Here is a 140,388-nt window from a genome sequence, read left to right on the forward strand (position 1 = left end):
CGGTTTTGGAGGATCTCAGAAAGTGGAGAACACTTTGGAGTAGTCTTGGACAAGAACTAGACTTTGGACAGGATGGCACTGGGGGACTGGCACCTCTGGGCTGTGGAGGTGACTCTGTCTAGCCTGCAGCAACAGAAATGGTGCCCAGCTGTTCGTCTCCCCAGTCCTGAGCAGACATTGACAACTTGTCGACAGTGCTGGCAATGAGGTCAAGCACTGAAAGTGCACCAACACTCAGTCCTTCACTCACTCTCTTCTTTATGCTGGCACTTGAGAGGAAGTACTCTGAACTGGTGTGGGTGGAAGAGGATGCTTCTGGTCTGCTGAAGAAGACTTAAGCATCATCAAATTGCTGTTCCCAGTAGACAGCAACTTTCAGCTTTGACAGAACACTAGAGGGAAAATGGTTAATAGAAAGAGAGCTGAAATGTTTTAGTATCTTGTTGGGAAGTTATTTTGGCATTGGATTCAGATGGTAAAATATGTTTCCTTTGATGCTGTGCCACATAGAGGGGATTGGAGATGATTTGTCCCAGAACAAGCAGTAGATCCTGCACAGGTCTGACTGGTGTGCTGCAGCTACAGGCTGATGTTAAACTAGAGCACCAAGAGAGGCTGAGGGATGCAAGGATGAATAATGCAAAGGCCAAGAGGTGCAAAGACACTGAAAAGATGTGATGATGACAGATATAAAGACAAGTTCATCAGAACAAATGACAAGTTGGATGCCAGCACATGAGGTTTGGAAGTTATGTTGTGGCTACTGCCCAGAAAAGGAGCTGTTTCTTTCAGCTTTATTTTGGAGAAAAGAAAAAATTATTCAAAGGAGATAAAATGGAGGATGTTGTACCATTTTATCATACCTAGATCTCATTCAACACTATTGTGTTTACTACATTTGCCTCAGATAGGTTGCAAAATAAATGTCTGAAACTGCTATAGACAAAGCAAACATCATTAGGGCAATTAGTACTGGCTGTCCTGACATTTGGACATTTGGACTAATTAAACATCAATACCACAATCTTTTTGTTCATAGTCTGTACACAGGATATCTGCTGCCAGGAAGATACTTTAAGACGGAACAAGTTATTGCTGTCTTAGGCAAAATAAGTGACAAACAAAAGAAAACTACAATCCACAAGTGTTTTCTGTGAAAATAAATTTGGTATCCTTTTTCTAAATTGTTGGTATATTTCAGCTTCTCAGTTAGCTTTTTTTTCTGTTGTTTTTTTTTTTTTAATACACTCTATGACAATCCCCAAACAAGTCCCTAAATTAATTTTTGCTTAACAAAGCACACAAGGCCTCACAGAGCTCTTGTAAGATTTGTGTGCCTACATCCTGCCCCAGCCTAAGTGGAGGCATGTTAGAGTCACTTCAACAACCCTCACTCAGAAAAAGATGACCCTGTGGTCAGAAAAGAGAGTCAGAATATTGCAAGCAGGCAACTGAGTCTCCAGTCCTGCCATGATCAATGTATTTTTAAATTTGATAATCTATTAAGCTTTTGTGGGGGATCCATTCTCTCAGAGATTTTATTATCGATACCACTGGGTTTGCTTAAACAAAGAAGAAGAAAAAAACAAAAGAAAAAACAAGAGAAAAACTTGCTAGTAGTATTTGAACTTCAATTAAATTTGCAAGAATTTTTATTTGTATAAGCCCCACAAAGCCAGATAATTTCAGGAAGAATTAATTTAGTGTGAAATGACTCAACATGGCAAAAATGTGTGAGATGCAAAGTCCCTGGTTCTGATTCTTTTTTCGCAAGTTGTCTGCATGTCCTGTGTGTTTGAAAATCCAGGTATCTGCAAGGTCTTTCTAAAATTATAACACCTCCTCCCCCCCAGATGCTCCCTTATAGGAAGTTTCAAAACTGATATAACCATGAAGAAGGCATATATGGTGAACACTGTCTCAGTAGCATGTGTTGAGCAGGGTTAGCAGACATTAGTGAATTATCCTTAAGGTGGAAAATAGCTTTCCAGTTTGATCCAGAAGTCTTAAAGGCTTTCTCACATTTCTGCAAGACTGGGATCAAACTGAAAAGTTATATGCCAAAGGAGTAAACTGCTTTTAAAATACAGCCAGAAGACATCTTTCCACACACTGGATTTCTCCTGTTGTTTCTCATGCTTTATATGTATTTGCATTGCCAAGAAAATAAAGAATTATTCTGAATTTCAGAAGAACTTTCCTGCTGGAGGCCTGAACTAACTTTCCTCTGCTGGGAAAAGTAATTATTCTCTCTAGTTCTGGTCCTACCTGGCTTTTCCATGTACACAAAGCATAAGTCTGTGTTGTTCTTCTTTTCACATCTCAGAAATACCATCATATCTATCTGATATTTAAGGTTTTGTGTGTCTATGGTCCCATATGGGCTGCTGGGCTGACACTTTTCTCAGAAAATGACAAGGAACACCAATAGCCCCTTTCCTGGAAATTTCGTGTGCTTTACTCCTGCCTCCCCAGAGAGCTGATCACATCTGCTCTGGCTCCCAAAGGGCTCACTTTGAAGTGCAGGAATAGTTGACAGCAAAACCCAGAGCAGTTCATCAAATGCAGAGGACAACTGGACTGGGGGATGGCAAGTAGCTTTCTAAAGGCCCAGCTACAACAGACAAACCTGTTTCAGGGCACAAACATATGAAAGTCTAGTCCTCAGGTGACATGTCTTACTCCCACAGCCCAAATTCCTGTGTGAAGGGTGGAACCCATCCCATGCAGTGCTGATTGCCAAAGTGCCACTCAGCTGGTCCATCCCATTCAAGCAGGCTCATCCAGCAGCCAATAGCAGACAGTGTATTTCCAGACAGTGATTTATTCCTCATTCCTCTGATTCCCCAGGGCATGACAAAATCTTCATTTCTCCTGTCTTTTCCTCTGGCAAATGGTCTCCTAACCTAGGGCAGAAGTATCAGGCGTTTCCCAGGGTTGGTGAGCCATGGGCACCATGCTGTCTTAAAGGGTATCCAACCCACCCAGCTCCCATATAAGGTATCCTTTAAGAGAAATAGGAGCAATCCTTTTCTAAGGCCATATTTATTGAATAAATAATTCACTTTTCTGGCTCATTTGTTTGCTTGTTATAGAATGATTGCAGTTTTAGTGCTTTGCCTTACTTATGAGGCTCTGCAGGCATCATTCCTGCCACTTAAACTGTTCACACTGCTTTTGTTAGAAGGTCAGAGGTTTAAAAGACACTGATATCACACAATGTCCCCACCCAACATCAGCAGAATAGCGCTGCCAAGAGCAAGGCAGCTGAACGTGATGGTCACTGTAAGGACATCATGTGAAGCTACCTAGAGCAGTAAGTGCTTTTCTCTGAGAAGCCTGTGCTGAGGCAAAAAGGTGCCAACTGCTGAATGATCAAGACAGCCATTTTTACTTCCCCATGGAGGATCTGGGTTTGTAAACTTCTACTCATGTGAAAACAAAATTCTTGCTCTTGAGGAGGTAAAGAGGGTAAATCACCAGGTGTCCTCTGACATTTCCCTTCCTCCAGCCTCAGAGGGCAACACCTTGCCTTGGACATTAATTCACCTGGGAACTTTGCAGAAATAAAATGTTGCATGCTGATTACCTAATGAAGAACAAATGGTTGTTCTGCTCTAACTTTGAGTTGTTCAGGGAATTTTTTTTTGTCCCTGACTGATCTTCCCTTTAGCTCCTTTAGGCCTTTCCAATTCTGTGTTTTCAAACACAAAAAAATGTCCATGTTGACCATTTAGATGGGCACTGTATTGCAATGTTCTAGCAGTATTGTCTTTAATTCAGCAGTAAATCATGTAACTCCAGGAAACTGTGGACGTGATTTCTGGGAACACAGAGTAGTATTTCTTCCTTGTTGACCTTATTTTCCCTTTCCTTCTAGCAGGGTTGTGTGTAAATGTTTCTGATCTGAAGGCAGCTTTTGAACTCCCGTTGCTGTCATCACTGTAAAGGAGGCAGAAATCAATGAAGCAGAGAAAGTACTGTGGGCACAGCAATCAGCAGCCACATTCTTCATTCCATCCATGCTTTTTGCAGGCTTGTCCCTCAAGCACAGCATGTTGCACCATGCTCTTGCCAGGTATTCATGTAATAATGGTAGAAAGGGGTCTCCATCAAGAAAAAGCCCATATGAAAAAGGCAAATGATACATAGCTGACATGTGAATCATATTTCCTGGCTGCAGAGCTACAGATTTTCTGATGTGCAGCCAGATTTATGTCCATCTTCTCTGTAACCCCTATTTCACCATGGACATCCTGCCTGCACTTTCCTGTCTCCAGGGAGGGTAGTAGTTCTCTTGGATTTCAGAGATTTCATATGCTAACTTGTTGCAATTATTTCCTCTTGAATTCTGGCACACATGAATGTTAATTAGTTGCAAACTTTGTAAATATACTCTTAAAGGTATTTGATTGTAGTCAGCATAAAAGACATCAAGAACTTAGAGGAAATTTTTCATATTTAATCAACAACAGAATGATTTTATGGTTGTGGAACTAGAGAAAGGCTCAGACACAGGTTTAGGCTACAGCTTTTCTGCTGGCTCCCTGTCCAACATTATTTGAGCAATTCAGTGTCTTTTGCTGCAGAATTACTGCTTTTTTCTTTCCTTTTCACTCATCTGTTTTGTCCTGATTTCTCATTTCTCATATTAGAAAAGCCTGAACTTTATAATTCTCTTAATGTGTGTTTGTAAAGCTTGAATGGAAGAGGACGCTGAGGTGCAGCTGTGCCACTCACAATTACTTTGTCAGTCTTATGCTTCACTTGACAAGAAAGACAGTGCTGCAGAACACCCAGTTATACTCTGGCATGATTTGGTTTATTTGTAGCTCTTCAACAGGTTTGGAATAACAAGAATCAGTAGAAGCATGTAAACAAGAAAAAAGAAAACTTTTTCTGAGAATGTCTGTCCACCTTGTTTGCTGCAACCAAAAGATCATAGCTTTAAGGGGAAGTCGTGTTTGACCACTTGACAAACTTCTGTGAGAGATGAGTGGCTTCTTAGGAGGGGCACAGAGCAGTGGGTGCTGCCTGCCTTGGCTCCAGTAGGGTTTCCAACACTGTCTGGATCTGCAGACAGTGAAGTGGATTGCAAATTGCCTGAACTGCTCTGGCTGGACCCAGAGGGTGGTGACCAGTGGGAGAAAATCTAGCTGGAGGCAAATAACGAGTGGTGTGAGCAGAGAACAAGAGCAGGGTGTACCTTCTTAACACTTCCATTAGTGATCTGGATGGTGGAGCAGAGTGTACTCTCAGGTCTGAAGATTACACCAAACTGGGAGAATTGGCTGATAAACTTCTGGTCTTTCTGCCATCCAGAGGAACCTTGACAGGCTGGAGAAACAGGCCAGCAAGAATCTCAGGAAGTTCAACAAGAAGAATTGCCGAGTACTGCACCCGGGGAGGGACAACCCCAGGTACCAGCATAAACTGGGGACCAGAGAGCTGGAAAGCAGTTTGGGAGAAGAAGACCTGGGGATGCTGGTAGACAGCAGGTTGAACAGGAGCCAGCAGTGGAGCAGCAAGGAAATCTGATGTAATCCTGGGCTGCACTGCCAGCAGGTCACAGGAGGGGGTCCTTTCCCTCCACTCAGTCCTGGGGAGGCCACAGCTGGAGTGCTGAGTCGTGGAGTTACTGGAGAGAGTCCAACAAGGGGCCACAAAGACGATGGAGGGATAGAAACATCTCTTCTGGGAGGAAAGGCTGAGAGAGTGGGACTGCTCTGCCTGGAGAAGGCTCTAAGGGATTTATTTAATCAATATATATGAATACCAAAAGAGACAGTACAAAGCAGATGGAGCCAGAGTCTTCCCAGGGACAAAAGAGGCAACAGGCACAAATTGAAACACAGGAAGTTTTCTCTGAACATTGGGAAATGTTTTTTTTTTTTTTACTGTGAGGGTGATGGAGCACTGACACAGGCTGCTGAGAGGGGTTATGAGGTTTCCATCATGTGGAGTTTCTCAACAGTCATTTGGGCATGGTTTTGGGCAAACAGCTCTAGGTGGCCCTGCTGGAGGAGGGGGTTGAACCAGGTGGTCTCTGGAGGTCACTTCAAACTTTTCTGTGCCTCTGTGAAAGGCTGTGGAACAGAACAATCTCTGACAATGCTTTTGTCATCTATCAGCAAACATCCTGTAACAGCAAAGGCAGACAATAGCAGGCAGAGCTTTCTTTCAAAAACCAAAAATGTAGTCACATACAAGAAAGGTTAGTGCAGGAATGGTGACACGTTCTTATTGTGAACCTGAAGCTCCGGAAATGGAAGAAACTCTTGCACTTTGTCACTGCAGTGCTGTTCCCCATAAGACACTGCACCATGGTAAACCTCTCCCAAATTTAAATCTCCTGGTTCACATTTCTTACAAATTCTAAACCATTTCTTACAAAACTATTTTACAATACAAGTCACAAAGATTTTTTTGCCATTTTTTGTCTTAATCAATGCACTTTAAACCTGTGAAACCAATAATGTGAGGTTCCAGTGATACACAGGGTCATGGGAGGCCAGTCTTGGGGACAATCAGTAGCTTTATAGGAACATTCAGTTAAATTCTGATTATTAGGGAGCGGGGTGAGGAGGTGAGCAGTGCAGATTCCTGCTCCAGAAAGCTGAGGAATCAGGGCTGTGCAGTGCAGAGGGGAGGCATGACAGCATGGTTTAGGGTGGCAGAAGGCACAGGAAATCATAGCAGTGCTCCTGTGCTTCCAGTCAGGACTTCCAAACAGTTCAAAAGGTCATCCAGAGAGATTCTGCACCCAGTTTTATTACCAAAGAAATTTACCTGGCTGCTGGGTATTTGAGTTAAATGAGTGCTTCCCACTGGTACTCCTAGTACCCCCTGCCAGGAGCTCCTGACTTGTCCTAGTCCTGCGAATTAAACTGGGGAAGAAATTAACTGAAAATGAAATTAGTCATGCAAAGCAGGATACAGTCAGCAAATCAGCTCTGTGATCTGGAGCAAAAGATCTGAGGTGGCTGGGCAAACTGGCCTCCACTTTGGTTACCATGTAACCAAGATTTCTGAGTGATGATAAGGCCCTGGAATGCCTCACCATGTTCTCTTCAGGTACAATTCTTTTTGACTGTCTTGAACACCAGAAATATTTTGTAATATATGTACCTAGAATACTGGATGGACAGTTGAAGATGTGTCAAAATTGACAGTATTTTCAGACTTTTCCTCTGACATTTTGGCATGAAACAAAGTCTATTGCTTAAAAACATTATATTTAAATAATCATTAGAAATTATTTTAGAACAGAACTGCAGTTAGCTTTTATATTTACATTTTTAAAAACCCATCTTGAATTAACTTTAAAATTTTTTTTAGCATAAAAACTTAAAAATTTTTAACTAATCAAGTTTAGTTTTCACTTGAGCTCAGAGGTGTAGGTGGATACTGACTGCAGATCCCCTTTCCAGGGGGTAAATCTTCATGTCCTGAAAAGACACTTGTTTTAACCAAAACCATCTGGAAATACTTGCACTTATTTTAACTTCAGTTTTTCCTGGTTATCTAAAAAGATCACACTGTACTTGCTTAAACAAAACACTGAAAAATGCAGTTGTCATCCATTCTATTCCTCCTGTAGCTGAACACTTTGTTGTTTTATAATAAGTGGTGACATTAGTTCATATCATGTGATTAAAAAGGATTCATTGCACATTAGAGCCCATAATCGCAGCCTATAGTCTCATTTTAACATTTCTCACTGGCATATCCTACTTGACCCTGCTTACTGCAGCACTTCTATTATGCTGTCTAAAAGGACAAGAGGACTGAACAGAAACAAAAATGCAGGGGTGAACATTGCTTTCACACTCACAGCTATGTGTTCAGTGCTGTTATAGCTCTCAGTGAATAGAAGAAATCTGGAGTCTGGCCAACGCCGCTCGATAGAAATCTCCATCTTCCCAAAAAAAAGCCCTGATGTGTTTAAAATAAAGTGACCAGCTAAACCAGTGAGCAAGAACTTTCTTTCACAGAACTACAGGACACCACTGAAGACAACCTGCTTTAATACAGTATCAGCTTCATGCTTTATGCACCATCACTGTTTAGTAGTGTTTATTTTTTTTTTCTTGGCACAGTGGTAAAGTATGATGAGGATAAATATCAAAAGGTTGAAAGCTATTCATTAGATCTTTTTGTCTAGGTTTGTAATAGGTAATGCAGCATTGATGTACTGCTTAGGAAACAAATCAAGATATCATAAAGCAAAAATGCACCTTCATGGGTCAGTTCTGTTACAGATGGTATGCTGATATCAACATGAAAATAGTTGTCATGTCTTTATTGAATGATATGAACAACCAAACCAGATCTTTCTTGGTTTAACTCCTTCTTTTTGCTGTCTTTCAAGAGATCTGCATATCAAATCAACGTGACAATAAAAGGTAGCGAGGTGCTGTCTGAAGCTGAGAAAACAGTTTAGCCAGAGCTGAGCCATGGGCAGGTGTGTGCTGAGGGCTCCTGGGGAGGGCACAGGGGCAGGGAGGCTGCTGCTGCTGCTGCAGGACAGGCAGCTCTCCCTGCTGTGGGACAGGGAGGGAGGGTTTCACCTCCAGCCCACAGGATTGGTGCCACAGCCTGTTTGCCTTGAAGCTCCACCAGGAGCTTCCAAATGGAAATATGGTGAGGAAGCCTCAAAAGAGATTCCAGCCTGGAGTTTAGCTTGGACATTTCTGCTTCTCTGCTACTTTCACTTAGTTTTCATTATTTGTCATGTCTATGCTGCTTTGCTATGGGCTTGGCCACCTACCTCTCCATGGCAAACCTTAAGATGGGGCATGCCTGGGGCACTGTGGGCACTGTTTTCCTGGTGCCTCAGGGCTGGGGATTTTGTCTTGTTGGTTTTTTTTTAAATTTAACATATTTAGAATAGCCTTACAGTATCAGGTCTGAATGAAAGCTGTAGGCTGAGTACATGGTGTGGCACAGTGGTGAGGCAGCAAACATCCCCCTGCCCTTGTACCCTGCTTCTGGGCATCCATCTGCACCTTTCTGAGCCACACCTCTGGCTCAGCCAATTTAATTCATCTTCTGAACCAAATCTTCTTCAGCTTTGCTGAAATTCTGGTGCTCAGTGATGGCCAGTGTCCACCAAATGGCAGTTCCCCTTCCTGAGGGAAAAAACCCCAATCAATCTGAATCACAGCATCTCAGTTTCTTCATTTTAAAACCCTACTCCACAGCCTATTGCTTCTCTCTCAATTGCTCATGTTTTCTTCTGTGATAAAGAGACAGTCTGTCCTAGTGGCCTCTTTTTCACTTGGCAAAAGCAAGGGAGGTTTGGGCTTTCCCTGAATCTCTCATAACCCTCAAAAAATGTGTACAAACTCCCTTTGTACACAGAAAAACAACATGAGACATCTCACAGTCCAAAGTATTTTACATCTCCCATGGGGGACATTGCTCAGGTTTTCAAATTTAAACAAAATCTTCTCTGCTCATTTTTGCAGAGACTGGTTATCCTGCCAGGGACTTTATTTCCCATTGTTTAACATATTTTTCATTATATCTTCTAAAGTTCATTTTTCAGGACTGCCTTATGGTGGATCTCTTTTAATCTTCCAGCCTGGCTGATGATATGCTGTCTTTCCACAGTTTCCACAGTCCTCTTTCACCTCATCTCTCCTCCTGCCTGGATCCAGTCCCTTTGGGCAGCCAGCTGCTGTCCCACTTTGCTCCCACCTGGGCCATGGAGCACACTTAGGGTAACAAGTGAACAGGGTCTGCTGTGGGAATCAGTGTGACCATTCCTGCTGCTATCAGAGGCTCCCTTCCTGTTGGAAAGGAACCTGCCCACCAAACCCAGATCCTTTTGCTGGCCACCACAGAGATCTGCTGTTGCTTCCAGAATCCATCCCCCACTGGTGCTATTTTACCACTGAATCAGCATTTATTCAACAGAAGTAATAAATAGTTAAATGATCATTTCCAGCACTTACAGGGAGGTACTTACTGTCCTATCCAACCTCCTCATCCTCTGTAGCAGCCAGGTGACCAAGAGGAATTTTGTTACTTTGGTTTTCTGGTTTTGATTTTGTTTGCTCACAGCCATACAGGAAAGCTACAGCGCAGCCAGCTCAGGAAACTCAAGCTCATATGGGCTGTGACAACAACCAGATGAGATATGGCCATCTACACAGGAATAATCCTCTAACAACCCTCCATGACAGTGGTACCAAACAAGTTACATTTCTCCAAAAAGGAGTCTCTGCAGCAGTGGGGGAAACTGTTGGAAAACCCTTTTAACTTTAGCACAATAGTGTTTGATCCCTATATCCGTGGTTAATGCTTATTTTTGTACCATATAGTGCTTAGTACAGATGCCAGAGATTAATGTGGCTTTGTATTAACTCCCTACATCTGTGACTAATAAGTCCTGTGCCAGTTACAGCTTCCTTATTTACCTATATCAGTGATTAATATGTACTGCCAGATGACTTAGTTTGGAAAACAAAGATACTGTGCCAAAGCAAAAAATGATAAGAAAAGTACATCATGACCTGACCACATATTTGAGATACTCTTAAGGAGAAAAGATTCATTAGAAGATCTGGAAGCATGAAAAGGAAATTTAGGGAAGGGGATGTTCCCAAACAACCACCAAAGACCCTCAAGAGGCCCCTCCTCATATCCAAATAACTCCACAGATATAATTAGCATATGGATGTGTTCAGGAAATGTAATGAATATGCAATAGAAATTTTGAGAATATGTGTTGGTTTCATGACTATAACCTGGTCCATTAGGCTGCTGGGTGGGCACATTAGAGGGAGTGATCCCCATGCACCCAGTGGTCTCCAAGTGGACTTGGGCTCCCAGCACCTCTCCTTCCATGCTGAGGGATTCAGTGATGAAATCACTGCTACTTGGTTCAGCCCTCCTCCACACCTGTGGCTGTGGGTGGCTGCAGGTCTGCTGCAGTGCTCTGCTGCCTCACTTCATTTCTCTCTTGTCTGTGCAATTAGAAAGAAAAACATGCAGTGTAAAATTCCCACCACCTTCCTACTGCTTTTTAATCATATATTTTTGTTTGAATTTATTTGGTTACACTGGCTTTGCCTTGCCCTGCTTTATCATAGCACATCGATGTGCCTGGAAAGCAGCAGCACTGAAAATAAAGTTCAGGAAAGTAACAGGGTTGAAATTAGATCATCATTGTCCCCATCATTCTTAAATGAAATTGATTTTTTTCTTGAAATCTTTTGCTTGTTAACAGCACTACATAATTATTACATCTCATTTCCCTTTAATATGAAACTGTGGGAGCTGCATTGTCCATGTTCCTGAGTTTCCAGAGAGTTAACAAAAATGTGGTTACACCAAGCTTTCATTGTGAGGGGTGTCAGGGATGTGCTGTGGGCTTTGTTGGGCACTGGCGCCACGTGACCGGCCCAGACACCTCACACAATGGCATAAAAAGGCTCTGGTCTTGTCAGCAACACCAGCTCTGTCAAAAAAACTTCTAACAATTGTCTTCTGTTGGAAGAGCATATATTTTACTAAAAGCTATATCATTTGTCTTTTAATGCTTTTTTGCCTCAGTGAGAAACAGCAATGGCTGCACAGTGCTCTGCCTTGCCTCATGCACCACCAGCTAACTTGACTGGCACTGCCAGTGAGATCCTTTCACAGCACTTGGAACACTGAAAAACTGAAAATTATGATGAAAATTACTACAAATTATGGGGTAGCATTCTATAAGCGACTTGCCTGCTGACATATATTGTTGGTTCTGTGAAGATGACAGACAAACTTCTAACTCAAGACATACAGAAGTCAAACCTGGCGGTGACTGCAGCAGTCAAACAGTGTTAATGTTCCCTATTACAGGGAAAAAAGCGAATTAAATTTTTACTGTAACTGAGAAATTGAATCACTGTACTATGCCTGCAGATCTATGTACAAAGCTCATGGAAGCCATTGTCACTGCTCTCCTTTCCTGCAGCCACCACTGGGTCAGGACCTCTCAGCAGCAGGTGATGCAGCTTGAAAAGGCTAGAAGACATCAACATTTTTGTATTTAAGAAATACTGCTGGCATTGGGGAAAAATGTAATTTTTACACAAAATGCTTTGTTTGAAAATACTATTTTTTGTTTAAAGAAGAAAGCTGATTTGTCTCAGGTGTGTTATACGTGCTCAGAATTCACTGACAATTGTGATCCCAGTGGGAGAAACTGCTTAGAATCATAGAACCATGGAATGGTTTGGTTTCTCAGAGCCCCACATAACCTGACTTCTTTTCAGCAATGAGCTATCAACCACCTCTCTGGGGTAACCTGTCCCAGTGTTTCACCAGCCTCATAATAAAAAAATGTCTTCCTTACATCTAGTCTGAATCTACTCTCTCTTAAATTAAAAACATTCTCCTTGTCCTATCACTACAGGCCCTGCTAAAAAAATTTGTTTCCATCTTTCTAATAAGCTTCCTTATACCCTCCTTAAGAACCTTCCCTTCTCCAGGCTGAACAACCTCAGCTCTGTCAGCCTTTCCTCAAAGGAGAAGTGGTCCAGCCCTGAGCATCTGTGTAGTTCTCTGGATTTGCTTCAACAGGTCCATGCCTTTCCTGTGCTGAGGACCCCAGAGATGCATGCAAACCCAGTTGCTCATGGGCTGAAAATGATGCATGAAAAGATTGGTTTTCTATGCCTGATCTCCCTGCTGTACCTAAATAAGGTTTTTCTCAGAAGCTGAAATATTGTCCTGATGAAAACTTTGAGTTTTCTTGAATTGGACCTGATTACCAGGTACCTTGCTGGGCATCCTGGGTTAAGTCTTCCCTTTGACCCTGGCAATTCTTTACCTTTCTTAACCCCAGACAGAGAAACAACAGGACCTTTTACAGAGTCCAAAACATGACTTCCTACAGTCATGGTCTCAATTTCCAGAGCCAGTAAAGCTGTTTCAAAGGCCTTCACTCCTGTGTTGGTTACCTTCCTGAAACAGGAAGTTTGGATCTATTGATTCCTCTAGCAACAGTTCAGCAGTGACTGTCATGAACCAGAAATTATGGGTTATAAATGCTCATCTTCCCAACCTTTTCAAAGAAAAAGCACCCTGAGCCCTTAAAGGTTTGCTAGGACTCTCCCTGGTACCTGCATTTTCCAAAAAATACAATTTGGGAAGCTGAATGCTGATTCCCCCTGGGAAGTTGAGAATCACACAAAACCAGGTTCCAGCTTATGCCAAATTCCCTGTCCCTCCCATGAATTCCTGGGATGTGCCAGGAACACCACAGTTAGGGGAGCTGGCAGGGTTCTGCCAGAGGCATGAAGATCAGGAGTTCTCGGGCATGACTGGTGCAGCTACCACTGCTTCACTCCTTGAGACCAGGACATTTCCAGCAGGACATGGGAATGACTCTGTTAGTGAGAAGGAACAAGAGCAGCCAAACACCAGAGCAAACACTGAACTGGGCTGGTGTTTGCCAGGACAGGCACATCTGGCATCAGCAGCAGCACCTCAGCCCCCAGCCTCCTCCACCAGACCAAATGCAGCCCCCATTAGTGCATCTCCAGTACGTGGAGGATGACAACAGCACCAAGAAATCTTCTTCCTCCTGGTAATTTTCATCTCAGAAGAGGACAGCAGCCAAGACTCAACTCCCCCTTAACTTGGGAACCCCCTTCCCTATGCTGGTAACAATTGTGCCTTGGGAAGGCAGAGCACGAAACAACTCATAGACAATCTTGTTTCCCTGAGACTCTTTTTGCTCACCTGCTTCTCCCTGCCCTGCAGAAATCTCTCCCAGGATGCTGCTGAAGGACTAGAAGGAGGCAGAACTGTTCCTTAAAACAAAAAACCAACCAACCAACCAAACAAACAAGCAAACAAACAAGAAATGTCACTTTCTTGCATTTTAAAAAGAAAATAATCTATACAATATTTCTGTCATGGTGCCCATTCTGATGCAAAAATACATCCACCCTTACATAGGAGGCTCACTAGTGTTCTTCCTCTCTGAGATCCCATCCCAATGGATTTCTGCACAGCAACGAAATACTGTGAAGGAGGCATTGCCCTTCTTGTTGATTTTTATTTCTTTTGCTCAACAGTTTGTTCTAACATCCCTTGCTATTTACTTCCTCCCTACTGAGCTCAAGCAGTCCAAATTGTTCAGCCTTGCTCCCAAAAATCCTTTTCAAAATTTGCTGTGCTCAGGTCCTTTATAAGTTCAGCAACTGTAGCATTAAATCTGGTCCCTTGTTAAACCGGCTGCAGAGCCACCAAGGAATTTCAGAATCACAGAATATTCTGAGTTGGAAGAGACCCACAAGGATCATGGAGTCCAGCTCTTAAGTGAATGGCCCAAACAAAGATCAAACACATGACTTCAGCATTATTAGCACCATCCCTGCTATTGCACACGATTCTCTCTTGTTCTGGCAACAAACTGAGACTTAACTCACCACTGGCCTGTGGCTCCAGAGATTCAGTTGATGTCAGGAGTCACTTTGAGCCTCCTCCTCCCTTACTCTGGGGGAGTGTCCACTTGCAGCTGGAGAAGAAACCACACTGTATCTTGATGAGACACCAATGACATAGATGAGAATGTTCTCCCTTGAGGGTGAGGACGCTTTTTCAAAATACTCCAAAATACACGTTGGACACCACCTCGGGGGATGAGGTGGCATTTTATTGTAAGAAATACTTTGTGCCTGAAGGTCCTCAGAGATGTCTGCTTCAGCAGGAGCTGTCCAAGATACAGGAACATGTAAATGAACAAGTCTGTCCTCTGCTAAAGGTGCTAAAGGGCTCCTATCCTCCAACCAACCTGAACTGAACGGACACACTGGTAGGGAATTCAAAGGCCTTTTCAGCTCTGCCAGCTGACATTAGGGACAAAGACTGCTCTTCTTCCTGTCCTCTTTCAAACTTGTCTCTTCTTATTTACTGTGTTTTACAACTTTCACCTTTAATCCCTGTTGGTCACTGATACACAGCCAGAATTCATCAGAGGGGGAAAAAAAGGAACAAAAAAAGCTTTATTTCTTAAGTTAACAGAAATCAGATTATAAATCTTCCTGTATTTATTCTTTTTATTACCACAATAGAGTTATTACACACTAATGTGGATGTCACATATGGGGCTGGAGAAAAGACAAACAGAAGATATTTTAAGATATAATGAGGAGGGAAGATTTTTGGAATTAGTTTTTTTCCAGATGTACCGAGGCTGATGATTTTGCAATGATGGTGTGAACCCCTTCCTTTGTCTTAGTGACACAGATTTATCCTGAGCTGAAAAGCTCTCTCTTCACTTACAAGTAGGGTATTTCAAAAAATGTTAATTAAAGACTAGAAATGCAAATACTAGACATATTGCCTTGTACATTATACAATATACATATTGTATAATGCATGCTGAAAGTAGAAATAACCTTCATGACTGGAAGCAATCTTCATGACTTATTCAGCTAACATACTAAGAAATAAAATAATTGTTCATATTTTAAACTGGTAAAGCATTTCCAGTGTTTTGGCACAAATGAAATGTCAACAGTTTAAATTACACAGATGACAAAGATGTTTCTATTCCTGTGCCTAGAAGGACACAGAGGTTTCATGTTTTATGAACCAGAATTTTAGTATAAAAACAAAACAGAGTAGGTACTTACAAGTATGTAAGCCCATCATAGATAACACAACCCACTAATGCTTTGAACACTTCCCTCTTGTGACTGTGAACCAGGAACAATTATTTCAATAAATAAATCAACAAATACATAAAGAAAGGAAGAAGATGCTAATAACCCCAACTATCCTTGTAGTGGGCAGAAGACCCATCCTTGAGGAGTTCTTCTGAGAGAAACCAAAGCAGCCTGCTCCTGATTGGGGAAAGACCTAGCCACCAAAACAAAATTTTAATTTTTTTTCAATATACAAACTGAAACCAGGATAACTCATAAGGCATAACTCAAAGAAGGAGCTGGTTTAATATTAGGTTTTGCTCTTTCTGGACCTTTCAAGTCCAACCTACTGCCTCTCCAGCTTGGCATCCATGGGCTTTGTCTTCCAAAACTTTCACCTCCTGCACAGCTGTAGGCACCCAGTTTCAGAGGGACACATGTTTTCAGTATCTGTACTTCTGTCAAACTCTCAGTAATTTGGGCCAAGTCAAGATTTAAACCTGGGGAACAATTCTAGGAAGCTTTCAGCTCTCATGTCAGGAAGGGGAACAGCAGCTTTGCTGCTGCCTTGACATTGTCCCCTGTCCCAAGGCAGGGTGGCAGCCAGGAATGGCCCTCACCAAGTGCCACATGCCACCTCTCCAGGAAATGCCACATCTCAGAGAAAGCAGAACTCAGATCATGTTCACGCCTCATTCATACTCACATCGCTGGGATTTGAACACGTATTTGAGTAAGAAATCAAAGTTGAGTTTGATCTTCTCATTTTTTTTCTCTATTTGGTTTTTGTGAAACCAAATAGAGAAAACATCTGCAGAAATTGCTCTGCTCAGAAGTGTTTCCAGGACTGGCACTGGTTTGCCCAGCTAAAACCATGTTTCATGAGGGGATCAGCAGAGTCTGGGCACTCATGTCATAGCTGTGACAAACAAGAGGGCTGCTCTGTGGCTCCTTGCCTGCAGCCACCTCTCACATCCTCCTCCCAGCAACAGAGGAAATGGCTGATGGTCTCCTTGAAGGATTTTTCCAAGAACTCTGTTATCTTCAGAGGTTTTCTTCTTTCATTTCACACATCAAGCAAAACCAAACCAAACCAAACACAAACAAAGGAAGGGGGGGTGGGGGGGAAGCACACTGGAGGTAGAAAAACATGACATGAAACAATCAGTAAAAGTGCTGGAATACCTCACCAGTACCTGGGACACAATACAGAGTTAACTGCATTCTTCCCTACTCATATTATGCAATTGCAAATGTGTCATGTGTGACTGCTGTATCAGTAGCTTTATTCCATAAAGATAACCAGTTCTTGGGTGAGGAAACAATTTTCCAGATATATGTATTTGGAAACACCAACACACCAATTTCCCAAAAATAAAACTCACCAGACTAAACCCTTTCACATACCTACCTCTTTTCTACATCCACCATGCGTGCAGGAATGGCTGAAAAGCTTTGAGCCAGGCTATGCAGAAAGTTGTACCAGGTGTCAGAACCTCAGGAGGCCTCATCAGAAAGTACATCTTAAACCTGCAACTTTTAAACTCTGGTAGTTGTTCAAAGTGGACACAGTCACCCTTTTCTGTCCTGTTTCCCTGTGTCACAGACACAAACACCAGCCTGAGTTTCAAAGCCCAGGACTCATCACATGCTGGTCCCAAGTGCTGTGGCTTGTGTGCTGAGGTTTTGGGTTTCAACACTTCAAATTCAATGCTTCCAAAACATAATTCACCTTTGGTATTATAATCCAGAGACTCATTTCACCTGTGATGGCCAAACACCCTCTTACATCTCAGTAATTTAAACTCCCACTCCACTTACTCTGCCACATATTCAGTCCTGCACATAATGTGTATTATATAATGCACAACATGAGTGCAATGAATTGAAGAGTGGGTGTTTAAAAAATGGAAATTAAAATATTCAACAGCCGTTCCTAAGCGTAACAGACAAAATGGGAAAGTGGAATAGAAAAACCCTCTCCTATGTAATAAAAAGGTCAGCAAAAATGGGTATGGGATGAGTTTTCCTACCACTACTCATGCCTTTTTCTCTTCCATCTCACACACCACCTTCCTTGTGGGACTGCAAGGTTTATGGACCACCTCTCCTATGTTCCCCACCTATTTACACAGCCTCTCATAGGACAGAGTCACAGGTACTAAGAAAATAAATTTTGCTGCACTGCAGAGTCCCACTGTGAGTACATTCAAGGTAATTAATATTGCAAAACACTGAAATTATTTCACAACCACAACCTTTTGTTCAATAAAAATCAACTGTTGTAATTTATGCTTAGTTCCCTAATTACAAAAAGCTGCATGATTCTCATTGACTGAACACAGTCACAGATGAAAAAGATGACTATCAAAGTAAATTTATTTTCTGAAAATTGCATGAATTTTTCACTGTTTCTCACACTGAACTATACTTTCTTACTGCTGCTGTCTAACTTTCTTACTGTCTTAAGGCCACTACTTCACCTGGGAATTGTTCAAAATTTGATCTGACAGCAAGGAGATGCAGAGCACATGTTGGCACGGTTGGCGAAGTTAAGAAAACCCTGCCAGGACTGGAGTGCAGGGCTGTGTGTGGACAGAGGGGTGTAGTCCCCACACTGCATTTCCCAGGTCATCTCTGCCAGAGCTCACAGGGATGCCCTCAACAGCCAGGGTGCCACTTCAAACCCTCTTAAGGAGGAAAATGAGGTTTCTTAGATACATCACCACGTGAAAGCTGTGTGCCTGTGTAGAACACAGCATCGTATTTTGTCCTGCACAGCATATAATTCCTTGACATCAACCTTATTCTACTCCAGCTGCTACAGTTCTACCAAAGGAAAAAAAAAAAGGATTTGCCCTGAACTCCTAATTACTATAAAATTACATATCTTTATTTTTCCAGAACTAAGGTATTTTATTGCATTTCGCATCACCATTCAAATTTAGGAATAAAATGCATACATCAAAGCATGATGCAGACTTGACTGCAATATCTCTGCAGTTTACAACGTTCAATCTGAACACATGAACCACTCAAAAAACATTATTGCTGATGATGGAATAGCTCCATCTTCTGGAATAAAAGTTATTTTCTTAACAACCATCTTTACATTTCCAACATGGATCTTTATGTTAAAATGTCTATTTCAAAACCCAACTTGGATATTTTTACTGACTGCAGATGAATCTTGGGTAGAAAATGGAGGGAATTTTACAACAATAATGTGGTTTCTGATAAAATTTAAGAAGCATTATTTCCTCCTGGTGCTGAAAATGCCTAGAGATTGTTCAACATGCCATAATAAAGACTGACCTTACCATTTAAGAAATAGCTGTAATCTGATTATGAGAACAAGAATTTAAAACTCTTGCTGAAGACAAAACACTCAACACATATACTTAACTTTTAGTTTCACATTAAAGGTTTGCAGTTTTACAAAAGTGTGTTTGTCATTAAACACAGTTATAATCAGGGAGCAATTGAAACCTCTGCTGAAGTCCCCGAAGTCTGAACTATAGAGAAGGGGCTGCAAGTGATCCTTACTGCTATTTATCAAAACACTTAAAAGTTATGTTTAAATGAAATATTTCAAATTTCATTTAACACAGGTAATTAGTAATGATCCCCATATGTAAATTTAACTTATGGTCAAGTCAGCTGTTAAAAAAGCAGGAGAGACCAGAACAAAACAATGACTCCAGTTCCTGATTTTATCCCTTTTATGTATCATGGGCATATTCTATGGCTGCTGTTTGAAAAAAACAGGTGTTAATGAACAAAGTTCTTAAGTATTCACTCACAAAGGGAAAGGTGCATTGAAGCTGTTGGTGATCTACTCACTGGTGCTGTGTTGCATTTCTTGATTTCACAGGAAGGGTAATGCCACCAGAAAGAAATGAAAAATTAAACACGTACATTTCCATCTCCATTTGAAATAGTGGTATATCTAAAATTAACACATACTCACAGACACACCAGAAATTTAAATGAACTTAGTTAACAAAACAAAGCAACTGAAGCTTTATTTATCTATATAGAAAGATGCATCCTTATGTGCATTCTTTTAAGCTAAGGAAAATGAAAAAGCCATGCAGCCCTTGCAAGAAATAAATCCTCAGGTGGTAATATATATATACATAGAAAGTTTCTCCTTTAGTAGATGATTCCTCTCAACAGATAATTAATGCCATTTAGGAGAGACTTAAGCTTATGAGTACTTTATAGTAGAATACTCTACTACATTTTTTCAGTACAACAGCAAAACCATTGCTTGAACCACCATATTGTTTGTATTAGTTAAATAAGAGCAAGTAACAGAACTTAAGCAGTTAAACATGTATCTGGAAATCAGACTACTTAAGTAAAGTAAGCACAAGGAAAGGATATAGAGCAAATGAAAGGATTTTTCTTCAAGAAAAATCACCTTTCGACTTGTTGCAACTTCACATCTCATATGGCTTTTGAATGGAGGCATTAGTTAAAAGAATCTTTCCACCCATAGTCAAGTATTGACTGTATTTAAATACAGCAATGCAAGGACAAACAAGTTAAAAATTTAGCATACCATATTGCTTTATGTAATATGGCATAGAACCCCTTTCTATAAGGCTACAAAGGACAAATTTACATTAATATGAGGTACTGGCATTTATGATTGGAAAAGTAAAGATGAAAAAAGGATTATACAGCATTGTCATCAGACATCTCTTTTTTTTTTCCTTTTTCTTTTTTTTTTTTGAGGGGCTTTTGGTTTTCCTTTTTACAAAATATGTGTCTTGATGACCACATGCTCTAAGCTTATATTCACTTATTTTTACATATATATTTTATTTGTAGGGGCAATTGAGAGAGAGTCACAAATAACGAAAGGACACTAAGGTTTTAATAAGGGCAACAAAAAAGTGTTTTCACCAGAATAGATTCACATTACAGTACACCAATATTGACAGCATTCTCTTTTGTCTATTTTTGGTACATAAGATGGAATCTCTCTACATAACCTTATAAGGCTTCAGTAACTAAAAAGTAAAAAACCTATTAGTTTACAATTCATTTAAAAATTCTGAAAGACACAGCAAGTTCTAAACTTTAGTAGTGCTACCCATACACAACCATCTGGTTTCAGAAGCCATTAAAAGAGCCTCCTCCAAGGGAGCTTCCAACAGCAGAGTTGTGCAACATGGATGTATCTTACTACGAGGGGAAAAAAAAATTACACATGGCACATTCTCATTCATATTTTGCAATGTAAAAAGTTACAAACATACCTAATCAAATAAATAATAAAAAAAGAATCTGAAATGTGTTTGTTATGTATCCTAAAATCACTACGCAGAATAATGGAGACTTTCACTCACAAACTATTTACATGGTAATACCCGGCTGAGGGTACACACTGCTACAAAACTCATAAAACAAAGGGTAAACTTGAAATGTTTTCCATAGTAAAGGTCTAGCAGCATGACTATATCTAATGCTGTTTGTTGTCTTTGACAGTTTTTGGAAGTTTGTTTTAATCTATGTCTTCGTCCAGTTCATAATTGTCTTTATCATAAATATCTTTTACTAAAAGAACCCGTACGAGCATATTTTCCAAAGTGTTGCGGTCCAGTGAGGTGGCAGTGTACCAGATGGGGCTCTCTGCCGACACCGAGCACTCCGGCTGCAGATAGAACATGTCTGTCCTCTGGTTCAGATTCTGTGGGCTACCAGGAGGAAAACACAGCGGGTTAGAAACACAGCCTCACAGGACAAAACAGAACGTTAGCAGCTCCAAAATCTTGCACAAACAAACTTCTAACTGCACCTAGGCAAGTTACCAAAAAACCCCAAACCAATCAGAAGGAAAAGAATAATGTGAAGAAATGTGGTCTTGTTGACAGAAGGAGCCTTGCCTGGTCGGGCCCAAACCCAGCCAGTCCCACATCTGCAGAGCCCCAGATGCCTAGGACTCACCAAGCATGCAAGAGATCACAGACTCTTCAAAAACCTGCACATCCAGGTCTTGCTAAACCAGAAAGTGCTTTCCATGATTTGCAAAGAGACCCAACACTAATTACACCAACTACATCAATAATTGCTCACACAATTGTTGGCTGACGTGGCTACCTCTGAATGTAAAGCCTGGGGTTCCCTTGAAAAGCCAAGGATGGCAGTTCTGAGATGCACAGAAGTGTAAGCAGCTAAAATCTCTCCTCCTCCTGTTATATTTAAAAGGTTGGTTGTTATAAATCCTAATCTCTTAATTCCTTAGCTGCCATTTTATGGAATTACATGCAGCTCAGAAACATCCTTTAAGACACTAGAGAAGACTCCTTTCAGGAAATCTTAGCAGTTCATCCATTTAGGCAAGTCTCAGAAAAGAATTTTCAGTTCTGGATGAGCAAGTGATCACTCAAGCTCCCTCCTTCACAAATACTGCAGACTTCAGGAGTCAACTATATTTCATGTTTCTTCAGTAAAAATAAGGATTTTCACCAGCTCACCTTCCCAAATTAGTTGATAAGATTTCAAGTGTTGCACTTCACCTGCTGAGGTGGCTGTCAGATTGTTTTGCTCTCATGTAAATCAGATTAAGAGTCAGATAAGGAGTAAAGTATGGTTGTTTAAAATAGTCTACTAATTTAAATATTTTAACCTCCTTCCTACTTGCTTGAAACAACAGTATTTTTATAGGAACAAGCAATCACAGAATCACAGAATCAATCAGGTTGGATAAGACTTCTGGGATCATCGAGTCCAATTTGTGGTCCAACACCTCCATGTCAACCAGACCATGGCACTGAATGCCACATCCAGTCTTTCCTTAAGCACCTCCAGCACCTCCCTGGGCTGCCCATTCCCATGGCTAATTACCCTTCCTGTGGAGAAATTCCCCTCTAATGTCCAACCTAAACCTAGACTATAATGAGACAATAATACAGTCCTTCATAGCTGTGAATGAAAACATCCTGAAATTTCAACTATACAGCTGTCCACTGGTTGCCAAGTATGTTTCAAACAGCCGGCATTACCTAAAATTTTACAATAGTTTTTACAGTGTTAAATATTCCATTTAAAATATTTCAACAAAATTAAGAAGCAGAACCAGGAGAACAGTCTTGCTGCTTTAGTTAACAATGGTTACCAACATCTGCAAGACAGCATGGCTTGAAACCACATCATAACTGATGCTCCAAATGGGTTTAAGAGCATTCTTTTCTCACAAGGTTGAGATGTTCTTCCTAAAGAAAAAAATTATGTGGTCTCTCCCCCAGTGACTGTGTAACTCAGTCCAAAAAGCCAACTTAGACTTTTTAATGACAAATCCTCCCCAAATCATGAAAGTAGAGAAAGTGAAGGCAAAATCCCCCTGCAACAACCAGGATCAACTGAGTTTTTGAAAAACAGGTGGTTGCATTAACAGACCACAACCTCTTTTTTACTTGTTTCTCTCTATAGCATCACATGCTTGTACTTCTGCTGATGCTGTGTGTGAGCTCCTTCCTCACCTTTCAGACCATAATGCTCTTTCCTAACACGCATTGAGTCTCATACTTAATTTACTGTCTTGTATATACCAGGTGATTTTATTTCTTTGGTATCACTTGCCCTCATTTCCCTTAGAGTTATACAAAACATTAAAATCAGTCACTTGAATGGCTGTTACAGTTAAGGAAAAATACTTTTCAAGAAATCTTGTTTTCAAGCTTCCAAAACACTTAGCTAGTAAATAAATTTTTTTAAGAGTTGCCTAAGCTTTTTTTTTTTGTTAATGTAATAAATTCTGCTTCCTTCCTTCCTGCACAATTAATTGTAGAGATTGGATGGAAACAAGCTAGTTCTAAATACTGGGTTAATGCCAGTAGTCGTTTACCTACCACAAAATATTTCAAACATGCTTCCACACTGGGTACCTCAAAAGCATCTACATTTCAGATGCCTGATAACTTATAATGAAGCAAATCTGTTGTCTTAACCCAATTCTTAGTGAAGAGATGGGGACCTCACAAACAAAACCCTCAGTAGGAAAACCCACCAGAATTCTTGCTGGCAATTCTCTGCAGAGATACTTGGTATTCCCAGGTAAGAGAATTGAATTGTATTGTTATTCCCAGATGGAGCCCTTGAAAACTAACACTGAAGTACTCCACTGCTCCCACACTTAATGCACATTTTGTCCAGATACAGAACTGGAGATTTCATTTAGGTATTTTTCAGGAAATTTCAATCCATTCCCTTTGTTTGAGCACATTTAATGTTGCATCAAAACAGTTCCTTTCTGGTTTACTCTAGACCCTGTCTGTATTACCCTGTATCACACTTACCTTTTAGACAGATAGCACTCAAACATTTTCACAGGGCATCTAGCTGGATCAGATGTGTTTTCAATTTGTTCAAATACCGGCACATCATCTTCATGTTTCCTTTTTCCAGTGGCAATTTTATCTTTAAGAAGAAAATCAACAACATCTAAGCTGTAACTTGAAGTTATTTTACATTTTTCAGTAAAATTCCCCATAAGCAGCCCACCAAGTACCACAAGGTAGTTACCACAACGGTGCAAATCTGCAAACTGGAAATGCCACCCACAGCCACAGGAAAGTCACAGCATTTCACATGGAGACCAGTGGGCTCAAATAAACTCAGAGACCCTGCAGTCCCCATGGACCACACACTCCAATTAGAGCTCTGGGAGCTGAGAGCTGCTAGACTTTGCATGCAAAGGCAGAGCTCTGGCTCCTGGCCAGGTGCCCAGATGTCCCTCCTCAGTGCCATGTGGATGCTCCTGCAATACTAATTTTGAACTGCCATAGTACCTTCATTATCAGCTCTGCACAGGGAAGACACTTGATATCGAAGACAAGCTTTGCTTTCCATTGTTAGCGGATTTTTCTTCCACTGTCTAAAAACAGTGCCAAAAGAAAGTCTTAAATGCTGCTCCACTGTTTTCAGGCCAAAATATTTAGTGTTAAAGTAGAACAGAGTATTCAAAAGAGCAACAGGTGAATGTGATCCTAGCTGTTTAATCCTCCAAAGGTAATCTTCTTCAACTCGAGAGAATATTGATCCTTGGAAAGAAAGAATAGTAGGGAAAATACAATGGATTAGCCCACGATCTGTCAAGGTAAAAAAAAAAATCAAGTGTTTTTTTTACTGTGAAATGTAGCAAAATGATCATGACAGAAGCTGCTGATAAACTTATTTATTTTTATGTCCACACTCCCCAAACCCATGTATTAAAGACACTCACTGAGACAGTCGGTGGGAAATTTCAGTAGAGGCAATTTCAGAGAGAACACATTTCTGTTTAATTACAACAGCATTTCTGACATGCAGCTCTCTCATGCTATTTCACAGAAATTAATGTTCAATGGAGTAACCTTAATTCCATCATAAAAGGCATATATTTGAGTTCATTTTATTCTGCTCAGGTTAAGGCCTCCAAACATTGTACCTTCTTCTTTCTTATTACTAATGGATATCTCACTTGGAAAGCATTCCTGGACCATAAGAGGATGAGGAAGGGCCCAACACAGAGGCTCTCTGGGCTGTACTGAGAGAAGCCAATATTGAGAAAAGAAAGGAAAGGGTCTGGCAAGGACAAGCCTTCACTCAAGTGAGGATTATGAAAAAGATGGTAGAACAGCTGATTCTGTACTTCAGCACCAGTATTGGTCTGCTGGGAAAAATGTGCTTTCTCCATGAACAAAAATGATCCTTCTGAGCAGAAGACTCTCAGCAAAGAGTCCACCTAATCCAGATGAGAAATTCTAAAATACATCAATTGTTAGCCCTACCTACACATAGTGCAGTGCCTGCCTGCCTGCTTTCATCTGGGGGAAAAAATGGGCAAAAAAAAATAAGTGCAGCTTAGGTAAAAACTACCGGTCAAAGAGCTTTTTTTAACTTTCTCTCCTAAAGATGGGTAGTAATTTTTAAGTGAGTGGCAAAAACAACTCTTGTAGCATGGATTACCCAGAAACAAGACAAATAAAAACAGATAGAGTTTTAAATTAAATCTTAGAAGACACGTCTGTAATTCTTCATCAACTGCTATTGCAATGCATAACATATATATACATATATATATGCATGCTTAAGAATACATAACTTGTAAGAGATGAAAACCATACATGACCAAAAAGAAAATTACCATCTGGAAGTATGCTTGGCTGCCAGCTTCGAAGGATTTTATTTAATTCCTGTTCAAACGTCTGGTAGATTGGATCAATAAATATGTTGTCTTTCCGATTACTCCTATATAAATACTAGAGAAAAGAGAGAGACACAGCATTTACAATTCCAGATTACAACAACTCCTGTGCTACAGGGTTTTCATTTTTCATAACTGTGCAAGTGTTGTACTGAAAAATAGTATCTAAAAATAAAGCTATGCCACCTTTCCAATATCTAACAGGTAACAGTTACTTCCAATATAATTGTATGTTGTAAATTTCTAACTGGATATGAATCATAGTTTAATTACAACTAATATTTTTCTCTAAGATTTCCTGTGTGCAACATTGTAACAGTGAATGGGGAGTCATTAAAAAATCCCCAAATCACAAATGACTAATTTATCTTATCCTACAACTAGGCCTTCAAAAAAAATCCCAAACCAACCCATATTTAGCAAGAGTCTGCCCTTTTAAATGTGAACTCCAGACAGTGACAAAACCATCTTCAATACAAAAGTGGGAGGAAAAAAACCCACCCATATATTTGTGGTAATAATATACAGCAATACAAGAAAGATGATAGGATGGTGCAAGGCACTGGGCTATTCTGCAGTCTAATTATCTTACCCCTCTTGACCTTACAAAAATTCTTTTGAACCTTTACCAAGAATTAATGGCTGAGGACTACTGTTTGACACTATCATCTCTGAGACATTTCTAAGAAAGGGAGGATTGGCTTCTTAATTTCCCACTTCAGTGTTATCTTTGCAAGAACATGCCTGTTAGTAAATATAATAAAAGTGACAGACAAAAAATGCATTTGCTTCTGGAAATGACATCTATTTCTTGAAATACCATGCTTGAAATCACATTAACCACAACACTGATAGGTGATTATGGTTCAGTACATCCTAGCCTCCTTATCTTTGCACTTAATTTTATAATCAGGGTAAATGAATGAATACACTTCCTACAGGTTTTCAACAACATTTTCATTTAGATAACTATTTTATATGGTAAGTTTAACTAACTCCTCAAAGAAAAATATTCCCTCATATGTGCTCGTTTCCATGTACATCAGTTTTGATTTCATAAAGCAATTCTAAGCTAGATAATACAAGCTCACTGTAAGCTTCATGGTATTTGCCCTTCCATTCCCTGGCACGTTTTTCCACCATGTAATTCTCTCTGGTTTGCATTAAACACTGCATGCTGGCAGTGAAAATGAAGACTGAAAACTGGTTGAAAACCAATCCACACACAAGCCTGTGAGAACTCAACTAAAAATACTTCTTCCTGTTTCAGAGTAAGTGTTGACTAAACCCTGGCATCCCCAGCTCAAGTCTGAAGCTCCCCAGAGCACTGGCACTGGAGGGTCTATAGAAGGATGATGTTGTGCAGCAGGACAGACTCCAACCTACCACCCAAGCCTGCAAACCTTCATTCCCAAACCACTGTGCCCTGCTGCTCTACAAACCCTACAGGGGCAGCATGAGCACAAGCCATTCCCACCTGAGATGAGCTCTACTGAGATGAGCATGGGAAGGAACTGGATGTGCCTCTGAATCCCACAGTGGAGGACAACAGGCTGAATCACTGTGCACAGCAATTTTGTCTGACCTTCAGACAAACATCTGCCAAACTCTGGCAGCCTGCCCAAACAGCCCTGTTACCAGACATACGAAAAACAAGGAAAAAAAACCCAAACCAAATCCCAATAATCCCAATTAGGGACAAAGAATGAAGGCCATGATGCAACAAAGGAGCACTGCAGGCTAACACCTTCCTCTAGATGAACCCTCTCCACTAGATGCCTGCCTGACCATGCAGCAGCCTTTAATTCTAAGTGTGTTATCCTTCAGGATCACTACTTTAGAGCTATCAAAAGCATTACTGAACCACTTCTGTCTGAAAGCAGAACAATTTCAGCTGTAAATTAACCTGAACTGAGAAACTGCACCATCTGACTCAGGGACTGGTTTCCTGGAACAGATTTTACAGTGTTTCCTTTAGGAAAAAGTTGTTCTACAAACTTAAAAAAGAAAACAACCAACTTAGGACTTGAAGACTCCTGAGCTCAAACCACATTCTATCCATGAGGAAAAGCTCCAAACTGAGTATTTAGCCACAATGAGTGCAGTAATGCTCTTGGAAGGGGAATGTACTTTTTTACTAGCCTATGGTTCCTACATCCTCTTCCCTTGAAGAGATATTTACTCTAGGATAGCAAAATATTAATGATCATTGGCCCAACTGTATCCTTAAATAGCATAATTACATCTCCTCTGAGCCCCTTCCAAGTTCAACAAAGCCAATACCTTTGATGCAGTAGCAGACAATTTATTCTCTTTCAGGGTAGGGGTTGTCAAGTGGAAAGGAAATTTCTAAGCAAATTCTAGAAGGCAATGGAGTTTCATTGTGCATGTGACAATTGCATTGCATTTAGTGTACCACTAGCTTGCTTAAACATGTTTCTTCAGAAGGGTGGTAATATTTGCCCCCAAATATTTGCCATTTGCACACAGATGATGGCTGCAGCCCTTCACAGCTCGTGTTCCTGTCTCTCACTTGCTGTCTGCCTTTGTGAAATGCAAACTCATCAGGACACAGCACATCTTCCTACCAGTCTGGCCAACAAATCAGGGCTGTTCACACTGTCTGAATTAAATCCTGGACAAAAAGTATAGGCAGTAAATTACAGTAAAATGACCACATGTTGCTTCACTAATGTTCCAGCACTGTGTATGTGTATTAGGCCTCATGATAATTGTAGCTGCCACACAAACTATGGTTCTGAAGAGCTGAAAAAAAGATATTTTATACACAACTAGCTTTCATGACTGACAAAATAGACAATGTCAAAGGTACAAAGAGAAAGATTAAAAAATATTGTTTGAGTTCCATTTTATAAACACATACTTCCCTCTGTGTACTGTTTATCTGCTTAAGGTGAGTATTTTCAATTCAACAGAAAGGTACAGAGAGACAGTGTATCATGCAAGTGCAGAAGCAGAAAGCTAGCTCAATTTGAAACACACCTTGTAGCAATATTGACTAAAAAGCCACTGACTAAAATCAATGTTTGCTTCTCAAGTTTCAACAATGAGGCAAAGGTAGCAACTAACTCTTTATTTTTGCACACATGCAACACAGGAAAATTACTATTTTGCTACTTATTTTTAAAATACTTCAATTTTAAAAATTGTTCTTGATTCAAGTCCTCTGCCTCAAGTATGGAATAGTTTAAGTAGAACTGCAAACCCTGTGAGCAGCTTGCTTTCCACATCATACACATCTTTTATTCCCTTTTAACTTGAATGAAATTTTCTGTGCACTCAGCTCTGAACACTGCTTATTTTGCCTATGTTTTGCCTTATGTAGCAAAAATTAAGACAGCCCTCCCTGCTTAAAAGGTCAGCTTCTCTAATTACCTAGCAATAGGTTACAGCCTTCACATCCACTACATCCAACCTGACTCCTTCCCATCTTACTATGTGTAGGACAGTCAACACAGCAGAGTTTCTTGCACTCTCTCCTGCCTGGCCACAATCTGCAACACCCAGTAAATCAGACCCTCCCCAAAAGACACTTAATTTAGATTGTTTCCTCTATATGCTAAGGAACTGAATTAGTGAAAGGCTTAGAGATCATGCCTTGTTTCATTCTGTTTTTACACTGGACATCTTTAGCAAACAAAATGAAGCACAGCATTTAAGAAGACTATGTCGTTTTTGACTGGGTTAATTACTTGCTTTAACCCAGCAAGAGGCTTAAAATTATTAGAATATACCAATGTGTGTTTGAGCTTTCAGGATGGGTCTGCAAACTCATTTCCTACACAGACAGCTCTCTACAACACAGCACCCTGATCACAGCCATGTACAAAGGGTAGCTCCTAGCCAGTAAATCCATGTTATCTCCACTCTTCTACTGAAATGGGTTACAGTCAAATCAGCAGCTCCATTTCCCATCTCTACAGCCTCTACTAACCTCCTGAATTCCAAGACACAGATAATAGATGCTGTCAGGTGCATAGTTCTCTCCATTAGGCCTTCGAATTTCATTGACAAAATGTGTCAACCCATAGTTTAACTCAGCTGAAGTATGTGATAATAGATCTTCCTTTAATTTCACAGACTTTACTGTAAAATAGAGAAGAAATGCTACATTATACAACAGAATTGTCACACAGTGAAGGTGGGATGGGGTACTTTTTGACTGAAAACTGGGAAACTGGCTTGATGTCCTCTCCATTAACCAATGAATGAGACTAAAATGTACTAGGCAGTTAAAATGTTAGGTCTGTATTAAAACAATCAAGGCTCCCACAGTAAAGTCTAGTTAACCAAATGCAGTAACACCTGCTAACAAATGTACTGTCATGCACAGCTCAGGATGACACAGAGGCAGCCCAAGATGCTGAAGTGAAGCCAGTGGTGTAGAGGGGCACCTTCAGGGGAAACAGCAGTTTCCAAAGACCCAAGAGCACAACACAAGGGTGCTGAGACGCATGTGGGAGCTGAAGAGCAGCAGGAGTAGCAGCAATTCCCCTTTTCCCCCACAGTACAAATGTGTACAGAGAGGAGAGCTGCAGAAAGAGCAGCATGGCTCCAGGGGATCAAAGGACACCTTGTGCCAGAGCTCCACAGCCAGGTAATGCCAGCCTCAGAGGAAGATCTCCTTACAGGATAAAGAGTAGGCCTTGCCATTTAGAAGCCCAGAAACAGTGTGAGCCCTGAAGTGAGTTAGAATATGAGGAAAAATAGGATGCAAACAAAACATTAAAATGGTCGCAGAAAATCAGAATAGCCAAGAAGGTGCTGTCCCAGCTTTCATGAGAAGTGTGAGACCCAGCATTTTGAACCAAACAGGAAAAACTAGAACAAAAAGAGTTTGGCAACTCTGCGGTAAAATAATCTCAGTCATGCTGGAAACATTAAGGACATGAGAAAAATTCAATCAAAAATTCCAGCTGAGAGTCACACAAAAAGCAGGTGAGAATCCCTAGCAGGTCAGAATGTGGATGGCAGATTTTTGGCAATACTTACTTGATTTCAGCTCCTCTAGCTCTGGAAGCTGCTGGTCTAAGTGGCGGGACTTTACCCAGTGCTTCCAGGCGTTCACCCCGTAGGCGTATTTGAAGGGAAAGCTGCACTCGGAGTTCTCGGAGCTGTCATCGTGCGCCTGGTACTCTGACACGGCTTTCCTCTTCACACCCTGCCACGGCAACACAGAGGGTAAGGCCACCAGCAGGGCCACCAGCAGGGACACAGCACCTGGCACAGCCAGCTGCGGGCCAAAGGGCACACTGAACCCCAGTGCACTCACACAACGTCAGCGTGTCCATGCACAGGGAGCTGAAGATGGGACAAATCTGTGTCACAAGGCTCCACTCCTCAAATGAACCCTTTGCCAATGGAAAAGGCAGCACTGGTTCCAGATTAAAGCATGCCTAGCAGAGCATATGTGATAATGTCCAGTGCATAATAGCAAAAGCTATTTTTAAAAAAATTTTTTTACTATTATTTTTACTATTATTTTTAAAATATTTTTTTACTCCAGATTTGATACTAGAAAGACCCATTTATTATTAGAAAGCTTTAGTAGAAGTTGGCTGTTTTTTTTTAAAGCTGCAATATCTACTGCAGTTATTGGAACAAAACCATTTCAGCTTTGTGGCAGGCATAGGAAACTATTTCTTGGTAGTGTCCTTCTAAATAAAAGACTATGGCTATTTTGTATCCAATGTCTAAACTAAGATTGGCTAAAAATAAAATCTGGGAAAATTACAAGCAAATAAAAAAAAAAGTTTAAACTCTTTTATATGGTATGGCTCCCATTATGAACCATGGTAATGACAATGTTTTTCCATCTTACTATCAAATTAAACCAAGACCTCTTTGTTCAAAGCAGAAGGTAAAGCAGCATTGCTAAGAATACAGTAGGTATATACACAGTGGCACATTCCACCAACAGTTCTGCCACTGTGAAGCAAAAACAGGATCAGAATTTACACATCACATTCATATCAAATCCTACAGTTATCTGCAACAGACATACCACTGAAATAATTTTATTACTTGAAATGTATCAATGTATGTCATAAAGATAGGATATTAGGTATGAGTAGACAGTAACACGCTGTAAATCATTATCAGAACTAAAACCAAAAGAAAAGGATATTTTTTCCTACATAAATTTTTGTGCTTTTCTTGATATTTTTAATACCATGAAAAAATTACCTTCTTTTTGGACCGAGGCCTTGGCTGTTCCTCATATTCTTCACCAAAAACAGGAGGTAACAAAAACTCATTTTCTGTATCCAGCTCCTCAGTTGCTGAAAATACATTAACAGAAACTTATTTCTAAGAGTATTTTAAATAACATTGCTTTGAAAAAAAAACAATTACCTATATTGGTGTGCCTTAACATAAGGTGTCCACAAAGGCACACAAATAAACACAACCAAATGCTGGATTTTGGTAAGAAGAAACAAACCTGTTTTTATATTCAAACTAAAACAAAGCTGTCAAATAGTTTATTTCTAAGTAGGTTTCAGAGTACACAACGCTCAACATTTCAAGTATTATCTGAAGTTGCTAAGGCAGAATTTCTTACTGTAGACTCTTATATAATGTTTTCTGCCCAGGCTGTCTTTGGTATCAAAAATTCTTAGGTATGGTGAGAATGAGCAGCTTTGACTGGAAAAAATACAAATTAACTTAGTACATGTAGTTTTGTTCATGTATTTAGATGATTTCTATACATGTTTTGTTATTTCTTGTAGCACATTACACTTAGTTTAAAACATTAAGAACCAGAAGTCAAACTCCTTCAGTGAAACTGGTTTAGTCTTTATCTATACAAGTGGTGGAGGTCTAGCTCATGATGGATAACACAGTTGAGTTTGGTAAGCAGATGTATGGCAATCCCTCAAAATAGTGTTAATTTAACATTTCAGGTAGGATTGAGGACTCTATTTCAGGGAGGAATGAGACAAGGCATGAATGGATGTAGTGTTGCAAGTCCCACCCTTTATTTACTTTATTGAAGATGGTTCATCCCTCATTTAGCCATCAAAGAACGTTTTCACTCAAAATTGAATGCTCTTCTGATAATCTGATTTCACCACCTTATTTCTCAAGACAGCTCTCCAACTGGAGCAGATGAAACAGCACTTACATGCAGAGATTTCAGAACTCTGCCCCAGACTCAAAAGCAGTCCTTCTCCTGATACCACAAAGAATCTTATCTCAGAAGCACTTCAGTGTAATCAATGCCTCTTAGAGACTGCTGCTACTTACTACTCCAACTTGCTTATTTCTTTTCTTCTATGGTTTTTCTTTCTCATGTACCCAGCTTCACTTAAAAAGAGGGTTAAAAAACTAGTATGCATCTGACTAGTGAATTTCCCAGGATTAAGGTCAGCCTAACCCCCAGGCCTTCTCTTTAAATTAGGCATAGAGAAAACTGGACATCTGCTGGAGACAGAGGTAGTCTTCAGCACAAAAGGAGCCTGTCAGCTCCTGCAGAACCTGCCCAGCTGAGGTATGAGAGTCATGTGCCCAACAGAAGCTCTGAAAGAGGGACAGTAACTACAGCCAGAAGCTTTCTTGGATCTTGGATTGACTGGGGTATGGTGTAAGAAAACAGACACCATTCCCTGCATTCTGTAGAGTGGTAGAAATTGTACTAGATAGCATCAAGAGTTTCTTTCAAGAAAGGCAGTGATTTTTTCCTGCTAATTCAAATAATGCTACCACTTCAAATGCTGATATGGACATTACCAAGATATTAAAAGGTAACACAAGTGGTGTGCAGCACGCCAACTTGCCTGCCAATTTTCTAACAAACTTGAGTGGGAAGTTGACTCCTTAGTAATTTCTCTAAGTCATGAAAATACCTGGAAATTGAAGAATGCATTCATTATGTTTTCCATGACACATGCCATCTGAGTCCTTGAGCCTTCAAAACAACTCATGCACCCAAGTTCTTTGTGAATGGTTAACTTCCCCTTTTCTTTGCATTGTTTCAAATACTGTATTTAGAAAGATGGAAGAACTCATTCAGAAGTCCCCCATCCATGCCCCAAAGGCATGGCAAAGTTTTACCTAACTGTAGTCAGTCAGACAGGTGGATCCTGCAGTCAAATAAAGCTTCTCTGAAAGGATGATTAAACAAGGCACAAGGGCTGCCCAGAGTGTCACAGTATTTATTAAAATCACAGAAGAATTACCTCTTGGAAAGTCTATTTCAATATCGAGGTCTGGCTCATATGGAACATCGGGCAAGCTTGTCCGTGTCTCTGAGTTTAGGAGATTGGTGTCAGCTATCACACCTGTTTAAAACAAAAGGAAAACATTTCATTATTTTAACCAACACATGGATTAGCCAAATGGAGCAGATCTACAACTTTAGAAGCTGAGTTGTTCTAAAACTGATTGTTCTGCTCATTCTCATCCTACATTTTCTTGTTCTTGGGATCTCGTATTTACCTTTCCAACCTGATTTCCTTCAAACATAAAACATACTTACTAGCCCATTGCTCTTCTCCATAAAGGTGAGTCAGCAAAGCACATGTATAGAAAATCAAATATTGGTGAACCTGGATCATATCAACCAATCCCAGAATTCAAACAATCTTGCCAAAACTAACTGTCTATTTTCCTACCTGATCCTGTCACAACAGAACAGACTTTCAAGTCTGCTTTTGTAGGATCTGTTTCTCAAATAAGGCAGGGAGAAACAAAGCTTGAACTCTCTCCAACTTCTGGCAAACACTGATTGCTCCAAATTCAGTCCTCTGTAAGTGAGCAAGCTCGATCCCATACATCTGCTCATTTAGCTAGCTGTACTTCACAAAAGAGAGCAAGAAACTGAAAATGACAAGCTTGCAGTGCTACCAGAAATGTGCAGTTTTAGTAGAAGAATGGCAATAGATCAGAATACAGTAAGCCTCCCAGGACTGCAGCTCCACTGGCCTCCTACATAACGAGGCACAAAGTGTAAGTGTCAACAACCTTTCAGAAATCTATTAAAAGAGCTTGGAAAAAACCTTCAAAATTTCATCTGAGTGAAGGCAAATTTTCCTGGAAAGACATAGGAAAGACTTGAAGATTTGGGCAAGCAGAGCCAGGAAAGAAGAGCAAAGAGACATGAGCACTGAGAAACTAAAACTACAAAGTATAAAGTATGTGGGACTTTTTGATCTTTGGATATAAATTTTTATTATGAGAATAATGTGTTGGTTGTTGCCCAGTAGTGCTTACTCTAAATCATGGGCTTTTCAGTTTCCCATGTTTTGCCAGAATGCACAAGAAGCTGAAAGGAAGCATGTCCAGAACAGTTGAGCTGAAGTGTCCAAAGGGGAGTTGGACACACAGTGCTCAGTATATAACTGGGGAAGTTGGCTGGGAACCACCAATTGCTGCTCAAGAACAGGCTGGGTCAGTGGGTGGAGAGCACCTGTGTGGTGCATCACTTAGCTTTTTTGTGTTTTATTCCTCCCTCTCCCCTCTTTTAATTGTATTTACTAGTATAGTTAGTATTATATTTTCTTTTGTTTCAATTATTAAACTGTTCTTGACTCACAAGGTTTACTTTTTTTCCCAAGTCTCTTCCCCACTAGGCATGAGGGGACTGAGTGAGTGGCTGTGTGGTACTTAGCTGCCATCTGACATTAAAGTACAATACAACTTCATATAAGACTTCAATGACAAACAAACCCAATCCTTCTAGTCACACACATCCCCCAGCATTCCAAACAGTCAAAAACTCATCAGGAAACTCACTGGCCACATCAGAAGCTTCAGCTTTTCCAACATGTTCAGGTACCACCCCTGACAAGTTCAGTAGCTCAGCTTCCAGAGGATCTCCGGGCACTTTTCCCCTCAGCTCTTCTATTGCTGCTAGGATTTTCTCAGTGCTATCCAGAGTAGTGGGCAAAAAAACTGGAACTGGCACCTGTGCAGACAGGGAGGCAGAGATAATTAGAAAAGAAAAAATGCCACAACAAAGCAATCAACAACCAAAAAAAAAAAGATCTATACTCTTCTTCTGAAAGACAGGGTTGATACAGATTAGAAACAAGTCACTTCAGTGTGAGCAAAATGCTGACAGGTTAAAAACCCAACATGAAGGAGCTAGGAACAGAAGGGATAGCAGGAAAGGATACAGGAAAAAAAAAAGACAAAAAGCTGGTCAAAGAAAGAACAGAAAGGTCTTTAGAACTTCAAACTTGTTTGATTGTAACCTCAGACCAACAGTTTGGACAAATCAGCATCTTGTTTTAGTGGCTTGTTTTTTCCTGCTGTTTATCCCACTCTGCCATCCATTCCCAACACAACCTTTTCAGTTTCCTTATTACAAGAACAAACCTTGCTGTTAAAGGCTTATTCAGCATATTCAGCAAAAGCAGAAGTTTCACTCAGAATTGCTCCTAAAAATCCCAGTGGCACAAGATGTTCATACTGGAAGCAGGCAGACAGGTCCTAAAGAACAATCAGGAATCAAGTGCCGCTGTGGGATTCCAATGCTTTTTCAATAAATTCCAATTTTCATTCCAATTTTCATTCCAATTTTCAATAAATAGCTCTGCAGCACCCTGCAATGCTTTAGATGGACCAGGAGGAGAACAAGCAGCAGCACAAAGTGGTCCCACACAAGCATGTGAAGAGATGCCAATTTTGAAATGAAGCTGGAGTCTCACTTACAGGAACAGGAACCGCGGTAGGAATAGGAACATTTTGACTGTACATATTCATAGGCACCGGAACGTAGACTGGTACAGGAATAGGCACTGGGACATACTCTTTTTTCCACTCATCTTCTATGAAGAGAAAAAGGAAAAAGGCAAATACTGCCAGGTATTTAAATATATTTTACACCTGCCATTTAGTGAGAAAAAAAATCAGAATATTTGCAATATGTAATAGTTAAGAAAAAGTTGTAATGAGGAAATTAGTTCTAGCACAGTTCAGGAGTTACCTGTCTGACAAGATTTTGCCTGCATATGAGGTTTACAGTACGTGGCTTTTGTCATTGTCAAAGGCTTGCAAAGAACTGCCTTGTTCTTCATTTCTCTGTTAGGTGTTGGAGAAGGTGGTGGAGCTGAGCCCTGCAGACAAGCAAATAAGAGAAGGTGCTGTTGCACCACACTGATTCCAACACAAAGTTCATGACTTAATTTATCAGCTGATACTTTTCATAAATGAGATACCGAAGAGGAAGCTCACAGAAACATAACAACACAACAACAACAGCAGCACCAACTACTATTCTAAAATTGCAAGCTATTCTACATTCCTAATACTGAGCTGCCACTGCCAGGATCATAAGAGGAGGGCTAGCACTTCTGGATCATTTCCCTTTTTTTTTTTTTTAATTGAAGGTACCATAAACACTTTTTTCAATGTGCTTAAGTGAAAGAGCCATTTAAGCAATTTTATAACATGAAAAGTAATTTTAGCTGTAAAAAGAGTTAATTATGAGCAGCATGAACAAACTTTAGGCTCAAGATCTAACCTCCTTGAATTATGCCATAGTCCAAAGATGACCTTTTTTTAAAAAACAAAAAAGTATTTCTGAATGAAAATTCTCTAAACACTTTTTTATTACCTAAAGTATGAGCTTCGAGCTCCCCCTGCTGGCTCTGCAACAGTGACAATAAATAACCTGGGAACATCCCTGAACGTTCAAACTGCATCCTTATGGTCAAGAGGTAAAAAACCCTCTTGTTCTAGACATGGCTTTTGTACCCTACTACCACTTTTAGAACCTGATTTGAGAAACAAACTCTCAGTTTTATTTGGTCATGTATAAGAAGACTAGCCCCATATGTCCATTTAGATAGGGAAAGAAAGCCCAGTCCTGAGAACAGCAATATGCTCCACCAGGTGCACACTCCCTAAAATATATTTTAAAAATACTGTATCACACATAGCTTTGAGATGATCTTTACATGACTGAATTAACATTATTAAACATAAAATACTATAAGTTTTTAACATGACAGCTTAACTTGTCTGATGTCTCTAGTTACCTAAGCAATTTTCTGTGTTTCTCATAAATGTATTTATATTGTCATCAAAAACTTTCACTTTTTCACTTAAATCTAAGATTTATCTTTGATGCCTATTTGCATTTAAAAGGCAATTCTCTCAGACCTTCCATGCAACAAACAAATCAAAACAAAACTAAGTTTCAAACAAAAAACACTAAGCTAACAGAAAATAATATTAATAGTAGTATTTTTGACAAGCTGAGAAAAACTGAAACTCAGAATGATGAAGGCTGCTGCTCCACTGATGATCCCCACCCTTCCAGACATTGATCCTGCAAAAGGCTCTGCTTCCCTACTCTGTAACAAAGTCAATCAGACCTTGAGCACCTGGAGAATTCTTCTCTTGGGAAGGATAAAATTTAAGAACTGAAGATTTATTTTCAGCTTTTTAAAGCTGAGCTACCACCTTAATATTTCAACTGGACAGTGAAATTCTCTTCCTTTTCTATACTCAATAAATACACTAATTATTCTAAACACATGAATAAGACACACAGTATGTTTATCACCTTTTAAGCAACATTTATATGCACTATAGATGTAAAACACATGGTTGATGATTTAGTTTCCCAGAAGACATTGAAAAGGAAGTATGAATATTTGAAATTTTTTTTTTCACCTACAGATGTGAAAAAGACGAAAAAGCTTTAAAAATTTAGCTTAGGATCATTCAAAGACACTGATTTTTGGTTTTTAATAGCATCCCTCTAATTCACTGGGATCTCACATTTTAAGTACATCTAATTATGTTTTGTATATATACAGAGAGAGAGAGAGAGACACACACACAGAGTTAGATGTAAGAGTGTGTTAAATATATGTACTTACTGTCATTTTTGTCCGGGGAGTTTGACAGCCCTGATCTAAAAGTACAAGGAAACATTTTTAGAATTTTTTTCCCTTTTTCAAAATCAAAGCAAATTTCAGTAAGCAACTCAAGGTAACACCTGTCACCAATATAACATTAAATCAAGAGAACTCATTAGAACCATATTGCAGGTGAGAACTGCACACAAGATTTTTCCTTCATGGACATCTCCCTACTGATCTCCCTCAACACTCCAGTATTGAGCCTTACACAAAGGCAAATGATAAATCAATGCTCTAGTCAGATGTGAATACAGCCTCTTTCAGAAAAGTAAACACCAAAACATTCAAGTATGAAAATGGCTATACAAAGTAGCTGAGCTGGTATAATTGCATTAATTTAAAAGCTGGTTTATTTGAACTTTGCCTGACTTCCCATTTAAACCACACAAACATGTATTCAGTGCCCATGAGCAAATTTACACAGTACCTACTGCCAACAGAATGGGAAAAAAAAAGCAATGTATTCCTCCTGTCTAGATACTTTCATTGTATTTTCATTTCCATTTCACTTATTTTCCTTTCATTCCATTTAATTAATTTCTTTTTTTTCATTCCTAGTGCATCTGTTCTCTGTGACCAAAAGGCATTTTGAGAAATGTTTCCACAGAGTAAATAATGACAAACTGGAGCACAACAAAAGAGGAAAACATTTTCTCTTCCCATGATGATACAGCACTAAAATTACACTTAACCCACAACAGCTCAATGATAACAGCTGAAAACAGCTCTGATGATAACATAGAAAAGGATAACACCTAACGAAATTTATTACAACAAATAGATAATTCATGCAGCTTTCAATTCTTCATTGAAAGGAAGCTTCTGGCTTAGCCCTGAAGCAGCACCTACCATAGTGCAGGTTCTCAGGTCCTTTCTGGGTGGCCAGATTGGGCTCGTTCTGCTGGCAGTAGAAGCGGAGCAGGCAGTGCTGATCGCAGAAATGCTTCATCTCGCCACGCCACTGCACCTTCTCTTTCAGGGCTCCTTGGGACTTACAACAGTCACACCGTACAGCCTTAATGCAAAGGAAGATTTCACATTTTTAAACAGGCCTTGGGAAGAAATTATTGTTACATTTTAAAAGGCTACATTTTTAAGAGTACTGAGGATTCAGTACCACTATACAGTTAAGTCTCGCTCATGAACAACAGTTAAGCTCCCTTCCTTTTCAACTGTTTACTGGGGGTTAGCAGCCAGAATAAATCTGCTTTGCTTTAGTAATTTGTCACTATGTAAAGAAAAAAATAAAATTGCTCACTTTTAAAGAGTCATGAAAAAAAAAATAATTTTGTGCATCAATTTTAATTAATTTCATTGAAGCATTCTGCAAAACAAAACCAGAAAGTGTTAGGCTCCTTAATGACTCTATTGAACTGAGGACAAACACAAGCCATTTTTTCTACCTTCAAGATCTGGCAGGCTTTTTTTGTTTGTTTTAAAAAAGAATCAAAAGTTTTAAAAAGTCACCAAAAGAATAATTTCTCTAGGTATGAAATCAGCATAAATGTTTTTTATATTTCCATTATTTTAGTAGTTTGGCAACAATTTTAAATTACAGTTCTATAGTTCATCCAAGTTTCTCTATGATTTATAAACAACATTTTCTCTCAAAAAAAAGAGGACTCCCTCAAAATTTAGTTAGCATGTAACTTGGAAACTCAAACATTTAAGCAATATATCCTTCATGAACTTGCATGTTAATTTAATGAGGCATCACTAAGGCAATGTTCTTCTCCAGAATAGATTCTACTGCATTTCATCTGCCACGCTATAAATTACTACCTGAACAGTGGCAGCCTCAATTTCACATCTTCCAGTAAGCAAATAATTGTTTGCATTACAGCTTGCCTCGGTATTGCTTGCAACCTCTATCCTAAAGCAGACCTTAAAAAATTCAAAACTTTAAAGATGCTCAGCAATCCAAAGTAAGTCAACCTAATAATATAGCCAGGAGAGGAAGAGGGAAGTTATAATATATGCAACATAAAACATTAATACATAAAACCATACACAACATTGCAGTTATGCACGAGGCTCTGATGGCTTAAAAAAACAAAACAAAACAAAACGAAGTCCAACTGTAGTTTTTGTGACTCCAAAATTATGAACAAGCCAATTAGTTCCAATTTTAAAAATAATTAAATGTGTAGTTTCTTCTCTGTATTTGAACAGTGTAGTACTATCCCCTAGCAGTGTAAGAAATTAAGCTCTCAGTTGTAATTTTCAAGTATTTAAAGATGATACGTAGAGAGGCTCTTTTCTAACAGTATAACCAGCATAAATTGGGAGCAATTGAAGCTGCAGCTTCAAGATCACCTCACACTAAGCATCAGGTGGCCCTGGAAGAGCAGGTATTTCTCTTCTCTGTGCAGGTAGCAGCAGCAGTGCTTATGCACCTGTAGGGCACACAAGGTCAGAGGGCTTACAGCACTGCATCATCCCCATCCTCCCTCAATTTTTGTTATATTTGTCACTTGGACTTTCCACTGATGCTGATCCACAGTTCCTTCTGCAGATCACCTCAGTGGGACAAAAGAGAAAGTAAGCTTTATTCTTAGAAGGGAGTGGGGAAGAAGATAAAATGTAGAAGTAGATAGATAGAATGTTGCCAAAATAGCGTAGATTTAACCAGTTCAGGAAAGCTGTGAATTCACACCTTTAAGGCAGATGCAACTTCCAAAGCCACCAAAAGACTGAAATATCAGTAGGAGAAAAAAAAAAAAAAAAAGGTATAATTCACTCTAAGTTTAAATCTCAAACCCACCTAACACTGATTAAGAATGACAGCTGACTCACGTACAGAAAAGCCCATCTATTCTGACCTGCTGCACGCTGCTTGACTATCAAAGCACCACTTTCTGCTCATTTTTCTCTCCTTCAAAGAAAGAAAAAGGGGTCAAATCTTGTCAAATCCAGCAACTACAGCCTTCCTACAGCAGGGCCTGTTGTGATAGGATAGGGAGAAATGGTTTAAAACTGGAGGGTCAGTTTAAGATTAGATATAAAAAAGGTCAACTTAGACTAGATAGAAGAAAGAAGTTTTTCAGAATGAGGGTGAAACACTGGAACATGTTGCCCAGAGAGGTTATAGATAGGTAAACTTTTAAGGTGTGATGGGGCTCCAAGCAACCTGCTCTCACTGAAGAAGTCTCTGCTCATTGCAGAGGTGTTGGGACTACTCAGCCTCATAAAGGTCCCTTCCAACCCAACTATTCTGTGATTCTTTCATTCCTGCAACTGTTCTCTCCCTCTTCTGGTTTCCTTTTTCATTTAGGCTTTTGAATAAGTATTCTAATGTCTCTCCTGGGCTTCTACTAAATTATTTAGGTAAAAAAAAATTGGTTTGCTTCTGCATGGAAATTACTATTCCTCAGGAAACCTGAGATTCTTTCAGTGATGCTTCACTTCTCATCTCTACATTTACTACACTTGAATTCTACTGTTTCTGTAATTCTGTTTACAGTCAATGTTATACACCATTCCATGCACTGAAGTTTCCTGCTAACTGTTTGCTCACCCACTTCCCTGACCATCAAATTTATTGAAAGTGAATATGAATTAAAGATTTTTGTGATATTTCATGATTTTTCCTTCCTTCCCCTTTTCATTTGTTTTCACCTGGGATAATGGCATTAAATGTTAACTGGATCTCCAAAATACCTGCCTCAAGTCTGCTTATCTCTGTGTTCCAAAAAGCCCATCTCTGCTTGCTGTACTTGCACTGCATAAGTCCTTTGCCACTCCTAACTGCTTTTCGGTACATTTCTTTTCCCATTACTTCAATATGTTCAAATGGACATGGTGATTAGTATAAATCACTAATGTTTGCCCCAAATTTGGGTTAAAGAATAAAATTTCCATATGTGGGGCTTTTATTTATATTTTTAATTCCTCCATCACCTGTTCCTAATGTTCTCCAATGGTGTGGACTGCTATTAACTTCACCTAATCTTAGCTGTTTATTCCAGCTTCAATTGCAGTAAATAGGAAACAAAAGCTGTTCCCAGAGAGTGAGTGAGTATAAAAGAAGATCAGCTGTTCTGAAAGAGTACTTACTGGAGGTTGAGATGTCTAACTAGAGAATGGCTGAATTCCAACAACAGAAATTCCACAAGGCTGTCTTGCTGTCTTTACCATTTTGATTAATGCTGGCTTCACTTTCAAATTTTACCACTGCTGACAATCTTTGCTGAGCTCACCTGCCACAGTGACTTTTCCTTGCCTCAGACTGTAGTTCCCCACCTCCTACCTCCTCTTTGCTGCAGACACCTGACCCTCACTGTATACAAAGCCATCACTGCACATGCTGAGTCTGATCAATTCTCCACTGTGGCCTCGTGCGACCTGTGAGGCTACAGGGGAGAACCAGACAGTACTTCAGCTGCAGTCCTGTCACCAATGTTTCTCAGTGTGTTTAAAGAAACAGATTTCTGCACTGTTCTCAGGACTGTATACTCTTTTTAAAGGTAATTTCAATGTTCTAATTAATCAAATGATTGAAACTGTCCTCAAACATCAGGCTACGTTAAGATTTATACTGACGTTTCCCAGGCATTTTCAGGATTAACATCTAAACCATTGCCTGCAAGTTTACAGGAGGAGCTCTGAAAACTTAAGGAGCTAACCTCAAGACACCCACAATTTCACCTCTTGTCTCAGAGGTGCATGGGACCTAAAGAGTAGAAATTTCCTCAGAACTTGGCACCAACTGCAGCTGTTGTCCAACAAATGATCAGGACTAAAACTATTCTTTTACATTTCACTGCCTCATATTAGGTTTAAAGGACTCTTACCTAGGTAAGTCTAATGAACTTTTAATGGAGTTGTTGTGCTTCTACTATTGTTAACTTCTTTAGGCTTTCTGAGAAGAGAATTTTGGCATTCAGGGAAGTGCTCCCACAATACTTGATTCTTTTAAAAGGTTACAATGTTTTCCAGATAATATTACATGAGAAAGATGTGTCCATAAAAAAACATAGACAAAGAAGATGGAGACAAACACTTGTTTAATGAACACAATGATGGTGTTAAAACATTACTAAGTTATTACTACTTATTCTCTTCATGTATACATTCATTGAAACTCCAAAATAACACTGGACATTGCATAAATGAGACAAAGCTCATACACATGTAACTATTCTTTTAAGAAGCTAACAGACAAAACAGCTAATGAAGTACAAACTCAGAGAATGGTCCTTATCTATTCTGTCTTCCCATGTTTTGATCATTGTCTATTTTGGCTACATAAGAATACTGAGCTAACAATGCACTACCAGATCTAAGGTATCTGGAGCAACTTCCATAAAGTGGGAGAAGTTATCAGCAAGGATGTAAAGAAATAAAAAAGAGAATTTTAGCAAAAGACACAATTTCCCAAAACCTATTATATGTCTTTCCCATGTAATAAATCTCAAGCTTTTTTAACCAAAACTCAATTGCATTAAGGCTTTAAGAAGCACTTGAAAAAAATTACAATTAACAATTCTTAATTGGAATCCTAGTTACACTAGCAAGTGTAACATTCAAAAAGTAGAAGTATCTAACACATCAAAATTATCAAATATCAAAAGTTACCAGCAAATCTCTTTAAATTGCCTTTTTATGACATCAGATCTAACTTTGCTGTGACACAGTACCAACAGCATTTATTCAGACTTCATGGGCCAATTATTACCTTATCCCATGAATCAAGATAATGTGAAGCCCAAGTTTTCAAGTGGTCTCAAAGCTGAATCACAGCACAAGCTTCCACAGAAGCTTAGCCACATTAAAGTAGTTTGGTATGCACACCTCCAGACTAAATTCTTTGCTGAATCATCAAAAGATTTCTAAAGCACACCAAAGATTTAAGTTATCTACCAGAAGGCACTTTTTTCACAGGGATAAATTTAATCTCACACCCCATGTTTTAAGGCATATAGATAGATTAAATATGACTGTATGAAGTTAATATTTTAGTTAAGACCTTTGCAGCCAAGCTCTGTCACCCTATTTTCATGTGAGACAAAAGAAACACATTGTTGTCTTCAGAAGTTTTCTTTTAGGAATGTCAAATAAGATCCTACATACATTACTCAAAATAAAGAATTTACAGTGTGTGGCTGTAACATTTCTAGAACCAGACATTCCAAAATATCCGATATATCTTCATATTCAGTTCTTTTATGGTAGGTAGATCGTCTTGAATTACAGGACTTGTATCTAGCCCTCTAACATTTCAAGTTTTTTACTGCCTTCCAGGCTGTGTGCAGAGTTTTGGTACGGTGATGAATTTTGTACTGTCTTTTTGGCAACTGCATCCACAGTGTAGCTCTTGTTTTGAAATTATCAGTGTAGCTTTCCAGGACGTTCACACCAGAGATCAAATATTTTATCCATGGCACTAATCGCAGGTTAAACCCAGTCCAATTTCATCTTTTCCTTTCAAAAAATGTAAACAAAAAAACTCTCATTGTGAAGTCTTTGCTGGTGCTTCACAAGGCAGTTAAGCTTCCAGAGACTTAGAAATAGATGCTATCTGTTTGATTTAAACTGTTATTAGAAATCCATTTGGTCTTGCTTTTTCCTTTGGCATCCTTTCCACTGGGAAATACTGAACAATCAAAGCCTCTGCAGTTCAAACTGTGGGAGAAGGGAAAAGGCAAAAAAGGAGGCAAAAACAGGAACAAGAAAAACTCTGCTAATGTCAGTGAACTCAAGGTTTCCAGCTGCTACTAACAGCGTTTTCAACATTCTGAATACACATTAAAGAAGTTTTGACAAGAAAAATGTGGCATTAACTGAGAAAAAAATTGGAATTGTAAAGTAACAAATATACATACTAATTTTTTTGTTTTCTGTAACTCGAGACTTCCTTGCCAAATGAATTAATAAAATCAGACGATAGAAATGCTGCTCTAAGATCTACAAAAAATGAAATTATGAACTTAATACATTTGCTTATTCTATAGCAAATGCTTTGCTGAATTAAGCCATATTTGCTGCACAGTCCTTGAGATATCCTCACATGTGCATTTTTGGTTTTTTTAATTGTGGAGCTCTCGTCAAAAATTCTGAGTTACTTGCCTTGTAGTACCAGTCCTGAAATTTTTTACAGCACTCTTCACTGCAGAAATCTCTCACTACACCATCAAGTTCCTTAGTTGCTCCCTTTTTGCACAGCTGTGAGCAGTAATTACAAGTAACACATCTCAGTCCTAACCGTCTTGCAAAGTCTTGTTTATATAGCAGCTTGCAGCCTGGAAACAGATTTTAAACATTAGGAACAAAGTAACTTTCACAGAGAGATATCACAGTTAAGAGCTAAATATTGAAAATTAAATGAATACAACAACAGCTAACAACTGGGGCTTCAGACAAATTCAGGTTGCACAGATATATATCTATACTATATTTCAAGACATTTTTTACCCAAATACCTTTCCTGCACAACTCTATGGTTTCCTGTGATGCCTGCATCTTTTTCAAAACCCTATGCTGATTTTTTTCCATCAAATCCCTGAATAAACAGTCAGGAAAAAAAATACATAATTTTCTTTTAATATAGACCCATGCAAAAGTATTGACTTGGAGTTACATTGCTCAGTTACACATCCTCAAAATGCTAGAGATCCAGACAATGCTATCTACTAAAGAAATACCTATCTTCACGGATCAACTTAAATTTTATTACTACCTTTATTTATATTAATACAACAAACCACTTAAAATAACTCATTAATATTTAAGAACACTAATATGTACAAAATTACCTCAGAACTGAGGGATTTCTTAAAAAATGTAACAGTAAAGCAAGTAATGATCAGTAGTGACAGATACGCAATGACAGGAAATTACACATGAAATTTGTGAAGAGTTTATATGCAATTAATATTTTAATTTTTTTTTTTTCCCCACACTGGGGTGGGGGTGGAGATGCTGGTTATTTTGGTTTTGGTTGGTTGTTTTGTGTTGGTTTGGTTTTTGGTGGGTTTTCTTCTTTGGTGGGGTGTTTTTGTTTTTTTATTTACTGTGCAGTCATACTTTCAAGGTTGCAATAATGACAGCTATATTCTTCCATAATCTGATCCTCCCTCAAGCAAATCAGAAAGACATTCTACCATATTAAATGCATTAAAAGGTGAATACTGTAGCTATTATATAGGCTATTTTCAGAATATATTGTATTTAAATGACCTCAAATCTAGTGCCCATTCAGCTGATGCCTAAATCATATACTGTATACCTCTGTAATTGTCCTAATTTTACAGGAGAGAACAGACTGAGAAGATGAAGTAACTCTCTATATTGAACACCGGAGGGACAAGATAACATTTACACAGACCTTTAACTAAGGAACTGCACCTGTTCTTATGATGTACCAAATATCACAGCACCACCAAAGATGAGAACTCAAGTCTTCCAAGTGTCCACTCTGCTGGGATGTGTGTATATAATCTAACAGATACAGACTTCTGTACTTCTGGTAAGTTATGAAACTCAGTATGCAAGATACATGCTGTACTTCCTCTGCCATACAGAATATAAAAATACTATAATGTATTTGGTAATTTCGATTATGTGACTTCTGCTGTTGTCTATTAGGGCAGCATTAATATGTGTGAAACTGAGATACTATTTTTAAATCACTAAAAGCACAAGAATGCAAATGGAAAATGCATCAGACTGAATCTTCCAAAAACAAAAGGTTATTGAGAAACTTAAACTTGTAATACAACAAGCTTTGCTAACAAATTAAATTTGCTAGTAATGGCAAAACAAGACATTTATAGAATATTGTACAAATAAGACACTGTAGGTAATTTGGTTTAAAGTGTTTTTGTTGGGGTTGTTTTTTTTGTTTCTTCTTTGGGTTTTTTAAGTTCTTCAACAACAGAATAAAAAAATTACTAGCACAGATGGAAAGTGCCATATCCAGAAGCCATCCTTAGAGTGCAAATGATTTGGACTTTTAAATACATTGCTTTGAAGGAAATAACAATCCTAAAGATAACAGTGTGTGCAAGCTATTAGTTACAAGTACCAATTAAAAGCAAAATTTCTTGCCAATATTTTCTCCTGCTGGCTGTATCTCTCATTATTGCATGGAGCATCATATTCTTTCCACTTCTTTACAATTCCAGAGATATCTTAGCACTACAATGTATCTTCCTCTTCAGTGGTCTCTTAGAAGAGCCACTCAATGCTGCATCACACTTTCAAAACTACAGACTTAGAAACACTCTTCTACTACCAACCAGGCAACCTATGTCCATCTGCTAAATAGTTTTCAAAAAGGAATGGAAAAAATAAACATTTTTCTTGGCTGCTGAACTACAGGAAGTAAAGTTGAAGATGATGCAGCTATTTTATTTTTAAAAGTTATCAGGTAAGACATTTTCCACTCTACAGTCAAACATCTCCCACATCTCTGTGCCTCATGGAAAATTATCAGTGATCATTAAATAAGGGGAAACAAAAGTCAAAAATTCCAGCCCTTAAGACCTAAATGCCTGGAAAACATGGGGTTTTTTACAGATCACTGACTGCAGGTCTTCTTGCTGAAGGCGGCCTCTACAGAAGATAAAAAACCCATTTTTGGATGTTGACGGTAGATTCTCAGAACACTGAAACTTGCTGAAGTAGAATCTTTACAAAGTCTTCCTTTTGCAACATCATGAGCAAAATTCTACAGATTTGTCTGAAACTCTTTTATGTATTTGTAATAGGTAACTTAATCTATGGGGCCAGGGAAATACTGGTTTAGTTTCAAGGTCTTGTGACTTCAAAGAAAGAGAAGCCGAAATGCCTTTCTTAGGTCCTCAGTAGTCTTCAGTCCAGTATATATGATTTTATTACAATGCTATGGTTTTGACTGAAAGAGTAAGACTGCTTGTATGGATAGAAGTATTTGACTTTGGCAAAACAGATTCTAAGCTCCAACAATTTGGTCTTCTCTTGCACAAGAGAAATTCTGAATCAACATAACAGTAATACCCATGTTGGCCTTGTAGATGTGACCATGAAGATGGCTTTGATTTACAGCACACTCTGAATGAGCAATGCAGAAAGCACTGAATGTCTGACCTTTCTAATATAAACACTAGAATCCTAAGGGGTTGTTCAGCCTAACTCCCCTGGGGACTTGGGGTTCATAAGTATAAGCCTGCCTAAAACAGACAGCTGACAGTCCCAACATTTTGAACAAAGAGATGTGATTTTACTCAGGTAAGTTCCTCAAGATTTCTGCTACAACACCAGACCCACAAGTTACAGTGGGATCAGATAAAAACCTCTACTGCTTTAAAGTGCCTTGGAGAGAAAACAGCTCTTACTTTGAAAGAAACTATAAGCACAGGTTATCTGGCTCAAGCTACACCAGCCATTAATTACAGTCTTTATTGAAGTTCTAACACCATCTCACAAGCTGGCTGTCTCAGAAACACCCTTTTCAGAAGTATCTCCAACTCAAAATCTGAAGCAAACAAAAACTAAGTAGGTGAGAATCTGCTAACTTAACATAACATGTCCTTAATTACATTATTAGAATTCTGGCTTCCAAGCAAAACCCAACACAAAAGCTGTATCTTAAGAGCCCTGAATTTTGGTCCCCCACATAAATGGTAGAGAAAGAAATGATCTGAACACATACAAGAGAAGATTGCTGACAAGAAAGCATCCAGGCAGCTCCTCAAAACCTTTACCTCAGGGAAGTTCTAGGTTAAGAGATCTTTCTTTCTCTTGGCAGATGCAAGATCTCTGCCAGATTCAGCCCAGCAGAGCTGGCCACAGCAGAAAACCCTGCTTCACTTGACTGACTGTAGACCCAGTGCAAGTAAGCTACTAAGAACGTGGTCTTAACTCTACCAGCAGCACCTACCTGAATTACAGGAAGTTCAGTACATTTCTACATCAAGTAGCTGTGTAAAAAGAAATGCTGAACCAGAAGTAATCCTGAGTCCTCAACACCAGTCCCTTTTTACCACAGGGACTAACATATTTTATAAAAAGTAATTGTTCCACCCTAAAAGAATTAGGGTTTTACCTCTGAAATCCTGTTCTTCCTAAACTACCTTTGTCCTTCAAGTAACACTCAAAACTTGTTTTTTTCTCATCTTGGAGTAACTTCAATTGTTACCCGCTCTAGAGAAGAATAACAACAGGCCTTCAGCATCACAAGCTACATCTTGGAAGCTTTCTGGAGCTATATTCCTTCCAGATTTTTCTGCTCCATCTCCCTCTGTACTGATTTGAATGCAAAACCTCTTCCATACCCACACTGCTATGACCTGCTCTATCCAGATTCATAACAAACATTATTTTTAGGAAAACAGAAGCAATGTATCCAAATTCTGGATCCTGCTTGGATTACTGTTAAAGTAGACCCTATCCTCTTCTGTGAGAAGAGGAGTTATGTGTACACATACCCCTTCCTTCCTTGTCTTCACCTCAGGAACCTTTTATTATAATTCAATCCAATCTTATACAACTTCAGTTTATCCTACTATTTCCTGATATTAGGTACTATCTCCTTCCATTCTCCTCCCTCCTACTCCAATCCAGTTACTCATGTTTTGCTTATTCTTAAATCTTTTCAGGTTGATAATTCTTTCACGTTGATAAGAAACATCTTTTTAAGCGTTCTTCTTCTCATGCTCATAATCTCAGCACATTAAATTGCATCACCCCTTATCTGCACCACTCAATGCTGTCTTTGCTCAAAGAACTATATCAAACCTCTTTAAAAAAAGATACAACAGTGGAATTAACACTGAAGAATGAAAATCTAACAAGGACCGCTGCTGTCGAACAATGCACAGGATTTCACTTGATATTCTATAACATGTTATCAATTATCTCTCCACAAAGAAAAACAAAACTTTCAAGACTCAATATGTGTACAGAAATTTTAAATTACATTACTTTAACACTATCAATGGTCTCCCTCTACAAAGGGAATGGAAGATAAACAATCTTTTCCAAAGCGTAGTTATACTTTTCCATTTCTCAGCTACAAGAATACTGTAAGAAATATCAAAACCAAGGTTAACAAGTTAAAACTGTCCAGTAATTTCAGAAGAGACACATCCAAGAAGCACTAACTGGAAACTACATCTACACTGAGACTCTTCCACAAGTGGAATACCACAAGAACCAATTGTCCAGCTCTTCCATGTGTTTGTCTAGGAGGTGCAGAACTTTGCTTTCTTTCAGCATAGCCAAAAGCCTTCATTTGGTGCTTCTGTAGCGAAGGAGCTTGTTAAATATCTCCTAAGGGACTTGCCAGAATTGAATATGCTGTCCCTTTTACCTTAATTCATTTCTATAAGCAAAAAATATTATTTTAGCTTTTACAGTAACAAAATTTGTTTGGGACAGTCATCTGTGGCTCAAAGATTTAAAACCAGACTACTTAATCAGATGACAAGGCCTGAACAGTCATGGCCACAACCATGGCCTCTGTGCCACCAGAGTTCCCTAAAGACAGCTGCCATGGCTCACCGAGATGCCAGGAATGTCCCATTCTAACTTCTGTCCAGAGCACACTAAGGATGTCAGAGTGTCTCAGGCCCAGGAATCTCTGAATACCTCCAACATTCACTTCTACTTTTCCACTAACCCAGTTTGTAGGAAAGGAATATCCTCCTGCAGTAACAACACGACTCCTGCAATTGTGAACAAGTATTTTTACGGATCACGCATTTTGCAGTATTTAAGATGTGTTCTGCTTTTTACTTGTCCCCTCTTGCCAGGATATCCCAACTCAGCACCAAACAAAGCTTTAAATGAAAGCCACAAGGAAAGTGACATTTCAGGTTAGAATTTATCTCAGGAAGGACACTGCCAGAAGAAGTGGTCATGAGCAAAACCAAACTAGGCACCGTAGCAAGATCAAATTATTTCAACATGGCAGGCCTCCATCAAGAGCTGTTGAAAGGGACATAAGAGCTCTGTGAAGCACAAATCCTAGAGTGTGTAAAAGGGTGATTTCACACTGACTTCAAAAATATCTGTACGTGAGCCCAAATTCCGTACATTTTATTTTCAAAAGCAGTATTGGTGCCTCTAAAAAAGATAGTTGCTAATGTAAACTATTAAAAAAGCTGTGTTTGAACAGTTTCTGTAGCTCTCACTTTAAAAATAATGAGACCAAACATCAGGAACGAAGAGACTCATACAGGGTTGATGGCAACTCCCTTTGTCTAGGGGGACACAGCAGCTCAGCACAGCAGGGACTGTGCACCAACTCTTCCTCAGCCCATCCACCACAGAAGCCCAGCAACTCTAAGTCTCAGCAACACTTCATATCACACATCAGTTTTTACATAATTTTTTTCCCGTTCCTAATAACAACAGGAATTGCTATAAATATCAGGTAGTATCCTAATTGATTGTGAAACACTGGAATGTAAGCACCTCTACAAAATTTAACACACCTGTGTTTAGGCTATCTCAGTATCTGTAGTATTTTCATATAATTCTAAAAATTAATCAACTAATCATTTAATCAGATACTTTGCCAAACAATCCACTGTGCAGCACTAGTTGGGAAAATCCCACTCTAAAACCTACAATGCTTTAACTGAGTATACACCTTATCTAGAAGAAGGTAGAATTAATTACCTAAACTTATTTTTCCACTTGTCAACTCTACGATATTTTAAGAGGTTATCTCTACTTAGATGAAACATCAGATGTTTTCAGAGAAAATTCTATGTCTGCATTGAGTTTCACTTGTAGAAGCCGTAATTCCCAGAAATTTACTAGCAGACTATCAGGGTGATAGTACAGTTGCTAATTTGACAGCTGTCCTTTATCTGTATTATCCATTTGAAAAGAATTCCCAAGTATCACATAACTGAGCTACTCCAACAGCTTAATCACCTTCTCCCTCCTAGAAGAAGACAACCACATAAGAATCAGTGTTATTACAATTTGCATTATAAAATTATTATGCCTGTGTTGTTTAAGTCATAGCACTTAGTTCTACTGGAAAGATGAATTAAAGAAGTCTACAAATAAAATAAAGTTATGGTGATACTCATCATAAAATAATTTCATTGCTGGATTGCCAAAGACTGACTTGCTCTCCTAGACTCTCAGAAGGAGTATGTATTACAAAAAACAAAACAAAAAAAACCCACTCCCAAAATATCTTAAACCCAGTAATTTGAAGATTTCCTCAGGATTAAAAACTTGTACAGCCTATCCTCAATTGTCACTCATGTAACTACATACATAAAAATCCACAAACTACTTCTTACTTTAGCATACATAATACATATCTTATTTAATTTAGACATAGATATTTTGGAATGCAGCATTCTAGTGGCAAAACACCAGGACAGCCTCAGCACCAGTGGAACAGATTAAACTCTTTCATCTACTCTGTTAGGGTTGTTCATTCTCCACATAGTATCCAATTTTTGGACAAAACCAGAAAAACCATCCTATACTGCATGAAGGAAATTAATAACCATGTTCAGCACAAAACCTAGGTCAGTTCTAATCACACCTTATTAAAATGGAGGTTTCAGCTACCTCCTGCACATGTTTTGAAGTGTCTCAAGAGAAACATATAAAGAAACAGAGCTGGAATAAAACCACACAGAAATACTGATCCACGAGAATTTAATGTGGGTGCCAGGGTCTGTGTGTAAATATATATGGATATGCATGTGTGAAAAAACCCTTCAGGTATGAAGAATGGGAGCAATGTCATCTTCAGTACTCCAGCTGGGCAGCTATAAGCAGTCAAGGGATATTTGTGGTTGATCTTATTTATGCTTTCCCATCAGTCTGCACAAAGGTGAACAAGTAAGTACACTTGCAGAAACTTCAACACGTGTTTAATTTCTGAATTTATCTAGGAGTCTTTTATAAACACTCCCCTGAAAATTCTCCACATTTTCCCTTGAGGGTTCAATTTCTTCCAAAAATGCCAGCAACTTTTGTGACTGAGTACCTCTGGCTATTCCTTCTCAAACTGTGATACATTGTCTTACGATGAAGAATAATTGCATGCTCAAAAAAATAATCTGTGTCGGTGAGGTTCCTTGAATAATGTGCAATATCAAAACTGGAATGGCCTCCACATCCAAAAAACATTTGGTACTTGTACTGGTTTTGTTATCTTACAAACAGTTGGACATATATCTGGAAAAAGACTTTGAAATTAAGGACAAACCAATGATATTTAGGTGCCTGGAAAAGGGGGAAAAATCTATCACATCTGATGATGGAACTTCTATTTGTTGACCTCCAGAAGTCCACCAAAAGTCCTGGCCCTGTCCTTCCCACATCAGATCAAAGCACGATTCATTCTTGGATTGTACTGTTTCTGCAGCCATTGATGACAACTGATGGTTTTCCTTCAAAATAAATGGTCAATGGTTCCTTCAGAATTTCTGTCCAGGTCATTGGTTTATTTGCAAGAGGAACACATACAGCTCTTTGTCATATGCATCACAAAGTAGACCTCACCTACAGCTGGCAGGTATACACTGTATTTATTCAAGTTATGATCTACTTAATGGTGCTTTTGACTATCTTCTCTCTATTACTCAGTGATTCAGCAGCAAGCTGATAAACTTTGTCTTTATGGTAACATTTTGTACATTCACCATCACAAATGTAGTATTTATCCTTGAGCTGGCAGCCCAGCACCTGCAAACTCAAGACCCGCACCTATACACCTGGCAACATATTCCTCCCACTCAGTATCTCTATTTAAACAGGAGAGACAGTTTTTATATCTTTTCTTCCTCAAATTTTCCCATAGGAAACACAAGTCCTCACTTACTTCAAGCCTCCTCATACAGAAGTAGTAATGGCATAGGTGGCATTATGAATCCTACTCATTTCATTGTGACAGCCCCCCCAGCTTTAAACTGAAGGAGTAATAAATATTCACAGTAATAGAAGCATATATTTTAATCTACAGAAAAGTATCTTGCTCTTGTTTGAATGTATTCTGTGGAATTGTTTCATTTACAGAAACAATTTCTAGCTAGAGGTTGCTGAGCTGATACACTGTAAGGCTGGGCCTTCAAGTGTCTGTTTTTTACCCTCCAGCTATCACTTTCCAGTCCAGAACAACACACTCCATTGTCCAGAAACAACAGACTGCAGAGTCCCGAGCTGTAAGGGAATGGCATGGATGAAAGATTGCCTTCAGCCCTGCATTCCAACCCTTTCCAGCTTAACAGGATCCTCCTACAAGTAAACTCCCATATCTACTATTTCATCTGCCTGCAAATAGAAATCTTCCACAGAGGTCTTATCAAATGACATTGAAAGTGTTGCTGTTATAACTAAAGAAAAAAATATTCACCATATTTGTGAATAATAGGTCATCCAAACTTGTAGGTAAACTTCTAAGATCATGATTAAATACCAGTACCAAAGAAGAGCTCACCAGAAGTGGAAAGGATAGGTCCTTGTTAAAAATCTGTTTTTCTATTTTCTATTGAAACCATGCTTTAATGCAACTTAGAAGAAACCCAGGCCCATGGAGTTCCCTTTTACTTTGTTTTCTTTTTGAAAATTCAAGTAATTAGTCTAGCAAATTGTAGTGACAGTAATCAACACACAGCAATAGGCATCATTCAAGTTATTGCTTAAGTATCCATTCTAAGCCAACATAGAACTCTTACTGTTATACTTAATTTAGAAACTGCTAATCAAAGAGAAAGTTTGGTGTTCATCAGTGCAGGTAATGTTGTATATGCACTACTGCATACATTTTTAAAATGAATGTGTAATATTTTGTGCATATGTATGTATGCAAAGTGCATAAAGGTGTATGTATTTACACACACACACACACTGAAGAATGCTACCCCTAACCTAGACTAAGTGGTGAAAAGCTCTAAAGGCAGCTCAGATAAATTAAAAAGTACCTGCACTAATAATACCAGCTACAATGACTTCAATAACAGTAATGAAGTGACTTCTAGTTTAGCCTCAAGTACAACAGAATGAGTTGTAACCTTGAATCTTAACATATAAACAAAGTAAGTAAACTGCAGTAGAATAACCAATACCTCAGGAAAAAACCAAACACATACATACCTTCACTGCAAAAGGGTCTTTTGATACCAGAGAAATTCACTGTTTCATGGAGCGTTTTCTCTTCCTGACAGTATTCACAGTATGTAACTATGCAGTGCAGTTTCTTATAATCATCAGAACATGCTCTGCTGCAGAACTGATACACTTTGTTCTAAATGCAAAGTTGCAAAGCATCATGAATAAGGTTAATGGATAAAATCTTAAGGTCTAACTAGTGCAACTTGAACTGACAGTTGCCATTAAGACAATTTACAAAGTAAACTGAAGTGCAAACGCATAATTAGAGTGTGACTTCTAATGCTAAAAATTTACAAATACCAATTAAGCTGACAGTGCTACAAATACTCATAATTTCACATGAAAACACTGAACAGAAAATATGCCACTCAATCTCAGCATATCCTCTTTAGATACTTCTCTCAGTTCATAAAGAAGGGTAATAATGGTACTTCATATCTACAATGAAAGCAGATTCCAGACTTACAGCTCATCTGAGAAAATACATTTTTTAAAATTACACAGATATTTATGAACAAAGACTTCTGCTTTTATCCATACTGAAATTAAATTATATTCTACAGAACCAGGTAGATTTTAACTGAGCTTTTTAAATGAAACTTCAATACTTTATAAAATAGCTAGAAAAACTGTATTACAGTTCTAAGTTTAAACTTTTAAACACATCACCATTCTAAGAATAACACCAACATCCCCCTTACCTCCCATTCCAGTACTTCTGGTTTTGAACAGAAAGAACTTTTGCAATAATTACATTTCAACTGAATATCACTGGGAGAGACGAACTGACCATTTGTTGAAGACTGAACACTGAGCGTCTGAAAAACATAAATATATATACATACATCACTAAGAAAAACAAGTTACTTTTAAAATGTGGGGTTTTTTTTCAATTAAGCTTACAGTGTTTTGAGAATTCAGGAGTTTATTTATAAGCTCAAGAACATTTCTGGCAAAAGCACAGCAGGTTGGTTCTTTACCTTAATTCCTTTTCCCATGTCATCTCAGATTTCTCAACTTTGAATCATTACCCTTACTTCCACCATAATTACTTTAAGTCATATTTTTTTACCTTACCTTTCTTATGCCTTTTATTTAAGGGTTAACGCATTTTTTGTAAAAATAAACAAAAAAATATCCCCAAACTGAATGCTTTTGTTAATCACAAAACATATTTTCAGATAAAAACATTTCACAGCTTGTATTGTTTTGGTGACAGACAAAGACCAACAAACAAATGTTTTCAAAGCCAAACCTCACCAAGGCAGATTATCAACATCTTATGCAAGCATACCACTTGAAAATACAACTACTAAAGTAAAAGGCTTTCAGTGAGAAACCTCACATCAACTCAGTTTAAGAATAAACTAGCTAACAGCCCTAAGTAGCCTCAATCCCATGGCAGGAAGATGCAATTATTCACACAACCAGCCCCAAAACAATCCAGGGGTTTAAAACTGAGAAAAATACTTAAGATTGTATGTGTAAGTATGAGAATTTAATTCTCTGAGAAATTTCTTTAGTGCATTTCTGCAGCAGTCAGTAGATAAAAGAACTAAATTATACAGTACCTGTATCTTTCAGTGTGTCTTATATGTGCCAACAGAACAGAGTGTTTTTGCAAATTCCCTAAATAAGCAAGAACTATTGGTGTGTTATAGATGTGATGTTCAAGACAAAGATCTGAATCAGCAGGAATCACAGACACTTGAATTGAGGACAACTTTCTTACATCTGTCTTCTCAACAAACTTTCCCACACTATTTGCAACAGAACAAATATATTTAAAGACAATTTCTCTTCAGACAGATTTGTTACTACCTCTCCACTGTGTAACAGTGAAAACTCAAAACATTTCTGTTACAGGATACTTCAGACTCTCATGTTAGTAAGGGTTCACCTACACTAAAAAATAAATTAAAACTATGTTGAGACTTGTTGCTGATATAAACCCTGATCTATGTGGGCTGCTACTGCTGAGTGCTAGCAGGCAGTGCAAACAGTATCATTTTATGCAGATGCATTAATCCTGTGTCATGAGTCTGCAGATATTAAGTGGTCATGCATATTCCACAATCACAGGCAGGACCTGAGACCCAACTGCCAGGCAGCAGAAAGATGACACCTTTACTCAATGGCCTATCAGCCTGTAACAACTTATATATACATAAACTTCTACAACAACTTTTTTTCTGATGCCTACACACAATATTATCATATTTCTCCCCTTATATCCAGCAAATGTCCCTGTGGCTCAGCAAGGTTTGCTTCACTTTGGCTGCTCTAAATAGCTGAAGATTTGCAAAAACATGAGAGCCACAAAGGCATATTTAACTGCAAGGTCCAACCCGTGCACTTCTGCTTTTGCAGGTGTCCTCACAGAGCAAACACCGTGCTTGACACATGCTGCTCTGTGCTTTATGGAAGCCCTAGAAGCTCTCATTGAAAATGAAAAGAACTCAGGAATACCCAGCATCTCCAGCTCAGGAATGAAGGAGATGCAAAGAACTAGCAGATGTGACAACTTGTACAGAAACACTGAAGACAGAGAGATGAATGAAGATGAAATATACTAAATGGTCATCAAATGAAAAGCAACCCTTATCTTTCACATCTATAGTTATTTTTAAATATGGGACCCAAACACCCTATTGTGAGGGCTATAAGTTAAAAGTAAAACATAGTTTTCAGTTGTTTTCTGAGGTATGCCACAGTTACCTTCTTTTATTTCTTTCCATTACTGTTTACTGGGGTAGAAACTCAGACTCACAAAGTCTAGGGAGCTGATAATTGAAAAATAACAAAAAGCTAGAGAAGTGAGAACAACAAAGACTGAGACTGTTTCAAATTAGTATTTGTTTTAAAGGAAACTTAGGCATAACTATAAATATAAGTTTAATAACTTATAAGTAGTTATATTTAGAAGTAATAACATTATTACTTCTAAAAAACTCCCAAAATCAACTCTTTTTATCATGAGATCCTCTGGTTAGTTAAATATTTTTCCAGAAAAATCTGTAAAGAACTGAATTTATATTACTGAAAGTTCTAAACCAAGCAGAAGATGGTTTTTAAATCAAGTTAATGAAAACATTGTTTTGTATGCCTCTTTAAAGTTTCAATTATTCTGCTTACAATTAAAGACTGCTTCTGCATTATAATTTGAGCTAAGATGACATGCATGTAGTATTTTCACCATCTTGCTTTACTTCTAACTTACAAGGTACTTAAAGTACCCTCAGGAATTATTTGGGAGCATAATTACAGATAAGGAATAATAAAAGGAAAAAAGATGATAAATTCATTAAAATCTTTCACCAGTCACCCTGAACACAAAGCTTTATCTGTGCTGTGTTGTATCAAAGACATCTTTGAAGTTATGTACCTATGTTTGTTCTTTTGAGAGCCTGCCCTGAATAACAAAAGCATGAGAAGTGCAAGCAAAGCAAAAAACCATTGTAAAGCCCTCTTCAGCCTTCAATGCAACCAGCTCAAACTGCTCTAAGATGCCAGTTTAATGATGAACACTAGGCAGGCACAGCCCAGGATCTTCTGAGAAGGCCACCACAGCAGCACAGCTTCTGCCCTGCCCCTGCAGCTTATGTGACAGAAGATTATCCTTGCTCACAGCAACATGAAATCAAATTGTGGAAACATTTCTGTACATAAGTGTACACGTGGAAGAGCTAGTAGGCAGCCAAATTGAGGTTAGCTGTTTTTTCCAGCTGAGAAAAAAACCTCAAAGCTTTGAAAGAAACAAGTTTTTCTTAATGCACATGAGAGAAGCACTTATGAGAAATCTTCTACATGCTGTCATTCATTAGGACTGTTCCACAAGCAAAATCAATGGAACTAAATTAAATAGGGAAGGAAACAAACTTTTCCCCTGCATTCATGCACACACAGACCTTCCAGCATAGGCATGGAAGGCATATTTTTATTATTATCAAATTTAGAAGAGTATTTGTCTGTGTGCACACACATGTATAAGAGACATGCAACATATATAGCCAAGAACACTCCCAGGCACCATCACAATGGTGAAAGAGAACAGCATTAGTGAATAACCAGGGAGAGTAACCTGCTAAAAACTATTGTACTTGTAATTCTTACCCATACTGGTCCTACAATTCTCCAGATACATCCATTAATTGGAAGCAAAGCCCAAACCAACTAAAGCTTGAGCACAAATTTTGCACAGACTTGTGTTTTGCCAGACAGCTTGTACTGTCAGACACTTACACAGCTGCTAACTCTGGGAAGACACTTGTGTTATTGCTTCCATGTTCACAATAAATAATCATTAGTTTATTTTTCCCTTAACAGCAAGATCTTCAACTGACCCAGTAAAAGTACCAGTATCAATACTGGTTTAAAACAATACACCTTGGGAACAGTTCCATCTTTAACTCTGCATTAACAACCTCCAAGACAGAGTGTGGAAGACAAGATTCAGTCCCACTGTTCTACCACCAACTACCAAACAAAAACACACAAAACAGGCTGTTATCTCTCTTTTACTCTCTTTCTTACAAGACTAAATGCTCTTACAGGTTGCTCAAAGGAGAATGCAGATACGGACATACACTGTACAACATGCAGCTCAGCTGAATCTTTCCAGTATTTCAATCCATTAAAAGAACAACTAGCTAGAAACAAAAGGTTATTTGTAAGACACAATTATAATCAATCCTTAAGTTCTGTAAAACAAATGTACCTATTTGTAAACCAAAAGGACTAAAACCCCTGCAGAAGGGAAGAAACACAGGCCTGAGATAGCAATTATTCAGTTTTGTGAAGGATAAACCCTTAAAGAAAAAAGTCTAGGAAGAGCAGGCAAAGCATGAAAAGGGGATGAATATGAAGCCAGAAAACTAAAATAAGAGTTATCTCCATTAACACTGAAAAATACGGAGCACCATAGTAAATTGACCATTTTTTCAATTTAGGTTCAGTACCTTACGTGTCACTTAGGTACAAGAGAAGTCTCAAGGGAACACTAACAGTGCTCACATTGTGGTATACCATCCTTTCCACCCAAATACTAAATGAACAGAACAAAGAAGCTGTTCTCATACATTCAACTCTAGCCTCATGGTGAATACATTTTATTTTTTTACACAGTGACTACACAAAAGCTATGAAAAGTTGAAATCCAACAATGGTGGTAGCTGTAAGCAAATAACAACCTACCCATTCTTGGTCTTTACTGAGAACTCACAGACTGCAAGGCTGCTTCAATTAAATTTCACTACAACCCTGACAGGAGATCTATGTGCAGCACTGAGACTGCAACAGAAGCATGAGCACAAGGACTCAGTAAGACCACGAACCCAGAGCCAGCATTAAATGATCTGGCAGCTCTATTCAATAATGTTGCTTAATGCTGACTGATGTGCAAATCCAAGAAGGCCCAGGTTGAATTTGTCATTCCCTGGCTGTATTTGTTCTGAGAGTTCTTGGGGATGCAATTGATTGTAAAATCACGTACAATAAAATAGATGTCAGATGAGTTTACACTAAGTATTACAGTCTGTCATCACATACTAACAATACACAGGTATTCTGTTAATCAGTTCCACTGACAGACACCTACCAAACTGGTTATGAAGGAAACACAGAACATGGCTACATGACAGAGGTCCTACCCAGGGCATATTAAAGAAGCAATTAAAAGACCAATTTGCTGTCCAGTTGACAGAAAACAGTAAAGTTCAATGACAAATGGGAAAACCCTGTGTGGGTGTAATTCTTCAACAACACATGAGGAAGCAATTATCAATTATCCTGCGTAAATCTGGGAAAAATGCTTTTACATACAAAAATTGAAACATTCTTTTAAAATATCCTTTGACCACCAAGAGATTAATGGCTATGACATGTTTCACTTATGCTTTAACCTTGATTCATGCTGAAAATATGACACTTTCAACAAGCAGAGCAGCCTCGTCCAGAGTGCATGCCATTAGCCTAGCAACCCCCCCAGTTTAGGGCCACAATTTAAACAGCTAGTACTGTCCATAAATAAAATGGTTAAGGCTCTAACCTTCTACTTCAGAAGGAATCACTTTTCTCCATGGCAAACCTTTGTTAGTTCTACATGCAATATGAGAATTTTGTTATTGAGTTTAGTACAAAAGAAGCTAAATTTGTTGACCTTCAATGTAAAACAGCAAGGCTCACATCCATGAAGAGGCTAAGGTGGTAAAAAGAGGATGAGCAGTGATACAGCTTTGTGCTTTCTAACAATATAAAGCAGAAACTGGTAAGTTTTTATAAGCTTAAGACAGCAGCTAGTGTTACTATGAAACAGCCCTTTGATCAAAGAAAATATTATGAGCCAGGAGCACTTGCTATGTTAATTGTAACTCTCAAGCATGTATACACAAGCAAGTTAGCTTAATATTCAAATACTTAACACCAACACAGGCACACAAATATTTAGGGAGGAAAAGATTTAACACAACAGCTAACCTGAAATTTAGCTACACAACTGGAACTGCAAAAGTTGTACAGTTTTCCATCAGGCATTGTGGCTTGATATTGAGGTAAAGAGTTTCGCTTACAAAAGTGGCAAATAATTTCCATACCTAAAAGAAAAACGCAGTTTACAAACAAAATAAACAGAAAATAATAGGAAAAAAAAGAGTATTACAGGTGAGCCCTTTTTGGCTTTTTAATGCAGAAAACTAAGATAAGTCTGTTTTCCAGTCAGCTTCTACAAGTCATACAAAGCAAAAAAAAATTACAGAAGTCTGGATAAATACTTTCACTAAAGATCAGTACTAAAGATGAAAACACTTTCTTCCATAAAATTCAGTGGAGCATTTTCAACTTCAAGTTGAGATCTGCTTTGCATACTGAAGAAAACATGTTTTGAATTATTTACTGGATCAAAAACTTTACCTAGAGAATATCTATACCCATTATAACTATCTCCCTTCTTATCCACCTCCTGCTTGACTGAAAAAAAAATCCAGGGTGGGATTAATATGAGAATTCAGAGAATATGAATTCATATGCAAAAAACCTGCACTATCTTCCTGTGACACAGCGGAGCACATTATGCTTCAGCATTTTTTTCATAGGAAGCCTTAAGACAGTTGAAAATTCTTTCCAACATCACAAAAAAAATGCCCAGTGAGGAAAATTAATCCCCACGGGTTCATTTACTGGTGTTCAACAGAAGATGTTTTGGGGTTTTTTTTAATGAAGTTAAAAACTATAAAGTCACATCTGCAGAGACTGTAACTGTAAAACAAATGCACCCACCCCCAGTGTTCAAATTTAAAAAAAGTCTACTCTTAGCAGTGATGAAAACCCATCATCCTTTTCACTTACTTTGTGATTTTGCATATTTTGATTTGTGTGTGTTCATGCATACAGTTGAGCAGTATGGCTCCATATATCCATTAGGTCCTATGCACTGAGTCATGTCAAAAAACCTGCACTGAGCTCTGCAGCCAGTACAAGATGTTAATTTGCCACATTTCTAAAACATAAAACAAAGCAAAACAATGCATTAGTTAAAACTATGCTTGGCTTTTAACTTAGTTTATAGTCTAAAAACAAAAAAACAAAATAAAACAAATTATAAGTTTTATTTCTGTCATCTGCTCTCTCATCAGATCCTTCCTATATTAACTCTCCTGATCATCCTCTCAAGAGCATACAGCACTCAGGTTGTGTCTTTTACTGCTGGGAAAAAGCTAGCTAAAAATAACCTTCTGTGTAAAGACACACACATACACACACACCCTTCAAAAAACTCAAACCAACCAAACCATCCCAATTCCATCCCAAATCCCACTGTCTGCAAACTGAACCGTGGAAAGAGTGTGCAACAAGTTGTGCTGAATTGAAGAGTTTCAAAGAACTCTATTCCTCTCTCCTTGTTGATGGGACAGTGGTTGTAAGGAAAGTAACAGGAATCTAGCATGGCTAATGTGATTCATGGGATGGGTAAGCTTAGAAAAGACTCCTTTTGGTCCAACCTCTCTGTTCAAGCAGAGTCTTCCCAGAGCACATGGCACAGGATTGCATCCCAGATGGTTCATGAATATCTCCAGTGAGGGAGACTCCATAACTTCTCTGGGCAATCTGCTCCATTGTGCAGTCACCTGCACAGCAAAGTTATGAATATGAAGAATAAACAAACTCTGGGGAGAAAAAAATTCTATCTCCAATCCTGCAAGCAGGAGGAACACACTGCAGAGGTTCTATGCTCAAGTGTGACTCCATGAACCTGACAACAGACTCGATTTTGATATCTCTCAACACAGCAGTCAGTTCATCAGCAGTTTTCCACAGAACGGAACAAACGTTCTATAAAAAGCACAGAAAAAGCTGCACAGAGCAGGAATACCAATGACACAGTCAACATACAAAATCAATAATTCTGATGTGCTACATGTATTACATATGCCAGTGTTAGGCAAATATCTCAAGCATGATAAAGCAGGTTTCAGAAAAAATATCTAGACACCTTCTCTGCCCATAGAAATAGTATCAGGGTTTTGACAGTGATGGAGAAAATTCCTCACCAAACATGATGGGCCGCCTACTAGACAGACTCTCACCTTATTATTAGAAAATTGTCACTTAGGCACTTAAGATCTCTTCCCTTCTAAAGAAATTATTTTAGCACTCTCTCTCCCTCTTTCCCTATTCTCAAGGATGGAAAGGAGAAGGAAAGACAAAGCATGTTTCATAGGTGCTTCCCTTTGTTCAAAGCGAGAAAAGCTTCAGAGCATATCTTTGCTCTTCCTATTTTTCAGTAGCTAAATTTCAAAACTAGTTAAATCCAATCTTACAGACAGCTAGAGATGAAATTTTTGGGTTTATAATGTCATCTTTCCTATTCTAAGAGCATCCACATAAAAACATGCAAATCCACACGCGCCTGTGACACAAAAACGGATGCAGCACCTTGCAGAGTCCAGTAAAATTTCCACACAACTTCACAATTTCCACATGCTGTTTTGATGAAACCTTTGCTGGAGATTTCCTCCAGAAAGGAGTACCTGTCAAGATACCAAGCTCCTACCTAGAAGAAGGTATAAAATACAACTCTAGGATACTTCCTTCCTATTTTAATTTTTTTCCATTTGCCTTTAAACAAGTTATTCAGGATATCATTATCTTCCTAAAATTGGCAAAATTCACACTTAGTACCAAGACCAAAATGTAGCAGTTATATTGTTCTTTGAGCTGGAACTCTTCTGTTGCTATACATTCATCTCCTCTGGCAGGCTAATAAACAAGAGGAGGGCATCCAGAAACCTCTGAGATATATTGCTAATAATACAGGAGGAGGCTACAACTTACAAAGGACTTGATTCCTTGGAACATGCTTAATGAACAACCACCACAAAAAAATCTGCTTGCACAAATAGCCTTGGGAGCCACAGAATAACCCAAAATGTAAACTAGAAGCATTGATGCAAATATGCTGGCAAATAACTAAGAGCATTCAGCAATATGATCAGAAAACAACACACAGGCAAATGAAGCTTTCACAAGTCCCATATCCAAAAGAGAAATCCAACAGAGGCTACAGTGATTTCAAGAGACAGCAAGACAAAAGTATAAGTTTTAATAAATGAATTTATAGTAAACTGATCAGAGCATAATCAGAAAAAAATTCATTGTGTCAGTAAACTACGTGTTTCAACAAAAATTCCTTGAAAGAGGAAATAGCTTTTGCTAACCAGCATCTCAAATACCTCATCATTTATGTGATATCAAAAAAGGATCATGCATAGAAAAAACAGTGCAACAGCATGTCAATCACTTCCGAATTTCATACATCTTCTAAATACAGTTGTTCACTGACTTCACCCCATCTCTTTAGATTTAAAAGCAAGAAGAAATTTATTTCTATCTAGTAATAACCTAACAAACCTAGATCTAGTTTATCAAGACTACAAAGACTAAGAGTTTCCAAAAAACATGCCAACTATGCAGAAGATTCTGTGGGTAAGAGCAAAACTGTAATAACAAAGCTCTCATTTTATTCTTGTAATAACAACTAAAAAGAATATTTGAGCATTTCAACATTATTAGAAATTTAAACATATTGTTACACAAGTGAAGAAGACAGGGCATGGTGGAAAAAAAGAAAATTAGAAGGTCTAACCCTTCTTTAAATGTATTGCTCACAAAACATTGTAATCGGCATCTCCCTCAAGTGAAACATTTTTCTTGCATTTTTATTATCCTTCCAGCACTCCCTAAACTTCCAAGTTTGAGCATTAAAATAATTTTAAAAAACCCAGGGAGTACCACACTATTATTAAAGAAAGAATAATGCATACCTGAAAGTATTCAATCAGTGCTATACATGTGTCTCAAACATTTATTTTTGAGAGAATCTAACCCAACAACTTCCTCCACTGACAACATCAACAGAGAGCCTCACTATATCTCTAATGTTTTTGAATACCCATAATGCAAACCAAGAATTTTTATTTTGTTCATAAGTGTGAAATTTCCAGATGAGACTATCAAATTTCTTAGCTAACTTACATTTCTACTCTCAAATTCTTCCCAACATAATCTCTTTCATCTCTTAAGAATCTGCAGTATTAACTTCATTCTGCAGAAAAAGTAACATTTGAGAATCCTTTCTCTCAAAGCATCTTTCTAGCTGCCATAGACAAAGAGAAGATACACTAAAATTAAGGAGAGGAAATACAGAGGGTCAAAGAGCATTCTTATGAGGTAAGGATTTTTGGCCTGGAAACAAGATAGCTTAGGAGAATAATGACAGAACCAAAATTGGTTTTATGTGGGGCACAATGGGTCAACTGCTCAGTGTATTTTCTAATATTAAAAACTACAAAAAAATCACATGAATATCAACAGAAATTTGAAAATAAACAGGAGACATTTCTTCATGTGACCAATAGCAGGTCAGCAGAACCTCTTACCAACAAGAGCCATGGATGGAAAAACTGTTTGCATACGTGCACAAGGAGACTGGAAAAGCACTAATTAAAGAGATTTGCCAAAAATAGCATACAGGAACATCACATGAAGTTCAAGGGATGCCCTGACCTCTAGAGAGTCAGAAGCCAAGAGAATGCTCAGAGGAAAATATTCTAAGTTCCTGCCCTGGTCTTACTCTTCCATTTATGCCCACTTACATCACTGCAGGAGTTTCAATCCCTAATCGGTACCATTACAGCTTTCTCAAGTTCTTACCACAGTACATACTTAATTTAATATTTTAACCACCCTCAAGGAAAAGTGGGTGTTTAGAAAAGAAATTAAGGAAAACTTAAAATTGTATCATTGTTGTTGATATTTCACAGCAGGATGCAAAAAGATCTTCACCAGCAGAGGAAAACCAGAACAAAATACCAAAATTTTCACTAGTAACTAAGTAAAGAGGGAACAAATAACACAAAACTCCTGAGGCTTTATTTTAAAAATCACTGCTTCCTTCTTTGTTTCAGAAGAAAATCACAGAATCATATATACTGGAGGAGACCTCCTGAGGTGAAATGCAGCCTCCTGCTCAAAGCAGGTCCAGGTGTTTGCTCAGGATCTTGTCCGGTCAAATCTGAGCATCTCCAAGGACAAACACTCCCAAAACCCCTCAGGAGGATTTCACCATCCTTACAGGAGAGGAAAAAACAAAACAAAACACACACCAAAAAAAAAAAAACCCCAAAAAACCCACCACCAAAAACCAACCAACCAACTGAAAACAAACCCCACAACAAAAAAACAAAAACAAACCACCTTTTTCTTTATCTAAGTAAGTTTCCCCTTGTTGTGTCTCTTGTTAAGAGTTCAACTTTGTCTTCCTCTGTCTCCTCCCATTAGATAACTCATCCCCCTTTATGCTTCTCAGGCTTGAACAAAGTAACATCTCCCAAGCCTGTCCTACTAAGTCAAGTTCTCCAGCCATCTAAGCATCTTGGTACCCCTCCACTGAACTTCCACCAGCATGACAATGCCTTTCATTCTGTCAAATCCAAAACTGCCCACTATGCTCTAGACGAAGTCTCAAGAGCAGAAGGATGGGGGGGGTGGCCCAAAAAGATCACCTCCCCTAACCTGCTGGCTGTACTCTTGCTAATATCCTTGGAGACACTAAAGAACTTAAATGGATGTGTTCCTGAAGGACCTGCTCCAGGTGACCCTGTTTGAGCTGGGGGTGGACAAGATGACCTCCAGAGGTCAGGCATTTTATGAGACAACCCAGGACCCAGCTGGCCATCTTTCCTTCAAGGGCACACTCCTAACCCCAGTTCAGCTTCTCCACTGGGATGCCCAAGTATTTTTCTCCAAAGCTGTTTTCTGGGCAATTAGCTTCCATTTCAGATCAAGTCTTAGCTTCATCTTGTGCTCCTGCCTCTTGACAAAACCTGCAAATTCAAACTAGCTTCAGTTTCAAGTTTCCTTCAAAGGTGAAACTAACACAAAACCAATCTGCAAGAGAAAGTATCAAGCATTTTCCTCCCACTTCACATCTACAGCATCCTATGAAAACATGCACATTTGAGGACTGTGATTTCAAGAAAAATTTAAGTTAAAACACAATCAAATTAGTAAGGAAAACTGTATCTAAGTTACTAAGTATAAATAAACGAAGCTAATCCAGAAGCAACATTTCAAGCTAATAAAGGCCCAGTGCCCTCTGAGGAAAAGCCTGATGCACAGTAGCCTGACTACATCTCTCCTTCACTACTACACCTAGTTTCTGCATTGAGATGACCTAATTTTTGCTAGATCCTATTGCATGTTTGACCTCTTCCAAAGGATAAAGTCTATGGCTGATGAAGAAGTCTGAAAATTCTTCTCATTGTATTTGATTCTAAACTCACTCATTCTTTCATGACTTGCTCGTATATCCTTAGAGACTTAATTCCAGAAGGTCTATTTCATGATAGGTATCTCATGAGAGATAACAGACATTAAACAATGAAAACTCTTGCAAGTCATGAGTTGTAGATGTATTTCAATGATTCCTTCCATTCACTAGGACAGTGTTCGACTCGAATGGGCAACTACAGAAGCAGCTATCCAAATGCAAGACAAAGCAGATGAATGTGGCATATTCCAGATCTAAAAGAATTGTTTCAACAAAAATACTAATTCCTGGGAAAAAAATTCACTTGAAAGGTTTGTGAGGAATTTTTATTCTTGCTACTATCAGCAATTATGACTTTAGAAGGAATCTTGACCTTCCTTTACATCTTACTGAAAGGATCATGTAAGCTCAAGTCTAGAGCTCTTGCTGCATGTACCCTACAAAGAATAAAGATCAAACTCCAAAATAAATGTTAGACCAATACCATAAGTTCACAGCATATTAGAAGCCTCATTTCTGCTTGCTTGGGACTAATGAGAGCCTCTGTTCTTCAATCCTCTGGCTGCAACAGTACTTCAATAACGCTACTACTGCCTTGAATCTAGGCATCTGTGCTAGACACTTTTATTCTTGACTGAAAAATAGCAGCATCATCTGCTTTGTCTGCCTTGACAAGGCTAAGAGAGCATGATGAAGGATATGCCAAGGTGTAAGAGAGCATTCTTGCTACAGCTTCTCCCATGCAAGGGCCAGTCAACAGAAAATATCAGAACAGCAGCTGATTGCCACAATGCTATGTAGCAGCCCTAAGATCTGCTTCCAGTTAAAGAAAATCCTTTGTAGTCAAAACTCCATGGAAAAACACATTGTTAAATGCTTCTCAATCCAGGCAAACCTCCCTGGTAGCTTTACAGAATAAGAGGTTTAGATTAGAATTAAAAAAAACCACCAGGAAATTCCAGGACAGAAACTTAGTACACCTGTATTCAAACAGAAAAGGAGAAAGAAAACAGCATTTTCTGTAAGTAGAAAAGCAGATGCATTTGCTACATGGAATTTTATGATAACTGAGATCCCTCAGAAAGGTGATCAAGAAAATAGCAGCTAAACTACTTCAGATTCATCTGAAAGGATGGTCTGATGGAACCTGAGGCAACATGCAAGTCTAAGAAAAAAACCAGATATCAGTAGAATCTGTACCAGCAAAGAAAGAAGACATTGTATAATTTATTTTTTCTTAAAATATTGCATCCAAATCATCCCTCCCCCAAGAGTAACAAGTGTAAACTCTTCCTTAAAAGCACTTGCCCAAGTCCTCAGAGGAAAAGATGAAGCAATTGCTTTTGTGGGCCTTGAACACCAAGTGAGTTACGTTTACATTCCATCAGCTGAACTCTGCCAACAGCTAGATCGATAACTTGTCCAGTACTTTCCCCTGGCATCCCCAACTGCCAGTGCTCTTTTTGCAGGTTTTGTTCCCACACTCAAGACACTTGTCTTCCTGTCTCTGAGAAAGGCAGAGCTGAAAACACCTGCCTCAAAAAGCAAGTTACTTCTACACTAACTGAATGTTTCAGCTGATTCTGTTCTGCCTTTTCTCTCTTTCCTCCAACCTCATCCAGGTAATTACTCCAGGTACACCAGTGCATGGATGTGGTTACCTCCATCATAACTATGATACCTAGTCATGCAACCTCCTTGCTTCCTCTTTCCAGGAAGCTCCTGTGCTCCCACACAAATCACAGCTCACATTTGACTGCCTATGTAGCCTTCTTCAGAACTACAAAGCCATTTTAACATTTCTGATGGACCCATCTATTTTTATCTTCTAAAATAGCTACATAATAGTATTCTTAACAGTTATGATGAACTATATTCAGATGTCTAAGGAATCTAGTGCCACAATTTTTACTGAACAGCAGCAAATTCTACAGTTGGAAAACAAGACTTTTAAAGAAAAAATAGCAAAATAAATGGTTCCAGACAGCAGGAGTGAATAAACAGTAAAAGAGAAGGCAGAACAGGATAGTTTCTAGGACTCAGTTTGCATAAGAGATGCAAGACACTTGGGGTCATAAATACCAAGAGGTCTCAAAAAACCTCCCCATATCACTAAGCAGGAAGAAAGAAGAAATGATTATTCCTTGGTTGATAAAGATTTTGGTCTTTTAACCATGTTAGATGGGATAAAAAGCATCTAGCTATCTCCATTTGTAGAAGTGTGCACAGTAGGAGACAACAGTATGATGAGAGATTACTTAATACCAAACTGAGTATTATATGAACCTAACAGAAGTGGTTTACTATATGATGAAGAAACTCCACTATTAAACCAGTTTGGTCTGGCTGAAACCACAGAACTTCTCTTTAAAAGTGACCAAAATTAAAAAAAAAAAAAAGTCAGTATTTCTAACATTTCAATGTAAGTGGGCTGTTCAACTCTAACAATTACTGACTCTGTCAAGAGTACTTACTCTTGAAACAGACATTTGGATATAAGAGTTTATAAAACAGTAAAAACAACAGGAAGTGGCAGATTTTGTAGTTCATTGTACTATCAAGATAAAAAGGAAGACAGGAAGGACACTGTCTTAACAGCAAAGAAGCACAGAAAAAAACTCGACACTGCATGGGACAGGACAAAGTTGAAAACCCTAGATGCTTCACTGAAGTGCTAAGTGGCAGGACATTCTACCACAGCATTTAAACCAGTAGATAACAAGACACTTTATGAGCCTAAGTACAAACTCTATGCAAGCAATTAATTGTTAGCTGCAGAGCTGACATGCGTATTATTGTATACAGTGAAGGCTCTTAAAACCCTGCACAGAGATAAAATAGACAAATGAGTTTAAAGAGTTTCACAAAAGCAGTTCCTTGGCAAGGAGCAGAAACTGAACAAGGAAGCATAAATGCCTAGGGTGTTTTTTTTCTATTGCTTGTAAGTGAATAGCTTAGGGGCACAGCATAGCCCTGTTATTCTTGAAGCATGTTCAGTAGTATGTCTTCATCTAATCAAGAAGTAACCAAATGCACTTTTATGCAATATTGAAAGATTTTTCACTAAATGAAAAGGCACTGCAAGCATCCTCTCCAACTAGAAAAACTCTCATTTGGCTTGCATTCATTAAGTCTCACTTCAGTCCAGAGCTATCAAAAAGCCTATGAAGAAATAGCTAGAGCTGCTTTCCCACCCACCTTCCCCTCCTCCCCCTCCTTTTTGGCAATGGATAAAGACCATCACTTTAAGAAGCCCCCAAAGCAAGCAGATCCCAGGTCACATTCTAAGAATAATTTTAGTTACAGAAGCAAAGTAGACACGGTAAAGGAACATTTTTAACTAGGAAGGCATTAAATACTTTCTTGGTAGAATCGAGAGCACCGTGGACTGATCAGGCAAGGAAGCAAAATATTTTTAAAAGCAGACACAGACATTGCCCTAGCTTAGTTGGAAAGCTCAAGATTAAAAGGTATGGTTGGCTGCACAAACTAAATCACAAATTCCCAGAAACAGTCCACTTGTTTCTTAAAACAAGGCTGTCAAGCCTGTACCAAAATCCAGCAAACGAGGACACAAAATGGGAATTACATTGGAAAGGAAGTTAACTAATTTTGTGGAGACAGAAAACATGCAATAGTAGCAGAAACAAAAATACTGAAGCAACCTGGGTATGTGCTGCATGAGGTTAACATCTTTATGACAGGCATATTTGAGGTCACTTCCAATTTACCACACAGATCATTTTCAAATAAATCATTACAGTAATTTTCTAAATGCTTATACTTTCATTTTAACTATAGAAAATATCTGCTCAAAGAAATAAGGTATTTCAGTATCTGTACAATAACAGACCATTTTAGTGAGTTCCGGTTCAGATATAATTTCATTCTCTTCTAATGTGGTTTGTTTGGGGTTTTTTCCATTTTGTTTAGGGTCATTATTAGAGTTCCTCTTGACCCTCTACATGTGAAGAGTCTGAACCTCAGTGCAACAGTCAGAGTGTACAATCTAGCAGTAATTGTCATCTTCAGGTTTTAAAAAATTTAAATACTTCCAATGAGGGCTTTGTTTTCACATTTTATCTAGATTGTCACACCTTTTTTTGAGAAATTACTTTATCATTGTTTTATCTTTTTTGACTTGCACTTAGCTTCCTTCAACATGGCTTTTGTATCACAGAGAAATTAACTTGCTCTTGCATGTAACTACAGTGAGCATTAGTTATGCCTATTTATTATTTTAAAATAATTTTAGAAATTATTATTTGTAATCCATAATTTTTTAATACTAAAAGAGACCCCAAGATTAAATTTTAGGAAAATTTAAGTTTTTTTAAATTGTTTTTTCTTTCCTAAAATTTAAATTTTAGGAAAGAAAAAACAACAATGACCTCTCAGAAAATCAAGACTCATAATGCAATATTAAAGATTATGTATGTATCATTTTTAAACCAGGTTCTGAAACTGGTACATAGGAAGATAAATGCATCCATCACCTTGAAAGGTGACTTAGGACATTTGAGAAAAAACCTACTCTCCATCCCAGGAATAGAATTTTTTCTTACTGCCAGGAACAGTCTAAAGCAGAGGAAAGACACACTTTTCAGCAAATGGATCACCTGCAGTAATCCAATTACTTGTTATTCTGAGAGCCACTATAATCTTTATTGCCCACAAGTTTAATTTTTTCATTCCAAGAAAAGAAGAAAAAAAGTCCATGATGAGTTATTGAAAAATTATGTGTTCAAATCAGTGTAATATTTATTTTTTTAAATTGTGATTAAGTATATAGATAGGTACAAGTAATAAGGAGTTTTCATTTATTACTACTACAAATATATCGCAATATTGATAGGTGTATGACATTTACAATATAAACTGCTTAATACAAAGCTCATACCAGCAAGACCTATTTATTTTACAGCTGTTTGTAAGAAAACATTTGCTATAACTCTTATGTGACACACAATAATACAACACAATGCTGGAATCAAATGACATTAACTTATTCTGTATTATTTCTTTCATGAAGTTTATTTCAGTATGCAATAATGACTCTCCCAAAATCTCTCCTTCAGCAGTTCTCCTTTAAAGCAAGGTCTACTAATTTCTAAGGAAACACTGTTATAACTGAATGAAACAACCCATAATTTACCAACTGCTGCCCAGTGGGTTGTCAGTGAAATTTTCTAGTCTTTTTTAAACTTTTCTAAAAAAACAACTCCTTGAACATACTCAGCAAAAAAAAACCTAAACAAACTTCAAACCTAAATATTATATCAACTAAATATTCTCAAGTATTTGTGTCCTGAGCAACTTCAGACACCTACAGCATATACTAGAAGAACTTCCACTTGTATAGTTTGACTTTCATATACTCATAGAATGACAGAATGGTCTAGGGGGAGTTGGAAGATCATCCAGTTCCAATCCCCTCTGCCACAGTCAGGGACACCTTCCACTGGACCAGGCTGCTCAGGGCCCCATTCCACCTGGCCTTGGATACTCCCAAGGATAGAACATCCACAGTTTCCCTAGGCAACCTGTTCCAGTGCCTCAGTACATTTACAGTAAATTTTTTTTTCCCTAATATCTAATCTAAACCTACTCTCTTTAAATCTAAACCCATTTTCCCTTATCCCATCACTATGTGCTCTTGTAAATAGTCTTGTTCCATCATTCCTCCAAGTTCCCTTCAGCTACTGGAAGCTCACCATTAGGTCACCCTGAAGCCTTCTCTTTTCCAGACTGAACAACCCCAACTCCCTCAGCTCTTCCTCACAGGAGAGGCTCTCCCTCCCTCTCATCATCCCAGTGCCCCTCCTCCGTACCAACTCCAGCAGGTCCCTGTCCTCCCTGTGCTGGTGCCCCAGAGCTGGTGCAGCCCTGCAGGTGGGCTCTGAGCAGAGCAGAGGGGCAGAATCCCCTCCCTGGCCCTGCTGCCCACCATTGGATGCAGCCCAGGACACGTTTGGCTCTCTGGGCTGTGGGAGCACACTGACAGCTCATGGCCAGCCTCTCATCCATCAGCACCCCCAAGTCCTTCTCAGCAGGGCTGCCCTCCATCTGTTCATCCCCAGCCTGTGTTGACATGGGGGGATGCCCAACCCAGGTGCAGCACCTTGTACTTGGTGTTTGTCCTTTATCTGGACTCCTGTGAAGCCTTTGGCTGAGATTCCCATGGACTCACTTGAAGCTTGTCCAGTCCCTCTGGATGGCATCCTGTCATTCAGGTGTGTCACTGCACCCTCAGCTCGGTGTCATTTGCAAACTTGCTGTAGATGCACTTGCTGTAGATGTAGTGCCTTTGTCTACTCCTTAATGAAATAACACCTGTCCAAATATGGACCCCTGAGGGACACCACTTGTCACCAGTGTTTAGCAGGACTCCAAATCATTGACCACTACCCTCTGGATGCAACCATCCAACCAATTCCTAATCCACCTAATGGTCCACCTGTTGAATCCACCACTTTCCAGTCTGGAGAGGAGAATATTGTGGGGAACCATGTCAAAGGCTTTACAAAAGTCCAGATAAACAATATCTATAGTCTTTCCCTTATCCACTGGTGTAATTACTTCATAACAGAAAGGCACCTGGTTGGTCATACGGGATTTTCCCATAAGAGCTTCCCTTAATAATACTCTAAACTCCTCACACTCTGTGAATATTTGAAATCTACCAGTTAAGAATTACACTTAATCACCATTCCAAAAGAGATGCACAAGAGCACTCAAATTAACGTTCTCACAGCCTATTATAGTGGCACAGTATCACTTATTTTGATAAACGAATTAAGAACTTGCTTGCATAAAATCTGCTGTCAGAAGTGAATGAACCAAAACAACGTGTCTCAACTTTAAAGGTTCTCACAATAATGCACCAACTTGACACTACTCGTGAAGATCCCTGGTACTGCAAACTACTCCTCCTCCCCAAATTAAACTAGAACATACAACCTGCTACCCATATTCTTCTCATTCTCAAATACATATCTAAACACACAATACAAGGATTTGTGAACAAATACAGTATATTCTGTCATTAAAGTACAAATTAATCATTTAACCTCAAAATTCCATATTCATTTCATAATTCCATGTGCAGTGTACGTTATACTGGTTGTGGGGGAATGTTTCACGTTCAAGGTTAATCTCCTGCATTTTTGTTTCTTCAAGAGACAGTATTCAACGTTTCTTCAAGTCTTTCCATGGCTTCTGGGCATGCCTATGGTTTTAGTAGCTTGCAAACCTATCCTGTCCCTTTTGGTACAGCTGTGGCAAAAAAATAACGCTTATGTTATGTTTCCAATGAGGCTGTTTACACATTTCCAGCTTTGCTCTTCTCAATACAGCACATACACAGGAAAAGCCATCCCCAAAAGCACCAGAGCTCAGTGTCCAGTGAGAAAATACAAGCACACATGATGCAACATTAACGAACTTTACAACACAGCACTGCAATGCCTCTTCTCTTGGACCACTGGTTTCTTAAAAATGGGAAGAGATTAAGAATGAGCCTGAGCAATGTGCAGCACAGTGGCCACTCACATATTCAAGTGTGCATTTCAAAATCAGAAACATAAATTTTCTAGCAAAAGAGCCCTGTCAGAACACTTCCCCTGTAACTCCAAAGCAGAACATACCAAGCAAAAGAACCCAAAAAATAACACCCCCAAAATCCCCATATTCTATTTCCTCCACTGAAATATTTAATATTTCAGAGCTATCCTATTATACTATAAATACTGTGATTAACATTTAAACCTTCTAGCCAGCATTAGCAGCAGCTCAGAGCTAAGCTGGCTCTGCAAAATATAAAAGACATCAGCATCAGACTTCTTGATTTGGCATTATACTTAAACACAATTACTGCTATCTTAACAGTCTTAAAAATAAATGAAAAACAAACCAAATAAATAAAATGAAAGCATAAAATTTGACACATGGAAGGATGACAATAATTTTCTGAATCCTGTACAATGGAGATGAGACATAGTGCAAGTACACAGCCAAACTGTAACCAGTTAGTGTCTTCTCAGAGCAATGACCAATCTGTTATGCTCTGCATATTTTTTAATGTTTCAAAACTGCATCCAAGTGAGTTTTTATATAAAAAACCCCATAACTTAAGGACCAGTAAAGCCTGTGTGGTGTGCTTGCTATTAATATACTTCAGATACCACCAACAGAAGAAACCTGAAATTATTAACAACATTTAATTTCAATTGTACTTTCATTAAGAACAAATATGTATCACTATTACAGCAACATCAGAAAGATATAGTAGTAAAAGGTCCACTGCAGATAGTTTCTTCTCACTGGCATTAATTTCATTTTTGTAAGTCTTTGTTATTTATGTCTTCTTAGGAGAAGTAAACCCATGCTATTAGTACCAGGATAAACTTAAGAACGATTAATGCTTATTTAACTTTAATTTATAGGTAAAGAAGACATTACCTGCTTGTATTCACCAACGCAGTTCTGACAGCAGAATCTTTTCTGCTGACCATCAATAGTAAGGACATTGTTTCCAGCTCCTTTACTGGGCAAGTACTCCCCACAATGCTCACAGCAATTCATTATTAAACCATTTGCCATCCTGTATCTATTGAAGCAATGGTCACTGCACAGCTTATGAGTCATGTTTTTAAAGCTAACTTCGTGACGAATCTAAAAAATAAAAATAAAAAAGTATTCTATCACTAGACAAGCACAAAGTTGCCTGAAACTAACAGACTGGCTAGAAATCTTACATTTAAATAACCATCTCCCTATTTAAAACCTTGAAATGACCATGAAATATACAAACAGAAAGGGATGTTTCTGTTGTCTCCAACATACTAGGAAAACACTCTTAGACTCATCTACACTTTAGCCTAGAAGGAAAGACCAGAGGGACGGGTGTAGAAATTGCATATGAGAGCAGGCAATTTATGCAAGTTTTATAAAATGGAAGAACCTGGCATATGAGGATTGGCCAGACATTATGCTGTGTAAAGCAGTAGCCTGAACTATGCTGAACTCACTGATCAAGAAGGCATCAAGAATACATATATTCATGAGAATTTAAAATTACACATACTCTACAAATATCTAAAACCATCTGCATTACCTTTCAAAACATACAGAAAAAAAATAGGTAATACAGTGGATCTTGACATTTTCTCATCAGCAATTCTTTTATATTAGAGATCTGGGTTATAACTACAAGATTCTATGCCTAATAGAACACATTATCAGCAAAAGGCAGTTCAAGTTTCTGAAACAAATATCAAGCTCTTGGAATATTTTCTTCCTTCAGATGTTCTTTGTGAATATTAAACCTTCATATTTTAGTATCTCAAAATACTGAAGATTTTACCTTTTTTTATTTTCAGTATTCGTATTTCAGAATATAAGGTATTAATATGTCATTATTGAGAAAGACAAAAAACAGTCAACCAGACCTCAGTTAGTTTACCACAGATCGTGCATCTTGATTTATTCAAGGCTCCTTTTGAGGGATTCTGTTTATCTTCATAGAAGGATAAACATGATGTACTGCAAAACTCCTGGAAAGACTCACTTGAATCTACTTGAGCAACAATGGTACCTTTCATGGTTGTTATATCTCTGAAATACAAAAACAAAAGCAAAACCACATGCTTATGTTTTTACTTCTATAAACAGGAACACTTCACATGTTGTAAGATTCATTCTTCCTTTCAAGGTTTACATTTCAAAACAGTTTTTTTAGTGTACAGTTGTTAGCCACAAAATGAATACCAAGTTTGATAATATTTTTACAACTACTAAGTCTATACTGTGTAAACCCCTATGTTTTTCTTTAGCTTTGAGTTATTTTTTCCCATTAATTATTCTAGAACTAAGTAGTATCAATGCACCATTAGATGTAGTTATGGCAAACTCAGTGTTTTCCAAAAAACTAACACAGCAAATTTGAGCTAGCCATTTTACAATGGCTTTTCCTTTTACAAAAAAGCTGTATGTAAGTTTCATACAAAAAATTCAGATTTATAATAAAAAGCAAGAAATTTTATTTGTAGGTATTTTCAGTATTTATCTCAGGACATGATGAGAGGAAGAGAGAAACTTGTTTTTTCATATTTTTAAACTTGTAAACAACCAAAGAGCTTAGAACTCTACCACAAACATGCCTAGAAGTTCTATCATCCAAAATTTACAAAAGTTAATTCCATCATTCCTTTAAAAAGTTCCAAAGCATCTGAGCAGGTCATGCAGCTGTCCATGGAATTGTGCCAATTTAACACCTTAAACCAGAAAACCAACCCTCAATAAAAGTAACTTGAAATTGAACAAACCTTGTTCTAACCAGACAGACTTTTACTGTCCCAAACTAATACACACCATATATTACAAGAAGTAAGGAGAGGAAATAAAAGCCTCCTCCTTTGCCTTTTAAGTAAAAAACCCACAAAAATCTAAAACCTATTATTGACATATAGGAAATGCTACTGGGTAGAATATATAAGAACAATTATTGTGCACATCTGGATCACCAGTTGGAAAACACATACCCCACATACTCATACCTGTAAGTTTTAAAACCAAGATGAGTAAAAACCACTGGAAAAACAGCGAAGAGGTATGTTTCCCTAGATACTTCCTTGAAAATTCACTTGTACAGCCCTGATACCAACACTTGCAAGCTTGCCTTCTTCCATCAAGGGGAAGTCAGCAGAGTTTGGCTTACCCTTTGGAGAACTAAGATTTGTGTCAGGGAGTGCCATCATTCCTGTTCTGCAAAACAAAGGCAGAGCTTCTGCCCTGGGGAGCTTGCTATTTATGTAGTTGCAGAAGACTTCAGAGGAATACAACAAAAGGGATTTATAATAAAATACCTAAGAATTCTGACTTTTCCTATTGGGTTATACAGAGGAACAGTGCCACAGAGGAACAATTTAGTGCACATACTAAGACTAACATCACTTCAAAAACTGTCAAAGGTGACTTCAGAAAGATTTTCTTTAATCTCAAAAGCTAGAAATAAGGTGTTTTCCTCATCATTCAAAAATAAAGCCTTTTCATTTAGGGCAGTTTTGTACATAGCCTCTTGCAATACACAGCTTAATTATCTCCAAAGTGGCAAAGGAGCATGGGTTTAGCCATGATTTCAGACAGAGAAGATTTGTGTAATCTTCATCTTTACAGATCATGCAGCAAGCTGAATATGGCAGTCACCAGATTATGTCTAAAAAAATATAATAGTGTATAAACACATAACAAGGCAATAGAAAGAAGCATTATTTTTAACTAGCCCTGTAGAGGGAAGGGCTCAGAGAATTTGAGCTTTTAACACATATTTTTTTTAAAAAACCTAGAATATCTTACATTTTCTAGGTTTTCGGGGTACCATGTATGAGTATGCAGGATATCAATGTTTTCTATAGCTTATTTTTACTGAGTGCCAAGGAAAAAAAGACCAATAGCTTGCATCCCAATAGTAGCCATTAATCCAGCACACTGGACAGTAATGTAAAAGATTTTTTTACTAGCTTAAATCTGTGATTGAGCTCTCAGGAGCACACACTAGCAAAGGCATCCTTATTGCAAGCCTTTTAGTTCAGCAAAAATTCATCCTTTAACCAGTGTCACTGCAGCATGTAGCAGACTGAGAATATGAAAAAGTGCAAAAAGCTCATTTAACAGTACACTGAAAGTAAGAGTACAGCCAGTCTATATACTTAACACTACAACAACACAATTACAGAAGGCTTCTCTTTGGCAATTTCAAGTCTGGCAAATTAGGAAAAACTGCAAGTCAAACCTCCCCAGTAATTTAAAATAAGCCACTTCTAGCTATGCTTTTTACTCCCTCTATACCAACCACTTATGGGGAAAACCTAAGGCTTTTCCTATCCCCCTATGACCAAGAGTGGAAGAACTCCCAAGTTTCTTCCAGCTTCTTGCAAGTATGACTTTGTCATTCTTTTAAATCTCTTTATTTTACATCTTCATCTATCAAAATGAGTGCTTTCTACACAACACATGGTCCACTTTTTTCAGAAAGCACTTCATATATGAAGTATATCCTGTCACAAAGTATGGCACAACTTGGACACCTTACCTTAAAAAAAAAAAATCAGCTATTTTTAGTGTCTTGGCTTTCAATAAAATAATGTCCCATACTCTGAATTCAAAAGCTGGCATTATTTTGTTAGACACAGAGAATTCAACATTTCCAGACACTAAAGCACCACTATATAAAGCATTTATATAATCAGCTTTTATACCATTAATGGAGCAATTCTCATGCACGTGTTAAGAATCTTAATAGTACTGAATGTAGGTGCTAGAGTGAAACAAAATAAAAACTCACTTTCTGCACATGACACAAAGTTTCTTTGGAGTGGGTTTGTGTGAAAATGAAGAGAGGCAGGTAGTGGAGCAGAAAAGGTGAGCTGATCCTTTCCGCTGATACGCAGTCTGTCCCTTCTGTAAAGGCTTTTTGCAGTTTGCACACGTGACTTTAACCTGCTTAGAAGGCTGTTGCTGGGGAGAAGGCTGGAAAATTTGCTTAGGAAGGGATGCTACAGGTGACAAGGAATCCACACCTGGTTGCTTCTGATTCCTAGGAAAGGAAGCTGACTGGGATATCCAAGAATCTTCAAGACAAAAAACCCAAACATAAAAGTAAATCAAGAGACACGTATGTATGTACAGAATAGTATTCACAGTATCATCATAAAATCATTTTTCTCTGGGAATGACCAGAGAAGATATTTTAATTTCAGATTTAATGTAAAAAATCCTGTTTGATGGTACCACTCTCCATTTCTACAAAGCTTCAGAACATGAACAAATTTCAGGATGTTCCCATCCTACATCTAGTGACAGGTTTTGCAGATTTCAATTCACTTGCACTGAGTCTGCAAGCTGGCAATCTTATCCTCAAACAAAAAAACTACAATTAAAAAAAAAGACTAACAGACAACATAGAATTTCTAAACCAATGTTTGAGACAAACTCTGCAAATTTAGATCCAAAATTTTCATTAGTTATTTTGTTCTAAAGCTTTAACAAGCATAATGTGCCCAGCCTCAGTGATAAACCCTAGAACTGGCTCCTAGACCAGCCTGCAGCCAGAGAACTATTCCGTATAGCAGTGAATGTCCAAAGTCATGAGAGAAACAACTTCCTCAGTAGTAATCAGTGAACCTAGAAAATACTATTTTGTTAAGTTCTGGCAGTACACAGATCCATATCCCCATGTTTCAGACTCCACTAGTTTTTAATCTGTATTTTTTGGAAAATAAACTACCATGGAACAAAGTTATCTTTGCCCAATCTTTTGTAGCATAAGTAACTCCTATAACAAGAATGTAAGCAAGACATTTTTCTGAAAGAAATACATCTATGAACATCATATGTTAAATTACATGCTCCATATCTTGGTCTGGAGCAGAAGATACAGTTCTGGGGGGGGAAAGAAATCCCCCAACAAAATGTCATTTCTAGGCTTTTCTCTGGAATTTCAGCTTTCATTTAAAGTGATTATCATCAGAATTTCAAAATGTTTACCTTCTGAAGACTGAATTAAAACTGAAAAAAACAATTTTGCATGATAAACAACATTTGCACAAATTTTCAATAGTGTGCCAGTTATACCAAACACTGTGACAGCCCTTGGGACTTACCTAGCCTTGAATGTTTTACTGGAGTGATTCAGAGTATTTCTGGAGTGTTAATACAACTAATACCCAAACCTAAGACAGATGATTTTCAATTCTATGACTTCAAATAACATAAACATTAACCTACAGACAAGAGCAACTGCCCATACCTTATTCTTAAGGGACATTATTTTGGTCCATAATTGTCTATTAAATAAAAGGAACCCTTTCCTCCTGCTTTCTGCATTCCTTTCTTTCCCCAAAGGATTCTATTAACAACATATTCTGATGCACAGCTTTAAAATCCATTTAGGGACAAAGTTCCAAGAACACTTGTTAGTACAAGAAACAACATACATTCCTTAGAAGGTAAAAGATCATTTTCATGTGTGCCTTTTTAGCTGTCAAGGATGTCCTACTACTCAGCCATTTAAGACAATCTAGAAATTTACCTGTTGTAGTGCTTGAGAGTAAGCAGAAGAGCTGGAAGGAAAAGGTGAAGGGAAAAGGACACAAAACAAAACACATTTGTCTTAAAAGTGTTAAAGGTGTTTACCTTGGAAGGCATGAATATCCTTACTGACAAACTAAGACAAGCTACCAGAGTGCTTAGAATTAAAATTAAGTGCCCTCTTTAAACTTTTCTATATTTTTACTACTTCAAATGTACTATTATCCTGGCAGCACCTTAACACCTCAAAACATTCTTTTCTTTTAGATTTCAAGTGAAAGCACATTGCCTCTCTTATCAGGAATACACAGCATGTGCAATAGAGCTACAGTAGTGCTCAACTGCCAGTCATGAAAACTTGAATTTGCCACTCATTTCAATTTGAAACATTCAGCAGAACTAATACCTAATTAAAGTAGGTAATATCTCTTTAAGGTTTTTTCAATTATTCCTGATTTTCTTAAGGCCTCAGATAGCCTCCCTTGATATTCTGTTGCATTTTTCCTTCCATAAACATACAAGAAGAACATCAGAAAATCTTGACTTTTTTTTTCTTTTACTTTTTCCATATCCCAGCTTCATAGATACCCATTTTATATTATGCCTTCTCTTCACATCTCACTTCTCAGCCATGATACCTCCTTTGTTTAAAGTTCTCTATAAAGGATCTGCAAAATCCAATTTTCATGTCCTTGAACTGAGGTGCATCACACTTCCTTAGTTAATTCATGGTGAGTTTTCATACCTCACTGCCTTATGTCTTCATCCTTCAAGCTCCTACCTGCAATTCTGTAATGGCCAAGTTTATGAGACTATACAGCGCCATGTTCAACCACATCTTACTGCTATGGCTTTTCAGGTTGGTCTCCTTCCTTCTTACTCATTCCTGCTCTAAAACACTATAAAATTATCCTTTCTTCTCATTTATACCATTTTATTACAGAGTCATCTGGAAAAAATTAATTTTTTTAAAAAAGTTGAGAAGAATGTGTCAGTACATCTTGGGGCAGAGGTAGGAAAGAAGACAGTACTGAAGTTTTACACAGGTATGCAGCTTTTGAAACACACTGAGCTACAAACAGTTGGATTAAAACCTGGTTCACATCAGGGCAATTGTAAACTGTACCCTCAATTTACTAGGTGTTGGCTCTTTCTCTGGAGCACTTCTGAAGCACAAAAACTAGAATGCATTGAGAGAAACAAAAGTTCCACTCCAAAGCACATCTACATGGACTTATTCTACCTGGACCTCTCCCAAGACCTTTGATATGGTCCCCCCACAATGTTCTTGCTGCTGAATTGGAGACATATATATCTCATGGATAAAGAATTGGCTGGATGACTGCACCCCAAGAATTACAGTTCATGGCTCAATGTCCAAGTGGGAAACAGTAACAAGTGGTGTCCTCCAAGGGTCTGTACTGGGACTGGTATTATTTAGGGGTTTTTTTTCAACAACACAGAGAGTAAGACTAAGCAGACTCTCGGCAGGTTTGCTGGGAACACCAAGCTGGGCGGTGCAATTGATAAGACAGAGGGGACAGTATACCATCCACAGGGATCTTGACAGCCTGGATGAATGAGCCCATGCAAAACTCCGAGCCCAACAAGGCCAAGTGCAAGGTCAGCCAGGGCAATCTTCAATACCAATACAAACTGGGGGTTGAATGGATTGAGGGCAGCCCTGTGGAAGAGGACTGTGGGGGACCAGTAGATTTAAAACTGGACATGAGCCAGCAACCTGTGCTTACAGACCAAAAAGTCACTCATATCCTGGTCTGTGGTGATTCTGTCCCTCTGCTCTGCTGAGAGCCCACCTGCAAAATACTGCATCTAGCTCTGAGGTCCCCTGTACAAGACAGAAATGGGCTTGTTAAAGCAAGCACAGAAGAGGGTTACAAGAAGTGACAGAAGGCTTGAACACCTCTCCTGTGAAGAAAAGCAAAGACTTGGGAGTTGCTCTGTCTGAAGAAGAGAAAGCTGGGGAGACCATATTTCAGTCTTTCAACATATAAAGCAGGGTTACAGAAAAAGATGCACTGAGATTTGTTAACAAGACCTGTAGTAAGAGGACAAGAGGCAGTACCTTAAAATTGAAAGAGGGTAGGTTTATATTGGTCATGAGACAGAATTGACAGAATTCTTTTACAATAAAGGTGGCAAGACACAGGAACAGGTTATCCAGAGAAGCTATGGATGCCCCATCCATGAGTGTTCCAGGTCAGGTTGGATGGGGCTCTGAGCAACCTCATCCAGTGAAAGCTGTCCCTGCCACGGCAGGGTGGCTGGATGAGCTGATCTTTTAATGTCCTTTCCAATCCAAACCATTCTATCATAGGCACTCCAATGCCTACTGGGGACATCAGACTCTAAATTAATGTGTAGGACACAAGTGTCTCTGTTATACACCTATTGCTTCATATACAGAAGTGGCACCTACTCAAGGAAAATAGACTAACAGATCCAGAAGAAATCTTCCAAACCACATATATAATCACAGAATCATTTAGGTTGGAGAAGATGCCTAAGATCATCAAATCCAACCATTAATCCAGCACTCCCACTAAACCATGTCCCTGAGTGCCACATCTACACCCCTTTTAAACATCTCCAGGGTTGGAGATCACTTTCTTGGGCAGCCTGTTCCAATATTTAATAATCCTTTTGGTGAAGACATGTTTCCTAATGTATTATGCCACTGAACATATTTTATTCTAGTCACAGATAAGGTAGTGATGGGCATGAAGGGAATCAAGATCTTTCATACATATTAAGCTAAAAGACTAAGCAGTGCCACTGCCAAAAATACTTAAATCAAAACTTCTATAATCAATTTATTTCACAACTTATTTTCAGCCTTTAAGGAAAAATTCAAAATCGCAACTTACCAGGATTATGATGAGTCACAGATTCTCCATTTTGAAATACATCTCCAGCCACGTTCATTCTACCAGGATTGAAAGGTCCTACACCAGTCTTGGTCTGTGAAGTCAAAGATGGGGTGTATGTTTGCAAATTAACACCAAAATTATCTGACTGCAGTCCGTTAGATACATCTCCCAAGCTGGCATTGTGCAGTGACGTCACATGTGTAATCATTAGGTTCATGTCACGCCTGTCACCATCATTTTCTAAATGACTGACACTGACAGATCTCATAGCACCTGTTTCTAATGTAGTAACATTAGCAATCTGAATTTCTGAGTCTGGTTCTGTGGTTATACCACTATTACCTATCCCTGAATTTACCTTACTTCTTGAAAAACTGGAAGGTGAGAATTCCATTTCGTTGGTTCTATTTTTACACTCTGGAAGTCTTCGTTCATTAAAAGTGGAAGCATTCTTCTCTTGTCCTTGATTTGTTTCAATATCTTCTTCGTCGTCAATAATAATAGTTTCACTTATACTCCCCTTTCGAGAATTTAAGTCTTTTGGAGAAGGAAGCATTTTGCAATCATTTCCTTTAAGTTCTTCATTTTTAGATGATGTAAATGCAGCGTTCCTTTGATCTGCTACCAGCGACGTAGAATTTTGCGGAGGTTGTACAGGCTCGATAAAAACTACATCATCATCATCTTCTATAGGTGAGTTTTGGAATTTATTAGGTCTAGAAACTAAAGAACTTGGTGGCCCTCCAAATGTATTTCCTACATTTGCAAGACCTGCTGCCATGGTGGTATTCCCTAGCAGACTAGGAGTATTTTCAGACAAGTCTAATCCTCCCAGAGGACTCGTGTCCATTCCAGATCTGCTGTTTGAAGAAAAACAAAGCAAGAAAAGAACACATCCAACTTCAGCAAGTAAGATTCTACTTTCCAGTAACAGTTCTTAAAAATAACTACTGAATTAATAGTTCCAGATTTTATTTTCTTCCTGAGATAATATGAAGGAAAATTAGGTTTTTCTATGCTCCTTTTTGAATGTCTTAACATCCATTTACTTTCTAATCCTATACTAGCAAAAACTATGCAATCGCTACACATCACAATGTTTTATCAATACTTTTACACACAGGAAACAGAATTTTCAGTGCTATTTATTAAATGATCCCAATCTCTCAGTCCCTTTCCCACCCCATATATGCAAGCAATTATCTTCTAGCACTGCATTTGCTAGACTACAAAGCAAGGTCAAGAGTTAGGCACACAGAAAGAAAAAGTGAATTCCTATTAAATTCTGGCCCTATTAGGAACGTTAACAACTTTGAAATTCGACTGATTTCCCTCAACCCCACACTGCCAAAGCTCCTTAGGTTGCCACAAGATGATTGGAACAAAGAAGTAAGGAAGAGATACATAGGAAACCCTTGAATGTGACAAAAATAGATACATTATTGAGCAGCAGAAAGTGGACAGCAACCTCTCATTTGTAGCCACTACAGACTGGTAGCTCATTTGAAGTCCTGACTTATTACCTCATGCTCCTGCAACTTTCAGTGGCTTCGTCTTATTTCTTTTAAGAGCAAACAGTGTTTATTCAGGCTACTTCCCAACAGCTACTTTGCCTGGGGAGCTCTGTTTGCTTTTAGTAATTGTTCAGTTTGGGGAATCTGTTCTTCATAAATGTCAATTCAACCATGAATTAAAAAAATATAAAAGTTAACCTGGATATAATCAAAGCTAAAAGACCTAAGACGGCTCTAAAAGACATCTGTACTAAAGATCAGTAACTTAAACCAATCTTGATACAATACTACAAGAAAAATACAGACATAATTATAATTTGGGTATGTCTTGGAGTCAACACTGATCTGTGACATCACTGAGTTTGTGTGGAAGGTTAGAAGCAGCTATCTGTGCTTTTTTATAAAACCTTTATTACAGGAAGGTAAATACAAGAAGTAGAAATATCCTGCTCATCTATACTTACCCATCCAGAAATCCACTGCAATCTGTTTACCTTAATAAGTTGCTCCAAGCACTTTTATTTTCTTTCCTGTGGGGAAACTGCTCTTGTATCAACTTGCTGCCTTTCACAAAAGTACTGTGGTCTGAAACGGGGTTAAAACAAACATTAGCTACCCAAAACTATTTCCTCATCTCAAGCATCATCTGCCAGTTATGTTCCTTGCACCAACTTTCTTCTAAATTTACAGTTTAAGTTCAAACCTGACTTAAGCACTATGATCCTGCAGTAAGAGAGAATGTGAGTCTATTCAATCTCTGCTGTGAATAAAGCAGCAACAGTACTGAGATCTTCTACTCTGTCACATTACACATCCAGAAGGCTTTACAGAGGGGAAAAATATGCAATGTTTGGTAAGAGACAGACATACATAACTGAAACTGAGTAATGAAACATTAGAATTAAGAAGTATATCTGTAATAGAATACTAAGGAAATAAATTATTCAAGTAAACTAAGCAACCAAGAAAAAAATCTCAGCAGCTACACTTCCTTCATTTTTATTGTGTCAACCTCCTTGCTGCCTGTAGCAGAATACACTAAGCTGAAATTAAAATAGAAAAGGAAAACTACAGGACATAAAAATCAGGCCTACAATGCAATATAAACCTTACACTGCTAGTATTTTTCAACTTGTATATATGCACTGCAGTGATACTTAGCACAGATTCAGGCATCCATAGTCTGTATTAACACACGAGATCACTCACAAGAGACTGTTCAAAGTTCAAGCATCTATTTATTCTTCAGGTTTTATAACAGTCATTAGGTTTTCCAGACTTGGCAGCATTTTTAAAAGAGAGAGCATCAACTAGTATAGTTATCTACTGTTTGAGGACAGCCCTTAAAACCCACGACAGGAAAAATGCCCAGAGGAATAAAGCTCAAATATTCTTCTACACATTTACACTACTCAAGCCCTGCTGACCATTAACTGAGCAGGAGCAGGGAGGGCAGGACCAGGACCAAACAGTAAAGCTGTGAACCAGATTAATCCTAGAGGAGTGGCAGGCGACCACCTTTTAATTCCTTCCTATGTTAGCCTCACAGACAAATGCCATTATATAATAGCATTTGAACCACAATAAAGGGAATGCTGAATTGGAATGAAAGAAGGTTTCTAACCAAGAAAATTGTATTATCAATGTAGTTGGCATGTACATCCCTGGAAATCAGTCAGTTACACTGAAGGTTAATTTAATCCAATATTCTCTTTCACTTTACTTTTTCCTCCAGGGCTGAATAACTTAAAGTTAGATTTTTCTGCATCTCAGATTTTGCTGAAAAGAATTAATTTAATTTTTAAACTTTCACAGGTTTATTCTATATATTTTCTTTTTTTACAAGGACAAAAGCACCACAAGCACATAAAGCTGATAATAAAGTTTCAAATATACTCGAACAGATGTGAGCAGGGGAAAAATAAGACTATGCCAAGACTACACCCTAGGCCGCACTCAAAACCTTTGTGATTCCTATTTTCACAAATCCTTAGTAGAAAGTCAGACTTGGGCTGTATTACAATACATGCACATAACATGTGCAAAGTTGAGACTCAAAACACTTATCTTTTTGCCTAAATCTATTTACTTTCTCCACAAAGCTCCTAGGTTTTAATGAGTTGTACCGCTAAGTATTAAAAATATAAAAATTTGTGTTTAACTACTAGTACAAAGTCATAAGCAAAATCTGCATATATTTCCCTGCAAATAGCTCGTACCTCCCAACAACAAAATTACCCATAAAATGTGCAAAATGAGATAGCTTGTTTTCTAAAAGTAGGAACAGCAAGGAGAAACATAAAAACCACGTAGGCAATGTCACAGTCAGTACTTCTAAATGAAAAACTACCCAAAAAAAAAGTGACTTTAAAAAAAAGTTTAGAATGGAAAACCGGGAAAAAACTCATACCTCAAAACAGGCAACAGCAAAAGATGCTTTACAATAGAAATACAATGATTAGAAACCCGTGAGATTTGTTAGACTGATCACTGGACAAATTGCTGAGATTTAGGGGGAAAAAACGAAACTGAAACAGAAAAAACCCAAACCAACTAACAAAACAAAACCCCAACTCAACAACAACAAAACCAAATAATTCATAAAAAACCCAATGAACAAACACCTCAAACAAAAAATCCCAACCAACCAACAACAAGAAAACAACCCACAAAATAGTGAGACCTAGTCTGCAGAAAATGCATGTTCAATACTGCTGAAGAACAAGCTCAAGGCTTTGTGGTGGTACATAGACACCAAAATCACATCTGGACAGAAACAGAAGCACTACCAATATTCAACAGCCGTCCTTGAACCAGGCCTTGTGTGTCCCTCTTAATTTAAGCTACATCACTCACCGGTTAAAAGTCTTCACGCTGAAATAAATTACGATCCCATTGCTTTGTTCAAGGCCTAATTTCTGGAAGAAATAAGAGACAAAATGTAGGCACTTCTTTAGAATGATGACAACTACTACAGCTCTTAAGACACTTAAGTAATACTTGTAGGGTCAACTCCACTGATGAATGATAAGAGAGTTAAAGTTATCATGAATTGCAGAAACCCAGGTGAGGTGTACCAGTACCTCAAAAAAAAATTCAGCTCTGCTTTTACAAAAGCAGAAACTGGAATTTAAATGCCTTTACCAAGTGCCATTAATAACATGTGACAGAAGATCAAATTCACAGTTATGTACCCTTGGAGCAAAAACACAAAAATCAAGATGAGTCACTGAAATCTGGCTAAAACTGCAGTTCCACCAAAACAGACATCCAAAGTAGGACCACCATGTACATATGTTTCCCTATCAATGCTATAAGCCTAAAAACAAAAAAGAAAACTTGAAAGACTACTTTGGAAATAATGCATAACTGAGACATCTTCAGACGTGAACAGATAAACAAAATTTAGGAGACAGTATCCTAAGAAACAAATACTGGAACAAAAAGAAAGGGACTTATTTGCCTCAGCAAAAGAATACTACTTTCTGCTAGGAAAGCACAGTATGGTAACTAAATTATTTACATCAAGAGGTACTGGGCTACTTTTAAATTCCACATCCCAAGCAGAAGAAACAGCCCATTAATGGTAAACTACCAATCACTTCCACTCAACAGTGACACCACAGGTGAGATAATGAGCACGAGAGACTGCAAAGTACTCTCATTCCCATTATCTCACTATGGTGAGATAATTACTCACCGTAACTACTTAACCACTGTTTTAACTACTTTTAACTACTGTTGTGCAAACTAGGGCAGGGGGGAAGTAAAATCAGCCCACCACCGAATGATGGGAAAAATTTTTACAACGTAGTCAACTTCAACCACCGAGAGAACTCTCTGAAGAAAAAGCAAATCTTAGTCTAACTCTGGGCCACGCAACATAGTTCAAGGTGTGATTATCCAGACAGCACTCCAGAAAAGCATATTTCAATTCCCAGGGGGATAAAAAAATACAAATACAAAAAATCTCGTTACTTCAATATCTGGCTTCAGAAAGAACAACCTCGGTGGGAGGAGAAGAAATGGAGCTGCTAGAACAAAAAGCTTGAAAGCATGAAGGCCATTTAAAAAACTCATGCATATGACCAGCCTAAAAAGACTCCAAAAACCCAAGAGAGACTACTATCAGGAAGTCTCTGACCTACAAAAGTGCTGGAATTGTACTGGGGGGATGTTTTACATACATTTCATACACCTTTTGGTTAGAAACAGGCTACTGACCTAGGTCAGAGCAACAACAGTTTGTCTAAAATCCCAATTCTTGTCAATTTTACCATCTGTAAAATTTTCCTGAAGTAAAAGAGTATCCATGAAGCCTGAACCAGAAAACACAGAATAAATTCTTTGCACTGATGTTCAGTAAGGAAAAGATCAGGGAAGATCACATCCAAGCTCTCTTTCTACAGGTCAGGTCAGAGGAAAAATGTTGCATCAAAGTGCTAACAGAAGAGGATTTTAGAACAAATCACCAGGGCCATGTGGAAGTCACTTAAGATTTCTAAAGTCAGTCAGCAATTTTTTATTTCAGTATCTGCAACCGATTACTTAAGCAGAAGGGAAGAACAATTACTCAGACTACAGTCCTATCTCTATCACTAAATAAATTGATAGAAACTACAGCTGAATAAATATACAAAAAAACCCCAAAACATAGGGGAGGAGAGTAATACAAATTTTGAAATGAAAAGGTAATGTCTCACAGGACTACTGCCAAAATCTTTTGAAGGGTTCACATACTTTTTGACCAACCCTGATTAAACTGGTATATCCCACTAAAGTCTTCCAAAAGGCATTCAAACACTGTAATTTATTTACAATAAATTACAGTGGAAATTATTTACAATAAAGATTTTGAGAAGATGCTCTCTGGGGGATTTGTAATTATTTAAAGAGAAAAATATCATGTGTTGTTCATTGTTACCACAATAAAGACAAGTTACCACAGGGATTCCAAAATAAAATGACACAGATCAACATATATAAGTCAGCCAAGAGATAGTGACTCCCAAAATGAGTGCTTCCTAATCATATAAACTTATTCACAGCAGCTGAAAACACAAACTGATTGTAAAGCACTGTGGCAGGAAAAATCAGTAGTGACAAATGCAAGGTAATGAACAGGGGGGGAAAGAATACACATAATTTGAGATCCCCGTTGCAACCTTCTCACTCTTTCAAATCAAAGCTACTCAATCATCAACAACCAAAGAGGGGAAAAAAAAGAATCAAATAAAACAAAGCACATTTGTTACTACAAAACAAACATACTTCACCAGCATCTTGCTTATCAAGAGATGTTCAGATCACTCACTTTTCAGAGAAAGGGAGAAACAGATGAGTTACATGAACAATTTATACTCATGGAAAATACTTCTCTTTGAAACGAAAACAACTCAAGGAAGATCCTAAATCTGAAAGAATAAAAAAAATACAGATGATACGAGCTGCCCAATGTTTTGCAAGAAGAAAAAGGTGCCAAATTAAATAATTAAGAAGCTTTAATAATCTATTGTGCATGAAAACATTTTGCTAATTGGGAAAGTCGCTGCTGTAGAAGGCTACAGAGGTTAGAAATGCAAGCAGTTCAAACAGGGATTGGACAAACATGAAATAAACGCACTGATAACTTAAAACACAGTGGTTCAAAGGAAACTACAAAATTCTTGGCCAGCTAGGTGAAAACCAGAATACACCTGCAGAAAAATAAGCCTTTAACTGAAAAGCTTCTATTCCTATACATCCCTGTTGCAACCAAGTTACCCAATTGTCTATTTGCCTAGTACAGCAATTACCCTAACACAGGAGAGTAATAATCATCTTCTTACATACAAAAGAAATATCACTAGCCTCACTGAAGCTCTACCCATTTACCCAAAAAATCTAAAGTTCAGCCCATGGCTCTGAAGCTGACTTCAGCTGAGGGATGGATGTCAACACGTTGGTATAAGGTCAGAGACTTTATGAACATGTCCCTAATGTTCTGTGAAGCTATCCAGTTTTAATGGTCACTTCCTGACCCTGACATTCATTTGATCATAATATCAATTAATTCCTTAATTCTGCTAGTTTCTGAAGTTCCTCTCCTTATTACAGAAGATCACTTATCACTTGACTTTCCTTTTGTCTGATGATCACAAGCTCAGTACAGACTATCTACAAAGCAGCTATTAAGAAGCTCTCTAGCTTAATGTCTTGCTACAGCTCAGGAACACTCATTCCCTACATAGCCAGATGCAACCCATGTACCACAGCTTTCTTGGGGTATGAACCATCAATCCAGTGGCTGGCTGAATGCATGTCATAGTTCACCCCAAAAACAAAGTAAACCACTTCAATTAAAATCACCTAAAAGTAGCACTTTTTCACTGCAATTGAAGCAAACTAGTAACCCAACTATATCCACATTTAAGAAGTGAAAAGTGCTAGAAAAACACAAGTAGCTCAAAATATTAAAGGGTTGTAATTTAAGACAGTTTTAAGCTAAATCTGCATGCTACTACTACAGTCTCAATTTGGGCATAGTAAATGATGTATACTGTGTATGGAGAGACTCCTACCTATGTGAATACAACTCCAAGTTAGAAACAAAGCAGTTGCAGGGCCCTTCTGAGTCACCAGATATAAAACTCTTACCACAGGCAACCACATAAACTGTTTTGGTTTGTGGTTTTTTTCCTCCTTATATCCTTCCTCAGGGGTACTCAGCCATCAGCCGTAGCTTTTTATGTTCACATATCCCTTGGATACATGGTAGCTCTGATTTACTGTTAACTTTTACACCTCTAACAAAAGTTTTAACACTTCTGAAGGTCTGCCTAGTTACCAGGTCCACAGCCTCATTGCTATGTGGCTGTTTCTGCAACCACAGAAAAGAGTTTCCTGCTGGAACCCTTTCCAGCCACCTCAGTTCCCCAAACGAAAAATTTCTGTGCAAGAACACTACAGCTGTGCCTGAACATATCAAGGTTGGTACCACAGCTCTGAACTTCAGCACAGAGATCATTTCAGCAGACAGGACAGTCATGACAAGCTGATGGCCACAGACAGAAATGCTCTACCCTGAGAGCAACTACTACATAAAGCAATCCAACATGCATGTGCCCACTGCCAACACAGCAAGCAGTGACATGGAATATTAAAACAGGTCAGGCTGAATTTTACAACATGTATATCCAGTGGCCACATTGAGTTGTGTATCTGAAGCAAGCAAGGCTTTCAGCAAGCTTCAGTCATTACATTAATGCCACAATGACTCAACTATTTCATCTGCCAGTTTCACACATAAATCATGGTAATGAGTTCAACAGGAATACTTGCATATTTTAGGCTAACTTCAAGTGCAAGTATTCACAACACCAAAGTAAAACAAGGGTCTTAAATTACTATACAAGCTCATGAAAGTATCTGAATAACACTTAACACAAACCCATTTATATTGCTGGTGTTTCAGAACATCGGTAAAAGCTTTCAGAACAGGATACTAAGTTTAGGTTCACAAATCTAATTTACCTGTTCATCTGAGTACCATCATTACAAAAGCCTGGTATATCTCATTGCTTGAGTTTTGAGACACTACTTCAGAAATTATTTTCCAGTAGGTTTGGAGCTGCTTCAAATTTAATTCTTTCCTCTGATTTTTTGTATGGATTGAAGAAATTAGCTTACTAAAAGTCACGATGTAAGATTCAAAATGTGTTTGTCACGCAGATTTCAGAGAATTCAACAAAAAAGCAAGACCTAAAAGACCTGTAATTCAGCAGAGACAGTAACTAAGAACAGTAAAAGGGCAAGATCTACTTAGTGAAATATTTTGAAGCAAGTCAGTAAATTTTAGTTTTATTCACAAGACTATTTACACACAGCTAAAGCCTACCAAAAGCATGCAAACTGTGATATCTTCTGAGCATCTTAACTGAACTGCAGCCACCACTGCTAAATGTGAATGCTGACATCTGTTTTCCAACTGATGCTTCCAGGAATATTTGAATAATTTTGCTTAACACAGCTTCTTCCTTGAGCCTTCCTACTCAATGAATGCTAGGAAATGCTTCCTTGCATGCACAAACAGAATCAACCTCAAACTTAATTCTGTGAAGGGGTATCCAAAACAAGCACCAGTAATTCTCAAGACTACTCATCAAAGAATGAGCAGCACTTGGCATAGGTATTCATGGCAAATCAAAATCATACAGTTGACCAACAGTGTTTTAGGGCAGCCACATTGACTTGTGTCTCCTCATCTGCACACTTTCTATGTATTTCACAGCTGTTTAATCTTGGAAACACACTGATCAGCAAGAGCACAGCACCATTTCTAGCCTTAAAACCCATTATGTGCAATGTGGTAGAGAGTAAATTTTATCTACTACTCATGCAGCAAGATGCTGCTTAAGGATGTCCTTTATTATAAATAGAATAGAAAGGTAAAACAAGAGAGAAAAACAAAGGACCTGCAATAAAATGCTTATCTATTACTTATATCCAAGCGTGTGTCTATTTCCAGAAAATAGGCAACACTAGACCACAGCAACAGACTTGAAAGATGGCTAAGTGGAAAGGGAATACAGAAACAATAGAGAAACACTATGCCAGAGATATGAACACAGGAAAAGGACGTGTAAAATCCTGAAAAATAAAGTGGCATTAATACAGCATGAAAAGTCAAGTTGTCATTTGATGGATCTTAACTTTAAAAAAATGCAACACTTAATAGGAAAAACAAATACTGAATGACTAGATCAGAAAGAGACCCAGGAACAGTAAATTTATTTAGATGTCAGGTCTGAGCAATAGAACACAGGCCATTGGTGTCAGTGGGTCAGAGCACACATTGCAAAAACATGCCTTAATCTTCATTGCTCCATGTAGAGCCAAGAGTAACTGAGAATTCAAATCTATGAAGTCCCTAGCTTTTGTTAGCATTTTAAAAAAAGCCTGGTATGCACAAATAGCACACTATCTTTCAAATTTGTCAAGTTACAAAAATTTGGATGTACAGCCAATCATATGTAAACCAACCAAATGTGAACAAGTAACTAGAGACCAGAAAGAACAGAAATCTCAAGAGCAAGAATTTCCCAATGTTTGATTATCTTAGCTATGCACAATTGTTACCCCTGTTGTTACTCATGCCTATTACCTGCTATTCTACCAAAAGCTCTTCACAGAGAAGAGCTTGGCTTTATCTTCTATTTTCCCACTAATTAGTTGAAAACAGCAGTAACTTGTCCGTTCAGCCTTCTCTTTAGACCGAACACAACCCTCTTTCTCAGCTTTTCCTTTGTTATCTTTTCAATCACCCTGCTCTTACACCGGGCTTACTCTAGAATATCCCTATCTTCATTAGGACGTAGTCTAACCAAAACCAGACTAAACACTGTAGATGGGTTCTCCCAGTATAAGACACTGCAGAACAATCACTTTCTTTAAACTGCTGGCTACCACCTTGCTGATTTCAGTCCAATATGCTGCTTACATTCAATCCTGCTAGGGTGCACTATTCATGTTTAACTTGCTGTTCACCAGGACTAGCTAAAGCTGTCTTCTATCCTATTAGTGCCCAAATGGTACTAGTCTCAAACATTCTGGAAATGAAGACACTTTTTAACTAACAATACGGACTTTTAACACTATTCTTCATTAGTGCTTCTTCTTAATTGGTTGGGATTTTTTCATTTTTATTTTAAACTAGTATTCAGTCTACACTCATATCATGTATAACCCATGAACAAGTAGCTCTGTATGGTTAACTAGTATCCATGCCTAATGGCACACCACTTCTCAGTGCCTTACTGAACAAATCTTTTTGACTAATGCTTCTAAAATACTTTATTTTTGCATATGCTTAGGAAGAGGAAAAACTGTCATGCCAAAGTCTGCAAATGAACAAGTTTGAAGACAGAGCATTTTCTTTGCCTTTAGCATAAATAACATCAGCTAATAGCCTCAAACAGATTTTTCATCCCTGAGAAATAATCAAGTATTGGCTAACAACCTAGTATTTTGGGCCTGGTATGGACAAGCTTCTTCAACACAATTTACTTGCAGTGATTCGTATTCAATGCATCAAGTAATTCAGAACAAAGAAAACTGAATTTAAAAGAGTAAGTTAATATGCTGTATGTAGGAGGGAAACCCATGTGGACTAACACCAAGTAATCAGACAATGAAGCTACAGTGTAACAAAGGAAAGAAAAACTTATCACCACAAACAAAATGAGATAGAAAAAGAAGTGGGAGAAGATCAAACTAAAAAACCAGCCACAAAACAGTTCAAGTTCCATATGAGGTAAGGTTGACGGGAAACGGAATCCAAGGCAAGAATAGATCTGGTCAGCAATGCAAGTATGATAGGTTTTCACAGCTGCACTGGCTGGCTGGCTGGCTGCAAGTTACATTATGCAATCAAGACTCCAGGTTATCCAACTGTTTTAAAGTGTAAAAGGTAGTCTTATTTTTAAATAAGATGTATACTGTATTCATTAAGGCCACAGCTCCACAACTACAAACCACATCCAGTCCTGGACAGGACTACTGTGGTTTTGAATTCCTATCCTTTCCCCTTTCTCCCTAGCTGTTTAAGGATTCTAACAGCCAGTCAGTCCATCATGGGAGCTAAGATGGTAGAAAGTGGAAACACAAAAAAAACCAAGAGCAAATACTCTACACCTACATAGCTCCTCATTCCCAAATTTCATTGTGATGATTCATGGACCTAAACTGACTCCCAAAACTGAAAACGTAAAACAATCAAAAAAGCCAGAAAAGGCTGATGTTGGTACAAACAGGAAAGGACAATGACAAACCTAAATTAGTTTGGTTTAAATGGTCATAAAACCAAGGATATATACATTCAATTTAAACCCATGAAAAACATTCAAAGTACTATTTGTCTTAAGCCAGTATTTCATCTTTTGAATCTACATATGCAACTGGAAGTATAGTCTGAGCCTTAAAAAAACCCCAAAAACTATTAACTTTCCTAGCAGGGAGCTTTTCAAATCCTCTATAAACTTTTGTCTAAAAAGAAGAAAGCGATGCCTCAATAAGCTATTCCACCTTCTAGTTCTTGTACCTGCTGAAAGGCTACACACTGTTCCCTGTTTGATTTTGTACTGTTCAGGCAGTAACTGACACTCAGAAATTCAGCTTTTAACACTGGAGATGGAAAGGGAGATGAAGGAAGCAAACCCAATTATCTACCATGCTACTGGGTGCACCATCTTTCCTAGAGCAGGATTAAGTCACACTGTAATCTATTCTCTTTTATTGAGGAACAGACCTTCTTAAGTAATTCTTGTGTATCTTCTCCAAACATTTCTTGTGTATCTTCTTGTGTTATGGTTCTTTTAAATTACTAAAAAAAGTATTTTTTAGTAATTTAAATTTGGTTGAATTTAGTTCAGATCAGTACTGTACTATACACAGTATTAGTCAGACCATCTCAGTATTTCTATTTGTTAATTCTTTGGATAGAAGTATACATAACGATGGTCAAACACAGTGACGATGGCAAATATCCACCTTTTCCTAGTGGTAAAAACACAAACCACCTTTGTTGCGCTCTCCATTTTCCTTCATTTCTAAATTGTGATTTCTTTGTTTATTACATGGATTACAAAGGACTTCTTACCTGGTCTCTCTAGATATTACTTGGCTTCCTTAACGAGGCACCACCTACCAGAACAAAACATCATTTCCTGAATTAATTCTTTTTTCAAAAAACATAACCACCCTTACAAGAAAAACTACTACTACTACTACTACTACTAATTATTATCATAATAAACAAAATCCCAAATATGCACATGTGCAAACACTAGTTATAAACTAAAAAGATGTCTGGTAAATTCTGCCAGCTTAATAAGAACTCTTAAACATTTATAGATTGGTGTATTAACAATCAATTGTTGCTCAAACAAAACGACAACATTATCTCAGGTATAACAGAACACTACCTCTTCTCCCCTATTCCATACACACACACAAAAAAAATAAAAGACACCAATACCACACCCACAGATCACAACTGTTATCACAGACTCCCAGGAGCCAAAGCTGCAGACCACATCATGCTAGCCACTGTGCAAACACAGAGAAAAACTGTTCAAAGAGCAAACAATCTAAACATAAGGGGCAACAGATGGAGAGAGACAAAAATGAGAATACAAGGAAACAGCACCACCATAAACAATGGTTACAATTAGTTCTTGTTCTAAGGATGGTGTGTTTGAGTCCCAGGGTGACAGGAAAGGTGGTGGTTGGGGTTTGTTTTCAGTAGGCTTTATTTCCCAAAGTCAGGTTCTTTTGCATTAACAGGTTGCAACTGGCTTGCTTGTAAGGGTGCACATGCAAAACTTCTCCAAGTATGAGAAGCATCACAGGAGAATGAATGAAATTGTTTAACTGCCCATGATGTCACTTCCTAAACAGCTCTTACAACCTCATTAACAACAAAAAACAGATAGTACCTTTCACAGTTAAATCCCAACACTGAATTAAAGCTAAGTAAAACCTGTTGGTTTTACCACCATAAAATGCAAAAGGCAAAAAGACTGGACAGTCAGAAGTCCAGAAAAGCACTCTGGCATAGGATTCTGAGTCCATATCCACAGAGCAGGATCATTCTTATCAGATCTTTTAAGAAAAATTGTTACCACACGATACAGAGGTTAAAGCATGATCTTGTACTCATGTGATTTTTAACACAACTAAATAACAAACACCTAATTGCTGATTAACAGTTAAGACACCACTTAATATGTGGGAGAAATCTACAGTCTTTGTTAGAAGAGTGTGTGCTATGTCTAAAACCAGGGCTAGACCCAAAGATCTCATGACACTGCTGTCTACAAGCAACAGCACAGAGAGTTTTCCTTTGCAATAGCAGCCTCAGCTAAAGGTCAGACATCTACAAGGAGAACTCAAAAGCACATGCAGAGATTTAGCGAGTTTAGAGGACAGCAAGTCTGGAAGAGAGAGAGACTTGAAGGTCATCCATACAGATGTGACAGCTGAGTTTATGAATGAGATGAACAATAAGACTTTTAGAGAAATCTGATGTAGTATTAGGAGTAAATACCAAGCTGGAAAGATCTTACACAGATCAAAGGAAAAGGAACTCCAAAAAGAAGTAAGGTTTCTACCAAGGCTACTTTCAACGAGAGAGGAAAACAAAAAACAAAAGAAAAAAATAGCACAGTTGCATTATGAGTTAATTCAAACGAATTAACTTTTTTTAATGTTCAGTATGGCTGCATTGCACAGAAGAGCCTAAACAAAGGTAACATGCCAGTACACTTTCAACAAAAGCCTGCAGGAGGAAAACAAAGATGTCCATATTTCTTGGGCAGACTGTGAGCTGTAAGCAGCCCTCAATTAGTAAAATTTGGCATAACCCATACAATTCTATGTGCATGATTTTCTATCTTCTTCAATACCATCTTTCACAGCAAAAGATTAGAGGAAACTAAATGTAGAAACCAACACAAACACAACACAAACTCTTCCATAATGCCACTCATCTCTCCTAATGGTCTGGCCCAGCAGAAGCTACATCAGTAGCTACATCAGTAGCTCTGGTTCAAAGCAGCTGCTGTCCCCATCAGTGCCCAAGTGGCAGCATGTGCCCAAGCATAGATGGCTACTGTACAAACTATTCCATGGGGGAAAGGTGGAACTGAGATGACATCCTGCTTAGCATGCGTTGGGGGATAAAGCTGATGAGCAGGGACTATGTCTGAACAGACTTCTGTACAGCACTAGGGACACATGTCGCTATTACAGCCTTTGGAAGCTACAGTGATGCTAACTGAAGGAGTCTGATAGTCTTGTAAGGGTTAAACAAGCTGTACAATAAAGTTCATAAACCTTTTAAATAAAGAAGCAACATATTACACCTTATATTTTTTAGAGACCCAAACACATCGTTTTGCATGACAGCAAACAGCATTAAGTAGTCTCATCTCAGACAAACTTAAAAAACCCACACAAACCCAACCCAAATCCTCTTGTGCTACTGACACTCAGTATGGCTGGCTAGAGCACTGACAATACCTGAGTGTTTCAAACCAGTATTGAAGCTACTCTGCTAAGATCAATGACCACTTGCTTCTGCACCCAACCTCTGTGATGAGTCACTGCTACCCCTACAAGATTATTCTCTTAATAGCTGATGGTGAGAAAGGGGCAGAGAAAGAAGTTATGGTAAAGCTAATCCCAAAAAATTTAGGAAACATGGACAAAAATTAAGGATTTAAGCATGACAACAAACTTAGGAAATACAAATGCCCTCTGAACCAAGAAAAATTTGAAAAAATATGTTGGTGGCAATCTTGTCACTAGAACACAAAAATTAACAATCGCTGTAGATTTCACTTATGTTGGACTAATAAAATCTGTACTATAACTATTGATTGAAATAATTTTCTTCTGATAGCAAACCAGAGCAAGAAAACAACTTTCATCATTGACATGTCCAGTCCAAGAGATAGTCCAGGTGAAGGGATGAGACTGTCTATAAAGGACAGGCACTGATCTCATCTACTACAACTGCTGATGTTCTCATACATACACACATATAATCAAACTTTTAGTGTGTGTGTCTTGTTGAACTCTAGTGGCATTGAGTTCCACAGAATACATATAAAATTCCTAACTTCTGGAAGTTCACGGAAAAGAAAAGTTTTCAACTGTAAAAATCATTTAAGTATAAATAAGTGGCATTGAAATCATGGAGTCATTTAGGTTGGAAAACACAATTAAGATCAAGTCCAACCATTAAACTTGGCATCACCATGTTCACCACTAAATGATGTCCCTACGCTTCACACACATCTTCTAATTACTTTCAGGGATGGCAACTCCAGAACTTTCTTGGGTAGCATATTTCTATGCTTGACAACCCTTCCAGTGGAAAAAAAATTCCCAAACAACCAATCAAAACCTCCCCTGGTGCAACTTGATGCCATCTTATCCTGTCACTTATAACCAGGGAGAAGAGGCTGACCCCACGTGGCTGCACCCTCCTGTCAGGCAGTTGCAGAGAGTGATGAGGTCCCCCTGAGCCTCCTTTTCTCCAGGCTGAACACCCCCAGCTCCCTCAGCTGCTCCTCACAGCACTTGTGCTCCAGAGCCTTCCCCAGCTCCGTTGCCCTTCCCTGGACACGCTCCAGCCCCTCAATGTCTCTCTTGCACTGAGGGGCCCAGAACTGAGCACAGCATTGGAGCTGTGGCCTCAGCAGTGCTGGGTACAGGGGGACGGTCACTGCCCTGCTCCTGCTGGCCACACCTGGCTGATCCAGGCCAGGATGCCATCGGCCTTCTGGGCCACCTGGGCACACACAAGATTGTATTCTATGGAGCCAACCACAGCAGCAATGAATGCTGCTTAACCATCTGAGTAGGGGGTAAGGGATGGAGATTCACATGACAGCAAAGATGCAAAGCTTGACTGTGCATTAGAAACCACAGAAACACCTGAGAACAGTCACATATGAATCAGCACTTCTCTCCCAAAATAGGTGGCAGGATAAATAGTCCCAAAAAAGTGCATTTACACCAATACATACAGCATGGGCAACACAGGAGAGCTGAGATAATTCACTGTTCAGCTGAAAAACTATGATATAAAATAGATATAGTGAAAGTCCCAACTGAAGAAGCCGTAACATGCAACTTCATTCCAGAAGTCTCAAACTTCTTTCTTCTACCAAAAATTTCTCTTAGAAGTACAAAACACTATCTCACAAACTTGCAAATCTTGGTACAAAATGAAGAAGGTAAATAGTAACATCTAAACTGAGTAAATTGTTCATACATCAAGTTGTCATGTACTGCCAGCCGTAAAAGCCAGCAGCACATAGGGCAAGCTATAAATATGGGATACAAGCTAAGCTTCGTTGGAACTTCAATATGTAAGCAAGCAACGCACTTAGCCACAAGAGCATTCAACTACTAAGATTAAACCACTGAAACAAAGTTAAGAAGAAGTTGAAAAGAAAACACTTTCAGCTCCAGAGTTAAACACAATTTCAGTGGACACAAAACTCCACTGCAACATAGGGGTCTTTTAAGGCCCTCATGAGGCAAGTATTACCTCAAACTTCTCACACTGAACACCTGAGCAGTCTTTTGAACTCCTGTGAACTTCAAATTCCAATCCATTTACAGAAATTGGTTGAGTTCATTGTTAATTGTGATGGAAAAATAAACAGTTCTCCGTGAACAGTGAATTTTCCATTAGCAACAATTCTTGATACAAGTTCTTAACAGAACCCCCCCATACTACTTTTGTTGCAGGGTACGTCAATTGAGTGCAAACTCAAACAATGTGACAGAACTTGAGTAATTCTGTACTTAGTCCTCAAAACCAAAATGAAAACTTCTCAAACACCACAAGACGATTCATGCTTCTGCAGGACCAAAAAAGCCAAAACCCAAACCAAACAACCCCAGCAAAAATCTGGAAGACATTGTACCAGCTTTGTACCACATCTTTCTGTACATACTTGAACAAGCTCTACAAAAGACAGAGAAACTTGCTTTCATTCTTCCACTGCCACTTTGACATTCTTGCTGATGCAAATCCCTCTTAGCATGTTATTACAGGGTAAGCAACAGTAGAATGCAATCATATATTTGAAGTCAAAGAGGATTAATAACAATATAAAGCCAATTTAGTAGATAATAAAGTGAATTTATTGCTCTAATTAAGAGAGACTTCTATTAAAACAAGTTACTTAGTTTAACCACCAAATAACATGGCTGATGAGTTTGGTTGCTAGAGATGACCTTGCAGCAGTAAGCACCAAATACATTACCTTCCAGAACAGCATGGTCCTATCACATGCCATAAGAAGGCTGTACCACCATCCTCACAGCTGGAGGAGGACAATGTGCCACCTACCAGGATGCTTTTGTACAAGACATTTATTTAAGACATACAAGGCTTACTGAATCTTAGCTATATGGCTGTTCTTGGCAGTATTCTCATCTTTTCATAAGCAGCCACACAAAGCTGCAATAATTTTTGTCGAACTAGCACCAGTACACAACAGTCCCCCTCCTTCCAAAGCATTATTTGCCTTGATTGCTCCTAGAAGTAACTTTTTTTGACATGAAGGATCATCAGAAAAAAAACAGAACAGCTGTTAGACTGGAATGCATAACGAATGAATCAGAAGTAAAGTTAGATGGTAGCCTTGCATCCAAGATATGGTAAGAGTTAAAAAATTACTATTAAAAATGTTAAACTGCTGTAGCAAGTCAAGGGTTGGAACAGACAACTTTATTAAAGATAACATGCCATGTAATGTAAACTCTTACAAGTCTTTGATGTGGTCCATAATTTTAGATGCCCAGAATAAATACAGATCTGATGGCCTCATCCTAAGCAGTGAGGTTTGCAGCGAACCACTCATTCTTTGTATAGCCACCAAAAAGTGACAAAGAAAGTTGCAAGCTCTGCAAATCTGAAAAACCTACCACGTAAAACAGCAAAGGACAGAGACAAGAGAGTGGAAAAATAATTCAAGATACGAGTGGTGGGAAAGACCGCACCACCTGAATCCGTGCTGTACCCAAGCGAGAGACCCAGAAGGCAAGAGAGGCGCTGCCTTTTTGTTTTGTTCTCGGGCTGCACGTTCCCAGCGGAGCCGCCGCGCTGCCCGCCGGCGCCTCTGGCGGCGCAGCCCGCGCACCGCGCCCGGGCCCGCCGCGGCAGCTCCGAGCCTCTCCCGTGCGCCCGCAGCCTCGCTCGCTCCTTCCCTGCGCTACTTGGCGATCTCGGAATCCCCCGCGCAGCTAAAAAACAGCCCCAGTATTAACAAGGTCAGAAAATAGAGTCAAGTTATGTCCCAGCCCTACCCACAGGGATTGGCAACAAGCCTCTCCTTAGCCAACCTAACACCCAACAGAGATCAAAATCTGCTCTGAAAATCCCACGCAAACAGAACACCAAAAATGCTCGCTATTGGGAACCTGTGGGTTTCCCCAGGGTCCTCTAGCTTCCTGGGGAAGGGACAAAGCTGGCTCAGAAGCCCAGCCAAGGAACCCAACAAAACCACCCAAACAAATCTACGGGTGTAGAGAACTAGTGTGAATGCACAAAGAGACGATGGAGCACATTTCTCCATGGCAAACTGCTGGGTGATTTTAAACCTCCCATGCCTCTTCTTAGCTTCGAGATGATACGGGGGACACGTGATTCGAGCAATGGGGGGGGGAGAAAATTCAAGATGGCTGAAGGTGTCTTGTCACGGATTTTCATACACGCTCCAGAACTCTAGAGGGCACCCGAAATATGCCCTCCTCCTCCTCCTCCCTCCCGAGCCGGGTAACGTGAGCAGCGGCAGCAGCCCGTCGTCTGCCTGCCGGAGTTGGTATTGCAGGAGCGGTGTCTGCAGCAGCAGCGCCCACTCCGCGAGGAGGAGCCGCCTCACAGCCATTACTGGGGCTTCGCCCCAGGGCAGCAGCTACTGATCCCAGGAATTTCCCCACCCAGCCCTAGAGGGACTTCATTCACCCCTGCCCCCGGAGAATACGGGGCGGGGGGAATGGCTGAAGCCCGCTGGAAGCAGGTCTAGCCAAGGCAGAAACAGATACACAAATAGCACTCACAATGGAGCTCCCTCTCCTTGTTGGTCGCTGCCAAGGCTGCACCAAACTGGGCTGGAGCCTAAGGGAAAGACACGGGGTTAACACGGGGCAGCGAGGATCAGGCAGCGCCCCCAAGGAGCGTTTCCATCGTCTGGCCAGGGCAGGTACTGCCTGCATCACTCACCACTTCCCTTTAATCGCAATCTTTCAAATAAATAAATAAATAAATAAATAAACAAACAAATAAATCCACTGCCCTCGCCGGGGGCGGTGGGGTATACCTCACGGCACACCCACGCAGCTTGTCCCCGCTGAAAGAAGGAGGGACAAGGAGCCCTTCCCGGGCGCCGCCACACCGAGGGCTTTCACCGCGAGTGTGGGGGACAGGGCAGCGGTGGCACCTACGGTGGGGAACAGCGAGTATTACCTGCGAACTTGCCCTATCAGCCCTGAACCGGCGCCCGGAGGAACCGCGGGGCCCTCAGCGGCACGGCCCCGGCGCCAGGCGAGCGCCCGCGCCCCCCGCCCGCTGGCGCGGCAGTTGCCCCTGGTCTCGGGTTTGCCCCCCTGCAGTCGGCCAGCAGCACTACCGCCTCCTGTCCGCCATTAGAGGGACCCAGCCGAACAATACGGGAGGGGAGCCGCGGAGCGCCGGGCAGGGGAGGGGAGAGGAGGGGAGGGAGGTACAGGCGGGGGGGGCTGCGAGGGTGGTGGGTGGGGAGGCACCGGGGCAGAACAACAGCCGAGGGCCCGGCGGGGAAGGGAGGGAGAGAGTTAAAATAGGAGGCGCTAGAGCAGACCCGGCCCTTCCCCCAAATACCCCTGCCCCCCCCTTCGGGGCTGCCCCCAGGCGCCCCCCCATTTTTCCCCACCGCCCCCCTCCATGGCGCGATGCTTATGCGCGGGACTGCCCCCGGTGCCACCCGCGCCCCTGCCGCCAGAGGTGGCGGCGCGGCAGCGACACCGCGGGGTACTTCGGCCGGGTAGCTGGGAGGCACGGCGGCTGCTCTCCCATCCCCGCCCTGGGGGCAGCTGAGCGCCGCCAGCCCCCCGCCAGCCCGCCCCAGTGAGGCGCAGCGCCCCGCGCCCCCGCCTTACCCGGCTCCCCACCGCCTGCGGGCACGAACCCCCCCGCGGGGGACGCACGCACTCTGCGCTACTCCTCCGGCGCCTCAACTCTAACTCGGTCCAGTCCCGGGCGAAGCGCAGCTGCTGGCGAAGGGGAGGAGGAACCGGGCCAAGGGAGCTCGGGGAGATCCGCCTCCCTGCCCCGGCATTGGCTTTCCCAGAGGGCGGGCTCTGGCGCTGGGCTAGCCGAGTGGGTGCACCGCCCATCCATCAGAGCCGCCCGCAGCCGGTTGACCCTATAAACTGCCAATCTTCCTCCTGGCCATGCTTGGGGTTCTTCCCACTTTGATCCATCAGGTTTGAGGAACCCGGATCGTTGCCCACCGACCGGCTCGTTACCCGTGCCCCAGGGTTGCGTTGTCGCTCCCTGCGCCGCTCTTAGACAGCGGCAACTTGCAGAAGTTCTCGGTGCCGCCGAGCCGGCTGCGGCCCGCTGGCCGTGGGCAGGGTGCGCTGGCCGTCCCGGCCGTGCACTCGGTCCCTGCGGGCGCCACCCCTCCGACCGTGGGGCGCGGGCTCGCCTCTCCCGCTTCGTCCCCCACCGCCGAGCCATAGGGGCTGGCAGTGCTTATCCGAAGGCTCCCACTTTCCTCCTTCCTTCATCTCACTAGGGTTTTGAACCTGGGGCCATGCCCATGGTGGACAGAGCATGGGTAATGGAAGCATTCCCAGAGGGAAAAGGGAGAGTTCACGTCTCCTAGGGAGGGCGCCTGACCCGCGTCCCCGCAGCCTGCCCCGCCGAGCAGCGCCTCCTCAGCCGAGGACGCCTTGCTGCCCCCGCCCGCCGCGGGGGAGGGCGCCATATCAGGCACCGACATGGCTCCTGGAGGAGATGGTAGTGGTGGTGGTGCTGGTGGTGGCAGTGGTGGTGGCGTCCTCCATTTTGTCGGAAGCCGCTGCGGGGAGCTTGGTACCAATTCGAACCAACGTGAGGCGCAGCGGGGCGTCCATTTGAACGGCCTCCGTCCGGCTTCCCCGCGGGAAAAAGAGCCGGGTGCTCCCGGCGGTGCCGGGGGGTGGGAACGAGTGCTCCGGCCAGGCGCCGGGAGTCAACTCTCCGCCCGCCCTTCGCCAAAATGGAGGATGCGCGCTTTCCTTGCGCGGCTCCTTCCCCGCGCTGGCCATGGCACCAGCGCCCGCTCCTTCGAGGACCGGGAGAGCGCAGCCGCCCGTCTGGCGCGCTGGTCCCGCTCTGCTCTATTCACCCATCCTCCTCTGCCCAGAAGAGGGAGAGAGAGAGCGCGATACCCGCCCTGCTTCTCTAGCCGGGATCAATCCGTGTCAACCACGCGGAGCAGCGTCCCCCGGGGAGAGAGGCTCTTGTGTGCGCAAGGCGCTGGGTTTCAGCGGCTGGCGCCATTTCCAGTCGGGAGCTGGAGCCTCCCGCGGGATCAGCCTTCCTCACGGCCGGCGCAGGAGTCATTGAAGGGATGTCGCCTCTCTCTCAACAAACCTTTGATGTGTTTGGCTAATAATTTTCATGTGTGGGAGAGACGAGAAATTTTCTCTCATCCATTGTCACAACAATACATCTAGTGTCTTCCCAATGGTGCCACCCAGAGACATAGGCTCCAGTCAACAACTCAACCCAAAAGCTTATCCGGCACTGTTACTCTATGTTGTTGGGTGGAATTAATATGGGTTTGGTTTTTTTGGGTTTTGGGGCTTTTTGTTCAAAACACACTGCTCATCAGATGAAGCTTGGAAGGGCTACTTGATGTGGAGGGACAGAGTTCCCTCAGGGCTGGCAGCAGCTTGCTCATGCCTGCAAAAAAATATGTGAGCTGATGGCAAAACAGCTCTAATACAACCACTGCCAAGGACAAAAGTGCCATGTCTGCATGCATCATCATCCATTTTGAAGGTCTCAAAGTTGCCCCATAAATTGATATATATTTGATCTGCAGTATCACACTACCAAACTAATTATGTAACCAGAAAGGTGTTGAAATTTTGACATTGAATCCCATTCACTCCATCAAGTCAGCTGGCTCCTGACCATCTTCATCATTAGCCTGGAATATCTTCTAGGTTGGTAAAATTCAAAGCTGTTTTAAGTTGTCCTCCCTATTACATATTTGCCAAGGTTCCTAGTCGTATGTCTCAGGAAGATGTCTTTTCTAAACTACAACAGTGTTTATCCATAAGCATTTAAGTTCTCATGGAGTTCAGAAAGAAATTCAAGAGGGCTTAAGCACTAGGAACGGATGGTAGAAAACAAGTGTTTTTCTAATTAAGAACACATTAAAGGAAACCTATCACTCTTGGTATTCTGGAGTACTAAAAGTAACTGGAGAATACTTTGCATTTTACCACTGCCATAGCAAGAGACATTACCTAACAGTGTTATCTAGGACTATTACATAGCAATAGAACATTTTCATTAATGTTTTAGATTATACAGCTTAAACAAAATTTAATGGTTTTGCTTGCACTTTTGGAACTATGTGAAATGTTTTTAAATATTAAAGTTTATAACTCCAGAGAACTGTTGTCCCCCTATAGACATGTAACCTTAGTTACAAATTCATATGTTGAAATATAGCCAAAATAATTAAATACACCATGACTTTTCCTTTATTTTTTCAACTGACATCAGGAAAAAGGGTGAAAAGTTCAGGCAATTATGTAAAATTCCTCTTCTTCTATAGAAACATGTATAATTCAGATAACTTTTAAGAACAATTCATATAGAGTAATTCTATTTATGGTTTGAAAGAGTTAGCGTTATTTCAAACTCTTTCAGCAAAATCTCTTCATGAACACCAGAGAACTGAAGCATATGTATTTATAGGCTTCACACCACTTCTTTCATGGACAGGCCTGATGTCAGTAACCTTACTAGAAAATGTCAAATATACTGACCAGGAGTAGATAAATTCAACAAAGTTGAGCCAACAGTTTGTTTATCAACTTATAAGAAGACATAAGAATGACATCCTTCTCTCTGTCATGGAGGACTATTTTCTCAAAAAGCAGTCAACTTTGAACTGAGAAGGAGTAATCTGATATATTTTGGAAGGTTTATGTTTGAGGAGAAATCTTAAAAGCACTTACCAAGACAACCTTCAAGTGATGCATATTGTATTGTAGTAACAGGATGAACATAGTTTAAAGCCACTTCTTAGAACAACTTTTCTTTTTCCCCCTACCATTTCTTCCAGTATTTCTCTTTCTTTTCTGTCCTTAATCTCACTTCTTTATCTACTTATCCTCAGTCCCTCTTGGCCACACAAAGAAGAAAGATGTGAACAACCTGTATAGGTTGATAGAACATTGTTCTCATAGCCATGGCATAATGGAATTCTGGTCTACCAGTGTTTGCTCAGTACAACTGCAAGAAATAGTAGTGGATGGAAAAGAAATTAAAAATACAAAATCAAAACAAAAGAAAGCAGAATCTTAAAACACCTATAATTAGTAACAGCTTCATCATTTTGGTTTTACTTCCTCTATTGGTGTTCTGATTTTTGAGTTTCATCAGTCATAGCAGCTATTCTTTGTAGACTAAAGCTCTTAATGAAAAGATACTTAGGAAAAAACTCTTCACTATGAGGGTTCTGAGGCTCTGGAGCAGGTTGCCCAGAGAAGCTGTGGATGCCCCATCTCCAGCCATGTTCAAGGCCAGGTTCAATGGAGCTTTGGGCAACCTGGTCTAATGGAAGGTGTCCCTGCCCATGCTACAGGGGTTGGAACCAGATGGTCTTCAGAGTCCCCTCCCAATCCAAATCAATCTATGATTCCATGATACCATATCTGTGTGTTTGTACTCTACATAACAGAACCCATAGAATTTTTTAAAACTAAAAAAAAATGCTTTGTACAGGACGTTACCTGTGGTTTTCATTATGGTTGTTGAACTACATATACATTTTGTAATATTTATAAATAAATCACTATGTAGCTATAAGCAGATTGCATTCAGCTGTTTTATTTGCAGTTTAATTAACCAAAAGTGATCTTTCCAACAGTTAAATAAGGAGACAATATATCCTATTCTATAAGGTTATCATTCATTGCATAATATAATGTGCCTTCAAATGACCTTTATGCCACATCCCATATTTAAATTTTGGAAGAGTAAATAACAACTTATGTTCTGATTTGGGCAACTTCCCCACAGAAGACATTCCCATACTGAAAGAATAAGATTGTAATACCTTCCAGTTGTTCTTCTGAAATAATTATAAGAGAGTTTACAATAATCAACATAATCTTTACTTGCAAAGTAATTTTTATTAATTTTTAAACATTTGAGGATTTTAGTTGGATTAATCTCTTGTCATAATGGAGAAATCGTATTACAAAACACAAGGTAGGATCTTAAAACTGTAAGAGACTGCTTAGGTCACTGAGTCCACTATCTTGCTATTAGAGGAAACTGTGTCATATAATCCCTTGCAGAAACTTTTCAAGCCCCCTCTTAATGGTAGCCTGATATGTTTACCCCCTACTTCTGTTGCAAATCTGTTCCAGAACTTCATTGTTTTGGTGGTTAGAAATTTCCTTCTAATTTTCAGACTAAATTTATTCAAGAATCCATTTGTTTTTGTGCCAATATTCATCCTTTGGCTTAAATAGCTCTTCTCCCTCCCTGGTGTTTAGTCCTGATATATTTATAGACAGCCATCATATTCCCTCTGAGCCTTCCTTTTGCTAGACTAAATACAGATTATTTAGTCTCTTCTTGCTCCACAGATCTTCAGTCCACTGGTCATTCTGCTAGACTTTATTACTACTCATCCCAGTCTGAACTCATCTGTCTGAATGTGAGTTCAAATTCTCATAATAATCCATTTTAGGCTAAATTACTTCATTGTACAGTAGATCAATATTTCCATATCTCTATGGAATATTACAGTCTTGGGTGTGTAGTTGCCTTTTTGTATAAGTGCATTAGATAGCCACCTACTGATATCTATGTTCTTTTCCACCACTCAGTTACTGGGAAAGTTCTCCATTAACAGCAAAATTTTTGTTAGCATCCAAGTGCATGACCTTGCATTTTGTATTATAGCAGTTTATTTTGTTTCCATTAGTTCAATCATCAAGGTCATCCATTGTTTTTCCATATGACATCTCACTGCAGCTCTGTTGATGATGCTGCCTAGTTTTGTGAAACCAGCCACTGCAATAAATTTATTTTCTCTTCTTTGCCAAACAATAAGATTCATCCCAAGAACAACTCCCAAAGAAACTTACTAGAAGGTACTATTCATTTTGGTACTCTTCTGCTTGATACTACCTGCTGCCATTTCCTTCATTCTGCTCTGGAAAATTTGACCTTATCTCTGGGATTCTCAATGGGTGGCAAAATTCTTCTGCTACTCAGTCCCTCTTTCCCCAGAAGCACTCTACTTAATGATCCTTTTTATTCAGTTGACTTGATTAACTAGGTCATAGTTTACCAAAATTTGCCTTTTGAATAAAGGGGTTTAGATATAGACCTGCTTTTGTCTTCTTTCCATACAATTTACACAACATCAACTTTCAGGATCATTTTCTACAACCAGTTTTTCTATACTGTCCTGTCCTCAAACTGTAAGTCCAAGTCTAAAATAGCATGATTTCATGTTGGTTTAGTGACATTTTGCTGAGAAAAGCTGTCAGCTATGACATTCAGCTATTTTTGGGGCCCTGCCACCATTAATAACATTTGTTCTCCAACCTACTAAATCAATTAAGTAAAAAAAAAAGGTGAATAGCTTTTTGCCACCTTAGTGAGTTGAAGTGACTTATGTGTCAACCAGGTACCAAAGCCCCCACAAAGACCGCAGAGAAGAGTGTGCAGCCTGAAGGAGGAGAGAATGACTCCATTTCAGCAGGAGGGAGTTGTTGCATGAACCTAGCTTCTCATCTTACCATAACCTATCTTTGGAGCAGCATCTGTGTATGTATTCCTATATATAAAGAAAATTCCCTATTCTTTCTAAATCCTATTTCTTTCTAGATTTTTCACTTGTGGATCTCAAAAACTATTTGATCACAAGTATTAATCAAGTACTGGATTTCGTAAGTTAAACCTTTTCTAGTTTCCTAAATAGGATATTTCTACTTAAGAGGTTGAAGATCTCCTCCTGTGGGATGTGTAAGAATAGCACTGAATGAAAGAGCTTCTGTGTACCTTCAGCTTTGTTTCTTTCCATTAAATATGGCTGATGATATTCCTTTTTTTTTATCCTGGGGTATTTCTCTTACTGAAGAACTTGAATAAGATGAGGCTTCACGGTTTCACCACAGGCAAGTTGCTGCATGATAAAGCTGCTGCCAAAAGTAGCAGTCCTGCCTTCTTCTCAGTGACTAGCTATAAATTTATGTCACCTTTCTATGGTGACATGAGCATTCTCGCAGCTAGAAATTGGCCAATTTTCAGTTGGACCAACACGTTGATCTTTCTGCATGTGCAATCAGATGAGTGATAGTGCTTGATAAGGGGGTGCAGTGGAAAGCACAGGGAAAAATGTATTTTCCATTTTTGAAACAGCGCTACTAGCTGGCAGAAATTGAAGTGATGCTACATATATATAATGGAATCAGTAGTTTTTGGCTGATGACCTGGCTTCTGTTTTATCTCAGTAAGATCCACAATGTAGTTTTTAATTGGTTATTAGCATTCTTTAGAGCTGTCTGAGAGAAAAAAACAAACTTGAAAAATATAAAATTGTCAAGTGAATTTTATGTCATAATGCTTAAGTTTGGTCAGTTTTTAAACCATTCTTTAATATATTTCTTGTAATAAATTTCATTTGAAAATCAAATTATTCAGAATCATAATAAGATTCTCTTACTGCAGATCACTGTGATAATAGTTAAGTAATATTTTGACATGTGCTTCATAGAGAAAAAATGAAAAAATAGTAATTTTTGTGAACTTTTTCATTTTCAAAGCAAAGCCATTTTTCTTCAGTTTCATTTAGTGTCTGAGCAATGAACAAAGTTGCTTTTTTGGGCAACTTGTCCTTTCCTGTTGGATGAGGACTGTGCCATAATCAACAGGACTGTCTGGTTGGATTAATGCACTGCTCTTTTATATTCTAAAAGGCCATTTGAAAAAATTAGTTAGGGCAGAACACAGTCAGGGCATTTACTAGAGCACCTTTCCACAATGGCTTTGTTAAACTGTAAGGTGGATGGGTGAGTATTCTAAAGAGCAGAGTCCCTTGCTTGCCACGAGGCTCAGAATATGTCCTGCACAGAGCCTTGCAAGTGGGCAGACTGCAGCCTACTTCCCACAGAGAGAAGATTTTGTGATGGCACTCTCATAAGACTCCTGACTGACCTGACCATTTCTTCCTTTAAAAAGACTACAGACTTGGACTTTGACTTGTGACCCAAAACCCAAAATTTTTGCTCTTTAAACATCTGTCATGGTGCAGCCCCTTTTTCACATAAACACTAACAGTGTTTATGCTCTATTCTCAATTTCAGACCCCTCACTAGTGCACCATCACCCCCAGAGCTGAATCTGTTGTGATCTCTTTATTTTTGTGATCTTTCAAAGGTCCATAATTGTGGAAGGGGCTAACAGCAGGCCTGTTAGCTGAAGGAGTGAGAAGAAGCTGAGAAGTAAGAAGAAGCTGATAAGGAGCTCTGTCCAAGGCTGTAACCAAGGAGACCGAGAGAAGAAAGATAAGAGAACTTTGCAGCTGGATGAAGCCTTTTTAGAAAGTTAGTTGAAGTCACTATAACTTCTCACCAATAGTATTATGTTGACTTATTGTGGCCAATAGTAAAGGTAGAAGAAGCATAAACAATTGGAAAGTGTATAAAAGTCAACCATGTTCAATAATAAAGAGTTGCCAACTGAGACTACTTGTGGTCTCTGCTTTGTGTCGTGACCACCTCGACAGCGACACATAATTTCCTTCTAGTTTTCTAGTGTCTCTTAAGGTACCTTCCCTTCAATCTCTTGCTCTTACTCTAAAAGCATAATTTTGTTCACAGACTTTTCTTCATTTAGTTCAAAACCAAAAACCATTCTTGCTCATCATAACTAAGTGTGTTATACACAAAAAAGTAATTGAAGGAATAGAAACTTTGCAAAGTCTAATGCCTACAGGTTAGGACGTACAGCATTCCCTACATCCCCATTCAACTTCAGTTCTAAAAGGCCAAATGTAAAAATCACAATGAATTTGTGACATGGCTTTTAAGAACTGCCTTCCATAGTCTCTGCTCTCTGGAGCTGCGGTCTCCAATCCTTGTGTCCCACTGCCTATGTTCAGCTCAACAGGCAGCTCCTTGTCCCTCTTTGTCAGCTTATGGGGATTCAGACTCAAAAATCCCCACCCTGTGATCCCACCTTCAAGCTGTATTGATATAAAGTCAGATTGGATATTAAAAAGTTCTTCACTGAGAGTGTGGTCAAGCTCTCCAGGGAAGTGCTCCAGGCCTGTAGGTGTTCAAGAAGGGTTTGAACAAAACTCTCAGATATATGATTTAACTTTTAACTTGTCCTGTGGGCAGTCAGGACTTGAACTTTATGATCCTCATGGACCCTTTCCAACTCAGATTATTTTATGGTTCCACAGTTCCTTTGACATTTATCACTAGCACATGACAGCTTCACAAACATTAATGCATTTATCCCCACATTATACACACGAGAGACCATACAGTTAGTGTCACAAATATGTGTTATTTGGCTGCCTGTTTTGGATGGCTACATTTGTCAGGGATATAGCATTTATTTCTACACTTTATTTGGCAATCACCTCTGACATCAACTTTGTTTGCAGTTGAGGAGTCTTCACAGCATGAGGCTGGGTGCCCAGAAAGTGAAAAATACCTATTTCTCATTGCCTGTCCCAAAACTGAATTAAATGAGATTCAGCCTCACACAGGATCCATTGAAACAAGACAATGAGATAATCCACTTGTTCAGGAGATATTCTTCTGTCCAAAGAACACACTTTTTCTTCATGAAACCAGGAGCCTCAGTCACTGGACTGTGTAGCTTTTGTACTAGAAAGGTAAATACAAAGAGTCATACAATCAGCAGGCTACTTCACATCTTCTCCCTACTCTGAACACTAGATATCTTGTGTACTGAAATAAGTAAGGAATGGCCTATGGTTCAAACAGAATGTGATCTCTCACAGATAAGACTGTATCTTCCAGGAGTCTGAATTAAGTTTTCACAAGTAACCTGAGTTCGAGTGCTCTCTATTTTTTGTATGTTTTAATGTCTGTATTCTTAAAACTTCCCAAATTACTTTTAAGAGTTAACTAATCCAGAAAAACAACCATCAGAAATTCTGTCTTGTTAAAGCAAATTTATATCCCTGGGGCTCATCCAAAAAGTTCAAAACTCACAAGTTTATAGAACAAATTCTGGTGACATAAGCCAATAGCAAATGAAAGCAGGAGAAAAATATAATTCCTGAATTCTGTGTAGCTTAATCATTTGGGAGAGACAAGCTAAAATGTTAGGTTGTCTCTTTACCAGCTAACTCAGGAATCCTGGACCCTGAGCTGTGTTCAAAAGGACTACACATTCCCTTTTCTCCTGCACCACTGCCTTCCCTGCAGCCTATGTCTGATTCTTCCAATTTCTCACATCTTAACTTCCAGTTTGAAGATGCACATCCTGGCACATTTGAGGCTTATATCCTAGTCCCCTATTGCTTTGAAGCGTTGTTCCAGCTCCCATTCTTTCCTTACCTCAGTAATCATTAAGTCCCTTTGAGCATATCTTCTCACATTTATGTATTCCAGCACCACTTCCCTACTCTCAGTTCTTGGCATTGTAGCAAGCTATTCAGGAATAATGTCAGAGTTTGGACCTCAGACTGGAGCATATCAGTATGTACGTAATCAAGAATTTATGAATCACAAGCTAACTTGTGCATACAGAGAATTTTCAAACTTACAGGAACATAAAAACATAAAAGCAGTCAAACCAAATGTTTCTTTAGCCCAAGATCCCCTCTCTCACAGTGGCCAGTGGACATCTAGAGAACAGCAGAAGACAGGAGTACAGTGATACCTCCCAAATATTCTCTCAGCCTCTGTCTTATCACTTTTTCAAATATGGGTCAGTGAATAGAAATCAGGAGATAGAGAGGTAGGAAACAACAGGTTGCATATATTGCCATGGATCATAGTTGTTAAATACACTTGTTTCAAGGTTTCTTTTGAACAAACAGGACGGTTTTTTTTAGGTTTTTATTCTGCCCCATGGCTTTTGGTTAATATTTTGTCACATTTTAAAGATTTGAGATTTCAAGATGCCTAACCTTGATCATATTTTCAAAACAACCTACCTAGCCCAAAGTCACTGTTCTGCTGGAGAACAGTTTACCCACTGAGGTAAGTGGCGTTTTTTTCTACTCAATTAGATACCAATTAATTACTAGACAAGGAATCATAGAATAGAATAATAGAATATCTTGAGTTGGAAGGGGACCCACAAGAATCATTGAGTCCAACTCATGGCCATTGTGGAAAATGGACTGAGTGGCTGTTTATGTCAAAATAGAGAGATGCTGTGAGACAGTGGAGAATTGATGAGGCTGATTGAGCAAAACCACAAGCTGGGCCACTTCCTCATCTTGTGCCTGGGCTTGAGCAAGGCTTAACAAGTGAATGTTGCCTGGGCTGAAGCAGAGGCCCCAGAGCCCGATGTTGTCTCAGTAAAGTGCAGAAGAACCTACATCTCTGTGCCAGCCCTCAGCCTCACTGGCCCTTCACTGTGCACAACAAGCCTTGGTTTAGATCTGTTCCTCTGAGGAGACAATGATGGGAATAAAGACCTGGTGAAGGTCAGAGGGCCACCACTGCTGCCTCAGCCCTGTGGAGGAACACACTGAGGTACCACACTTCTGTGCTGCCAATGTTTCAACTAATTAAATTTTGTTTGTACCTTCAGTCAAACAAAAATTCTGCAAACTCAGTTTGATTAAAGATAACCAGAGACCTTCTCTGTCCCCTTATTTACATATTAAAACACTCTAATTGGTCATAAATTGGAAATTAAGCTCAGCCACACCAAGCCTCTCTGATGTCTAAGGACTAGTTGGAACGCAAGGGGGTTTATTTTCTGCCAAATTTCATACACTTACTGCACTAACTGTGCAGGACAACCCCAAGGATCACACCATGTGCCCAGGAACATTGTTCAAACAATTATTGAACTGTGTCGGGCTTGGTGCTATGACCACTTCCCTGGGGAGCCTGTTCCACTGCCCAACCATCCTCTGGGTGAAGTACCTTTCCATAATGCCCAACTCAAACCTCCCCTGACACAGCTTCATGCTGTTCCCTTCATTTCTATCACTGGTCACCAGAGAGAAGAGATTGGCACTGTGAGAAGTGCCAATCTCCCCTCAGTCTCAGGAGGAGGTAGAACTTTGATGTAGCACATAAAAGAGGAAGCTTAAAACCATGTAACCTACAAGAGAAAGTTTCATCTGAACTTAAAATATCATTTCTGAGAAATCCCTTTATAACAATGTCAAATGCCACAGATTTTAACTCCCTGCAGTGTAGAGATCTTTAATGTAGTGGAAAAGTGGCAACAGATACATTTTACTGATTGAAAAAATTGAGTATGACGTCTAATTACATTGGTGGAACAAGTAAAACTATGAACACACCTATGAGGAAAGATCCTAGGCTGGAAACTGCTCTACAAAGACACTCTTCAGCACACACAATGTAAAATGGCTGGAGATAATTAGTGGAAAATCCCCATTATGAAGAGCTATTCATCAGGACATGACTAGGGAATCAGAGAGCAGAAATTAATGTAACCATGCGTTTCATACAATCTGGGAATGGGAAAGAAATGAGTTTCAGAATTTTCTTGCTATATACCTGATGGGCTACTGATAATAGCAGCAAAATTTATGATGGCATAATTTACAGAAACTCTTGCTTTAACTTTTGTCAGGATCCACATATGAGAGATGAGAAGTCACTTTCCACTGTATACAGAAGCAGCACATGTGATCCAGTAAGACATTTAGAAAATGCATTTGGGGGTCTTCCTTGGTTTTGACTGTAAGCCACTTTGTTAATGCTGCTATTCTGTAAGCACATGTCACTCTCATAAAATGATACAATCATTTAGTAAGAGAGTGCAAGGAACAAATAGACATTTGAATATTTCTACATGAAAACTCATCAGCTGGGAAGAAATTTTACCATCTTTAGAGTCCAGGTGCTCTGTTCTGGCCAGTGCTAACTGGGTCACAGTGAAATATGATTCTTCAGCACAGTCTTGTAGGCAAGAGGGCCATTATAATCCTTAAATGTATAAATACCAACATATTAAGAGGTTGTAGGGAAATTATATTACAGCTGTATTTGCCAAAGTTGTGGACTAGTACTGAAGTGACCATTGACTGTTTACGTTAGTTGGTTTAGTAATTGTTAACACCCAACTTTTGGATGTCATGAAGCCAATCTCTAGTGAGAGACATCATTGTAGTGAGAAGCTCAGGTGATTTTAGCTTTGTATGAATCCTAACTTTACTTAACATTTCTCCCATGGGAAACTTACCTTTGGTAAAACCAGAGCAACTTGCTCCTTGCTTATGTGGAGGAGGATAGGACAACTGAAAGAAATGTGGAGGTCAGATAGAACAACAACAACAAAAAAAGACACAGGCTGCACTGGAACTACTTATCAAGCCTTGATATGGATTCTTCATCACTACAAATGTTTTAATTTTTTTTTCCCCTAAAAGTTGTACTATAACTCACATGGGAAATAATTCTGAGAAAGTCTTTCATTCTATGTTGTTTAGGCACCCAAAGGTCTATTCTGGAATCAAACATTAGAGGAAAGACAACAGCCTTTCCTGGCTTTCTGTCAGTAAAGCCAACCTGGATATCTTTTTTTTTTTCAATAATAGGGCCCAGGCAGCTTAGCTAGAATTAAGAATTAAGAAGACAAATGGAAAAATGTCCTGTGACACTTAAAATACATGAGGTCTAATCAGTTCTTCAGAGGAAGGCTGATGAGTATCATGTTACTGTATATTTAGATGTAATTATTCTAAGTAGAATGGACATTAAGGAGCAGTAGAAAAATTCAGAATGTAGAACTCCTAAAGAAGACTTACTATCACTTTCTTGAAAAAGAAAATTTAATTTTTTGTATATTCCTCAGTATATCTTGTTATTGATATAACTGACTGTGTTACCAGTTTTTCTTCTGGAGGAAACAAATCAACACCCCAGGTTGTTGGGAAATCGACTGTATAAGGTATTGTATTTTCTTCTAAGCAGCTTTGTATTGCTGGTTTTGTTCTTTGTAGCAATTGCTAATTTTGGAGAGATTTTCAAGCATGATTAAATTCTAAGAGAAAGCAGGAAAAAACTTGTATTTTATTAATAAATATCAGTTAATAACTGTTGACCAGTTATTTCTCCTGAACTGAGTTGCATTTCTTAATTCCAATTTTCCTCCAACAACAAACAGCAAAGGGCTTAATTTACTTTACAGTTGCCTAGATGCAAGTTCAGATAGATATTTAAATTTAATAATTACATTGTTGTCAATGTCTATATTTGCTAGACAAAATAATCTGATTCAGACATTTTTGTGTGGATTAATGGGTGCATTAAGAATTCAATGTGGTTCTGTATCAAGTCTGTCACTGCTGTGAATATCATAATCACACTAAATGTATAAATCCAATGTGATGCTTTCAGAATTAAAATGAAACTATTTTACTAGAGCTAGAAGCAGAGAGGTAAACAGGAACTGGTATAACACAAATGAAATGAATATCAAAACCTTTATTTGTTTATTGTAAGATGTGCACTTTTGTAATAAACATTTCTTAGTGTATGGAATGGAATTTCAAAGTGGTTTAATTTTCTTTCTTTCACTGATTCAGAGATGGGTTCAGAAGCTTCACAGAATTCCTACTCCTCCCAATTCCCTCAGTTCTAAAAACTCTAAAGCAGGTGTTTCTCAGGCATTGATCACTTTTAAATTTCAGACTCAATGTGATTAATGTAAAAAAAATTAGAGAGAAACGACAGCATTTTCCTGTTTTAGTGTTTTCACTTTCCAATTGTCACTTAGAAGCTGATGTACTGAATATTCCCAGTTATATACCAGCTGAGGTAGCGATTTTCTTCTATGTTTAGCAGTGGCCCAGGGAACCATGATTACTCTTTGCTATAAAATGAAGGAATTACTATTTGATAATGAGTGATTGTGAAATATTTAACCATGTTCATAATTTACAAAAATACTCCAGAGGAAAAAGGGAATTAGCTAACCTTTTAGAAAAGATCACTGAAATTTTCTGCATAGCACAGGATTTTTCAATGCAGGAATGGAATTCTGTTAATCCAGTGTATTTTGCATTATAGAGAAAGAAACATAAATTTTAAGTGCTTGGACAGTACTATTTTTATATGCAAAGTTAATAACACTGTCTTGAGATTACCCTTCTTTCCCAAACATACTCAATGTCTTTTCCTTACTAGCGGTTGACAAGCTTTATTCCAAGATGAGTCTAGCCAAAGTCAATGGATACTGAAAGCAGAATTTTGAAATTAAAACACTTAAAATCATATATATATATTAATAGCTGAAAATATTTCCACCTACTATTTCTTAAGAAGCAGTAGAGCATGCAAACACGCCACAGCAAAACCCACAGGTTTTCACTGTAAGTAAAGACACTGAACTCAGGAAGGCAGAACTGTCAAAGGATTCAGCACATTAAGTAGTCAGTCAATGTATGTCCACTAGCAAAGCTAAAAAGAACCAAAGAAAGCTCTAGTGCATGCAGAGGACTGGCATGAATTGGTCAAAAACAAGTGCCACTAATGGAGTGTCAGGGAAACAATACCGGAGCAGAAAGCAGATCTCAAGAATACCAGTAAGTGCTCGAGAACAAAAGCCAGGAGCATGATTACAACTTAAATGCAAAGAGCAGCAAAGAATTACAGTGCTCATTAAATGTATGGGGTGGATCTCCTGCAAAAACAGAGGCTCTAGGATCAGCTTCTAACTTGTCCACTTGTCAGGACTTGATGTGATTAGCTGCAGAGCTGCTGGCCCAGAAAGTATCTCCCAGGGCAATCTGACTGGAAGACACAACACGACGTGAGCCTTAACACGTCAATGTTACTTGGATTTCTCAGTGGCACAAGTGAGCAACAGCACCTCTCAGCTCCACAATGTACTTTGCAGCTGAGCATGTTTTTAGAGGGAGTGGAGTAAAGAGTTTAAAACCAAACAAAGTAGAAATGCTACTGTGGACTTGTGGCAATATTTCCTCTTGAATATGGGGAAGAACTTTTTAACTGTGCAGGTGGCCAAGCCCTGGAACATATTGCCCAGAGTAGGTGTGGAGTCTCCCTCACTGCAGATATTCAAGAACAATCCTGTGCTCTGTGCTCTAGGACGACCCTGCTTGAGCACAGAGTTTGCATCAGATGACCTACTGCGGTCCCATTCAACCTTACCTATTTTGTGATTTTGTGAATGCCACTTAAAAGGTTAATTCCATAATGAAAAGTTAGTTTTAGACATTTTGATTATATAGTATGATTTGCTAAAGGGAATTTTAGACATTGGAGCAGCTCCATCACCTAACACTGGGTCAGAACAGTTACATTCAAATGAAATGTTAAACAGTAGAGAAGTGAGTTGATCTCAATGGACCAAAATTTTCAGTTGTCATTACATTTTTATAATCTGAAATGATTCTTTAATATCATAGTACATATTTGCATGTAACTTGTCATCCTCCTCTAGAGACAAGGAAAGTAATATTTTTAAATACTTTGGATGATATTGAACACTTTCATATTTTAACTCTTACGTGTGTAGAACAAATCCATGTTTACATGGATTAAATGTTCTGAGAACTGTAAGTGTCACCAGCATGGGTATGGAAAGCAACTTACATCATCAGAGATAACATCTACAAATTTTAATTTCCAGTCCTGGAGTCAGCTCCTTTGTTGAGTGACACATGCATCCAGATGGGCTCTTTTACCCACCACACTACAGAAAGAGTACACCTCAGCACATTGCCAGAGGGGTGGGAATTTGAGACTGGGTGGGAAGCTTGGGAGGAGTTCAACATGGTTCTACCTTTCTTTGTAATTGAAAAAAAGGGATACCTGGAATGTCAAGTGTCCCATTAGAGAAACAAATGTTTTCAAAGACTTGACAATAAAGACATAAAAAGTAATGACCAGCCGAATAGTAGTGGACTTCTCACATTTTTATCAGTGATGGCAGGTGAGATTATCAAGATACACAACTAGAAGTGGCTCATCTGTTGTGTATGGCACAGACAGAAACCTGTGAATCCTGTGGAAACAAAGAGATGCAACATGAAATCAAAAGTGTGATTGTGCTGGCTATGATGTTATTATATTGGGAAGAAGGACTTGCTTAAGTGAACAACTTACTCCATCTTTATTTGCTTAAAATTACAGTTTAGAATGTACCAAAGATAGTGTAAAGTACCAAAACATTTATTCCTGGCAAACTTACTACTATGAGTAGTAAAAATGACAGTCATTACAGAGGTAGTGTAGTATTTTCTGCAAATATAAATTATAAAGTCAAGGAGAATGGCATCATCAAGAAGTATAAAAGAAACTGTCTGGCACCTTTGGGAACGGCTAATTACTCTGCAGCAGTCTGTGCACACTGAGTGATCAGAAGGGGTCAGCATGTGACAGTGTGCTATACCAGCTCTGTTTAAAACATCAGACAAATATTCTGGCACTTTCCAGATACTGATCAGAAAATGAATAATTAATTCCATTTCAACTACTGTGCTGTATCTTTAGGTGCAAAAGGTCTAAAATAATCTTTATTCTATGCAATGAACTGCAAATTGTTAAACTAATAAGGCCCACAAAGAAGAATTCCCTGAACAGACAATAAGTTACAGTGGCTCAGTTCACATATGAATAGTTCCAGCTGCTTTTTGAGGAAATGGTATCAAAATGACACATCAGCCTCTTACCCTCCTGCCATGAATGGTTTAGTGAAATGATTCATTCATCTGTTTGAGAAAGCAATCTGCGCTCCACTCCTGCATGATATTAAGCTAGCTAGCTCAAGCTAGTTACCAACACAATAATCTTCTGTCTGTAGAAAGGCACTCTGGCACTACCCTTTGTAGGACTTAATTTAAGACCTCACCAGGATGTTCTAATCCTTAAATGCAGAAGGATACTGAAAATAAATATTATGAATAGTTACAGCTAAAAACAACAGGACTTTCATGTTACAAAAAATCAAACGGAAACAAAACAAAAAACCCACAAAACTCAAAAAGGAACCCCAAAACAACAACAAAAAAGGATATTATGGAAGCATTTGGAAAGGTGGAGTATGGAATATTAATCCCAATATTTCTGAGTGGGACCTGCCTGGGCTCGTCTGACCCTTGCTGCTGGGCCAAAGGCGGCAGCTGTGGTGTTTCACCCCAGAGATACCTTTGGCTGGCTGGATGCTGCAGCTGGGCACTCGGAACAAATCCAGGCAGAGTAGGAACTCAGTTTACCTCTGGTGGAAAAGGTTCAGGCGACGGTGAAGAGAAAAAGGAGAGGATTCTGCCGTAGAGTTTTAATCCAGAGTTTTATTCCAGGATGACAGACCTCTGAATCTTGTAACAGCTCCCAACAGAATCCAGAAAGACTGCATGGTCCCGTCTCCTTTTAAGCCCCGGGGACAGGGGGAGAGGAAAGGAGAGGTTGGCACACCTGGGGGGTTGGGATAGGTGAAACAGGAAATGGCATCACACTGCAACAGCTGAGTAATTAGGACAGAGAGTGATCCCATCCTCTTCTTCACTCTAATATATGGTAGGGATAATTCATGCTATTAATGTATGGTATAAAATATTGTGAAATCCAAAAGCATGACCATCCCGGCTGAGAGCAGCTGTCTATTTAGACTCAGCTAGTTCCCGGACACAAGATAAGATAAACACCTGCAACATTCAAAAGTTTTTTCTAACATCCAGCTTGAATATTCATTGCTTTTTCAGAACAAATATAAACAGACTATGTTTCTAATTTCTTATAGTCCTTACTTTCTACAACTCTCGTCATTCTTTTGGGTTTCTCGGACTCTTGCTAGTTGATACATGACCTTGTCCAGAGCCTTAAATTGAACATGACATTGCATTAGATGAGCATATATATGTGTCAGAGCCATATGCATGTGTCTTTTTTCTGTGTCAAGTACAATGTACTACTGTGCATCCACTCTACTATTGCTGGGGTGTTTGTAACACCACTTTATGTTGGCAATACACCTGGAGTCCCACATCCTTCTTTGCAGAACAGTCACCTGAGCACTTTATTGTTCTCCATCCTATATTTGATTATTTTTGCCTGAAGGCAGCATCTTTTCCCTGTGGAGTTTTATCCTTTTTTTTTTTCCTTCAGATGATTTCTCTGATTTAATTTTTTGAGTACTAATTCTGACTAAACACAGCTAAAATCTCTCCCATTTTTCTGCAAAGTTGAAGTTTCTATTTAACTACTCAGATACCTTTTGAAATAGGGAAGAATACTGAACCCTGACCTTGCAGGACTCCAGTCAATACACTGTCCAAACAGTCAATAAAAACTCTATTAGTACAGTTTTGTATTACAGTAGTTTCATCCAGGGCATCTTTCTCCAGGTTATTTATTGGGCTCTCACATACAGGAATATCAAACCCATTACTTAAGTCAGTATACAAAAAATCAACCAGTGCTTCATCTGTAAAACCAATTAATCTGATGCAGAGAACAATTAAACTAGCTTGCTATGATTTGTTTTATGCTGTCTATAACTTTTGTTCCTTCTGATTCTTACAAGTAATTTGTTCCAGCATTTTACAGGAAAAAAACTGATTGGTTTATCATTTTGTGATTTATCTTTCCTCATTTTAAATGTTTTCCCTTTTCTAATCTCTTGATACTTTTTAAAATTTGTCAAAGCTAGGTACTAACTACTTCACCCATATACTAGAGAGAGGTTTCTTAGGTTCAGACAGTTTAAGAATTCACAATTCAGTGTATTTCTAGTCTGCTCGTGCTTATTCTTGGCTGAATACTTAATCCTTTAGCTATAGGTTTTGTGCTACCATCTGATTGCAACTGACCTTGATGGTAAAAGCTGATGGAAAAAAAGGCATTAAACTATCAGGTCTGTTATTAACTTCCTTGTGTATTGGTCAGTGGGCTAATAATTTTCTTAGCATCATATTGCTAATGTATTTAAATATTTTCGTGGGTCTTGGCCTCTCTGATCTTTGTACCTTTATATTTATGCTATATATTTTTATTTCTTCCTCAGTAATTTGACCTATTTTGCACTTTTTCTGTGTTTCCTTGTTGTTTAAGAACTCATGGTTTAACCAGGTTGGTCTCTTTGTGCATTTACTGTCTCTCCTACACAATGAAAACTGTACACATTTGTGTACATACATTATTGTGGACCTGGTGTCTTGCCCCCAGTTTCTGACTGCTTTAACTTCCCAAAAATCTGGAATTCCTATTTGCTATTCCCTCCTTCCTAGGTGTCCCCCTAACTTCACATTTTCAACCAGTTCCTCAGTTGGTTAAAAATATCATGTAGAAGATTCTGTCAAGGCACTTTCTCCTGCTGCATCAAAATTTTTTCACAGACTGGACAGTCTGTCTTATTTTCCCAACAAATAACAAGCCTAATTATTAATCTATATTATTATCAAATAGTGGCTCTTAACCTCTTGTCTGCATGACCACAATTAGTTAGAACTTTTGGTTTGCTGGTCTGTGATAGGTTCCCACAGTGTTAACACCCATAATTCCTTTATTCTTTGTCCAGAGATCTTCAGTATGAAATGTTCCTTTACCATCTGCAGCTCATAGCAAAGATAAGTCTTTGCTTATTTAATTATCTGTTATAGATGGATAATGAGATGATTTGCTCTCACAATTAAAAGATAACTATTGTGTGAATATTAAGAAAAGCTGTAGTGATGTATAGTTATGTTATTGTAGTTTAGATGTCCTCTGTTCTCCCCATAGTTCCTTTCCCCCCTGTATTGTGGCCATCAGACAGCCGGGGTTGTCTAGGACAGGTAGAGAGAAGTCGGCACATGTGCTCCTTGCATGGGGAAGTTGGGAATGGGAAAAGCTTGGCGCTTAGGGGGTGCGGCATGGCAACACCTGACCTCCAACCAAGTTACAAGAAAATGGTTTCCACCAATAAATGGCAAAGAAGAGCTGACTGACAGACTTTGGGAGGGGCCAGGGCTGGCTGATGCAACCCCCAGGGGTATGAAGGACTGAGCATCCATCTTGAACCTGAACTGGCCGTGCATGAGGGGTAGTCCCCAGTGCTGCAGCTTTTTCCTTATGTAGTCCTTTGTTGTATTTTTGTAAAGGTTTAATAAACCTTTTTAAATTTTCAAAGTGAGCAGTTGTTTCTCACATTATATATGTAATATAACAACAGGTTTTACACCATTCTAGTTCCCTGAAAAATAATACAATCTGTTACTCCAATTTTATGATCATTTGAATAAGGTGATAGGATTTAAAGATCTTTAGACACAGTTTAAGTGGAGAAGTGAGAAAGGGGGATGTTCATCTTCTAAATATCAGGTGAAGACTGAAGATTCGTGACTGCTTATACTAAACATGAACTGTCAGGTGTTCTGTTTATTTTAAGATATTCTCATCATCCTATAAATTTTTATCCTGCAAAGACTCAGAGAATTCCCTCATCCTTCCAATGCTATAGTGGGGGTCAGCAAGTTCCCAGTTTAGAAGACCTGTCTGATTAATCCCAGTGCACCATCCATGAGTTTGTGCAGCATCATCTCCTAGCCCTCAAAGCAGTCTATGGACTCAGGTATATAATGACAGGGGATTCCAGCTTTGATGTGGGTTCTCTGCTGGACTAGTGGTGGCAGGAGCTGCCTTCTCCACTATCCTGGCAAGAACAGTATCATAGAACCATCGAATGTCCTGAACTGGAAGGCACACACAAGGATCATTGAAGTCTAACTGCTGGCCCCAACAGGTCACACCCAAGAATCACACACGTGCCTGAGGCCCTCTGTTATCTACTCCCAGACATGCTTCAGGGGATGACTCCACTCAGGAACAAAGAAGCGACTACAGGAATCCCCATTTCCCTTCTGAGCAGAAGCAGGGGCAGGAAGAGATATGCATAGATAGTACTCCTCTGTAGCCAAGCTGCTGATGTGCCTTAGTCTGGAAGAAGTCATCTGTGAATTCTTTTGTTCTTTCACTAAGTGGTTGTTTCCACTCACAGCTCACATTTCTTCTTTAGGCATATAGATAACACACCCTCAGTCAGTCACACCTAATTTATGATTGCAGTATTTCCTTCAGAGCCACATGACTGGACATTTGCTTTTTAAGTTTTAAATACAAGTCCGAGGGATTTTTAAGAACATTTTTGCAGGAGGTGTACAGCAGTCCCTAGGATAGAATATCTATACTTTACTCCTACCCTAGATAAAGTTAGCTCTCAATATCCCAGAAAAATTCTGAAATGTTTTATTCAGATCAGGTAGATTTTCACTCATGTTGTTAGGCTAAAAATGAGATCCTAAGATAGACATTGAATAATCAACTGATTTTCAAACGTGACACATGATAGTTCCTAATGAACTTACTGGCAGCTCCTAATTACTGTTACCAAAAATCAAACCATGCATTTAGAAAAATAAATATGGATAGAAGATACTAATTTATATTTCCATTAGAAAACCAACAGTTTTTAAGGAGCTATAATGCTAGTAACAATCAGTTACCACATACCAAAACCTTTCTCTTCACCCTAAGATTACATAATGAACTTTCGATGTACTGCATTCTATTATGAGAAGGAAAATTTACTTGAAACTGTCCCTATTTAAGTAATTTTCATAGTGCACTAGCTCAGAAATATTCTGGTTTCTTTAATCTTTCTTAGTGTTTATACGGTGCAGCTGGAATTGTTACTCAGGTGCTTTAATTAAAACCAAACCAAACCAAACCATGCAAATTAAATCCATTAGGTGATTTCTGAAGACAAGCTTCCTCTGCTTGTTTGTCAATGGATGCAGAGAGCCCAGACCCAACTTCTGATCTTTAAAGACATTCTGCACAGGAGGAGGTGCAAGGCTTCCTGAAGTTAGCACCTCTCTTTGGAGTGTTTGCAGGCTTTTATACAAGTGACAGCAAAGAAGAAGTTGCACAAAACTTGTTAATTGGTCACCTTGACCAATGCATTTCTGCACATGTTCCAGCTGCTCACTGCATAGAGGCAATCTGATATTAGCATGTCAGGTTCCTCTCAGGGGAGTAATTTTTATCAAGGTAATTAATCTTTAGTTATCTCCAGACAACCTTGCTCTCTTCTCTCCAGTCTCCCTAGACAGGAGGTGATCCATCTTTGGCATTAACACACCCTTGTCATTCTTGTATGTGATTCTCCACTTTGAGGAGGACCACAGTATTGGATTACAATACAGATGATGCAAAGTCCTGAGCTCACACAAACCTACTCCGAAACTTCAAGTGTGTGTTAAAAATGTGAAGGTGGACTGTGTCCTAGAGGATTTGATATTGGATCAGGCATTATCAAGCTACTTTTGACTTCTTGCTGAATCAAGAATACTTCGGCCTCCTACAGATGGTATGAAAAATTATAGCCATTATAAAAGAGGCTGTATCAAGTGCTAGGGTAGTGTGATGGAAATGCAGTGTTTTGTTCATGCTAGATCTGTATTTAATCTGAACTGAAAGTGATCCACCATGCACAAATTTGGAACCAGGTCTGAGTCTTCTACTGGTCAAGGGAAATACTCTAATGAATGACCAGTATGCTTATTGCACTTGTTATAATTATATATAGTTTTACTTAATTTCAGCTCTGTTTAGGTAAAACATCCCTTTCATTATTTTTCCCAGGACTTTTAAGGGTAGAAGATAAGATAAGAATAGATCCTTCTGAACTAGTGGATCTAGATACTACGAGGCATTTGGCTATCACATTATTGTGGCTATATAAGTTGAATATTTTGTGTTGTAGGAATTTTAAACAATATGTCAGTTCTGCACAACATTAGGGGTTCTTCTCCATCATCTGGAATTAGAACTAGTCTGCCCAACTTTTTGAGTCAAACAAATTAACTAAAATAAAAAATACCAGGAATTTCGATAAAAGCTTGATTGTTCTGAAAACAAAACAAATCAATGTTGTTGTTATACAACAGTAGGAGATTGATTATTCAACTACAGTAAAAAATGCTGTATTCTATGAAATAATCACAATATTAAAAGACATGCCCCAGCTTCAGCTGAGTAAATGAAGATGCAATATTTTGCCACTTAACAATCAAGTAAGTGACCACAGTTACTTTTTACTTTACAGTTACTTCCAGTCAGTATCTGGAAGGTGAGTAGAAATAGATTTGTAATTGTGTAACTATGAAGAAATGTGTAACTTTAAAAAATACATTGTCTGGAACACCTGGTATTTGGGATACTAGGTACATGTACCAGGGTGTCTTCCTAGATAGATAGATAGTTTTGTGACCAGTCCCATACGGATCTTTGACCCTGCCAAACTGGGACAAATGCAAAGGCAGGACATATACTCCTACAAAAGCAGCAGCTCCAGTCTCCAAGAAAAAACAGGCTGATGAAGGTTCTTCCTTCATCATTGTTTCACTGTGCAGCACAACTATCTGACTGTGAAGTGATGATCTCCAAACCACTTTTTACTATAATTCCTCTCATTCTACATCAAATAAATTTGGATGTTAAGAAGTCCTCTGTAATTTTTGAAGGCATTTTTTCACTAAGACTTCATTCAAGCTTGATCTCTCTATGCCATTCACCCATTCATTAAAGCTACCTCAGAGAGCAAGTTTCTATTGCTTTCCACAAGTTTAGAGAAAGAATAAGAATTGTCTTTGATGACCTTACTGCATTTCTTTGTATAATATAAGCTTTTTCCACAATTCTACAATGTGCTGTTTTCCTCTCTTTTCTATTTATTCCTCTGATCCTCAAACATATGCTGGAAGAAGTAGCAGATTCATCACAAGAATATGGAATATATATTTTTAATTCTTGATCAACCAAAACTTTTATCATGCTCTCAAAATGATCTGCATCTGAGGATGCTGGGATAGGTTTCCCTGGAGTGATTCTGAAATACACAAAGAATGTTTTTTAACAGTAAATACAGTGCTTCTCACAGGCAACTCTTCTCTAGGTTAAACATTCACACTGTCTGGATGGACAGCAGTCTATGTTCACAGATTTATGTGTATTTTTCACCCATTTTGCACAGTATGGTCTTCTGAAAGTTCACTTGGCAAGAAACAGTTTTTGCTAAGTATAAAGTGTGAAATCTGGCAATAAAGTTTTAAATTAAACCCAACATTTTTCAGCCTACATTCTGACAACTGCTATCTTACTAAACAGTATCAGTTTCTAGCCAGAATTATGTGCCATGTCCACCACCAATTTTTCAGAGCAACATACAGCTTCTGAGGTACCACGTATCACAAGGCAACAAGGATGGGCAGGGATGACTACATCACCTCTATTGAAGATTTGGTGAATGTGACCCAGAAGAAAGAATAAATTGAAAAAGAACAAGTAAAATGACATTATTGTCTTTCAAATGTATTGCCCATTGGAGAAGTGTCTGTAAGAGTAAATACATCTGTGGGAATCCTGGTCAAGTTGCCATTAAGGTAAGTGATGCTTAGTCCTGTTGGCAGAAGGGATTCTGTCTTGGGAGACCGTTCTCAGCCCTGACATTTGCAGGTGTGAACAGATGGATCAGTGTAGACTGAACCTCTCTACTGTATATATATCAAAAAGATAATATACTTCTGAGTATTTAAATGCTCTCTTCCTGAGTACAAATCAGTTACAGGATGGTGTAAATCAATTACTTAGCCAACAAGTTAAAACTGATTGTGTTGATTGTGTAGCCTCAGACTCCTAACTTTTTTCGTAATATGGAAACGAGGTGGATCGTTCAGACTCATGCCCTGTTGAAAACCACTGGGACCTGCAGCATTGCATTCTTCCACATAAAGGACTGTGCTCCATCAGTGACCATTTCCCAGTACTCCCAGAGGCAAAGATGCGCCCTCTGCAGAGGGCAAAGCCACAGTGCACCAGCACTCTCCTTAAAAATAAGGTCCAAATTTCCATAGTTCTCAGAGGGAATGAAGCCACTGCTGCCCCCAGCCTCTATTTTGACAGTTTTGTGGCCCTTGGGTCGGCTGGGCCTGCCCCTGTGGCAGGGGTTGAGCTCAGTTCATTGGGAAAAAGAGCACCTGGGAAATGGCAGATCAAAACAAATCAGCCTGCACTCTCAGGAAGAGCAGGACATGCTGGCATTGTGGAAGGGATCAATTATTCATTAGGTTCCTCACCGGTGACTTTATGTACTGCCTCTGCTAAGCCTCTAGTTATATTGGAAAAACAAGTAATTAAGCAAGGAGTTTGACTATTGGTGCTAAATAAGCATTTTAAAAGGCAACCTATGGCAACATATTTGCTAAAAGATTCGAGATTAGGATAAGAGAGATGCAATGATGTGTGAGGCTACAGGGATGTAGAGTAAATGAGGGAATTTCCATATACATAATAAAAAGTGTGTGTTTTTCACACAGGAAAGGAATTTCCACTTCAACCTGGCCATTTACTGCAAGTGCAGATAGATCTCTTTCTGTTTGTGTAACCCAGCTCCTTCTCCCAACTGGATCTGCTGCTCACTCAAATACAGCCAATTTTTTGTGCTGATGGAAGCATTTTTTCCTTTTAACACTGTTCATCCTTCTGTCTTTCATGAGAATATACACTGAAGTGAATGGTGTGGAGAATAGTAGTGTACAACCCATGCCAGAGATAACAGCTTCAGCCCTCAGTGTATTTTGACCAGCCATCTCCCCATCATCCAAGCACTCTGTCTCAGGCATCTCTCACAAACAGCAGAAGCATGAAGCAGTGATGGTGATATTGCCCTGCTGTTGAATGAAGGCTTTCATCTTACCAGTGCACTTGCTCTGCAGGTTGGCACATCCTAGTTCCTCACAGATTATGTTGCATTTGGTTTTCTGTCATCTGTGTTCTAGATTTGTATCACTGAAGGGGTACTGGGGAAAGACAAAGGTGATACAGAGACCCCATCATCAGAAGGCATGAAAAAGCATTTTATTATTAGAAATTCACAGTTCTTATAGAAACAATGGTGGACCTAAGACCTGATTGGCCTTTAGGAATCTCCTCTCACCTATTGGACAAGAAGGGACAACTCCTTCTTGTAAACATCTTTGACAAACAGAGATTGCCTGACAAGTGTAGAGATTGAGATAATAATTGTTTTAATTCTTTCTCTGAGCTTTCTCACAGCTTCTCAGGAAAATCCTGGCAGAGCTATGTCTCTTTCTGTTCAGAGGATATGTGATTACCACAGATTTGGCCTTATTTGTCTGATGGGTGGGCTGGATGTCACCATTCTCCAGTTATTTTCCTTTTTGTTCCTATTATTCACCTGTATCTGTAGATTCCTTACATCACCCATATGACAATGCAGCTTGGAAAGGTTGCTATTCTTCAGTGTAATAAAGTGATGGTTGTACTCCCCAAAAGCTTAATTGTGTGTCCCTAATATCAGGTCTTTTCTCCTACTATAGCAGAAAATCTCCTTTGTATTATCTTATCTTAATTTAAACATAACCTTTGTTGTTCTTTTTCTGTTCTTAATTGAAAACAGGGAATCTGTTCTCTAGTCAGTCAACTGGTTACCAAACCAAAGATAATCAAAGCTAATAACTTTAGTCCCTGAAACAATATACCTTGATAGCTCAAAATTGATTAACAGCACTCCAGGTCTCACTTTTGATACTCAGTCTTGCAGCTGTCTGTATGGCAAATTTTACTTATGCTCAAATTCTTTCCAGTGCAAAACCATTTACATTCCACTGCCATGCATGGTAGTACCTTGTGTAAGTGTACAATTGTATACCAGACAAATTTAGGTGACCTAGTTCAGGACCAAATCATATAAGGATCCCACTTGGTTAAATAAGAAAGCAAAAGTAAAAATAAAGATGAGGAAGTGATTTTTTTTTTTTTTTTTTTTTTTTTGAGACATGAGAAACACTGAGAAATAATACATTTTTTTTTGACACAGAGAGCTCAGGCAAAAGTAATCAGTTTATTGAGATATTATAAGCAAACTTCTCTTACCAGGCCTATTTTCTGTACACAGGCTCAGAGATAGCTCAGAGATCCCTTCATGCTTGGACCCTGGCCAGTCTATTCTCTCTTCCCCAAACTGGCCTCTCTATTTTAGGGCTTCAGTGAAACCTGACATGTCTTAGAAAGTGTGTGCACATGTCTGAGGATGCTCTCCTCACTGTGTTCTGCATTCATCACACTCAGCATAATGTGTCATGATTGGCCTAGTTTGAGAAAAAGTATCTCAAGTGTTCTGGTTGCAGATCTCCACTGGGTATCCACCAAGTAAGTTCATCTGCAAAAAGCTGAATTAGTGAGGTTTTGTGACCTTATAGTTCCAGGTTTGATTATGTCCAGAGGAACTGGACACAGGACTTAGAACATCCCAGGACCCTGAGTTCCAGGTGCTTCTGTATCACCATAGTTTTTTCAAATGCCATTTCCCATATATACTAACAGAGGCATCCCCAGCCTAGCTAGGCTCAGGCACATGGGTCCCACTGTGCAAACACTGTAGGCTGCTGGGTTTGCTCATGGTCTGCTTTGTACATTGTAGATGGCAAAGTAGGTTGCATGCAGGATGCCTCTGTGAGCACCAGGTGATCATGTGAGCAGATTTGCAGAGTATTTGTATGGGTATCTGGCTTTAAGGTTGGGTTGAACTTTCTAGTCCTGTCCCTACAAGCAGTGCATTTGGTCCTTTGCCTTATAAAAAAAATGACCACAGTGTCCCAATTTTTCTCAGAATTGGAACATCTAATGAATATCACTTGCTTTGGGAATTCATTCTGCTCACATTTCTGCCATAGGATAACTGGGATTCTGCGTGATAATGCACAAGTAATCCTGGGAATTTATACTTGAAGAGTTTCCTTCGTTTGAGAATTCACAGTGTTTAAAATTTAATTCATATTACATTACATTACCCATGTGAAGTAAGTAAACATTTTCCCCAGTGCAGAAACTGAGATGTTATGAAGATCAAGACTTTGTAGGCTGTATATCTCATAGACACCTGTATAAAAAATGGCCTTATTTTTGAAGGTAGTAAGTACTTAAGGTTTCTACTGACTTTAGCCTCTAGCTTTTGTCACCTGCTTTGGAAAATACTGACTTAAATAAATTGCACTGCATCACAGAATGATGTGTTAAATGTGTTCACATCAAGAATCTGCCTTTGGTCTGATATTCAAAGAGAAATCCTTCTTAAATTCCTTTTACAGTCCTTAATATTAGGAAAAAATAGACCAGGAAAAAAAACAAGAATGTGAAAACAAATAACAGACCACTACAACCCAAACCAAAAAGGATCTCATATATGTGTCTCATCTAGAAGCTGATAAGATGTATGTTTTTCCTTAATTTCTCTATGGGACAGTACAACTTCTAACAGATTTCTTTATTGCTGGGCAACAAAGCAATCTTGCTGTGCTACAGATTTAACCAATGACTTGCAGGAACTGTCACAGTGTGAGAAGCACCACGAGGACCTGTGGGAGCAACTTATTCCAGCCTGTAACTAATCAGTCACTGGTGCTGGGAAGCACTCAAAGGAGCAGTTCCCTGCTACTGTGTTTAAACAGGATTCCAACAGGAATAGAAGCTGGCTGGCTGCAGGAGAGCTGTTTTTAAGTGCAAGAGGTTTTCTCTGAGGTCACACTATTACTGAAAGGCTGCCTGACCTTCAGGCATGTACAGCAGTTTACTGTATTTGCTTGCTGAATGAGCTAAACTGACCTTGCATTTACTTTGGGATTAGATCTTGCTTGAGAGATTAACTGGGGAGCTGTGGCCTTCTTTTTTCTGGTCTGAAAAGAGATAAAATGGAGTATATGACACAACTTTGGACTACAACTTTGGGCAAAAAAGTGAGTCTATATTCAAAGTTTTTGCTCAAAGTTTTTTGTTAATTTTACTATCATGATTCAGTGTGTTACATTCATCAACTACCTGCTTGGTAGCTGAGCTATTTCCTTGACAAGGTAACTTTACCTTAATCCAAAGATGAGCTTGGTGCAAGAAATACATGCTCAGGTCTCATTTACTCCAGCCTACAATTTCAGCTCAAGTCCACTTTAATGAACAGTGTACTGGATAGCTGGTAACACTTACCTGAAAGATGGCTGGCATAGGGATAGAAAAACTTCAAGCTGTAGCAGGATCTTCTCAAATGCCTTAGGTGAGGTTTTTACAGGGACAGACACTCTGTCATGTTCATGACATGAAGGTGGATACCTCCAAATTCCAGAAGTGGAAGGTGCTAGTACTTTAAGGGGTGCTTCTTTCCTAACAGGTAACAGGAAGCCTCTATCAGGTGCTGTTTGAGATGAGGCTGGAATGGTAATACCACATTTATTAACCACCAATGCTTGCTTAAACAACTTTTCACTTGCTCCTCTTCTCCCTCTCCCTTTATTCTTTCAGCTGGATTAGTTCCCCCATCCCATTTACATGTGGCTGTATAAGCATCAGAGTAATGTGTCAAAAAAACCCCTGCAGTAAGAAACAAGACAGGGACAATCAGAAATGTCAGGTGAAAGAATGGAGCAGAGACTCTACAGAGCAGTGTAAGTAGTGCTGCTGGGCATTGCCACACTCACAAAAATTAGATTCCCAGAGTTTTGTGGGGGGAAAGAAAAAAAAAGTAAAAATGTTTAAAATCTGATCTATGTGTGGTATAATTTTACACATGCACCTGAACTTACAAATACTGAATAGCAACAATTAGCAAGTTAAAAACAGCTAAATGCATTGTTACATAACATGAAATTAGACTTAATTTTCTGGTATCAATTTTAATTTATCAATTTAGAGATTATAGATCTTGCATTATTTTTTGTTGATTTTTTTAACATGCTTCCTACATTTACGTCCTACACAGATCAACAGTTTTCTCTTAAACATTTGGCATTGACTACCTGTCAAAAATAGTATGATTAATAAGACAGGCCTTGAGGTTTCTCTAATATGGCAGTTTCTGAATTTATGTGCATTACACTACAGACAAACCACATTCCACCTTAAAAAAAAAAGCAAAGTTAACTACTCAAAAAAGTGTCAAAACAATATTCCGATTTATTTTTTCATTATCTCCTAATTTTTTGTTAGGTAAATTTTTCAAGTTTTTGAGTTTTCAGGATAGTAAAATATTTTGACCTGTAAAACATGCTCAAAGATTATAAATACTATTTCTTCTCTAGATGTAAGAGTGATTGACAGATATGAGTGAAATCAATAAGGTTTGGGTAAAAGTATTAGATAAACTCCTGAAAATTGAATTCACAAATTCCTAATTCAGTTTAAATTTCTTCCCTTGATAAATACAAAATTCAATCCTGGAACTGGAGAGCAAAAGTAAAGACCACAGAGAAATGTCTTATACCTTTTCAGATCACAGTCACTGTTCAGATTACAGAAGATTTTCAGTCCCGGTGGCCCTGTGGAAAGTCAATTCACAGAGGAATAGTCTTATGCCCCAATTTGAAAGGAAAACCAAAAGAAAAAAATAGTGAACCAATAAGAATCATGTAAGAAAATTTATGGAATACATTAGCTTAATTGCAGAGGATACAAATAATCAAATGCAAGAGATGCATTTTGCTACAGATTGTAAAAGAGATGATTTGGAGTAAAAGAGAACAAAACCCCCAATCACTGGCCATCTACCATATTCTACTGGATCCCCAAGTGAAGCTCTACTGCCTGATGTGCTGACAGGATACCAAATTATTGTTTACATATAAATCAAGAGCTGAATGTATTTGGGAAATGTTTCCTTAAATCTCCAAGTTCCTGCTTGCCTTAGTACTTTAATGTCACTCATCTACAAAAAAAGGTAAAGACAATATGCTGAAAAATATTCAAAAAGGAGTGCATTGTATGCATTGATTATATTAGTGGAGAAAGTGGCTTCGGAAAACTCAGGTAACGTTTGTTGGGCCTATATGTCCATCTGCAAGTGTCTTCCCAGACACATATATTTTAATGTATTTTCAGTCCTTGAGACCAATGCTGCTTCAAAGAATAAAGCTGACTATTCAAACACGGATAATTCCAAAATACAGGTCTTCATTCACATTAAAATAGCTATTGATATGGCATGAATTTAGGTGACTACTAACCATATTAGGTTAGGTTGTACAGATTTTATAAATGCAATTCATGTACATTTCAATCCATGTAAAAACAATGAAAGAACATTGCTGAATTCTGCTAGTGTTAAGAAAAGAAAATAGAGAAAGGCAGCCTTCCCACCAAGTTTAAGAATAGAAAATCCAGCTCGTACTGTCCATCCGGGACCAGAGAGATGGTATTATTGTAGGTTTGTCATGTTTATTTCCACTTGAATTATTCCATTAGAGCGATAATTCCAGTATTTGTCACCAGATGGCACTGCAAGGACGTGATCCCGTAACCTCTCCTCATACTCCATTAGTGGCGCCATGAGGTCATCCCCCGGCAATCACAAAGAATGCTCTTTCGGATTGCATTAAGCCTCTCCTCCTCCACTCCCTTATGTTTACCCCATCAGGCCTGCTGGCACAGCTACGACAGTTTTTAATATTCCTAGCCAACTGGACTTGGTAAGAAAAGCTTGACAGTGGAGACCAAAACCTGCCTAAAGTTAATTAGCCCAGATATTGCCATGAGCAATACTGAAGGCAAACGCTGTCTCTAATGGCAAGAGATGAAGGTCTCACCTGTGTCAGGTCATGCACAGAGGTTTGCTTCAGTTCCATGGCCTTGCAATTCTGAGCAGGATCCCAGCCTCAGGCTGTCAGCCTGCCTATCTCATTCCCTGCTTTTTCAGTGCAGAATGTTGTGTTTTCCCTTGTTTCCTTTCTCCTCTCAAACAGAGCATCCTGTTCCATGCCCTAATTTGCCTCTCAGTTCTAGTGCTCCCTGACATATTCTGTCATGGCCTGCCACTGCAGCTTGAATTACAAGTACTGATCCTGTGACTCAACGCAGATTTTAGGAAGTAAAAGGAAATAAACCTGGAAGTCCAGAGATGTATTGAGCACTAAGCTACAGTTGCCTTTTGAGAAGTCAGTTTCAGCCCTATCACAGCTGTCATCACTGGAGTGCTGGCACCTGAGCAATCACATTGAAGTTGTGCAAAGGTAACTACATGTAGCATCAGATCTTCATTTGCAGATCAAGGTGTGTCAGATCTTCATGTGCAAATCAAGCATTTTCAAGTTCACAGCATAAAAAGCTCTTGAGCTTCCTTTCAGAGGTCTGATGCATTCCTTGTATTCAGCAGGATGCTGATATTTGGTAGGAAAGTAATGCTATGATACAGAAAATTAAAGGCTAGGACAGTTCCTTCTGACAGTCTAATATGACAATATGACATAACCTGTCTCTGTAGCAGACAAAATGAAAAGTACTACTGATTTTCACCCCCTTTCTTTTTTTTCTTTTTTTTTTTTTTTTTTTTTTTTGCTAATGAATGTTCTTCTCAATAGGGCAATAGTGATTGTACTATAGATACTCAGGCATATGCAGAATAATGTATATATGCTAGTAAATTTAAATACAAAACCATCTGTGAGATGATAATCCAAAACAATACATGAGTAAGAAAAGAGAGTCTGGCAGTACATGTGAAGACAGAAATTAACTGAAATGAAATTGCAAAACCCCAAAATTCCTAAATGAAGTGAAAACAATTAAATGGAATTGGAATTACAGGAATGAGCTGAAACTTCACAGAAAGGTTTGTCATTGAAATCTTGAGATTTTATTTCCTTTCATGAAAAGAAGGATTTTCATTTCATGAAAAGAAATGAAATGAGATATCAAGGAATGAAGGGAAATGAAAAGACAGGAAAGGAAATATAATGACATGAAATTAAATTGGAAAAAAAAATTCTGAAATTAGGCGCAAACAATTAAATGGAATGGAAAGAAAGGAAGTGCAATGAAACGGGCTGAAACTTTGTGAAATTATTTTCATTGAAATCTCAAGATTTCATTTCCTTCCATGAAGTGAAGAAGTCATGACTGTTTTAAGGTCTTAAAATAAATTCCCAGTCAAACTAAATTTTGTTAGGCAAAATCAGGGCTGTCTGTTGTGGCCTTTTGAATGCCAAGTTGAGTAAATTCAGGCTTCCATAAAACCCCTCAAGAATGACAATGAATGTAAATTATCATGTGATTATAAATGTTTCTCCCCCATTCTTCTGAAATCACTTTCATGTAGTTCAGCTACATTAAAAACATTAAATATAACAATACCAGACTAATGGAGAGTGGCTGGAATAGCCTAGGATATCGCTTTCAATGATATGAATTTGATTTAGTAAGCCATA

The 140,388-nt window shown here is 38.9% G+C and overlaps 1 protein-coding gene across 8 annotated transcripts; it reads right to left on the reverse strand.

Annotated features, from left to right (window-relative positions):
* Positions 1-19,649: 19,649 nt before the first annotated feature.
* ZMYM2 (zinc finger MYM-type containing 2) lies at positions 19,650-106,989 on the reverse strand. Of its 8 annotated transcripts, none has more exons than XM_071434116.1 (26): positions 106,832-106,989; positions 89,990-90,051; positions 87,598-87,718; positions 85,978-86,479; positions 85,617-85,710; positions 80,984-81,269; positions 78,090-78,255; positions 77,101-77,313; positions 63,159-63,309; positions 62,292-62,407; positions 56,519-56,635; positions 55,800-55,950; positions 45,813-45,985; positions 39,594-39,759; positions 38,703-38,737; positions 36,800-36,929; positions 36,526-36,641; positions 35,605-35,776; positions 34,050-34,151; positions 32,056-32,150; positions 30,862-31,030; positions 29,804-29,955; positions 25,789-25,903; positions 24,452-24,703; positions 23,960-24,080; positions 19,650-21,358 (listed from the first exon to the last, which is right to left on the reverse strand). In XM_071434116.1, exons 4-26 carry the CDS (start codon positions 86,467-86,469, stop codon positions 21,166-21,168), a joined length of 3,777 nt encoding a protein of 1,258 aa, XP_071290217.1. In that variant the 5' UTR covers positions 86,470-86,479; positions 87,598-87,718; positions 89,990-90,051; positions 106,832-106,989; the 3' UTR covers positions 19,650-21,165. The 8 variants fall into 8 exon arrangements, with proteins under 8 accessions (XP_071290217.1, XP_071290214.1, XP_071290213.1 ...); XM_071434113.1 differs by adding an exon at positions 105,755-105,812 and having other exon boundaries at positions 85,617-86,479; positions 106,832-106,986; XM_071434112.1 differs by having other exon boundaries at positions 85,617-86,476; positions 87,628-87,718.
* Positions 106,990-140,388: the final 33,399 nt, after the last annotated feature.

This window comes from Agelaius tricolor, unplaced genomic scaffold, assembly GCF_023055355.1.
Source record: "Agelaius tricolor isolate 1412-34295 unplaced genomic scaffold, bAgeTri1.0.p SCAF_9, whole genome shotgun sequence".
Lineage (NCBI taxonomy): Eukaryota > Metazoa > Chordata > Aves > Passeriformes > Icteridae > Agelaius > Agelaius tricolor.

Coding starts and splice junctions, on each gene's coding strand:
- ZMYM2 (XM_071434112.1), bottom strand. CDS start 86,469: ATGGACACGAGTCCTCTGGGAGGATTAGACTTGTCTGAAAATACTCCT. Junction 36,642..36,799: donor GGCAAAATCTTGTCAGACAG/GTAACTCCTGAA, acceptor TTCTCTTCATAG/AAGATGAGTGGAAAAAAGAG. Junction 25,904..29,803: donor TGTGTCTTGGAATTCAGGAG/GTTAGTAGAGGC, acceptor TCTTTTCTCTAG/TATTTATATAGGAGTAATCG.